Source organism: Aricia agestis, chromosome 7 (assembly GCF_905147365.1).
Source record: "Aricia agestis chromosome 7, ilAriAges1.1, whole genome shotgun sequence".
Lineage (NCBI taxonomy): Eukaryota > Metazoa > Arthropoda > Insecta > Lepidoptera > Lycaenidae > Aricia > Aricia agestis.
In genome coordinates, this window is record NC_056412.1 from 7571318 (window position 1) to 7715496 (window position 144179).

Sequence of the window (144179 nt, forward strand, 5' to 3'; positions counted from 1 at the left end):
ACATTTTTGTTTTAATCAATATACCTAGATTCACGTAGGCACTTGAAATATTCACAATATACTAAATAGTATTTGTACTTTAGTAATGAATAAAAGATAAAAATAAATCTATTTTTGCTCTTAAATGGCACGGAACCTTCGTGCGCGAATCCGACTCGCACTTGGCCGATTTTAATAAATTATTATAACTTATGAGTTTTGTCGCAGATATATCGATGCGAAATCGCAGTTTTGTGTGCAAATTTCATCTGATTCGTAAAGGGCCAATTAGCAACTTGCAGTCGTTTGGTGGGCTTTATATTTAACCCCCGACAAAAAAGAGGGGTGTTATAAGTTTGACGTGTCTGTCTGTCGGTCTGTCTGTCTGTCTGTCTGTGGCATCGTAGCATCCAAACGGGTGGACCGATTTTGATCTAGTTTTTTTTTGTTTGAAAGCTGACTTAACTGAGAGTGTTCTTAGCTATAGTTCATCATCATCAGCCTGCTCCGTGCTGAAAAATCGCGGTTTATCTGGTTGGTGAAGGGCCGATTAGCAACTTGCAGTCGTTTGGTGAACGAACGAACACACACACGAACTAGAATGCTTTATTGCATTCTAGTTCGTGACATTTATGAACATTTACACATTAATGGAAAATTGACCTGGTGCTGCAGCATCACCTGGTAATCAATAGGATATCCAACTCCTCACCAACATAGCAACATGGCTCACCGTGCTGAATGTGCAATCACGGAATTCAGGTGCGCCGTAATTAGCTTAGCCTAACTGTATTACAAAGCATTTAGGTCAGTCGTGTCTATGGAATATCGATTCCAGTAAATTCCCTGCAAGAGACCCCGATTTGCACGCATCCGTCACGGTTCGGTGCCGTCCGCCGTGACGCGCCATATTGAAATGTCGACTGACCGGCACCTTCGCATACCAAGTCTCAAAGCTAATTTTATTTGAGTTGCACGCCTCGCTACGTTTCGGGATATTCAATATTCAGTGATATTGAGTTCGGATATTCTCGCATGCGTGATGCGTCACTTCCCAAGTGTAGTAAAGGGTAAAAATAAAACTTTTATTTACTCACCATTAAAGGAATATTGTAGAATTGTAAGTGGTGAGCTCTACACTACAACTAGCAAACTCGATGCCTTTTTTATTATCTACGTGTATTATGTTATAAAGGTTGTAAATAATAAAATTGCATTTTAATACCTAATGTATTATAAAATATTACTAACTTGGCGGGCATTTTTCTACAGTAAAATTCCTCCTTACGTAAAATTTACCTTAATCCTAAATCATTTTTGCATTTTTTTCACTTTGTGGCCTTCATCTTAGGTATCGCGTACACTAAAACTTAGCTATTTACTGGCGCTTGTAGTTGTAGACTAATTTATTAATTTGGCTGGCCTGGGCAGTGCGCGCGGGGGCGCTGTAGTAGGTGTCGTCGTAGCTGGCGTACCGGCGGGCGCTCGGCTGGAAGTCCAGCTGCAGGTGGTCCCCGCCCTGCCGCAGCTGACCCTCGTCCGGGCCCGAGTACCGCGGGTCCTCGTAAATGGTGATGGTCTGCTTGCGGTGCGCGACGACCGGCGCGTCCCGCGGCACCTCAGCGACGGGCGTGTCGCGCGACTCGCCGTAGCGGTACCCGTAGCCGTGGTCGGGCCCGTGCCCGTACCCGTCGTGGCGAACGCCGTGGTCGTCGTAGTGGCCCGGCCCGCCGTAGTCCCAGCCGCGGCGGTCCCACTGCGGGCGGTCCCAGCCCCGGCGCTCGTCCCAGCGCTGCCAGTCCCACCCCGGGTCCCGGTGCACGTGCGGCTCGCTGTACTCGTGTCGCTCGCGCACGTTACCGCGGTCGCGGTAGTCGCGGCCGGCCCGGTACCGGTCGTGCAGCTCGGAGTTGTCGAGGTAGTGCTTGCGGCCGTAGTCCTTGTGCGCGACGCGCTTCACGCCGTTGTCGCCGTAGCGGCTGTGGCCGCCGCCGTGGTAGTTGTCGCGCAGGTACTCCTGCCCGTTGTTGTGCGACCCCTGGGAGTGGTGGTGATACAATTAACATTGGCAATAGTTAATTTCTGATTACCCATCAGCAATAATTAAATAATCGTATTTGTTAAAAAAAGGTGATTTCATGGAATAGCAATCGTCTGCGTTCATGAAAAAAAATACATGACCGTGCTAGTTGGCACCGCGGACGACGGCGCGCAGCGTAAACACTGGCTGTCGGGCTAACGCTATACTTTGCTACTGCTAATTTATTACATGAGAAATAGAGTTGCTATCTCGAATTATAATAACTAATAAGTACTTATTTTGTTATGTTAATTGATATACTTATAATTAATAGTTAAAAGACGCGACGTAATGAAAATAAAGTAGCCGTTCACAAAATACAGTAATGTAAATCCAATTAGCAAATAGCATAGTAATAGCATGCTAATACATAAGAATTAGCATGCTAACGAAACTTTTGAAAAATAGCATTTGTTCCCATGGCTACCTGGTAGTTGCGGCCGTAGTGGTTGTCGTGGTTGTTGAGCTTGCTGTTGTACCCCGCCTGGTCGCCCTCGTCGTTGAAGTCGTCGAAGAACGTGCTCTTGTTGGACGACTCGTCCTTGTGGTAGGAGTTCTGGAAGCCCTGCTTGTGGTGGCCCTTCTTGTGGCCGCGCTTGAAGCCAGTGGACTGGCTGTCCTCGGCCTTGTCCTGCTTGGTGGTGTACCCGCCGTGCGCGCCCTTGTCGGCCGTGACTTTGCTCTCGACGTCCTTCTTCAAATACTTGACGTCGTCACTACTCTTGGTGTTTTGGTGCGTGTGGGTGTCGTCCAGGCGGCTCTCGATGTGGTGGTCCTTCTCGCCCTTCTCCTTCTGCAGCTTAAAAGTCTCGTTCTCCTCGTTGTGCTCGATATCCTTGAGGTGCTCCTCGAGCGCATCTTTCAACACCGACGAGTACACGCTCGGACTCAGAAGGAAAATACAAAAAACTATTCGGTAGAATCTTCTCGATCGCACGTTCATTTCATTACAATTTAAACGGTGTTCGGGGGAGACGCGGACTCGGAAAGATCGGAAAGCTAATGAGTCGGCGATCGTCGTTATAAATAGTTTTATATCGGCGACGGGTAGGGTCGACTTCGCGGTGCGTTAGGGCACAATCGCAGGAACCGCAGGCAGACAATGCGCTGCTCCGACAAGGGCGCTGCGTCCGTGACATAACACCATTACAGTACTGAGGCCAGAACATGAATGGTGAACTACTCGAGGTTCCCAAATCCCAAGGTTCCATAAACTACCTTTTTGGACTCACCTAGTTTATATTTCAAAACGTTTCAAGAATGATTGGTGCGAATATCGTTCATAGTTATTCGTACCAATCAATAGTAAATTGTCTTATTCTTAGTATTGTAATTGCACTTTGTAATGAAACTTACTAGTAAAAAGGCCGCCATTGTGGTACGCTGTAGTTATAAGTTGATAATTGTTGTGGTTTTTTTTTTACTTCTTATGGCTGGTTTACACGTATTAAGTAGTAACTAAATTCTAATTGTCATCTAGTTTAGTACTTACTAAATTTTAACTTGCTACAAAATTTTTTGTTTATTACAATTTACATGCAATTAACAACTTAAAATTAAATAAAAATTTAGTTAACTACTTATCAACTTAATACGTGTTAACCAGCCATTAGTGTGTGCACAATAAATAATATTTATTACTTATTAGACACGCGGTAGAGTGTCAAGCCAAGTTCCAGCATAACAGAACTGGCGAGCAGCACCGTGTGTAATATTTATTATTTAAAAAAAATGTTCTGACACAAAATCCGTACCGTGTGCTTAAAATTTATAAGTCGTAACTGTTGTACTTTTTTTTCATTTTCATAATTGTTTTTGTTTAATTTTGTGCTCGCGTCGCTTAGTCTAAGTTGTTAAATGAATAGTTTCAGCTTTACAGCTATAATTTATAATAATTGTATTAAACTATAAAAGTCCCGCCTAGCTCAAAATGGTGCACCTAACCTAAACGGTGCAATTGTTACCATTAAACCTATCAATATACAAAAAATCAGCTGGTTAGGGTTCCGTTTTAGGGTTTCGTAGTCAACCAAGTTTTGTTGATTACAGAACCCTAAAACGAAACCCTAACCAGCTGATTTTTTGTATATTGAAAGGTCAATGGTGAGTAACATCGTCCTACAAATAGAACAATTTTAGGACTATCAAATCAATGTATGAAATCCTATCTTTTCGCAGATAAAAATGTTGTTCGTCTTATCAAAATGAAGCTACTCACAAAAAATTAGCTTGATAGTAATAAAAAAAATGTTCTAGGGAACCCTGACTATTAATATTTAATATCCAAAGTGATATTATGTTTAGCTTATTTTATTTTTATTGCTATATTTTATTTATAACATTTTAACGCTCAGGTATGTAACGTACATGAAGTAAAACTTAAAATTATTTTACAGTATAATATTTATTAAAAAAACGCACACAATATACAAATTATTATTATAATTACTTAAGTAGTACATCACAAAAAGAAAACATAGGCCTATGTTACATTCAGTGACCAATCAGAAATTAGAATGAGAGAACTATGATATATATCTCTCTTTCTATCTCATGTAAAGCGGTAGTTCCGTCGAATATAACATAGGACTAAAAACAGGAACAGAATTTAAAAAAGTTTTAAAATAGTATACTACTAAAATAAATTACTATTTGAAATAGTTATTAACTTATTGCTTCAAGCATGTTACTATAAATAAAAAGAGGATGAAATCAAATTAGCCGTAAGAAACAACAGCTAAGCAGTATCATCACAATAGAATAGTAAGTTGTATTAACAGGCTTTGAACAGATTCTTATTATTTCGGGACTTTAAGACCGCAATACTTCGCAATTTTGTTTTTGCGACTTAATCAATTTTGTCAACTTGAACTCCTATTACCAATGAAATGAAACAATATTAAATTTATTTGTTAGCTAAATTAAAATATTATAATAAATCTTAATTCTTTGTAACTAACCTGCAACGACGAGTTAGTTAAATAAATAAATTGTTTCTAATAAGCTATTAGAAATGCAATTTTAACATACAATTCCGGTATAAATGCTTTTTAACCGACTTCCAAAAAGGAGGAGGTTCTATGTTCGGCTGTGGATATAATTTTTTTAGTACACTTATCATAACCACGGTAGAAATACGAAAGAATAGAAAGATTTACTGACAGTTTTCTTCTATCGATCTGTCGCTTTGTCTATTTTGCTGTAAGAAACCATTTCTAAAGTGGACATGCTAAGCATTTAGTTCTAAGAGAGCAATTTACAAAATATGAATCAAAAATATTCTGTAATGTTTCTCTGATATTTTCAGATAGAAAAAGCTGAATTTGGCAATCTAATGTACGGTATATTGAACAACAAATAATTTCAGACCTTTGATTATCTAGTATCACTATTATTTTATAACTATCCTTTATTTAAACTTATACATATATTTTGTTTGGAAAAACGCTGAAAAGCTTTCGATATTTTCATAACGAATAATTTGAAAACCATCTCATATCTCCAGAAATATTTTACAAACCACAATAGTTCAAACCAATGCGTAAACGAAATATCAACATGTATTTACAGAAATGTTTATGTATGTACTATCAGAGAAGTTGATTCCTATGCAAATCGGGGACCTAAGTGTTTGGTTGCATTACGTCAAACCCAGCTGACAGATCACAATATTCATTTACGGCGGTTCCCAATATTCGATCTATCTCTGGTTTTGCCCTACTAGAGATTGGAATAGCTCACATTAGACATTAGAGACATATATTTTATGTCAATTGTGAGCTATTACTATCTCTAGTAGGGCAAAACCAGAGATAGATCAAATATTGGGAACGGCCGTTAGGGTCGATTTTTCAATCGTCAGATAACTTTTACCTAAAGAATAAATAAGACACTTTGACATTTTTTTCATAATATAAAGTCTGTCAAAACGCCAAATTTATTCCAGTGATAAAATTTATCTGACGATTGAAAAATCAGCCCTGAATTGACATACCTATTCGACCAAATAACGTTGGTCTGTTAATTGCATAGGAATCAACTTCCTCGATGGTACTTAAACCGAAAATTTTGAGACACCGCATTGACACCAAATACATATTTTTGTACACTATTTAGCGGGGCCGTTTATTTGTTTGATATTCATAGACGCGAGTCTCGTTTGTAATTCATCTACGAGGCTTTCCCTCGGTACCTCGTCCTCTTGTCTAGTGACGATGTTGCGGATTTTAACAAGACCTCTCTTCAGTTCAGACTCCCCGAGCACCACGGCCAGAGGAATACGGTTCTCCTCGCAGTGCTGCAACTGATTCAACATCTTTGGATTCTTCTTGTAGGAATGCTCGGTCTGCAATGAAAATCGGTTGCTCAAAACTATAAACATTTTACATTGTGTAAGATACAGTTCTAGGCTAAGCACAACATTAAGATCGCTCGAAAATAAAGAAGCGCAGTTCAATTTTCAGGTCTCATTTACGGAGAGATGTGTGAGCTGGCGCGCGCACGTGGATACGTTATCATAGCGTCACGCAATCCGATGTGTAGTTATTGTATGTAACCCCCCCCCCCCCCCCCCCTACCTACAAGTCTAGGATTTTGTTAATTCAAAATTACCTTAATACCGGCGTTCCAGAGCTCAGCGCAGACGCGCAGCCTCTCCTCGAGGAAGTTCTTCTGTGCGGTGGCGACGTACACGTCGACGTCGCTCGTCCGCACGCTGATGTCGCCCGCCGCCAGCTTCGCCTCCAAGACCGAGAAGATGCGTTCCACGCCAATACTCACACCCACACACGGCACCTGCAAGCGTAGTACCTTAGTGTGACGTACTTTATACATGGTCCCATAAACTACTATCAGGGAGGTTGATTCATAGGCAGATGGCGGACCAAGGACCAACGTAATTTGGTCTGTTTATGTCGAACCCAGCCGACAGATCACGCCTAATATTGAATTGATATAACCCAACCAAATGACGTAGGCGGTAGGTTCGTCATCTGGCAATGAATCATTTTTTCGATGGTACGTCCCCCGATTTTCATGATGTTTAGACCCGGCTGAACCGATTTGGCTATTTTAGCTTTGAAATATTTGTGGAAGTCCAGAGCAGGTTTTAAAGGTAATAAAAATTAAGAGTTATTTTTTCAAAGTTTACCGGGTCATCAAGTTATAATATATAAAACTGACCTGTTTGTGTTTGGAGTCGAACATGCCGACGAGGTTGTCGTAGCGGCCGCCGCCGGCGATCGACCCCACCGTCTGCTCCTCCTTGCCGATTTTTATTGGCTCTGAAATATAAAAGTACACATACGTATGAAAACCTGTACATTATATCATTTTTATGAGATAGATGACGCCCGCAAATCCGTTACACCAAAACTCGTTTATTACACGGGAACCGTACATTTTAACGGGATAAATAGTATCCTTTGTCCTCTCCCGGGATTCAAAGTATCTTTATACCAAATTTCAGCTAAATCGGTTCAGCAGTTTAAGCGTGAAGAGGAAACAGACAGACACTTTCGCATTTATAATATTAGTAAAAATATGGATATTTGTTCATATCCAGTTAACATCATAGGGGTCATGGCTTTTAAAAAATTCCTTATTCCCGAAACTGATATCAAACTCATATCAGATTTTTGACACTTAAGACATCTAAAATATGAAGAAATAGAATGTTTAAAGTGTCAAAAATCTGATATCAGATTGATATGTGCTGCTGTATGTCCCGAAACTGATATCAAACTCATATCAGATTTTTGACACTTAAGACATCTAAAATATGAAGAAATAGAATGTTTAAAGTGTCAAAAATCTGATATCAGATTGATATGTGCTGCTGTATGTCTTATATCTTTTCTCGCAAGCAAAGATGTTATGATTAAACTCAACACTCACGCGTCAAAACGGCTTCGTATATAACACCGGTGTAGTAATCCAGTCCGCGCGCCAAGCTCAAGTCGAACAGGATCTTGTCTTTAATCCCTAGTATTTCGCAGTACTTGAGCAGCAACATGATGCCCTCTAGACCTTCTATAGCGCTCTTCGACTTGGCGAGTTTTTCGTCTTTCATCAGCTTCTCAGCCAAGTCTATACCGCCGTTGAGCCTGACGTACTCGCCGATTCTGTCCGCCGCTTCGGGTGTCACGCCTTTCTCGTTTATCATTTCCGTCCTCACTTCCTCCCATGTTGCCTGTAATGTGTTATATATGTCGTAGGATGATTTGATAAATTTTTCGCGAAAATTCTAGGGATTTCGCGAAAACACGGATTTATCAAATCATCCTACGACGTATACACATTTTAATACACACCTTCTGCTTTTTGTGCAGTAGAAATGTAAATGACACAATTTTAGACGATATTGGCGAAATACAAAAAATATTTTTTCCACATGTGGTACTGCACACTGCAAAGTGTGCACTTGTGCAGGCCAATCACCAAAAAGTACAAGTAAATAGTTTTAGTAACTATAATCCTAGTCGGATATTTTTGATACCCCTCACGAAATCGTCAAAAATTTCTTATTACTCGTTTACTTTATGTCCCCTACGTATAGAGGGCGCTGTAGCCATTTTAACGGGTTGTCTTGTAGATAGCGGACGATCTCGAGAGGCTTCCAACGACACTTTATATTATGTCTAATTAATTTATATGTCAAATGTTAACTGTTTGGGTGGGTTGCACCAACTTACTTTAACTATAACTACAATGCAATGTCGCGCCGAGTGAGAGCTCTTATGTAATGTGCTTACACACTATAAAATCACTCCTGCGCAGCTAGACTGGTTTCAATAACCATCACGGAAACCGGTATACGAAGAGGAGATTATCTATCTGTATAAATGAATTTTCATCGTTGTTAGTCTCGCTAAAACTCGAACACAACTTCGATTTGACTAATTTTATTTTATTTTTCTTGAAATATTCATAGAAGCCCCGTGGGCTGAGGTGAAGTGAGAAAATATGAAAAAATCGCGAGTAAAATCTTAAAACGATGATTTCATTTTCCGAAGTGATACAAAGTTAACTGAGTTATCTACCTAATATATAAAATTCTCGTGTCACAGTGTTGGTTCGTGAACTCCTCCGAAACGGCTCAACCGATTTTTATCTACTTTTATATTGATACTAGAAATAATTTATATGACAAAACAACGATTGCCGGGTCAGCTAGTTTATGTATAAAATATGAAAATTGCGCCGACAGATGGCATTTCCCGTTAGAACGTGTTCGGAGTACTTCCTATTCGCAAACTAGGCCATGAATCATTACACAACCTTGGTAAACAAATCGTGCATTCATTAGGCGAAACGCTAATACCTGTTTTATGTTATATAAACATAATATTATATTTGTATAATGTGATTTAATGTAGACAAGGTCTAGTTCGCCGTTTAGAAATAGGGGTCTCGTAAAAAATAATTGTACGGTCAATTATACGTTATAAATTATAATCATTACTGCATAAAAAAGACGTTCTTGTTATCACTATTTTAAGTAAAGTTTAAAAACTTCATTTTATTACTGGTTTTAATTAGAATTTTTATTTCGGTTTCTTTGTTTTATTTACTAAAGCCTATAATAAAATAAAAATAAAACCGAAATCACAAATTATATTAAATAATTATTTACTATAATTTTATATTTGTCAATTAATTTATACGATTTTATAATATTATTATACTCTTTCTATCATTCATATTACATTTTGCGATCCATTTCACCTTCGTAATTCGATCGGTTCACTTATCTCCAAGTAGCAACCTTGCAGCCTTGGGATATAGACAGTCTGTGCAAAAAGGTTGCACAATTTACCTTGTAGAGTTCAACTGTTGATCAATGCTCGACTATTAGAAACTTTAGATAGTGCCGAATTACATAACTACTTTGTCTAACGTCCAATGGTCGACATAAAATAAACTATTCACCGAGCAGTTAAGCCTTGCGACAACTAATTTACATAAATTGATATGGAAGCCGGAAATAATAATAATTTTGACAATGGATAGTCTGTAGAACTTTATTACCAAAAAACCCATGGGTCAACCACAGGTATAATAGGCATGACGAATTTTTTTTTTCTTGTTGGTAAGTGGAGGGCCATTCAAAAATAGAAATATCGGTGAAAAAATGACTTTGATAGCTTAAAAACTCTACAAGATATCCATATAAAATGTTACCTGTGACGTCACGCTTGGGTAGTTTGTTCGATAGAATGTTAAATATTGCGTTTATGAAAGTGGTTTCATAAGATTTTTTTTATAAAATGCATAACTTATCGAATGGTATACAAAAATTAAGGAATTTTATTTAAAAAAATCGACTTGAATAAATTTGAAGGCTCATAACAAAAAAAATACATAAGTTAAGAAGCTGAAATTTTGGAAATTGACCTTGTTGTCATCTCTATTGCTAAAATTAAATCTTTCTGTAATACTACATACGAGCACGGCCTGCCAAGATAAGGTCGAACTTGACTGGCCACACTCCCGCGTATCGAGATTAGCAATCGACTAGACATTACTGCCGCACTCAGAGGCGAATATTAATTACTTAACCGTGATTTAATAAATATTTTGAAATTAGCGCCACATATTATTATAATATGTGGCGCTAATTTCTTAATAATTTCTTATAATAATATTCGTCTGTGAGTGCGGCCGTTAGTTCTTTATTAGACTGGCCATAGACGGACCGCAAGTTGCAGTCGGGACCGACTACTCCAGAGCGGTTGCGTTGAAATTTGCACCGACCGCTCACGAACTGCTCGAGCGATCCGTGTATTGCGGATATGAACGGATATGAAAACTGCAGATCGCCGTGCGGCGACCGCATTTTGCAGTCGAAACCGCAAGATGCGGTCTGTCTATGGCCGGCCTTAAGGGGAGTCCACACCGCCGTTTTTCCATACAAACGCTGTTCCCTGTTTCCTCCCTGGATAATGCCGGTAGAGTTATGATTTTTTCCTGAATATCTATGGCCACTATTAGCATGTCCCTATGTTATCTTTTTTTTCATAATTTTATTATTAAAAAAGATAAGAACGTCCAAAAACCCAAAAAAACGGCAAGATTTTCCTCTGTGTTCAAACACCCAGAAAACAAAACTGGCTAAAATATACAAAAAAAGTAAAACATAGGAACACAGCTCTAGCCTTGCTTTAATTCTTAATGAAAAAAGTACTTAAATCGGTTAAGTTTTGGAGAAGGAATCAGCGGACAACGAATCGAAGATTTTCTGTTCTTTTATTAGAACTTTTGTCGTGTTGTCTCTATCGCGCTCTGCGTGGGGAGACTTGAGATTGGTGAGAGAGCAATACATTTTCAAATACCTATTTTCAATTTCTCTCGCCCCTGGTGTATCCTCTTAAAGTCGGATTCGGCATACCTTGTCTAATTTTTTTTTTAAGCTATGGATTTCCGCAAAGTAACACCTGATTCTATCTATACCTTGTCTAGTTTGTCGACAGTGGAACACGTGGAGCGGAACTTGTCATCGGGCACACCGCACGCCTCGAACATGCCGTCCAGCAGCCGCCGGTGGTTCACCTGCAGACAATGCAATAATATTGTGCTATTCTCATGCCTCGAATCTCGCTTAGAGCGTCAGACTCGAGCGATAGACACCCTGCGCTCGAAACGACGAGTCATGAGAATATAATGCATTACATTTTTCTACTGGTTATTATCTCGAAATTACATATAATCGTGTAGGTATTCGCTTTCTTATTCTAAAGAAAAGGCGCTTTCAATTTCTTAAAAAGTGTATGTATGTTATCGATTACATGTCTACGATATCGCATCAATACAAACATCAATCACAATAATCGCATAAAATAGCGGGATCGGCTTCATTACGTTCGCTGAACAGTATTGTCGTCTCTTTCATCGCGCGAATTTTCTATAAGAAAGAAAAGGACCGAAACCTTTAGCACGTAGTTGCCGATGTCGATGACGTCTAGAATCTCAGTGACCACCTTGAGACACTCCGAGTCCGGCACCATGGGGTCGTACTGGCCAGCTATGTCGAAATCCTGAAAATAGAAGTTGCTGGGTTAGAAAATACGGTCGAAAACATCGAAAAGGAAAGGATTCTGTTTTCGACCTTATTCGCATTGGTATAAGTTCGAAATTGATGGTACCACCTCCGACATGGGTTTACTCTCACAAATGAGAACATAAAAATATTTTTCCAGCTGTGCGAATAAGACAGAGATATTAATTTAAGAATACCTATTAATTGAAAACCTTCTCATTCAAGTGAATCATCTTTTCTCCACATTTATACTAAATTATGATTTACAAATGAGAAATTGTGTCTCTGGCTGGCTACAAGATCTTAACGGTATAAAGAAGTTTGAAAGAAAGTAATTATCAGGATAGATAGGATAGTTTTTAATCACAGAAAAATGTACGATTCCCGCGCGATAACTGAATTTTGCGAGAAAACGGCGATGCAGACCAGATCTAGAAATAATATATACATTATACATACTATGTACTATTCTATCTTGATGTGAATGCATCTCTAAGTAGGTCAAAGTCAGACCACACCTACTGTTACGGTTTTTGCACGCGGTTCGGTTACCTATAATAGTAACACGTCTAACAATACGTTTTGAACGAGTTTAATTTGGATTTGAAAAACTGGGATACACAATGTATACTTACCAGTTTTTCAAATCTAAATTCTTTTTCCTTATTGTTTTTTTTTACTGAAATAGTTGTCTGCCACACTGGTTATATACTGAATAATACAAAAAATACAATTCTTTGTACCTATAATTAAAAAAAAGATGATTTGTTGGTTTGCACAAGGCCTGGAAAATACTAGACCGATTTCGATGAACTTTGGCAATGCTTTTGACGACGACGAGGAAGGACGTGAAATTATGTCGCCCTAAAATGTACGGTTCCGGTTAATTTCTTTCACGCGTTGCGACTTGAAAGATAAAAATAATAGGGCAATAGCTATAAGAAGTAAAAATATTTGCTACAAAAAAACAAGGCCATTATAATTGCAATAGGTCACAACTCACAGACAATGAACCCTAGATAAGCACTAAGCGTCTTGTAAAATAGTTGTTGTCAATTTACTAAAGCAATATGGCTTAATTGTATGTAATGTTTGTAGCAAAAAAGTTATAAATATGTGTTGAAATTACCATTTTTATAATAATACTAGCGACCCGCCCCGGCGTCGCACGGGTATAAAATATATATAGGCACTGAAAAAATTATTAAAATCGATAGCCTATGATCCTTCACGTGGTCTACTTCTAATCTGTGCCAAATAACATAAAAATCCAGTAGTTCGTGAGATAAGCTCTTTCAAATAATTTCCCCGTTTTTTCCACATTCGCCTATTAGTCTTAGCGTGATAAAAAATATATAGCCTTTCTCAATAAATGGGCTATCTAACACTGAAAGAATTTTTCAAATCGGACCAGTAGTTCCTGGGATAAGCGCGTTCAAGTTAGCCCTTTCAAATAATTTTCCCCGTTTTTTTTCCACATTTTCCACTGTTTCTTCGCTCCTATTAGTTTTAGCTTCATAAAATATAGCATATAGCCTTCCTCGATAAATGGGCTATCTAACACTGAAAGAATCATCAAAATCCGTTACATAGTTTTAAAGCTTAAAGGGAACAAAGGAACATGAGGGAAAAAAGCGACTTTGTTTTATAATATGTTTATTGTATATAGATAGAAAAATATGTATATAAAAATAAAAAATATATTTTCCAGAAGTTCCAGTTATTTACATAAGTAATATTATTATATTATTATGATAAAATTTACTATTAATTAATTTAATTAAACTATGTATGTATCAATTGTGTGATATATGAGGTGAAATCTGTAAACCTACTCATTAAATTCTGCAATACCTGACCGAGTGGAGTGATTGATTGAGGTTAGATTGCTTCAGGCATTAATCTTATAGGCTGACACTACACGGTCCTATTCTGTACACTGTTCAACAATGCACACTGCACAGTAAAATATGATTAATAAAGCAACATTATTTTTTGCTCAAAATTATGATCCTTAGCTGTCGAGTAGTATACGATCTCGTAATAATAGTAATATAAAATATGTTTTGCCTATTGAAAGGCAGCATTTCAAGAAAAAGATTTTCCAAACAAAATAAAATATTAAAGAGAAGATACTTACATGAGTATATTCTTATAATAATATAATATCTTCTTCTTTTATAGAGGATATAAGAGTATAAGTACATACTTATATGAGGCTTGTCATTAGCTATATGTTTATCTAAATTATAGTATTAGCTATTTAAGTTAGTAGTATGTAAGTAATCCTTCTGAATATAAAATAAAATATACACACACATGAGTATCCAAATAATCTAATTGCAATCTTGTAAGTATATGAAATAATAACTAACTATACTTATAGCAATATATAAACAGTAATTAAAAATTTAAATATCAATGCCAGTTTTCCAATTAAAAACACAAAACTTTAGTAAAATTCTTTAAAAAATCTAATTTACCGAATTTATTTTTAACTGACATCAATACCACAAGTTTTCTTGTTGAATGCAGTGCATCATCTTATTATTATGTAAAAAAAAGTGATCAATGTTATTACTTTTTTAAAATCACATACATATTTCTAATTAGTGTATGTGTTAACCGATTCAATGCGGCGCACGTTTTTGAAGACTTTCAGTCGTGGCGGCATACAATTTTCTTGTGACACGTGAGCCGTGTCATACGCCATAGACGTAGATGACACGGCTACCGTGTCACCCGCCACGTTCAAAAAGGTTTATTATTTTTCTTGGTTTTTACGTGTTTATTAACTTAATTTATTTAATTGAACCCAAACCATTGATGTTAACGGAAGGCTACATTGTTTTGAGTTGATTGCGAGTAGTTTTACTAAGTTTTAACCTGAAAATGGCAGGAAAGCTTTTTTTTTATTCGGGTGTTGCAAAACTTTGGTACTATGTTCACAACAGTGGTGGTCTGATGATGGGAACCATGAGGAAAAAAAATTATATGAACTAGCCAATTCCATACATAAAAACGAAGTTTTCTCGATATAATATTATATCAATTTTCGATAAATTTTATAAGCACGATAATTGGGTTTCAGTAATAAAGCTTATAGGTACAAGACTACTTTTAACCGCAGGGAAACGTTTTATTCCTATGGATAAGGAAGTTTGCGGAAACAGCTAGTTAGAAGACGCGGCTGCCTATAATCCGCAATGAATGCACCTTTTAAAAAAGGTTGACGGCCCCTACTTTTTTCAATTCACAGAATATTCAGAGGCAGAGCCTATAGGCTTGTTCTATGTGGAAAATTAAGATGATTTTGTTCAGAGTAGAACCTTCTAAACTCTAAAGTGTAATTTGAGGGAGACACAAGCATTTTTTTAATGACACGGCTCACGTGTCATACGCCACACGTTAAAAACATGTATGACACGGCTCCCGTGTCATCCGCACTGAATCGGTTAACGTATTAACAAATAAAGGTATACTCACACATTGATAAAATTCTCTATATCTTCCTCTTGTCATGGCAGGATTATCTCTTCTATAAACCTTTGCAATGTGATACCTTTTGAGGGTATTAATTTTATTCATAGCCAGATACCTCGCCAAGGGAACTGTTAAATCATATCTTAGTGACAAAATTTCTCCACCCTGGTCTTTCAAATCATATATTAACTTAGAATCTTCACCATATTTTCCAGTTAGAACATCCTAAAAATAAACATTTAGATTATTATATTATAAATGTGCAACATTTAGTCACATTGTCTATATCCGCAACAAAATTTTGAATGTACCAAGATAATTTGTAATTGACTTGCAATTTGTTATCACTTATTAAGAGACAAATCTATTCTCATTTTGTTAATCCTTCGATCACGGATTCTTGGAAATCTTTTGTTCTCGCGGCCACTGTGGCCGCTAGGGAATTAAAGTGTTAATATTATTTGACAATCAGAGCAATTAGAAAACAATAATTATTTAGTACCTCAACAGTAAGATTAGCAAAGGAGCAAAAAATAATCTTACCTTCAACTCAAAGACTGGAGTGTCTATGCACTCAGCTCCGTGTCTTTTAAAAACTGTAATAATTTTATCTAGAACATTGTTTCTTATTGTCATCTGTTGAGGGTTATAGTCCCTGGTTCCTTTTGCTGTTTTGAGGGTGAATTTTTGTGGCACTGCATTTTCTGCTCCTAATTGCGCCTTCAGAGCCAACAACTTCGATACTTCCTGTTGTATCTGTAAACATTAAACCACATTGAACATGATACCTACCACAGCCAAACTATTGCTAATGATTGGGAAGTACCTGTGATGTTGTACCAATACTTTTTGTGCAACTCCTTAAAGAACTAATCTTTTGCAACCAACGGAATGTGTAAGCTTTGTGCAGCATGCTTCAATATTTTATTTCTACCTCCAATATGATTACTTGTCACCACTGTTGAGAATTTATGCCCGGAAATAGAATAAAAGAAAAAAATTAGAATTTATTACAATGACATAGCACAAAAATTATTTAAGTGGTAACAAAGTAACCATATGAGGAGTTCAAATTTTAAAAAACTCATCAAACCACAGCAACCGAATGATGTCTAGGTACAAAGCTACATATATAGATGTTGTAACCATAAGGACCAACCTGTAAATTGATGTCTTTACTTTTAGCAACATAGTTGTCTGTCAAGTTTGTTGAACTATTTGATGAATCAGGTAAAGAGGATATCTCAGAATCACTGAAACTCCCCATATGGTACCACCATCTTTTTAAATAAACATATTTTGGTTTTAAATCACAATCTTTGATTTCTCTCAAAATTTGTACATCAGACTTACTAGGCTCATAGCCTCCTATATAACTATACTTGGACAAATATTCGTTAAGTCCTTGGAGATCCTGAGCTCTATGTTGACATTTATTCTACAAAATTAGATTCCATGATAATAAGCTGGCCACAGATATTGCATCATTTTATTAACCTATCAGGATTCACAAATCGAGTACCGCCAAGCAAAATTAATCTTACCTTTTCTTGGGACTCTTTTGCAGCTTTTAGGCTTCTTACAATGTCACCCTGTTCCTTGATTTTTGCCAATAGAGCTTCTTGACCCTCTGCCATTACTAACTTTTCATGAATTACACGTATCTCAAGAAAAACTAAACATACAATAGAACTACACTGAATACTGTTTCAAACCGAAGTAACAGCTTTAAAAGTACTACAGTGAATGTAAAATAATTGCAGGTTAACCTTTCCTTTCAACTCAGCAATCAGTTCACGAGCCTTTCCAAATCATTTCGTAATTTTAGTTTTTCATGACATCTGACATTTGACAGCTGTTTTTGTTTTTTTTTTTTTTCATATAATGGCACTTCGGCTATAACCATGGCCAGTGTCGAGTATAATATTATGGCGGGAAAACAATATTCTTTAATATATTTTTTTATATATTATCGTCAGGTCAGTCAGGTCCAAAGTCTAGTCAAAGTCTAAGTATAAAGTCAATACAATCAAGAAGTCAAGGCGGTCGATTCCGTTAAGTGGTAGGACTAATTTTAATTTTAACAATCATAACTAGATGGCGTAAGGATAGACACTTCTAGATTTTCTATTGGTTCCTCACCGATCTGAAATTATCTGCAGGTTGGCATCACTGACTACATATGGGTTGTGTTTCCAAAAAAAAATATCAGTGTACTGTCAAGTGTGACATAAATCAAAACATCTTAAACCCAATTGGCCTAAGCGATTAGGCCAGTACACTAGTAATAGTTTAGGAACACGTTGACATAATAAAAACTTGTCAAACTGAAACTTGACAACTGAAAGAGTTTTGGCGGGCATGTCACTTTCAAATCAAATAAATGCTTTCAAACTTCTTCTTCTTTTTATTGTTGGTGTGGTTTTTATTATTTTTTCCCAAATGGTGGTGTTTGGGTTTTTGAAATATAATTATTGGTAAAATATTAGCCATCAAATATCCGTTATCTTGCACAAGTACAGGTAAGATGTTGTCAAAACCAAAATGTATAATGCCTGTGACATTTGGTGTGAATATCGGTAAATAGGGCTATTTCTTCCGTGAATTTTAGCTAAAACACCGTTATAATAACTTTATTATCCTATTCATTGGAATATTATTGTGTCTTTTTCAAGTTGAAACGTATCAAGTTTTACATTCTTTTGCCCAGTTTTGTAGCAATTATTGATGGTATTCCCTGGTATTACCGATAATTGTCTACCCATACGCCATCTAGTTACTAAAGTGGAAACTGTTTGACAATCAAATTTAAAATATAGAAAAATCCCTCACACATAAACTACGTACCGTAAACTAGAGTCTGGCTAGCGAAAGATGAGACTAGAAAAAGGCGGCAAATTCAAAAAATCAACGTATAACAACCCTGTCTATAGCCGGAATTATAGTTTTGATCTACGAACTACGAATAATAAGGTTTCATAGTTTTTATTTTTCGTAGTTCGTAGAACAAAACTATAATGCCGCCTATAGACAGGGTTGTTATACGTCGATTTTTTTAATTTGCCGCCTTTTTCCAGTTTCATCTTTCGCTAGCCAGACTCTACCAGTCATTGGACAGCTAAGGATTTTTTTTATAGAAATATCTGTAAAACATTAAATACTTCGCATGAAATGGAAATAGATAATAGAATAGATTGTGTTCATAAATCATCTAACTTAAGATATGCGCAAACATAATTTAAATGCAATGTTTTTTTAGTTTAGGGAGCATACCCATACTACGTGACCTACTTTTTAAGATTTTTTGATAAAGGGCTATATAGATCTACTAGCTGTTGCCCACGACTCCGTCCGCGTGGACTTCAGCTTGTAGCGTGCGGTAGTTCCCGTTTCTATATAGGCTACAGAAATGCTTCCACGGTACGATTATTTCAAACTTCAAAAATCTTCTTATAACTTCAAATAAACTCGCGAAAAACTTAAGTTATCCTTACCATCTCTTATAGAAACACGTTTGAGTAAGCGTTTGTGCGATGTAAGACGACGCACAGCGTCATCTATTATGAATTTTTGGAACTAACTTAATTTGAACAAATTTACGTATAAACACTCCTTTACAACCCTTTTTTCCAGTTAAAAAGTAGCCTATGTCCTTTCTCAGGCTTTAGACTATCTTTGTACAAAGTTTTATTACAATTGGTTCAGTAGTTTTGGCGTGAAAGCGAGACAGACAGACAGACAGATAGAGGTACTTTCGCATTTATAATATTAGTATAAATATTCAATTTACAATGTATTTAAAGTGGTTTTATTGAATAAGGATTAATGCCGTATTGGTTAAAATCGCTTCGAAAATTAGCCATTATAATATTTTGTCGTTAAAAGTAAATGACAAAAAACTGTTATTGTCGGATATCCATAAGAGGTAGACATATACCATTGCGGAGTTTTCTGTAGACCTTTTCAATGTGTACAGTACTTGGTACATTATTTTGATAAATCTCGTAGGGTTCACCCTGCGTTTGCAATGTAAGCGGAAAAAAATGTAATTATTTACGACATCACATTAGAAACCCCAACAATAACAGTATTTCTCCACTATTTAAAAATCCGCATCAAAATCCGTTGCGTAGTTTTAAAGATTAAAGGGAACAAAGGGACACGGGGGAAAACTTTGTTTTATAATATTTAGTGATAGTCTAAAATTACAATAGAACAATCAGAGAAATTAATTTCTAGGCAGATGGCGGACCTAAGTAATTTGGTCGCGTTTAAAGTTAAACCCAACCGACAGATCACAATTAACATTGAATTGACATGATCCGACTACATGACGTTGGTCTGTCAACTACTTAGGAATCAATTTCCTCGATGGTACCTACTATTTTAGTCACGACTGTAGTTCAAATTGTAATCGAACACTAAAATATATAGTAAATATGATCAGCAAGCTTGACAGCTTCACCAAGCTTCAAAATGCCTGATAAGTGACAACAGTTCCTTGTTCTTTTAATGGCTGCTAGCTATAAATAACCATAATAAATGCCAGTGTTAAGTATTATATGACGAGAAAAAAAAAATTCGTATGACGTTTCTCTCGGCGAAATTGACTACGTGACAAAACTCTAGACCCCTCCCCCCTCTCGTGACCGAGCGTAGTATTTTGAGGACCCCCCCCCCCCTAAATGGGTCACGTAGTATGGATAATATGCTCCATTGATTTTTTGATAAAAACTGATTGGTAGGTAAAACACAGTCATGGGACGGAATTACAGTAGTTGGGACATCCAAAACCAGTAGTCGGACAATCAAAATTTGATTGAAATTTGGTCACAATTGGTATTGTAAGTAGGAAACATTATAAATAATTGTTGTTTTCACATATATTTTTTACTAGCTGTCCCAGTGAACTTCGTGTCACTTAAAAACCTTCCCTGGACTTCTACGAATATTTTAAGCCTAAAATTACCCCAATCCGTTCAGCCGTTTTCGAGTTTTAGCGCGACTAACACAATTGAAAATCCATTTTTATATATAAGATTATTTATTGCAAAATAAGGTATTTTAATTAAATATTTAATGAAAAATGACTTCAAAAAATTAAAATTCTTACTAATATTACATAGTACTATTGTAACATATCCATATTACATAATATTATAACTTTATAAGTATGAAAGTCTGTTCGTCTGTCTGTCTGTCAATTATATCTTCACGCTCAAACCACTAAACGGATTTTGCATAAATTTGGTATGGAGACACTTTGAGTCCCGGGAAAGGAAAAATCACTGACCTCTATAATACACTGGACAGGCGATCGCTATCAATAAAATATTCCTATTTGAAAATCGCCATATTGGCGCTGACTGCTATGTGAAAGCAGTACCGTAGTGAGTGTACTGGGAACTACTATTTTGCAAATGGCGGTTATCATTTTCTATATAAATTATTTCACAGTACGCCCACCGCGGCGTTTCAAATCGGCATAAGAAATAGCTGTCATTTTGTACGGCATAGCCTGTCCAGTGTATTAAAGAGGTCAGTGGGAAAAATAGATCCCACAGGTTGCACATGTTCTTGAGTTTGAATTATACTGATATGATGGGTAACATGGCATTTGTTAACTTAATTTAAATCATTATACAAACGGCGCGAAATCGCCGAGATATTAATCTACTATTCTGGAAAACAACCTAATTTCAACCTTTTGCATTTAGTTAGTTATTTTAATTGGAATAATTTTATAAGTTTAATAATTGAATGTAATGTATTTAATATTTAATGTAAATTATTTATTGTTATGTTGCATACACAACCTAAATGTTAAGAACAAGCCCTGACACCGTTAGGGGGGATGAGAAATTAATAATAAAAAAAAAACCTTTTGCATTGCGTTTAGCGTTCATAGTACCATAGACTTAATATATAGGTTTATGCATAGACTTAATATATAGCATTATAGGTTTATGGGTTTATGCATAGTACAATAACTGTCTGCCATCTCGCTTCACTCTGCCAGGGCTGTCAAGCGAGCGGCGGCGCGGATGTCGCTCAGCCACAGTCCCACAGAATACAAAAGACCGGACGCTTGCGTTTATCGTAGGTACCTAAACTCGGGAGTGAAACACGTAGGTAGTGATTATATTCTCTTTGAGTGAAACTTCTGTACCGTAAGGTACTAATTATGTATTCTGTGATTATATACACAAAGTCGAGGGCTTTCATGAAAATATTTATTATTAATTAAAGGCTTGCCATTTGCGTACTTTAGCAAACAAAAATAATAATTGGATCGTACTACACAATTCAGGGATTTCCTAATAAAACATAAACAAAAAGAATACAGTCATTTTGGGTAACTTTGAATTGCAGTTTAACTTTGAACAGTACAATTTATGACAATAATGTATTGTTCAAAGTTAAACCGCAATTCAAAGTTACCCAAAATGAGCGTAGCTCATTTTGAAAATTTTAATTCCTCTATAAAAACGAAAAAAAAAAATAACGCGTTGTTTAAATATCAGCCGATGTGCAACGCACCGTAGCATTTTACAAATTGCGTTACATTCCCTTATTCATTCCATACAACTAACGGCAACAAGTAGGTTCTCTAATTAAGTATTCAGAAGTCACACTTCATTGAAATATTCAGAAGACACAAGTCAGCTGCAAACACAATCAAGGCTGCAAATTAACTGCTTTCGTATTGAATAATACTCTCATCTTTCGAAGATATATCTAGTATGTAGATCAGTATTATTTCCAATGACTGAAACAGTAGAGATCTTTGATTATTCAATATTATTTCATCTAATAACGTCTAATAATTGTTTTTCAGCACTTTTAGAATACCAGTGGTAGGACAAGCCAAAAAACCTTTAAATGAGATAATTAATATGGAACTTATTAAAAATGTACAAAAAATACGGTATTGGCCGCAGCCGATAATTTGCGGTCGAAATTCGAAAGTCGAAACATTTGGATTCCTGCTGTAGGCTGCAGCACAATCAACTATATTATATACTACTAGCACATGACTAGCACTTAGCAGCTGATTGTGCAATGTGCAGTTAATTTATAGATTGCTGACTAGCTGCAGTCTGCTGCTTGTTTAATGTTTAGGTATCAATGATGTTCTACTTATATATTTCATCATTGTTAGGTATTCAAAAATCTGAACAGATACAGCAGCTTAGATAACTTCTGTGATGTATGGTCAAACAAACAAGAAAAATAAAAAAACGTCATTTTACTTTGATGTGTGATTTCATTGTCATTTGTCAATGTCAAAATTAAAAACATTATACAAAAGTACAAAAAATTAAATTATTCTTATTATTTAAAATTAAAATAACATTCTTAAATTAATTTATGCCTATATGTTTAAGAAGTGTTATTAAAATTTTCGGGATATTATAAAACCATTTTAATTAGTTTCAAATGGACAGATTTGAATACATGGAAGCAAGACTGTTTGAGGGAGAAAATTATTTAAAAAGGGATAAAAGTGTTAAAATTTACGATGGAGATGAAAAGGTACATGTTTTTAATCTAAAAATACCTAATTAACATCTGCACATGTTTTGGTATGTAAGCTTAGTTTTAACAAACCTATAATGTCTGGTGAAATCATATAATTATTTTTTCTAGACACAATTTACTGATGGCGAAGTGGTACTGACCACTCACAGGATTCTTTGGGGTAAACCAGGTGACATACCAAGAGGTCTTGTTTGCTTGTCCCTTCATTTGTACTATATATTCTGTATTGAAGAGGAAAGTGGTGGAGTTTTTGGTCTCGGTGGTCCAAAGAGAATCATACTACACCTAGGGCCTGCACTTCCTGGTAGGTAATTTATTACTAAAGAAATATACAAGTTACAAATTTATTAAAATATCATCTATAATAATTGTAACTCCTTGGCAAATATGTATATGAAAAATTATTGTATTTTAGGTAAAAGACCAGGCCCAGTCGTAGGAAGTACCTATCATTTTATAAAATTTTCTTTCAAAGATGGTGTGGATCAAACTTTTTATAGAGCCTTAACTGATGCCATAACAATTAAGGCTTGGGAAAATACAGCCATACCATCACCCGAAAATAGTGTTTTAGGCTCTTCCAATACTCCTAAGTCATCAACACCAATAAACACTAAAATAAGGTCAGGTATAGTTGGTATTGAAAGGAGCATAGAAGAGCAACATAAGGCTACAGATGCAAGTATAAGTATTGCATTTCAAGATTTAAAAAAGCTAATGGAAAAAGCAAAGGAGATGGTCACTATTTCAAAAACTATATCATCCAAAATAAGGGTATAAATATATTTTTACTTGTTATTTTTAATTATCATTTATCTTTATTGTATTATGTTTACTGTGTGATACCTATTTTAAAGTGGTTTTACAAGTAAAATGCTGACTACTTAAAAGATCAATTATTCTAAACTCACAAAATTCTAGTGTTTTACTTATTCTATTTATTGATTTTGATTTAATCATAAATATCTTGATTTACTTACAGGAAAAGCAGGGAGATATTTCTGAAGATGATACTGTTAGATTTAAATCTTATTTAATGTCTTTGGGAATAGATGATCCTGTGACAAGAGATGCATACAGATCAGATTCTGAATATTACATGGGCCTGTCACAGCAAATATCGGACATGATGGTGGCAGTCATGATGGTAATATACACTTACTCCTCATAGTAATAAAAATATTTACTAAACCAAAATGTTAAATTAAAATCCAAAATCAGTAGATAACTAATATCAGGAATGATAATTTGTATCATTCCTTATCCACATTTTAAATCATTTTGAGTAAATATGACAAAAGATTTTATTTTCCCCTTGCATTGAATGGTCTCTGGTGAAACTATTAGATTGTTTTTAACCCTTTAGCCGCCAAGGTCGGAATAATCCGACAAATATTTTCGTGCCCATTTCGCTAAGGTCGGATACTTACGACCAGTACCACTACTCGGTTAATCTGCCTTTTTTGTTTGATAGCACTGTATTAAGTATATTAAAATAATGTTTATACTTGGTAAGTAGTTAACAAAGTAATCATTTACAATTGATTACATTTTAGTTTCTTAATTAGAAGGCCTAAAAATTATGTCTAAAGTTAAATAAATTACCAAAAATATTCTTAGAAAAGTGTATTGATGTCCAACGCCCGAGTCGGAAAAATCCGACAGTAGGGACGGGACATAAGCAATGATTTACTGATACAAAAATCCACATGAATTAAAACATTTCTTTTTTTACTACCTAATCCATACTTCCATATTAATATTATAAATGCGAAAGTGTGTCTGTCTGTCCGTCTGTTACCTCTTCACGCCCAAACAGCTGAACCGATTTTGCTAAAATTTGGCATAGAGATACTTAGAATCCCGGGAAAGGACATAAGATACTTTTTGTTCCGAAAAAATGTACGGTTCCTGCGCGATAAACGAGTTTTGGCGCAACGAAGTTGCGTGCATCATCTAGTTTATTATAAAACAAATAAAGCCATGGTTACTGAACAAATAAACGTGTTTGTTTTACTTAATTTATAATAAATATAGTATAAAAATTTCAGTGATTGAATTGACGATTCCCATCCCTAGCCTGCATGCTTAGAAACGAATGTTGTCAGCACACCCTGCGCCACGGTCGGAAAAAGACGACCGCTTCTGACGTCATAAGCGTGTGCCGCCTTCTAGAATTTTCCACTAGTGTTGTGCTTATGATGATGCTATCGATAGATGTGATTGTAGTGGATACTTAAATTAGAAATAAAATTACAATAAATTACAAAGTAACGCTTTTCTATCTGTCTGTCTGCTACGACATTTAGATGAAATTGTATGCGTGTAAAGGGGATGGGATATCGATCTACTATTGAAAATCTATATTTGAAGTAGGTTATATTATATTTAAACAACTCAATTATTTAATCCGTGGAAACTATGAAATTAATATTATTTGAAGTGTAATAACAAATATCGGGAATTATGTCACTTCACTATTCAACTGTTTTTATCTAATGTTTTTGCCAGCGTTGTTTATTTACTAACAACATTATGGATTCAAATACTAGATATCAGTTTATACTTTATATAAATTATAAATTAAGAAATAAATTATCGACATCGCAAAAGATAAGTATTGCACATCACTATTTGTTGTAGGTATAAATTTAGGTAGGTGAAAGGATTAATGTACTGCATAGAGACCATACAGGTAAACTTCCTTATTCTAAAGGAATTTAGTACCCTCTTAAGATGCTTGTTACATTTCAGGATTGTGGTGGGATAATGTCTTTGGCTGATGTTTGGTGCAGAGTAAACAGAGGTAGAGGCTTGGAGCTCATATCACCTGAAGATTTACTCAATGCTTGCAAGTATGTTTCTTGTTAGCCACTCAGAAAATAAATTCTTTGCAATGTTTGTGATGTATACATTACTGAATATTATATGAATACCATAAGGTCATGTTTGGTCTCTCGCCCATGTTGTATCGCGTGCATGAATGTGACTTCACCTGAACTGAAATATGATTGTATCACAAAGTAAAGCAACACAATCAAAGTACTACATACTTTAAGTTTGTTGTTTCATTTAGGTACTATTAAAAAACTCAATTTTTCAGACTTCTACCAAATGTAGGGGCACCGATGAGTCTTCGTAAGTTTCCAAGTGGTGCTTGTGTCTTACAATTAAACAGTCAGAGGGATGAAGAAGTTGCAAAAACAACTAGTGCACAGGTATGTTTATTAAAACCATAATAGGTTGACTTTGTCTAGAATTTGTATATAATTTAGGTCTGATCCAACTTGCCTATGCCCCGCTATTTTTTTTTATTTTTTTTTTAAATTTATATATAAATAAACTTAACAACTACACATTATCACGAATTAACGCCGACGTGACGCGCGCTTCATTCCGGAGTCTCCCCCGGAACCTTCGGTAAACCACATCAGTCGGCCAGAATTCCTCCGCTTCAAAGGTCGGGAGAGATGCGTCGGTACTCTCACCACAAAGGAACTGAAGTTGACCTTGTGGCGAGACTGCAGACGCTCGACCCTCAAGTGGAGGGATGTGTTCTTACTGATGTAGTCCACGACGTCTTCGACCTCCATAGACCAGTGCAGGCGGGATATGTACAGGGGCGTCGCGGGGACCTCGCTCCGCAGACGCAGCTCAAGTACATATGGCGCGGTGCCACGATGGTTGCGGGCGGCGGGCTTCTTCTTCCTTCTCTCCACCAATATGAAGCCCTCCTCATCGCACTTCCTGCCAGGTCGAGAAGACTTAGCCTTGCGGCTCTTCGTAGCCTTGCGGCTCATCGTAGCCTTGCGGCTCTCCGTAGTCTTGCGACTCTCCGAAGCCTTTACGGCTCTCATTTTCCCCATTTTTATGCGCCCGCTACTAGCTGTTGCCCGCGACTTCGTCCGCGTGGACTTCAGTTTATAAAGCGCGATGTCAACAAAATTGGTGTCAAAAGCTTTTATAAAAAAAACCCTGGTACCCCTTAAATCAATACAGCTGTGCAGTGTGCACACAATAAGTATTTCATTTTTTTTATATTAAACTTTATATTTTATGCCAAATTTTAAAGCTTATTTAGCCCCCCAATTACACAACTTTACCCATAAACTATTTATCATTGATAGGTTTAAGGTTACGTCACTGCACAGATAAAGTACTGAGTTATTTAATACCATAGAATAGATATAACAATCGAAAAAAATCGAAACTTAAATGTAAGATGATACCACCTCTTATAGAAAGACTTTTGAGCAAGCGACAGCGCGATGTAGAAGACGCACGGCGCCATCTATTATGATTTTTTGGAACTAACTTAATTTGAAGAAATTTACGCATTTTCACCCCCTGACCAGTCCAGACCTGACTTTTTTCCAGTAAAAAAGTAGCCTATGTCCTTTCTCAGGCTTTAGACTATCTGTATACAAAATTTCATTACAATCGGTTCGGTAGTTTTGGCGTTTGGCGTGAAAGCGAGACTGACAGAGACAGTAGTATAGATTATGTGCACACTGCACAGCTGTTTTTGGGTATTTTGATTAATTAAGGGCCGCGCTGCACCAGAATGGCAGCGGCGAGGCGAGCACTTTCAGCGTTGCCAATCCGGTGTAGCGCGGCCCTAAGAGGGGTACCACTTACCAGGGTTTTAAAAAGTTTTTAAATTTGACACAAATTTTGACACCGCGCGCTATAAAGTAACTTTACTTTATAGCGCGCGGTGTCAAAATTTGTGTCAAATGTGTCAAACGCGGACGAAGTCGCGGGCAACAGCTAGTAACTAATTATAAGTATGATTAGTTCTATGTTACAATGAAGTAAAAAATAAAACGCCATCTGTTGAATCGTATTAGAACTAAAATGATCATTGCATCGATATATTTCTGGATTTTTTATAATATTATACATAAAATATATTTAAGATTTTTGAAATATTATTTTAATACACATCCAAGACCCAGGAACATTGAAAACTTTTTGTTCCGCCTGCGGGACTCGAACCCAGGACCCCCGGGATGAGCGCTGGCCACGCGCAATGCGAATTAATTTTCATCGATATTTTCATGGAAATAAGATATTTTCCCACATCAAAATGTAGCCTATGTCCTTTCTCAGACTCTAGAATAACTGTGTACAAAATTTCATTGCAATCGGTTCAGTAGTTTTGGCGTGAAAGCGAGACAGACAGACAGACAGAGATACTTTCGCATTTATAATATTAGTATGGAATAGTATGGATTTTACTAACCCTTTTTCAAAACACACTGAGAAAATAACACTCCTTCATACATTTTTACGCAGTAGATTAGAAATACGCGCCAAGTGGATCACTCTTGAAATCATCACAAAAAAAGTGGTTTAAGTTTACACGTTTTGAACTATCGGCTCACAGTTCAGTGTTCACACTAATGTGTCGGCGGCATTAATTAATTGCATCTCTGTTTTATTATTTACGTTGTAAGAAGTGTAACAAGGAAAGAAACAATATAAGCTGGCTAAGGCCGCCATAACAAAAAGAAGTTAAGAGAAGATAAGCTGGCTAATGGCATAATATGTTTATTGACTATTGTATATTTAATTAGGATTTAGTTCGTATTACGGCGCACATTTTGGGCGTCTTGACAGACGAAAAGATACTATAACTCGGCCCGTTGTCCGCGATGAATAAATACATTAAACAATACAATAATAGCAATAAACAAATCTTTATTTTCACTTATATAAATAGCGCACATCCCGCACGCAGGTATTTTTTTGGGTATAGTCAGCCCTAACGGCAGAGTGTCACATGCTAGCGTGCCGCTCGATGTATAGGTTCAGTGTAATATGGATCGTTTTCCATAGACATAAGAATGAAATTAGCTTGTAATAGATTTTGGTAGGCATTTAAACGAACAGCCGCTGAACTCTGAGCCGTGCTAAATTGTACCTTAAATTAAAGATTTAAAGTAGATATTTCGATGAATACGTTTTCTAAGATACACTTCTGTACGGAGTACTATTATATATTCTGTGGCATGGCTTGGAAATGTAAGTTACATTGATAGGACATAAGAGTAATTTTTTTGTCAACTCCCCGGACAACCAGTTGTAGCCTATAGTCTGACAATTCAATACCATTATGTGAGCTGGGTTGCTACTAATATGCGATGACCATTAATCGTGACGAACTCAGAAATAGACATTTTTGCAATTTAAATATTTGTAAGGGCCTACAGCTATAGTGAGAATAATTGAACATTTTCAAAATCGGTTCAGAAACGGCGCAGTTATCGTTGAACATACAAAAATTTGACGACCTCTGTCGCTCAGTTGGTGGGCTGTTGGTAGCTCAAGCCGGGGGTCGCGGGTTCGAATCCCGTCGACGGAACAGAAAATTTTCTAAGTTCCTGGGTCATGGATGTGTATCAAATATGTGTATCATATAATAAACATCTTAAATATATGTATAATATAAAAGTATTAAATATATTTCCGTTGTCTGACTCTGGTACCCATAACACAAGTCCCTCAGGTACTTACTTACCATGGGGCCAGACTGACGTGGCGTGAAGCGTCCATAGAAAAAAAATATCCAGAGCCGAACATAATATTATAACATCCTCCTTTTTGGAAGTCGGATAAAATATAAAGAATTTCCACTACTGAATGTTTGTAAACTATATCATATTAAATTTTGCAGATTGAGGAAAATGGCTCCTTGACACCAGAAAAACTGTCCCAAATAGAAAATGTGTCAATACTTCTGGCTCGGGAGCGATTATTTACTGCAGAACGCCATGGCCTAGCTTGCAGAGATGAATCTATTGAGGGATTAGCGTTTTACCCTAATTTGTTTTTAAGTCAATCATAGTAATAAATGTTATTAAAATAAATAAAATATTATATATTGCGTTACCATAAAGAAGGTTTATTATAATAAATCAAGTCCATTTTTATTATGAATACTTTTATTTAAGCCAAGCACATTATTTCATCAAACTTTATCCTTGTCCTTACCTAATTTAAATAATGTTTACAACAATATTTGTAGGTGAAGTCTTTAATCTACGACTACCAAAATTGATCAAAAATATACGTACACATTTAAGCTTTAGCAATCACATACCTACATCAAGCTCGAAGCTACCGCCTTAGAGCGCCTACACAGTACACATTACGTCGCAAGCAGTGCGGCAGCAGCGCTGCAACCGAAGAGAGTTGGACTGTCATTCATATAGAAGTCGCGCGGCTGCAGCGCTGCTGCCGCAGTGCTTGCGACGTAATGTGAAGGCAGCCTTAGGCGTGACCACACTGCAGCGGAGCGATGCGATTTACAACTGCCAGCACCAGCATTGGAATGCCGTGTCGCGCAGTTTCACTGATCAGAAGTGCTGTAGCCCATGCAATGTCGCCTGGCTGTGTGTCCTTTGCAGTATAGTTACACCTAGTGCAGTAACCTTTTTGCGGTCTTACTTATACAAATATTGCACTCAATTGCATACACTAAAATCTAAATTATTGTATAAAAATAAATTTATTTTTATACTAAAAGAATGTGCGATTCATTTAACAATCAATCTACAAACTGTGAGAATTATTTAACTTTATAAAATGTTGCAAAAGTTGAATAGAACGTATATTATATAACTTTATTGTTTTGATTGGGTTACAACCATAGGCTGTCTAACCACAGCTGTTTATTAGGATATTCTCACCACTAATATAAGAAAAACGTGGATAACATACTCTTAACTGATGCACATAGCACAGTGCTGTACCTATTACAATAATTGAAACAATATTATTTTAATGTAAACAGTTTAAATGTAGCCAGTACTATGATAAAATTCGTTAGGTATATAAGTATTTGTAGTGATAATATTAAAGATACTTGCAACATTATACAATTTTCACATAAAGCTTTTAACATAATATTACTTAGCGTCAATAATATCTGCTTCATTCTACTAATCTGATACAATACAGAATATGTTGTTGTGACAAAGTTGTTGTTACAATTGAGTAATTGTGGGGTTAATAATATTATAATATTTTACTAGCTGTGCCCCGTGGTCTTACCCGCGGTTTAAAGTGATATAATATAATACTACGAAAAGTACCAATAATAGGGTCAAAACGGGACAATACATGGTTCTATAATGGTTTATCGTTATCACTAGATGATGATGATGAATGTAATTTGCATAGTACTAGCATAATATGCTTTGCGTTTTTAAAACAACGTCGAAACACTCAAACTTGTATCTGTAAAGAGTTAGGAGTTCTCTCCGCACCATGGTATATACCTTAGTGCAAAATCTTACTTGTTGGTAGCATATGCTTAGAATACTGCTCACGAAACCGAAGTCACATGTTTCCATATAAATATTGAGGAGTTCCCTCGATTACTTAAGAATCCCTTCAGGTCACCACTTTTATGAATATGGTACCAAATGGGCATTGTCCAAAAAAAATCACATGTACTTTTTATATTTTTTTTCGTTAAAATAGAGTATTTTAAGAATATAAATTAAATAATTTTGAAATTCATTGGCTAGTTTTTTCTCAATAAATTTTTAAAGTTTCGCTCTGACGTCATCATCGGCCGCCAATTGACCTCTGCATATGTTTTAAATTTCCTTTCAATCTTATTTATAATGGCTGGTTCGTCAAATGTAAGTTCTCATTATATGAAAGCTGATACGAGAAGCTTACCAAAAGTTCGAATCGTAACGTTGGTCGAAGTTATTGCTAATTTAACGCCATTGAAGATCAAACAAAGGTTAAACGTATTTGTTCAAAAATATAAGTAACTATTGGGTATTTTTTTCGTTTATATACAGAAAAACGATCACTGACCTTATTCCTCGGAAATGTTTTTGTAATGAGCAAAATTAAAAAAAAATGGACAATCCCCATAGACCAAGAGAAAAATATTTAAAATAGGTTTACGAACAACAGAGCAATCATTGAACATAAAAAAACTACCATAACACCTCCTCCATTATGAAAGTCGGTTAAAATTGTAGCCTACGTGTTATTCTGATGTATGAGCTATATTATTGCAAAGTTTCATTAAAATCTGTTCAGTAGTTTTTGCGTGAAAGAGTAACAAACGCCCATACACATCCACACATCTAAACTTTCGCCTTTATAATATCAGTAGGAATAGCCAGGAATGTTAATAATCAATAGCATTTTTAAAGTCTTGTGGCAATTGATGGTGATTAACACAAAGCTCCCAAGCTTTGAAATCATCACAAGAACGGAGATTTTCAGTAAAGTACTCCACTCCTCTCATAAATGGTAACATCATTTCATCATTGATAGCTTCTGACAGATGGTGCAAGAAGGATATATTTTTAGATAAATTTTCTTTTATTTCAGTAGCCAAGGGTCTTTCTGTGCATTTAACAATATCCAGCTGCAATATGAATGAAATGTTAATGACATAATAAATCGTCATTGAAGTTCTAACACCATGTAAGTCACTTTTTGCCTATTTGGATGCTTTTAATGCAATTCGCTAGAAAATCCACATTATAGTATGATATGAGATATCTATACAAAACTCAATCACTTTTTTCTCTCTCCTGAAAGTTGCTATTTTTTACTTATGTGGTGTTAGAACTTCAATGACAAAATGGTATTCATTAAAAATCAGTACTGCAACTTCCAAAATATGCATACATAGTAATAATTTCGTACAGTAGAAATAACTTACAAAAGTACATAAGTTCCATATCCTATAATACCCCATAAAAAGGAGTATATAAAATATCACAATATAAATTAATTACCTTCTCATCAACACTGTTGACCTTGAGTCCAAGATATGCATTGAGGCATTCAGCCAATGTTTTTACTTTTGATGGTATTTTACCAGTTTTGTTCTTATGAATGATGATGTCGCCAACCTGAAGAGTTAAAGGTATTTGGACCATTTTAGTTTACACTCAAAGTAAAGTGAATAGCAATGGTGTATATATGATAAAAATAAAATAAACCAGGGTTTATCAAAACTAAAATATCCATTACTCACTTAAAAAAATTGATAACCAACCTGTGTGTCAAAAACGGATTTCAATTTGACGTTGTGTTTATGAAACAAGCAATCAGACACTTTTCTACAATCATGAACAATTTTCTTTGGAGAATCGCTTTCAAGTATTCTTTTTAAACCAGCATCAAAAGCTTTGTACTCCATAGCTTGGACATCAAATATATAAATTTGGTCTGGTGTCGAAAGCACAAGAAAAGGCATTTTACATTTCCGGCCCATGTTTGCACCATCTGAGCTGAGAGCTATGTAGCTAAATGACTCCAAATCGTTTATTGCCTTATGGAATGCACTGTCAACTTGATTGATATAAACATATTTTTTGGCTACTTTGATGACATCTTCACATTCTTTTTCAGAAATCTTTAAGTATGAGATGTCATTGGGAGCTTGAATTTTTGTTATCTCCCTGACTTCTGAATCATGGTAATGCAATACACCTTCACTTTTATCGCCATCAGGCAGTTCTTTTACATCATACAAAGATATTTTCGATTTGTCATTGGTAATACTGAAAAATCTACCTTCAATTATTTCACTGTTTTTGGTATGTAATTGCAGCAGTTCTCCTTTCATATATAGATTATCCATTTTAGGTTATTTACGTTTAAAGCTGGCTCGGATAATAAGAGTACCTACTCCTAATCTTTTTTTACAGGTTTCGGTGCTTTATCCGCTTCACCATACGCCTTGTATATGTATAAACCGAGGGTAATATGTAATACTATCACAGCAACAACTGCAGAGTACACGCTACTTGTGATAGCCTCAAGCCGCAGCAGGCAATCAAATAGGACGATCTTAGCAGCGAAGAAAGATATGACAGGTACGATTATTATAAATAAACAGTATTTTATAACTGTTCGAAATACTTGAAAATCTGGGAGTTCCTGAAAATTTTAAGTTAGAAATTACAATTTTGCTTTATTCACAAAATATCGACAATATCTTATCAAGTTGTAAACTTACATTTGCCTTTCCTTCAATCATTATAAGAAAAAAAACAAAACTAAATGAAAATGAAAAGAAATATAATTATTTAGCTACCATTTAATGATAGCTACACAATAAAAAAAAAATATTTTCCAAGCTTTTTGTTTTTGATTTTCTCAGCTTTTCCTGAACTAGTGAAAACTGAAAAGTCATTTGATTTTGAGATTTGAGAAATCACAAGCACTGATCACAGACTACAGAGCACGTAATTTCTTATAATATGGCGCTCGGCTTTTTAACCATGGCCAGTGTCAAGTAAAATATGGCGGGAAAAAAAATTTTTTTCGTGAAAAGTTTACAAAATTTAAAGTAGTTTTTCCAGATGATCGTCAAGTCGAAAGTCTAGTAAAAGTCTAAAAAAGTAGTCCGTAAAGTCAACGTTCAAGTCAGTTGTTTTACTAAAGTGGTAGACCCTACTACCGTAAAACTTTCGATGGAGTTTTGGATTGAACACAAAATGGCACGTTTCTTGAAGTTGTATCACTTGCCCACACTTGTGCACGACATCAAATATTTAATGGTTAATATTCTACCAACATTAAATATTATGTTATATACTTGGCTACGACCTAGGACAGTGATAGTGCTTAGTGTTTTGGACCTAGACGTGCTTAGTGTTTTGGACCTAGTGCTTTGTGTTAGACCTAGACGTGCTAGTGAATAAAGTATTCAAAAGAGTCATCAGTCAGCAGGTCTTTCTCTCCAAATCGTTCGAATTCTAGCACGTAACATTATTATAAATAATATTATTATGTTTCCTCTACCCGTGGTCGGTGGTTGCCTGGATTGTGTTATATTAAGTACTTGAAATATTTTGATTTTTAAATTGTAAATATGTGTGCACAATAAAGAATATATTTAATCTTATCTTATCCAATTTTTTTAGCCTATCTTTGACTAGCTTTTGCCCGCGGCTTCGCTCGCGTTGAAAAATATTATTATACAGGATGCAATTAAACCTTCCTGCCAAATTTTTTCCACGTTAAAGGGCCCATTCACGGCAGGACTGCCGTGTAGTCCGTCGGCTAATGCAGGATAGTGAATGGTGTTGCAGGCCTGCCGTGCAGGCCTTTTTTTTTTTTTTGATGCGCAGGGGAAACCCATCATGAGTGCCCCGGGTTGGGGATGTGCCTCAGTTAACTGAAGCACCCCGGGGGTATGTGGGACTCTTACCCACTAAAACCACCTGCGGTTTGCCTTCAGCCGTATACGGAGGAATATCCTGGATCTGTCTAACACAGGACTCCCTCCACGACCGGCCGGTCTACCTCAAAAGGGACCGGACTTCCACCAAAGTAAGGGAATGCTCCGGCAAATTGAAGCGTTCTCCTCGGCGCCGGGACTAGCTAAGCCGGGCAGGTTCCCATCCTTGCCCGGAGCCCCGGATTAGACGGAAGTGTGGAGGTTCGCGTAACGACGCCTCCGCACTCCCGTCCTACGCCGGCGGAGCGGAACGGAGGATGGGTCATCCTCTCTGTTCCGCTTCGCGGTCTCTGTCTGCGAAAGGACGGTTTCGCAGAAAGAGACCGCCGCCTGCCAGGCCTCATCGCTCTCGAGCATGCAGCGAACCATGCTCGAGAGCGAGAGGTCCCGCCCAAGCACCGCCATGAGATCATGGCGCTGCACGGCCCAACGATCGCACACCTCGAGGGTGTGCTGGGCCGTGTCCTCCACAGCACCGCACTCATGGCAGGCTGGCGTAGGCTCCCTCCTGGCGACCTTACACAAGTACGCACCGAAACATCAAGAAGCACACGCCGCAACAACTGGACGCAGAGCCTGAGCAGGACGTTGACCGTACAGGGCCTGCGCCAGGTCCTCACCCCACCTCCTCAATAGCCACTGCTCTCCTAGCCTTCGTACCCACCGGAGCTCCTCCCATTGTAGGCCTTCACCCCGCGACCTCCTCTCTGAAGCGAGGAGGTGCAATTCGGCGAAGACCCTTGCAACCAAGCAGTGGCTGGCGCGGCTGATAGACATGATCCATCCCTGGGATGGAGCAGCCCTCCGCGTCGTTGACGAGGCGGTGCTGCCTAAGCCCCGTTACGCTACGGCGTGGGTTCCTGACCTAGAGGTGGACGAGGTAGGAATCATCAAGCGACTGACCTCGCAGAATGGGGGTATGGGAATCCGGCTTTGGAAAGTGGTCAGCAGGAAAGCCGATGGAAAGGGTCAAACTTTTACCTTTTCTTTCGACGAATCTGCGGTCAAGCTACTTTCTGAGCGGGATTTTCAGCTCTACTTCGGGTTTAACCGGGTTCAGCTTCGCTTGAAGGGACCAAAACCGGCACTCCTATCAAACCCTGTAGGGTCTGACGGAGTGACGGCAACACCTCCGCTGGGCTCAACTTCCCAGCCCCACAACTCACATAAAGGACGGCGGCCAGCACCTCTTATCAAGCCTGTAGGCTATAGAGGCACGGCGCCGCCCCAAGCTGGCAGTAGCGGCACATCATCTGCCACTGTTACTGCTCAGCCCAACACTCTACACGTGCAAGAACAAAACTTGCACGTGCACACCGGCAGGGGAGGCGGACGCCCGGCTGCTCAGACCAATCCCAGACCTCAAGTTCCCTTGGAAGTGGCAACTGTGAGTAGGGGTAGGCCTGGACAGTCCCGTGGTGGACGCGGACGCGGACGCGGTGGCTCTGGGGGCGCCTGCGCTGTGAGGAGGCCAGCACAGCTGCCCTCATTAGCGCAGTAGCACTCAAGTCGCAAGGTGGCGCGAAACCCCCTGCTCCGACTACCTAACCTGCATCACACAGACTAAATACACACACACAGCCATCCACATAGATTCACTTTAACACTCTACAGCTACACTCCACAGTAACACTACACAAAAAAAAAAGAAAAAAAAATGATTAAAGTAATACAAGTCAACTTACGACACGCGAAGGCTGCCACCGATGTACTCTGTCAGAAGTTCATCCCGGAGGCGCTCGATATTGCTTTAATCCAAGAACCGTGGGTCAACGGGAACACGGTGATGGGCTTTGGACTGGCAGGTAACGTACTTTATTTTCAGCATGGCCAGAGGCCCAGATCCTGCATCCTCTTCAGCAAGAGGATGAAATTTACACAGTAGCTGCGTATATTGAGGAGCCCGGCGGGACTGCAGGCAGACTGATGGTTTGCTCCGCCTATCTACCTGGAGACACTCAGGACCCCACAACGCAGCTATCACCGGTAATAGAATACGTCGAGAATCAACGCATCCAACTTATCCTGGGAAGTAATTGCAACTCACATCATACAAGTTGGGGCAACACCGACGTAAACTCCAGAGGTGAGAAACTATTTGACTTCTTACTTACTAATAACCTCCACACTTTGAATCAAGGTACTAAACCAACGTTTATCAACCCACTGAGACAGGAGGTCCTTTACATAACAGTATGCACAGGCCCTATACGACATCGCGCCTGTAACTGGCATGTATCGGACGATAACTCACTGTCCGATCACTGTTACACTAGGTTTGATATACATGACAGTATGTCTGGGAAAGAGGTAACTTATAGGAATCCAAAGGCCACAAACTGGAGTGTATTCAGAGAGGAATTGCAGTTAAACCTCGCAGCAGTCAACAAAGCTGTCAAGACCGTAGAACAACTGGAACTAACGGTGGGAGAGCTGGAGCATAGCTTGAATGATGCTTACCTCAGAAGCTGTCCTGTTAAGAAAACGTCAAATAAACGTAATGTACCTTGGTGGAACGGTACTCTGGTGCAACTCAGGAAAGAGACCCGAGCTCTGTTTAACAGAGCCAAAAGAGACGGGAACTGGGACGCATACAGAACCGCCCTGACGCCGTTTAATAGGGAGCTAAGGAAGGCCAAAAGACGCTCTTGGGCAAGGTTCTGTGAGGAAGTGAATCACAAACAAACACCTCGCAAACCTCCAGACTATATAAAATCATATCTAAGGCCCCTAGCTCTCATCCCAGCACTCTGAAAAGGCCAGATGGTACTTATACTAAAACGGCGGAAGAAACGCTAAGATTACTAGCCGACGTCCACTTCCCCAACAGTATCCATCTTGAAAATCACAAAGCCTTCTCTCATACGATTATTAAAACGAGACCATCAGTTGACGACTGGAGAAGAGCTTCCGTGATCTTTAAGCCTGACCGAGTCACTTGGGCAATTGACAGTTTCAAGCCTTACAAGACCGGCGGCGAGCATAATATATTTCCGGCCCTCCTACAGCAGGGCAAGGACATTATGCTTCCTATGCTACTGAAAATATTCAGAGCAAGTTTTGCGTGGGGCTATATCCCATTGGCATGGACAAAAGTAAGGGTGTCCAACATACCCAAAAGTGGGGACAGAGACAAAGCTCTACCAAAGTCATACAGACCAATTAGCCTCACTTCTTTCATGCTTAAAACAATGGAGAAGGTGGTCAACCTACATATAAGGGACACCTATCTCACTAAAATGCCGCTGCATAAAAGACAACATGCCTACCAAAAAGGCAAATCTACCGAGACGGCCCTAATGGACTTGGTAGATCGGATTGATAGAGCAATTGAAGATAAAGAGATTGCGTTATGTGTCTTCCTCGATATTGAAGGCGCATTCGACAACACTTCAACCAGCTCTATCACAAATGGCCTGGCTTCAAAGAATATAGATCCAACAACTAGGAAATGGATCAAAGCCACGCTCGACAATAGGGTAGCCTTATCGACTATTATGGACCTGACACTCAAAATCAGGCTGACACAAGGTTGCCCACAAGGAGGTGTGCTGTCACCCCTGGAATGGTCCCTGTAGCGGTAGCACGGCGACCAGCGGAAATGCGAAAGTATGGACAAACTGTGGAAATAAACCTAAGGTGCCGTTCCGATCTTTTTTCGTTCCGAAAAATTTAATTAAAATGCCACTTTATGACACACTATAGTATATGTCATAATGTAGGATATTATTTGAATTTTTAGAACTATAGTCTGTCTTAAAGTGGCTTTTTAATTGAATTATTCGGAACTAAAAAAGATCGGAACGGCACCTTAAGTTTATCTCCACAGTTTGTGACTATAGTCTATCATAAAGTGGCATTTTAATTGAATTTTTCGGAACGAAAAAAGTTCGGAACGGCACCTTAGGTTTATTTCCACAGTTTGTCCATACTTTCGCATTTCCGCTGGTCGCCGTGCTACCGCTACTGGTAATGGATGAGCTACTAAGGGAACTGAACCTCATAGGTTACTACGCTCAAGGGTACGCTGACGACCTGGCGATTATGGTGGTGGGAAAATGCGCATCGGTGGTCGCTGGTTTGATGCAGTCAGCACTAAAAGTCGTCGAGGATTGGTGCCAAAGGGTCAAGCTGACAGTAAACGCTGATAAGACGGTCTTGATACCTTTCACCAAAAAGAGGAAGTTGGAGGGACTAAGACCCCCAACACTCTTCGGGAAAACTATTAAGTTTGCGGGTGATGTCAAATATCTAGGAGTAATCCTAGACAAAGGACTCACTTGGAATAAGCACATCGAGTATATTACGAAAAAGACTAGATATGCTCTGGGTTCCTGTTGGAATCTTGTCAGCTCTAATGGGGTATTCGGCCGAAGGCAATGCCATGGCTATATACAGCCGTAGTGAGACCGATTACCACATATGGCTGCGCAGTGTGGCATAAAAAGGCTGAACAAGTAAACTGTAATAAAAGACTAAACAGCGTACAGAGACTGGCATGTCTAATAATCACGGGTGCACTCTCGTCAACACCCACCGCTTCCCTCGAGGCCCTGATCAACTTAACTCCGCTTCCTCTGCTTGTTCAGATGGAGGCTAAAAAGGTGGCTCTCAGGGCCAGGACTGCGGGTAGGACAAATTGGGTCTCCACCCCATTTCGACAGCTGGAACAGTCTCTCAGTGAATCACCTATCATGGCCATGCCATCAGATGCCATGATCAAGGTGTACAGCTTTTCAAAGCAGTACCAGGTTTTTATACCTTCCAGGGAGGACTGGGAAAGAAAAATCCCAATTGATGTCCGCCCTAGCGACATAGTTTGGTTCACGGATGGATCAAGGAAAGACAACCGTGCGGGAGCCGGATTCTACGGGGGCAGGCCACCAAAAGGCAAATACGCCTGTTTGGGGGAGTTTGCGACCGTGTTTCAGGCTGAAGTCTTCGCTATCCTCGGTTGTTCACTTGAAAGCCTGGAGATGGCCCTAGTTAATAAAAACGTTTTTATCTTCTCCGATAGTCAAGCTGCACTTAAAGCACTGATTGCCGCAGAAGTCTCGTCCAAATTAGTTCTGCAATGCGTTGAGACGTTAAACATCTAGGAAGGAACAACAACATCCGCCTAGTATGGGTCCCGGGCCACAGCAATGTCCCCGGCAATGAAACCGCTGACGAACTGGCTAGGCTTGGGGCCGATTGGTCTCATATATGGTCCAGAACCAGTCTGTGGTATATCTCCCAGTACCACAAAGCAAGTGCTCAAGGAATGGGGTCACAGACTATGCAGGAAGCAATGGGCTGAGACCCCTGGCCTTGAACACTCCAAGGCACTAATTCCAGACTTCAACAAGAAACAATCAGAATTAGTGCTCACCTTGGGTAGGAACCGATTAAGAATCTATACCAGAAGCCTAACTGGGCACTGCAAGCTCAGCAAACACCTAAAACACCTAAACAGAATGGGTATTTGTAGCATAACGACTTGCAGATTCTGTGAGGAGGAGGATGAAACACCTATTCACCTTCTCCTCGACTGCCCTGCTCTACTACAGAGCAGGAACAGGCACCTTGGTTGCCACGAATACTCGTCCACAGAGGAATTTCGTGGCACCAACCCCAACCATATCGTTCTATTTATGAGCAGTATTGGGTTGGGGAGGATACTCTAGTGCGAAGGAGTCACAATAGATCCTCATGGGTCGCAGTGACGACAGGGCTACAGCGACCTGCCTTCTTTAAAAAAAAAAAAAAAAAAACAGTATTCACAGATCATATTTTTTCGATTTAGGGATCCATTTGTGAAGTTGTGTGTTGTGTGTGGAAAAAATCGTTAGAGTCCAGTGTCCCCCTTCTACCAGCTAAACGGTTGCTTCTGGAAATGTGAAAAAATTCACGGGAGTAGGAAATATGCTGAATTTAAAAGGAAAACTGTCACGGCTAAGAAGGATTTATAAGTTATCGAGTAGGTAATAGTCCAAACTAAAAAAATATATTCGGAGAAGTGTTAATAATCGGCCAAGTGCAAGTCGGACTCGCGCACGAAGGGTTCCGTACCATTATAGAGAAAAATTGTGTTTTTTGTATGAGAGCCCCCCTTTATTTTTAATTTAATTCTATTGTTATTATTAAATATTAAAGTACGCATATAACTAAGGACTTTGAGAAAAATTCAAGTACTTACCATTATTGATATAGAGCAAAAAAGGCCAAAAAAATCACGTTTGTTGTATGGGAGCCCCCTTTAAATATTAATTTTATTTTGTTTTTAGTATTTGTTGTTATAGCGGCAACAGATATACATAATCTGTGAAAATTTTTGAGTTACGGCCTGGAGACAGACAGACAGACGGACAGACATTGAAGTCTCAGTAATAGGGTCCCGTTTTTACCCTTTGAGTACGGAACCCTAAAAAGGAACTTTTTATTCAAATTCCTTTGAAAGTAACTGAAGTGATATTGTTAGTAGTGTAAAACACGTTATAAATGTACATTCATTGACCACTATTATCCCATTAAAGTTCGCAGTTCGTTCTGGGTCGCTGAATCTATTGATATATAAGTGCCATTGAAGTTCTATTGTTAAATATTATTAAAAACTTTCACGCCTTTTCACAATACATGGTTACAACATAAATACCTGAAAAATATTACTTATTACGTATTATTATCATTTTAGGGTTCCATAGCCAAAATGTAAAACGGGACTCCGAGAAGACTTCGCTAACTGAGCGTCTGTCTGTCACCAGGATTTTTTGCCTTTTTTAGGGTTCCGTACCCAAAGGATAAAAAAGGAGCCCTATTACTAAAGTGGCATATTCACTATCCTGCATTGCAGTCCGCCGCGCCGTGCCATGCCGTCCGCCAGCTTATGCGGGATTGTGAATGGTGACTGACAGCAGGCCGGCCGCCATGCAGGCCTACGACAACATTCACTATCCTGCATAAGCCGGTGGAAGGCGGCCTGCCGTGAATGCCTTTAAGACTTCGATGTCTGTCTGACTGTGTGTCTCCAGGCTGTAACTCAAGAATCGCCATATTTATTTATTTGCTATGAACAGCCTACAAAAGTAACAATAATTATTATACATAATTAGTATTACCCTACTGTTTTAGCTATAATTCATCATCATCAACCTGTTCAGTGCTGAAAAATCAGGACTCCGATTTTATAATCAGGATATTTTATCTGGTTTATGAAAGGCCGTTAATAGCAACTTGCAGTCGTTTGATGATGGGTTTAATATGTCATTCAAGTTCATGACATTTGTGAATATACAATATTCGTCAATGATGTTTTATTTAAGATGGCGTATGCTCATACAAAGCCGTCCTCAGAATTTGTTCCTGTAAGACATATCCCACCAAAAACATTTTCATGTAAAAATGTTGCCAAGATGAGATCATAATAATTTTATAGTTCGTCGTGTCAAAAAGTAGTGAGATCTCATATAGAGCCAAGTTTCTAACCTTACATACTCAGCCCTAAATCTAAAAACCTTAATTTTACACTAAAGCGCGGCAAAATATTTGATAATAATATTATAATGTGTCAGCCGCACGAGAAGAATCTAAAAACTCTACACATTAGTTCAAATCGGTGGCCTGGCCATTTATCATTAGTTACGGTATAATATCATTAAGTTCAAAGCCCTGACGAATAACAAAATGGCCAAGCCACCGATTTTGACTAATGTGTAGAGTTTTTAGATTCTTCTTGTGCGGCTGACACATTATAATATTATTATGAAATATTTTGATAATAATATTATAATGCTGTCCGTCTGTCCGTCTGTCTGTAAGTCTATTTGTCTCTAGGATGGATTTTCATCGATTATGTATTTCTGTTGCCGCTATAGCAATAAATACTAAAAACAAAATTAATTTAATATTTCGGGGGGGCTCTCATACAACAAACGTGATTTTTCGCTATTTTTTCCTCTTGATAATAATAGATGTCGCTGCTGGTCGTCTACATCGCGATATAGCTTGCAGGAACAGTTTCATATAGTTGTTAATGCACTCTAATCGACAAGAGATGTCACTGTTGGGCACCTACATCGCACTATCGATGACGCGAAGATGTTTGGTATAGCCGTTTAACTTTCGAAAACTCTTTTTATTGTTTTTATCTAACCGTAAACCGATATTGTTTGCATTAAAAATATAATGTTTGCATTAAAAATATATTTTAAGACCCACTATACTAATTATATTAAAATTCCTAATCAATCAGTTTCAAGTTAAGTGAACTTGAAATAGATTGATAGTTAAGTAACTAATTATTATTATTATAATAATGAAATATTCTTATTTATTAAATACTAGCTGTTGCCCGCGACTTCGTCCGCGTGGACTTCAGTTTATAGCGCGCGATGTCAACAAAATTGGTGTCAAAAGCTTTTATAAAAAAACCCTGGTACCCCTTAAATCAATACAGCTGTGCAGTGTGCACACAATAAGTATTTCATTTTTTTATATTAAACTTTATATTTTATGCCAAATTTTAAAGCTTATTTAGCCCCCCAATTACACTATTTTACCCATAAACTATATAAAAAAATATCATTGAAAGGTTTAAGGTTACGTCACTGCACAGATAAAGTACTGAGTTATTTAATCCCGTAGAATAGATATAACAATCGAAAAAAATCGAAACTTAAAAATGTAAGATGATACCACGTCTTATAGAAAGACTTTTGAGCAAGCGTCAGCGCGATGTAGAAGACGCACGGCGCCATCTATTATGAATTTTTGAACTAACTTAATTTGAACAAATTTACGCATTTTCACCCCTTTACAACCCTTTTTTTTAGTAAAAAAGTAGCCTATGTCCTTTCTCAGGCTTTAGACTATCTGTATACAAAATTTCATTACAATCGGTTCGGTAGTTTTGGCATTTGGCGTGAAAGCGAGACTGACAGACAGACAGACAGACAGACAGAGATACTTTCGCATTTATAATATTAGTATAGATTATGTACACACTGCACAGTTGTTTTTGGGTATTTTGATTAATTAAGGGCCGCGCTACACCGGAATGGCAGCGGCGCGGGCGAGGCGAGCACTTTCAGCGATGCCATTCCGGTGTAGCGCGGCCCTAAGAGGGTTACCAGGGTTTTAAAAAGTTTTTAAATTTGACACAAAATATTTTGTTGACACCGCGCGCTATAAACTAAAGTCCACGCGGACGAAGTCGCGGGCAACAGCTAGGAATTAATAAAAACAATATATAATAAAGTAGGTATGATTAGTTCTGTTACAATAATGCAGAAAAAATTAAACGCCATCTGTTTTCATATATTACAATTAAAATGTTGATTGCATTGATATATTTTCTGGATGGAATATAGGCCAACACGGTACACTCGAACTCCTTTATTTTAGAGCGCCTTCTGTTGTCAACTTGTCACATATATTAGAAATGCAGTAGGAGTTCTATAAGATAAGATAGATTGATTATTATTATACCAAGTGATAAAATTATTAAACATAATAACTAATAAGTATGATTAGTTCTATGTTACAATGAAGTAAAAAATAAAACGCCATCTGTTGAATCGTATTAGAACTAAAATGTTCATTGCATCGATATATTTCTGGATTTTTTATAATAATATTATAATATTATACTTACATAAAATATATTTAAGATTTTTGAAATATTATTTTAATACACATCCAAGACCCAGGAACATTGAAAACTTTTTGTTCCGCCTGCGGGACTCGAACCCAGGACCCCCGGGATGAGCGCTGGCCACGCGCAATGCGAATTAATTTTCATCGATATTTTCATGGAAATAAGATATTTTCCCACATCAAAATGTAGCCTATGTCCTTTCTCAGACTCTAGAATAACTGTGTACAAAATTTAATTGCAATTGGTTCAGTAGTTTTGGCGTGAAAGCGAGACAGACAGACAGACAGACAGACAGACAGAGATACTTTCGCATTTATAATATTAGTATGGATTTGCAAAGAAATGCTAAGACTACGAATATTCTTTGAACTTACGTACTTAAGTACCCAAAGGGTAAAAACGGGATCCTATTACTAAGACTTCGTTGTCTTTCCGTCTATCCGTCTGTCTGTCTGTCTGTCTGTCTGTCTGTCTGTCTGTCTGTCTGTCTCTAGGCTGTAACTCACGAACGGTAATAGGTAGAGAGTTGAAATATTCACAAATTATGTATATCTATTCCCGCTGTAACAAAAAATACTAAAAATAAAATAAAAGTAATATTAAAGGGAGGCTCCCATACAACAAACGCGATTTTTTTGGCCTTTTTTGCTCTATATCAATAATAGCAACAGGTAGGTACTTGAATTTTTCTCAAGGTCCTTAAAAATATGACTATTTTAATATTTAATAATAATATTAAAATAAAATAAAAAATTAAGGGGGGCTCCCATACAAAAAACACAAATTTTTGCCTAATTTTGCTCTATAATGGTACGGATATAGGTTAAGTTGGGTTTGATATATTGACATCATAGCTCCTCATCTAGCAATGATTTTTAATAACTGTATAGAGAATGGTGTTTTTCCTGACTTAATGAAGCACAGGAGGCCTACCACAACCTCTTATAGCAGTATTATTTTAATCTTACTTTATGATTTCGTACCATCACCTCTTAAAAGTAAGATTACTTTATGATTGTTCCGTCAAGACGTTTTGTGACGTCATGTCCCAATATCATTCGCTCTCAGCGTACCACGAGCTCCATTTTAACACCGTTTGACAGATGAGCAAGATTACTTTAACGTCAAACTAGCGATCTTAAATCCGCTGTGAAATATCAACTTTTTTAAGATTGTTTTGCATTTTTTACTGTTTTTTAGTAAAATTATATTTGAAAATTGAGCACGGTACGACTTTAAATTACGCATATTATGTATTAACAAGAAAAGTCTTAACTTTATTTGTATTTAAAGTTAACCATGTACTTACATAAAAAACGGCTTTTGTTTTGAGATAACCAATGAATTAAATATTTACGTACCTTCTATTTACCTTATAATAGAAAATATCGAAACAGTCTTCAAAGTCGCGCAACTCACACACCACTTAAAACTTTTTTGTTTTAGCGTACCACACCAACACTTCACGTCTTAATTGGGTTTCAGCATTGGTTTTTCAACAATTTCACTATTTGATTTAATTCCTATTGTAAACAATTTAGCGCTGAATCGGTTTAATTTATTGAAATATTTATGTTTAGTACCATTCAAATTCTCTACAGTCACTAATAAGTTTTTTCTACATTTGTTTAGACTAATTAGACACTTCATTTGTTTACACAATCGTGTGAGAGTGACAAAACGCTTTATAGCTGCTATCTCGCTTCCACCCATGACAATTCATTTGTTTACACAATCGTATGAGAGGAACAAAGCGCTTCATAGTTGCTTATCTCGCTTCCACCCATTGATAAATGTAAACAAATAATTTGATATCGTTCGTTCTTTCCCATCACTTAGCAGGAATAAAACAAGATTGTTTTCATACACATTAAAAAGTTCATGGTACGAATCAAAGTAAGGTTATTGTAATCTTACAACAAAGTGTTCTGGAAACATGATAGTTTTAGGAAAGGTTGTGGTAGGCCGCCTGCAAGGTTATACCTTTATTTAAAGCGGGAATTAAGTCTGATCCGACAAATTACAGACCTATATCGATTTTACCGACTCTTAGCAAAATATTTGAAAAAATAATTTTAAAACAGCTATTGGTACACTTTAATTCAAATAATTTATTACACGAAAATCAATACGGTTTTACTAAGGGTCGTTCCACAACGGATGCTGGTATAGGTCTTCTATGTAGTATATTTGAAGCTTGGGAGGGATCGCAGGATGCCTTAGGTGTCTTCTGTGACCTCTCTAAGGCCTTCGACTGTGTCGAGCATGCTACATTGATTAGGAAATTACACCACTATGGCATAAGGGACTCAGCACTCAACCTTTTGACATCTTACCTCAAAAATAGGACTCAAAGGGTTGAAATCAATAATAAGAGATCAAATGGAACCAAAATAGAATTAGGTGTCCCACAGGGATCTATTTTAGGCCCGTTTCTTTTTCTCGTCTACATAAATGACCTACCTTATCTAGTTAAGGATAATGATAATGAAATAGTACTTTTTGCTGATGACACTTCACTTATTTTTAAAGTGAAGAGACAACAGTCTAATTACGACGAGGTAAACTGTACTCTTTCAAAAATAGTACATTGGTTTAATGTTAATAATTTACTTTTGAATTCTACGAAAACTAAATGTTTAAAGTTTACTTTGCCCAATGTACGGCAAGTTCAAACCAATGTACTATTGAATGATGAGAAAATGAATTTGGTGGACACTACTGTATTTTTAGGTATTACACTAGATAGTAAATTACAGTGGGGTCCTCATATTGCTAAACTCGCAGATAGACTCAGTTCTGCAGCATATGCAGTCAGAAAGATTAGGGAAATTTCTGACGAAGACACTGCACGATTAGTATACTTTAGCTATTTTCACAGTAGAATGTCATATGGTATCCTTTTATGGGGAAACGCTGCCGATATTAATACTATATTTGTGCTGCAGAAGCGAGCTATACGTTCGATTTACAAAATGTCTACATTTGAATCTTTGAGAGAAAAGTTTAAAGAAATTGGTATTCTGACAGTAGCTTCTCAATACATTTTAGATAATGTAATACATGTTAGAAAAAATATATGTAAATTTAAAGCCAAAGGTGACATTCATTGTAGAAACACCAGAAATAAGTACAAGCTAGATTTGCCAGTGATCAGACTTAGTAAAGTCAGTAAATCTTTTAAAGGTCAATGTATACGCCTTTTCAATAAAATCCCAGAAAACGTTAAAAATCTTTCCATTAATAAATTTAAGAAAGTAGTCAAAGAGCGTTTGTGTGCCAAAGCCTATTACAAGGTCAATGATTTCATAAATGATGGCACATCTTGGGAGTAGGATGGCTGCTTACAAGGCTACTTCTACATTATTGTACATGACTTACTATGTATGTATGTTGACATTGTATAATTTTAAGTTACAGCATTGTAAATTTTATTTTAAAAGATTAATTTTTTTACCTCACTTTTTTTTGGTAAAAAAAGTGGGCCCCGTGCGAGTTTCTTACGCCGGTTCTTCTCGCCGGGATAGTTCCCGAACCGGTGGTAGGCACCGTAGCTAATATTAACATTCTGAAAGTATTTTCTTAAAATCTACTCAGAAATAAAACATTTTTTATTATTTATTATTTATTTATATTTTTTTTGTTGTTTTAGTACTAATATCATGTTACATACTAAATTTCAGCTTTCTAAGACTTCAGGAAGTACCCTAACAGTTTTGATGATCGGTGAGTCAGTGACCAAATTGTGGGTTTTTGGACACCTATAAAATCTAAAGTATAGTAGTATAGTAGTTAGATGGGGGGGCGATTTCCGGTTACCTCCAAGTGTGCACGTTTACTTCTCCAGTCTTTCGGTGCCGCCGACTAACGGATTAAATCTGTATGTCGACGGTTCTCTGGGTTCTGGTGAAGTAATCGTGACGGTGTCCCTGGGCAACGTTCGCTTGAAACATCTGCGGATGTGGCAAGCGGGCGGCCGATCGACCGGCGGACCGGCTGACCCCGGATCTGACTGCGGCGTTGCCGCCGTTTGGGGGAGGGAGCGAACTCGGCTCGGCCTGCCGGGGCTTGGCTGTGCAAACAGCCAGGTCTCGACGTGCGGACGAGTGCGTCTTTACCCCCGAACGGTTGCGACAAGTTGCTGTCAGATTTGGGATCAGTCGGTCTGGGTTGGGTTGAGGTCTGGTCTGGTTTGGGGTTCTAGTGCTCACGGCATTGGAACCCCAACCCAGACCAGAACTCAACTCGACAACAAAAACCCAATCCAATCGGTGTTATCCGACCCGTGCCGAAGGATGCATGGCTGGGGGAAGTCAGCCGCGAACGGAGGGCCCTCGATACCAGGCGACCTCGAGGAGTAAATAGCCTTACCCTTGCATGCGGGGCTCTGTGGGGGTGGACCTTTTATTTCCCTAGCTACTCGTGGGATTTTAATGGAAATTGAAAAGGACCAGGAAAGTCTTGTGGCCGAACTGGAAGCTTTATGCTCCACGGAGGCGATGGAAATCGGCGTAGCCGAGGACCACCTATTGTCTGGGTCTGTCGGGGCAGAGGACACTTCTGTGTCTGGTACCCCTTCCGACCCTCTACCATCTAGCGCTTCTGCACCTTCTTCTTCTGAAGTTGGGGCTGGCGCTACCGCTAACGCCCCTAAGAGAAGAAGAAGACAACTCAGTGGGGCAGCCAAGAGACGCATTGAGTGGTGGATGGCGAGGGGTAAGAGCCTCGAAGAGGCGAAGACCCTTTGTCAGAAACCACTCAGTGAGTTTCCTGAGTATGCCGAGGAGTTGGAGAAGCGTTCGAGCTCCAAACGGCAGCTCTCTGACACCGCCAACTCACAGGAAAGACCGACGAAGGCAGCCAAGCACACCAGTGCTCAGGCGCCCAAGCCGAGTTTCAGTGAGGCGGCGAGTGCCATTCGTGTGGGCATCCTCGATGCTGGGGGACCTCTCTCACAGGAGAACGCCGAGGGGTTGAAGAAATGCATTCTTCGAGTCATCGACGATCAACCGGAGGGAGAGGGACCTAAGCTAATAGGATGCGTCCACAGATCGGGTGGACTTGTCTTCACCTGCGTCGACGCTGCCTCCAAGCAGTGGCTGGCGCGGCTGATAGACATGATCCATCCCTGGGATGGAGCAGCCCTCCGCGTCGTTGACGAGGCGGAGCTGCCTAAGCCCCGTTACGCTACGGCGTGGGTTCCTGACCTAGAGGTGGACGAGGTAGGAATCATCAAGCGACTGACCTCGCAGAATGGAGGTATGGGAATCCGGCTTTGGAAAGTGGTCAGCAGGAAAGCCGATGGAAAGGGTCAAACTTTTACCTTTTCCTTCGACGAATCTGCGGTCAAGCTACTTTCCGAGCGGGATTTTCAGCTCTACTTCGGGTTTAACCGGGTTCAGCTTCGCTTGAAGGGACCAAAACCGGCACTCCTGTCAAACCCTGTAGGGTCTGACGAAGTGACGGCAACACCTCTGCTGGGCTCAACTTCCCAGCCCCACACCTCACATAAAGGATGGCGGCCAGCACCTCTTATTAAGCCTATAGGCTATAGAGGCACGGCGCCGCCCCAAGCTAGCAGCAGCGGCACATCATCTGCCACTGTTACTGCTCAGCCCAACACCCTACACGTGCAAGCACAAAACTTGCACGTGCACACCAGCAGGGGAGGCGGACGCCCGGCTGCTCAGACCAATCCCAGACCTCAAGTTCCCTTGAAAGTGGCAACTGTGAGTAGGGGTAGGCCTGGACAGTCCCGTGGTGGACGCGGACGCGGACGTGGTGGCTCTGGGGGCGCCTGCGCTGTGAGGAAGCCAGCACAGCTGCCCTCATTAGCGCAGGAGCACTCAAGTCGCAAAGTGGCGCGAAACCCCCTGCTCCGACTACCTAACCTGCACCACACAGACTAAACACACACACATCCATCCACATATACTCACTTTAACACTCTACAGCTACACTTCACAGTAACACTACACAAAAAAAAAAAAAAAAAAAAAAAAAAAAAAAAAATGATTAAAGTAATACAAGTCAACTTACGACACGCGAAGGCTGCCACAGATGTACTCTGTCAGAAGTTCATCCGGGAGGCGCTCGACATTGCTTTAATCCAAGAACCGTGGGTCAACGGGAACACGGTGATGGGCCTTGGACTGGCAGGTAACGTACTTTATTTTCAGCATGGCCAGAGGCCCAGATCCTGCATCCTCTTCAGCAAGAGGATGAAATTTTTGTGTGTCTCTTGCCTGTGTACAGATGACACTGTAGCTGCGTATATTGAGGAGCCCGGAGGGACTGCAGGCAAACTGATGGTTTGCTCCGCCTATCTACCTGGAGACACTCAAGACCCCACTACGCAGCTATCACCGATAATAGACTACGTCGAGAATCAGCGCATCCAACTTATCCTGGGAAGTGATTGCAACTCACATCATACAAGTTGGGGCAGCACCGACGTAAACTTCAGAGGTGAGAAACTATTTGACTTCTTACTTACTAATAACCTCCACACTTTGAATCAGGGTACTAAACCAACGTTTATCAACCCACTGAGACAGGAGGTCCTTGACATAACAGTATGTACAGGCCCTATACGACATCGCGCCTGTAACTGGCATGTATCGGACGATAACTCACTGTCCGATCACTGTTACATTAGGTTTGATATACATGACAGTATGCCTGGGAAAGAGGTAACTTATAGGAATCCAAAGGCCACAAACTGGAGTGTATTCAGAGAGGAATTGCAGTTAAACCTCGCAGCAGTCAACAAAGCTGTCAAGACCGTAGAACAACTGGAACTAACGGTGGGAGAGCTGGAGCATAGCTTGAATGATGCTTACCTCAGAAGCTGTCCTGTTAAGAAAACGTCAAATAAACGTAATGTACCTTGGTGGAATGGTACTCTGGCGCAACTCAGGAAAGAGACTCGAGCTCTGTTTAACAGAGCCAAAAGAGACGGGAACTGGGACGCATACAGAACCGCCCTGACGACGTTTAATAGGGAGCTAAGGAAGGCCAAAAGACGCTCTTGGGCAAGGTTCTGTGAGGAAGTGAATAACACCTCGCAAACCTCCAGACTATATAAAGTCATATCTAAGGCCCCTAGCTCTCATCCCAGCACTCTGAAAAGGCCAGATGGTACTTACACTAAAACGGCGGAAGAAACGCTAAGATTACTAGCCGACGTTCACTTCCCCAACAGTATCCATCTCGAAAATCACGAAGCCTTCTCTCATACGATTATTAAAACGAGACCATCAGTTGACGATTGGAGAAGAGCTTCCGTGATCTTTAAGCCTGACCGAGTCACTTGGGCAATTGACAGTTTCAAGCCTTACAAGACCGGCGGCGAGGATAATATATTTCCGGCCCTCCTACAGCAGGGCAAGGACATTATCCTTCCTATGCTACTGAAAATATTCAGAGCAAGTTTTGCGTGGGGCTACATCCCATTGGCATGGACAAAGGTAAGGGTGTCCTACATACCCAAAAGTGGGGACAGAGACAAAGCTCTACCAAAGTCATACAGACCAATTAGCCTCACTTCTTTCATGCTTAAAACAATGGAGAAGGTGGTCAACCTACACATAAGGGACACCTATCTCACTAAAATGCCGCTGCATGAAAGACAACATGCCTACCAAAAAGGCAAATCTACCGAGACGGCCCTAATGGACTTGGTAGATCGGATTGATAGAGCAATTGAAGATAAAGAGATTGCGTTATGTGTCTTTCTCGATATTGAAGGCGCATTCGACAACACTTCAACCGGCTCTATCACAAATGGCCTGGCTTCAAAGAATATAGATCCAACAACTAGGAAATGGATCAAAGCCACGCTCGACAATAGGGTAGCCTCATCGACTATTATGGACCTGACACTCAAAATCAGGCTGACACAAGGTTGCCCACAAGGAGGTGTGCTGTCACCCCTGGAATGGTCCCTGGTAGTGGATGAGCTACTAAGGGAACTGAACCTCATAGGTTACTACGCTCAAGGGTACGCTGACGACCTGGCGATTATGGTGGTGGGAAAATGCGCATCGGTGGTCGCTGGGTTGATGCAGTCAGCACTAAGAGTCGTCGAGAATTGGTGCCAAAGGGTCAAGCTAACAGTAAATGCTGATAAGACGGTCTTGATACCTTTCACCAAAAAGAGGAAGTTGGAGGGACTAAGACCCCCAACACTCTTTGGGAAAACTATTAAGTTTGCGGGTGATGTCAAATATCTAGGAGTAATCCTAGACAAAGGACTCACTTGGAATAAGCACATCGAGTATATTACGAAAAAGGCTAGATGTGCTCTGGGTTCCTGTTGGAAGCTTGTCAGCTCTAAATGGGGTATTCGGCCGAAGGCAATGCTATGGCTATATACAGCCGTAGTGAGACCGATTACCACATATGGCTGCGCAGTGTGGCATAAAAAGGCTGAACAAGTAAACTGTCACAAAAGACTAAACAGCGTACAGAGACTGGCATGTCTAATAATCACGGGTGCACTCTCGTCAACACCCACCGCTTCCCTCGAGGCCCTGATCAACTTAACTCCGCTTCCTCTGCTTGTTCAGATGGAGGCCAAAAAGGTGGCTCTCAGGGCCAGGACGGCGGGTGGGACGAATTGGGTCTCCACCCCATTTCGACAGCTGGAACAGTCTCTCAGTGAATCACCTATCATGGCCATGCCATCAGATGCCATGATCAAGGTGTATAGCTTTTCGAAGCAGTACCAGGTTTTTATACCTTCCAGGGAGGACTGGGAAAGGAAAAATCCAATCGATGTCCGCCCTAGCGACATAGTTTGGTTCACGGATGGATCAAGGAAAGACAACCGTGCGGGAGCCGGAATCTACGGAGGCAGGCCACCAAAAGGCAAATACGCCTGTTTGGGGGAGCTTGCGACCGTGTTTCAGGCTGAAGTCTTCGCTATCCTCGGTTGTTCACTAGAAAGCCTGGAGATGGCCCTAGTTAATAAAAACGTTTTTATCTTCTCCGATAGTCAAGCTGCACTTAAAGCACTGACTGCCGCAGAAGTCTCGTCCAAATTAGTTCTGGAATGCATTGAGACGTTAAACATGCTGGGAAGGAACAACAACATCCGCCTAGTATGGGTCCCGGGCCACAGCAACGTCCCCGGCAATGAAACCGCTGACGAGCTGGCTAGGCTTGGGGCCGAGAGTCTCATATATGGTCCAGAACCATTCTGTGGTATAACTCCCAGTACCACAAAGCAAGTGCTCAAGGAATGGGGTCACAGACTATGCAGGAAGCAATGGGCTGAGACCCCTGGCCTTGAACACTCCAAGGCACTAATTCCTGACTTCAACAAGAAACAATCAGAATTAGTGCTCACCTTGGGTAGGAACCAATTAAAAATCCTTACCAGAAGCCTAACTGGGCACTGCAAGCTCAACAAACACCTAAACAGAATGGGTATTTGTAGCATAATGACTTGCAGATTCTGTGAGGAGGAGGATGAAACACCTATTCACCTTCTCCTCGACTGCCCTGCTCTACTACAGAGCAGGAACAGGCACCTTGGTCGCCACGAATACTCGTCCACAGAGGAAATTCGTGGCACCAACCCCAACCATATCGTTCAATTTATGAGCAGTATAGGGTTGGGGATGATACTCTAGTGCGAAGGAGTCACAATAGATCCTCATGGGTCGCAGTGACGTCAGGGCTACAGTGACCTGCCTTCTTTAAAAAAAAAAAAAAAAAAATAGTAGTTAGATATTTAAACTTTGCGCATTTAATAACTATACCCATGTCACTATATCTTAAAAATTTTAACTATCTGGCATTATTCAAACCAAAGTTACGAGGGTTCAAAAATACGACGAAACGTTTCGAGAAAAGGTAGGTAGTGTCCTTGCACGCTTCGCTTGGCTCATCTTGGCGGGGGCACTCCCGTGCCCCCAGATTACAACAATTAATGCGACAGATAATACGTTACGAATTATATAGAAAAGGATTGCTAATTGCTATATACTTTGAGTTGCACATCGGCACGATTTTTATTTTTATTTTATTTTTATTTTATGAAATTCGGAAAACTTATGGCTAAATACAAATACAAGTAAAAATGACACACACAGGAAGACCAATTACAAGTTTTCACAGATAAACAAAAGAGAAAAAAAAAGACTTAGACACAAATTTGGAGTCAGTGGCTAACACAAAAAATAATTGGTTATGGACTATGGTAAAAAGAGTATATTGCTATACCTACAAATGATGTAGGATACAATTAATTATTATATTAATGGAAAGTTGACCTGGTGCTGCAGCATCACCTGGTAGTCAATAGGATCTCCAACTCCTCGTCAACTTAGAGCAGAGGTTTTATGTTTGGGCTCATTTTAATTGCGAAAACCAGTAAGACGTAGATAAACAATACGAGTATATATTATTAAGTATTTACATTCTGCTGCTGCAGCATCACCTGGATTCTATAGGAGCCGAGCTCTGTATGAACCCAAAGTGGAGGTTTCATGTTTGGGCTCATATTAACGGCCTCATCATTTTTAGTGTTTGTTGTTACGGCGGCAACAGAAATACACAATCTATGAAAATTTCAGAATTCTAGCCATAGCGGTTATTGAGTTACAACTTACAGCCTGGAGACAGACAGACAGTCGTAGTCGGCTGTGGGACAGACGGACAGATTGACGGACAGACATCGAAGTCTCAGTACAAGGTCCCGTTTTTACCTTTTGGGTGTGGAACCCTAAGAAGGATTATTATAGTCTACAGAACCAATGTGTAAAAAATGCAACACATGTCTACCATATAAAATAGGCATAGTTATTAATAATTTAATAATTATGTTCTCTATAGCCAGGACAATTTAAGGTGGCACGGGGCACCAGCGGTCAATGACATTTCTAGTCTAGGAGCTATGTGAGGAGCTACTCGCACTGCATTCTGTTAATAATAATTTAAGAATAAAATAGAAGTCTTGTAAAGAAACAGACTATTATATTTTCATCGGAAAATTTCTTGGTTACCTCTTCTTATGATAATCTCCAACTATATTTTATGAGTTTGAAGTGATATAATTAAATGTGTGTTCACACCGTGAATGCAAAATACGATAATATCACCATTAGACTAGAAACATCTGTCACTTCATTGTCAATCGCGGTTTGTATAGAAAATGACAATTTTTTTGACAGGGAGTCAATGACCGCTACAGACAGAATTCCGCGATTTGAGAATAGCACCCAAACATTGTTAATGTATATTGTATGTAACAATATTATATTCGTTTTGTGTCTATTGATCAAGCTGCGCGCGTTTACACTTTTAGATAAAAATGAAAAATGTTCAATATAGTTTTATATTTGCGTTTCTTGTAAGTTAGAAAAAATTAAACATGGTATTCCGTGGCCTTTTTCTTTTCAATTGTTTTTTTTAATTACTATTTTTTTAATTAAATAATTTAACAGATCGGAATTTATGCAACATTCATAGATATCAATGAAATTCAAAATAATATTTTAAAATGGAAGGGCCAAAAGTTATTTAACTTTACTGAGGTCAGCTTCAAAACTATTAATATTAAATATAATTATTGGTACAAAATAGTATCAACAAAAATCATCAAAAATTCTGAATTTTAGGTAGGTGTTGCGACCAACGGTATCTTCGATCTCAGTGATGTTAAAAATAAAATTCTACAGTGGAAGAATCAAAAGATAGCGAGCTTATGTCCTTCAAATGGGCAAGTTATTTTATTTTTATTTTAAGTACTTATTTATTTACTTATTATAATTTGTTTTTACAATATTATGTATTGTATAATATTGTATTTTAATAACTACAGAAGAAGGTATAATATTATGTTGTAACATGAATTAATTGCCATTGATTTATAATTTTATTCATGTTTTTGTGTAAGTACCATACTTGGCTGATGATTGGTAAGAAAGAAAAACACCAGTTGAACTTATATTGGGTATATTATCTTATATTTAAGAGGGCCATAATCCATAAATTAATTTCAGTTTTTCACTTTCAGAGCAAATTTACAAAACCTTCTAAATATTGTGTGCAGTACGGCTCAACCAACTAATGTTACAGCCAGAGATGGATGTATTAATTGCTTTGCTAGGGTCACTTCTATGCCCGAGGTATTTATGTAAAAGCCTGTAAGGAAATGTCGAATATTTATAATTGTTTAACACAACTTATTAAATCGCAATCGAAAAAAATATTTTGTTGGTTGTATGATCCGGGATAAATTTTTCGTCCTTGATGCTGATGAGTGAATGGCTGACAGAATAATATAATATTTTACATTTTTAGGGTCCACAAGAATTGAATGCCTTAAGCGTTTGTGCTGTGCAATACTTTACAAACACATCCTACGCTACCTGCGCATCAGCGATTATGGTAAGATACGGTACCTATAGTCCTGATATTACGATGCCGCTTTTTAATTTCTTCACTTTCTTGACAGACTATAATAATTGTACTATTTTTAGAGTTCCGTACAACTAAAGGAACTGTAAAGATAAAAAATATTGATATTTTAAGTAGGAAAATCTTAACAAAAAGTTATATTCATAAACATACTGTATGATAAAAAAGCAAAAGGTGAGGTGTCGCGAAATATGTTTTATACCATCATAGAAAAGCTTGAAAAACAATTTACTAAGGCAACTCAAAGCTGAGGTCCGTCGGGGCAAGTGCGCCTACGGTGTAAATGCACCTATAAATAAATCCATTCTTATTCTTATCTCAAAATATCGAAAACTACAAATATTATACAACTAACGACATCTTACATACACGCAAGAAACTAAACTACAGTTCCACTTCTAAAACACAGATGGCTATGTTTACCATAACTTGAAATATCCGCCATTTCAGCTTAAGTGTCATTTATACCGACTGCCTTAGATGATCTCGTGTCAATAATCACTTTAAATCTCAAAAAAATTGTTTTTTTAAAGCTTAAAATATATATTTTTTTAATTCTATGTTTGTATTTTACTTCTAAACGTTGATAATATTAATGATTTTTATTTAATTCAATTAAATAAAAATCATTAATATATATCCTAAACTCAAAATTTATAAGTTGAGGCAAGTGCGCCATAGATGACATAAGTGTGGAGCACTTGCCCCCACCCAGAGGTCACCAACCTTCACGATTTTAGCGATGTTTTTAACCCACTTAGAAAGTTGTCGAGTAACTGTTGTCAAAAAGTTGTCGAGCAACTGTTTTGTGTGTTTGTGTGTGTTAAGTGTATTTTTGGGCTCATTTCAAAAGAAGTCCTTTGATTTTTTTTTTAAGTTTTTTAGGTGTCCACATTTCATACTTAAGTACCTTACATTAGTCCTAAAAATGATTTTGTGTAATAAAAATATTATAATTCAAAATTTAAAGTTTGACTTAATTATTCAAAATAAATATAATTTATATTTCATATCCAGTCAAACAGTTTTAAATTCATTTATAATTTAAACGGTACCATTAAAGGTTTAGAACCCCTGATTATTAATCTATGGCGCACTTGCCCCACATTTGTGAAGAAAGCTGTAGTAGCTCTATAAGATTAGATAATAATATGAAAAAAAGGAATGTGGTCAATATTCCATAGAGTAAAACTACTGTTTTTATTGTTACGCATTACTTTGGCGCTTTTTTTGAATAGGCGCACTTGCCCTGTTTTGAGGGGCAAGTGCGCCTAAGGTCATGTTTTTAAATTTCTTACAAAATATTGTTAAATTTATGGTAGATTTGACTGCATTGATAGTTATTGCAGTTACAAAATACCAAATATCGTTAATGTAATAAATATACACTGATAAGTTGATATTTAAATAGAATATTTTGCATCGAAATCATCGATGTAAAAAATATGGCGCAATTGCCCCGACTGACCTTAAAGCGTACGAACTCGACGTCAGGATTTTTTCAAGAAGGCTCACGTAGATTATTTTAAATCCGAAAATTGGAAGAGGTAGTTTTGAAAAATACGAAACTCTAAAAAGCTCGCGAGCGAAGCATGCAAATTTTTTTTTTTTAATAATTGTGTAAGTACCTAACTCTGGCTGGTTGCTGCAGTTGGTCGTACGTACGTGTGAATCGCAAGTGCACTCCGGCGCGTTCGGGCGTGAAAAAAATGAACGTTTGCGCTAGTATTGCACATAATTCCAAATACGGAAAACCAATTCAGAGATCGAATACGAAGAACACATGTGTACATGCAACAACGGTTCGGTTATTTGAAAACAAAAATAATTTTATTACTTGTAAGACTACTGACAAGCAACAATAAGATAATTCTTGTTTTGGTGAAAATTTCAGGCCTTATCAACATCGTCACTAAATATTCAATCATCAGGGTGTTACATGGGTTATTGTGATTTCGTACGATGCTTGCGGCGCATTAATTCCATAAACTTAGTAAGTAAATAAGAATTTTGTAATATTTTCCTACTAGTATCTTCCACTTGCTTTCACTGCATAATACCTATTCTCAAATTGCTGAATTCTGTCTGCAGCGGTCATAGACCTTCTGTCAAAAAATGAAATAATTTATCGTTTTCTATACAAACCCCATAGATAATGAAGTGACAGATGTTTCTAGTATTTGAGGGTTATATCGTATTTTGCAAACTAGATGTGAATTGAGTATGAAGTATACTTATCACTTCGAAATCGTAAATAGTTGGAGATTATCATACCAAGAGAGGTTTTCCGAAGAAACTATTATAATTTGTGTCTTTAAAACATTTCAGTTTTTTCTAAAGTTAACAGACTGCAGTATAATAAATAAAAAAAAGACGGGTTGCACTCCGGGAGTGCCGGCAGAAGTGAAAACTTGATTATTAACGTTGTGCATTATTTTTTAACCCATTTTTTTAATTAATCGAAACCCTTACAATCGATTAAATTTTTAACCCATTTTTAAGAAAATCGATTTTTTTAATTAATCGAAACCCTTACAATTTTCTTTAACCCATTATTTATGAAAATCAATTTTTAAAAAATCGTTTTTTAATTAATCGAAACCCTTACAATCGATTAAAAATATCGACAATCGAAAGAATACAATCGATTGTTCGATTAATCGATTTCGATGTTACAACACTACTCTCCAACCGTCTTACGGTTGTTCGATCAGCATGAGAATCTGACGTCACAGTTTTTACCCATCCCACAAAAGTGCTCAACGCCGCTAAAGAAGTTTTCACTTCAATAATAATAATAATAATAAATTCTTTATTTGCACAGACAAAAAAGAAAAGACTTAAAAAAAGAGACAAAAAATGGCGGTCTTACCGCTTTAAGTGGTTTCTTTCAGACAACCAATGTAGATACCTAAGCATTTTTCACATAGCTCCTAGACTGTAAAAGTCAATGACCGCCGCGCTGGTGCCACCCTAAATTATTTTTAATAATAATTATAATTATTAAGTAGTACTGTTTTAATCATTATTATAATATTTTGTGAATTATTTTGCTTTTACTATCTTAACATTTTTAGATAACTCAATGTACGAGGGAAGCTCGGACTGGAGTAAATATTACGCTGGACGCAGACAATGTGAGATTCTTTACAAATGTAACATCATGTATATTAGCCAAGGCCAGATGTGGAACATTTAATCCTATAACTGGAGAACCACAAACTCCAGGCTACACTTCTACCGGGCATAGAGTTACCAATGCTTTGCAGTTCTCAGAATCTGGAGAACTTCGAATTTTAGCGTTTTCCGCAACTACACCTGTATCGTCTTCTTTTTGTACGCAGTCAACAAACCTTACACAGACTAACTGGCTTAATAATATTTGCTAATATTGTCAGGTTATTTTAATTTTAATAATAACAATATTTTTAACAAGAGTTCGAAGTAAAAACAATAACATTACTTATCTTTAAATAGACAAAAAAGTAGGTATTAAATATTTTTTGCTCTTTAGTTAAAAGTGCGTCTTTCGCAATACAATCTTCATAATTTTGAAGTGGGTACCAGCTCAGAATCGTGAATTCTATAACAAAATATTTGGTTTTTGGGACTGGTACCGACTTCAAAATTATGAAGATTGTATATTACATACATACAGAGCACGTTAAATAAAAGCTTTTAAAAATTGCGGGACGTAGCTTTTGCGGCGGTACCGGCCATTAATGCGGGCCACGGGTATTAATGAATATAAATCAAAACTACTGAATCGATTTTAAATGTTAATCATGTTTTCAGTGAGTGACATAGGTTATATATTTTATACCCGTGCGAAGCCGGGGTGGGTCGCTAATAGAAGTAGTAGAATCTAAATTATAGGTAATTTATTAAAGGATAACTTCATATCGGCATTTAATATTCTTTATGTTCTAAAATATATATATTTTGTTGTCGCGTACACTTACCCAAAGTGCTGCGTACACATACCCCGATACTGGGGTAAAAGTGCGCTTAAGGAAGGGTTATGGTTTTCTGAAGTTTCTTAAAATATAAGCTACTGAAAAATACAATGGAGAATGTTACCTAATTTTGATTATTAGCAGTCCACATTCTCTGTCAAAAATAAAGAATATTAGTGAAAGAATTACTTGGATACGTTAATTATTTTCCGATTTATAAGCAAAACAAGTTGTAACTATACGACGCGGGCGCCCGGTTACGGTGTGACGTCCTATCACAATTGTGCCGCGCGGGTCCCATACAATAAACGTGATTTTTTGCTCTATCTCAATAACGGCAACAGGTAGGCACTTAAAATTTTCACTAAGGCCTTAATTATATGTGAACTTTAATAATTAATAATAATATTATAAAAAAATAAAAAAAATAAGGGGGGCTCCCATACAAAAATCACAATGATTGGCCTATTTTGCTCTATAACGGTATGTGTATTCATGAGCGAACCCGATTAGTAAAAAAATACAAATAAATAATCGGCCAAGTGCGAGTCGGACTCGCGCATGAAGAGCTCCATACCGCTACAGTGATTTTTGTATGGGAGCCCTCCTTAAATTTTTATTTTATTTTAATATTATTATTAAATAATAATATATTTAATACTTTTATACCATACACATATTAAAGATTTTTATAATATGATACACATATTTAATGTACATCTATGACCCAGAAACATTGAAAACTTTTCGTTCCGTCGGCGGGATTCGAACCCGCGACCCACGGCTTGAGTCGAAATATAAAATATAAAAATTGTGATTTTTGTATGGGAGCCCCCCTTATTTTTTTATTTTAACATAATATTATTATTAATTATTAAAGTACACATATAATTAAGACCTTGGTGAAAAATTCAAGTGCCTATCTGTTGCCGTTATTGAGATAGAGCAAAAAGTCACGTTTATTGTATGGGGCCCGCGCGGCGGAATTGTGATATGACGTCACAAGCGGTCGCGGGGCTGTTAGCGGGAATCAATAACTTTCGAAATTTTGAATGCCTATAAAATCAAAACTACTAGGTATTTTTGACAGTAATAAAAACTAGTGTATTTGTATACATACAGGCTTTACTGTGACAAAATTTCAAGCAATTTGGCATACCTAGTAACATTCTCCATTGTTGTGTTTAAATATTTAACGCCTAACGTAAAAAAGCGGCCAAGTGCGAGTTAGAATCTAACTCACCGGCCCATTTTTATACATGTACCGCACCGATTTTAAATCGGCGAGGTATATAATATATTATTGTCAAAATTGGACAAGTAAGATGGATAGTAATGGGGGGGTCCGGACCCCCAGGGGCCAGGACACCCTCCTTATATACGCCCATGCACGGGCGTATATATAGCTTTAATAAGGGTCCCTAACGTAAAAAAGCGGCCAAGTGCGAGTGGGAATCGCCCATGAAGGGTTCCGCTGCAGCAAAATATAGTCAACGTGTTTAGGAAATCAACAATTTTTTTTATACAATATGTACCGCACCGATTTTAAACAGCGAGGTACATGTATGCATTATTGTGGAAATTGGACAAGTAAGATGGATAGTAATGGGTAGTCATGGGGGTCCGGACCCCCAGGACACCCCCCTTATATACGCCCATGGAGGAAGGAAGTCAGCTGTTCTAGCGAAATTATTATAGGTACAGTTTCGTACAGGTTACTTAAAATTCTATTAGCAAAGGTGTATCGAGTACCTATAGCAAGTGCTCATTATTGTAAGTAATGTAAAGAAAAATTTTCCAAAATCACATCACAAAATAAGGCTGGTTTTATAGTTAAGCGTTTCGGCAGCGCCGTTGGAGCGCCGCGCGTTCGAAGATGTATGGGGGTAGTAGTTGCGTTTCTAAGTCGCGCGCTTGAGCAGCGCCGTTCGCCCGTATGTTCGTTACATCTTAGAACGCGCGCGCTCCAACGGCGCTGCGAAACGCTTAACTATAAAACCAGCCTAGTAGTAATTTTTGGTGTTTGGTTTTGCTCTGCCATTTTTTAATTTTTAGTCGATATCGAAAGAAATTCATGTATTTTATTATTAAGACTATAAGAAAACTAGATAAGAAAAAAAAAGGTGTGTTAATGTTTTAATATATTTTAGGGCTCCTAAAATAACAGTCGTCTAAGTATGATCAAAAACTTAGATCTTTGTTTTATATAAGGAAAAAATATTAGTCAATAATGTTTATTGGCATTATTTTAATGTTTTAAAGTTAGGTTAAGAAATTAATTTCAGTAAGTATACAAAACTAATTAATTTGAAAAAGAGCTGTTTCGATATATTTTTTATGTTTCATTGAAGTGGGGTCACTTTTTACCCCCGATACCAGATACGTTGCCTTTTTTAGCGAAACCAGTTTGCAGATCATATTGATCCGGAAATATTGCTGGGACAGTTCATTCCAGAGTTTTACTGTCAGAGTTTTAGGCTTCTTACAGACGAATTGCACGTGTCGGCGGCACGTGTCGGCGGCAGTCGACGGCAGCCGTTGACAGTTTATGACGCTTGGAGGGGTCCTACCACGGTCCACGACCTTTCCTAAAACGATCATGGTTCCAGAACACTTTGTTGTAAGATTACAATAACATTACCGTACTCACTTTTAAACCGACTTCCAAAAAGGAGGAGGTTATAATTATGTTTGTCTGTTTATATTTTTTTTTTGTATGTTTAACCATAACTTCGCCGTTTGTTGACCGATTTTAATGATTCTTTTGTTGTTGTTCAGGGTTGAATCCAAGTTTGGTACCCTGTTCACAAAAGTGGTGTTCTTATGATGGGAACCATGGCGAATCGAGGGGACTCCTTGAAATTTGTATGGATACGTAGTGATTTTAATTTCTGAAGAATTCGAGGTAAATGCTACCAAAAAGTAAGACTTTGCACCCTGCAACCGAAGGTACCGAACAGAACTTTTGAATCCTTATAGATACAGGTTCGGGGATTTCGGCGTTGTTTAAACAACTGAAAGCAAAGACCAACACATCAATTTGATTGATCATCATCATCATAACCATAGTTATACCATGGGTCATCACATTATCACCCAATTTTTGTTACTTTTCGTGATGTTTTGCATCGAAGCAGATGTTTTTGATGACTATTTCGCTGTTTGTGGACTGATTTTCAAAATTCTTGTATTATTATATTAGGATAATATAATCTTAATTTTGTAAAACAGTTACGAAAGTGGTGAGCTGATGATGGGATCTTTGAACAATCGAGGGAAATCCTTGAAATTTATCAAAACACTCATAGTGGTTAAAATGTTGTTTCTAGTAACTTAAACATATGTTACGAATAAGAGGAATTTCATATGAAGGTCTCTCTTGGTCCAACAGAACTCCTGAACCTTTAAATATAAAAGTTAGGAAATTGCAACATCGCTTTGATAACTGCAAGCATTTACCACAATTTCGCTTACAGTAATATAACATGGATAATTAATATTCGCAGTGGTTATCTACGCATAAAGCCTTGTCTTGTAGATAACTAAAAAGAGTAAAATTATTATTTTTTAACAAAAAATTGAAGTCGGGTTCAATTTTTGTTAAAAAATAATTAAATATAATTTTACTAAAAAACAGTTAAAAATTCAAAACATTGTTAAATCCGCATAGAAATGTCAACTTTTTTAAGATCGCTAGCTTGACGTTAAAGTAATATTGCATAAATTATATCAAACGGTGTCGCGCCTTAGTAGAGGTATAGTTTTGTCTACTCTGGTAGAGGTGGTGGTAGGCCCAGTAATTGTGATGTACCGCCTAAAGGCAAGCGTCCACAGGTTGGTATCGTACGCAATGGACGTCTCGCATCAAACGGACAATTTTTTCACAGCACGTCCGCTGAATCGGCAGCGTAAATATTACCGATTAGCCTAGTAAATTAATGTTCAAAAGGGGGGTGTGGATTTTATTTATTTTTATTTATTTCTTCACAAAAGTATACATATTACATGAACAAAACTCGGTGTCACAAAAACCTGAAGGGTTTGTCCGTACACCGGTGCATCTATCTTCAAATGCTCACTGTTATATATAATACTTATCAAACTATATCCGTACATACAATAAGGGAAAAAGTCGAAAGCAGAAATTTTGACATAGGAACTTTGTTTGGACTAATTTGAAGTTAAATACTGGCTAGTCGGTAAGTCGGTAATCCGTAATCCGTACGCTGCCGATATAGTGGACGTACTGTAAAAAAATATAGGTATCCGTTTGATGCGAGACGTCCATTGCGTACGAATACTGACCTGTGGACGTACCTTTACGCGGTACGTCACAACTGCAAGCGTGATAAAATAAAATAAAATAAAATGATATAATCAAAGGGTAAAAACGGGATTTTACCCTATGAATACTATATTATTATCAGGTCAAATAATATGGTAATGGACTCCCGATTTCGCTGCCTGTCCGTCTGTCTGTCTCCAGGCACTATAATATATTATCAAGATTCAAGAACCGTGATAGCTGAACAACTAAAATTTTCAGAAATAATTGTGTTTCCGTTGTCAATCCGTTGTCAATTGTTATTTTGTTATAAAACATTATGACAAAATAAGAATTAAAAACTATAAAATAAATAAAATTTTAATGTCGTTTTTGCATAGTTTTTGAGAATGGTTAACGGACCCCAAAAATTATTCAAAAAAAATTTACGAGAAATTCGAATTTCAAATTTTATTTCCCGCCTTCTACTTGACACTGGCAACTGTAGCGCCACGTAAAAAAAAGTAATGGTTTTGCCGGGAATGTGAAATGGTGATGTTGTGTTTTTATATTATTTTCCTAAAATTGTGTTATCTGGGTTTTTAATGTGTAATATTGGTAGGATAATAACAATTAGATATTCGTTATCGTGCACAAGTGTGGGAAAGTGATGTAAATAACCAGAAACGTGATCTTTTGTGCTCCCTCCAAAACTCCATCGAAAGTTTCAGTAAAGCGTCTACCACTTTACTGAATCGACCGACTTGACTTCTTGACTTTTTACTTAGACTTTGACTAGACTATAGACCTGACTGACCTGACGATAATATAGAAAAAATTGTATTAAAGAATATTGTTTTCCCGCCATAATATTATACTCGATACTGGCTATGGTTATAGCCGAAGTGCCATTATAAAAAAAAAGTAATGTCAATTGTCAATGTCATTGTTATTTTATAAATTAAAAAACTGCAAACAAAGGCAACTCCTAAATGGGGAGGCTTACGCCAAAAGAAGAAGAAGAAGAAGAATTACACACAAAACATCGTTTTTTATTTTTCATATTGAATTTTCAATAAATAATTAAGATTCATCACTTAATTATTTGTAGCAGATGTCATTGTTTAAATAAGTACTGTGCTTTTAGTGAAAACGCATCTCCAATAGAAAAAGAAAGAAGTTTGCTGTACTTAAGTAAGAAACTTATTTTATTTTAAAGTTAACTGTTAAATTAACGTTTTAAATGAATTATTATATATTTATTAACTATAAGTAATACGATATTACAATAAAAAATATATTATGGCGTAATCAAACCCAGAGATCCATTAATTAATTTACTACTGAATATCATACTATGTTTCTAAGCTTCTCTAGAGTATAAGGTTATGTTTCATGTTTTTCACTACCTAAAGCAGCAAAAAAAGAAAATCTAATTTTAAATAAAGCTATCATTCAAGGTTTTTATAAATATATTTTTATATGGCATTTTTGTTTTTTATATCATGTCAAATCAGGTATATTATCATAGATTTATTATTATTATTATGTAATAAACTATAATTCCGCTAGGTATATTAACTTTATGGTAATAACAGGCTACTGTTGAAGTATGTAGTTTAAACAACATAATATTACTATCAACAATTTGCCATAGTTTTAAGTCCTTATGGTAAATAAAACAATTTCTACTGTTAACTTTATAACTTTACTATTTTGACTTCACTGATTGTGTTTTTGTTAATGTACTTTTGCTAGATTTTTTTGTTTTCTTCTTAAACTTTTTAGTTGATTCCATATATGCATCTGAATCAGAATAATCACTGTCAGCCTGTCTGTTATTCTGTGTTGATTTTTTAGTTTGGACAGCTGTAGCTACTAAGGCTCCTTTTTTGAATGCCTTTATCTTTTTCTCTTGACCTTGATATTGATTTGATTTTGGTATGTCCGTAAAATTTGTGTTGGCCGAGTTCAAAATACTATCCGATTTGAAACTTTTAAACCTGAAAAAGAAATTGCATTTACTTTCATTGAGTTCTCAAATTAATATGTTTTCCAAGGCATAGAGCCACAAAAATTAATATTAGATAAGATAGTAATAATTTGTATAAATTTTGGGCTTGTATTTTGTTTTGAACTGTAGACTTACAGTTCTGTACATTTCAAAGGAGTTACTTACAAGCTTTGGCCAATTTTTTGTCTGATTTATCTAAATTAGACAGAAAATTGGCCAAAATGTAATATGAAATAGAACAAAATGTTATATCTAAATACAAGGTGTTGTACAGATCAATACTAGATAAATGACTTTGTAAATAGATATTAAAATATTTTAAAATGTTTTTCATCAATGATTAAATTTCGTAACTTACTTTCCTCTCTTCTTAGAAAGCTTAGGAATTTTATTACATGTTTCAGTTTTTGGTTCCTTATTCAATGTTTTATCAGATACCTTTTTGGATTTTAATTTTTTCTTCTTTCTTTCTCCATCTTTACACGTTTTTCCTTCCTCCAATTCCTCCAATTTTTTTGAACATGACCTAGGGTGTTATGTAATTTAACTAAAAGCTTATATACTTATATATTAACTAAATATTTATTTAGATTTAGGCTGCCTTCACATTAAGTCGCGAGCAGTGCGGCAGCCGCGCGACCTAATGTGAAGGCAGCCTTAGGCTATTTATGTCAATAAAATATTTTTTAAAACAACTTCTGTACAAATTATTGTATTGCAATTATTTGAGGAAACATTTTATAAAATGTGCTGGTTTGAAGTACCAGCATTTAAAAATGTGGACTGTATTGGTTGTTCAATTTCAAAATTATTTAGGCAATCCAAATATTATTGATTTTCACCTCAATAGAGCTTCACTGTCAGTAAAATATGTATTCATAGCGAAACTGGATATGCCCCAGGAAATTGGTCCCTTTTCGCCATCAGGAATTCCAGTCCATATATTTTTCTTCAAAGAGTTTAGTTTAACTTGTAATTCTGTAGGTTGTGTTTTAGGCTTTTTAATGTCTGTAAGACATCTGAAATAGATAATTTTTATATATTACTAGATGGCCTGGTAAACTTCATATCACTTCCCTCCTTATGAACTTCCCCAAATACTATGAGTTCAGCCGTTCTCGTGTTTTAGCGAGACTAACAAATTCGAAAATTATTTTTTATTTATACACATAGGATTTTATTTAAATTTAAATACATTTTATAATAAGTATGGAAAAAACATAATTTAAATAGAAGCAACATAATATCAAACATAGATAAAGTAAATATATTAAACCTTTCATTGACATTTAATGATGTTATATTAATTTCTCAATTTAGAATGTAGGATTTTATTAAAATTGTATACATTTTATCTTATGAAAAAAATGTATACCTACTTAAAATATAAATTCTTACATTCTAAATTGAAACATCATAATTCGTAAACAATGAATGGTAGAAAGAAGATGGATCAAAATTGATCCATGTCTTATAAGTTTAACTAACTTTAAATTTTTACAACATTATGAAAAATTGCTATGAAACTAGTTCTAGAACTTCTATGAAAATTCGTTAGTGTGAGTAAGTACTTATATTAATTTATGAACCGGTTTTAAAAATTCTCTTTTTTGTTTGAAAGGGTAATTATAGAGTATTAATTACCGTTTCAAACAAGAGAATACAAAAATAAAAATGTCAAATTCAGGTCACCGGTCAAAAAAGTAAAATCTCAAAAAGTTATTCTACTATATTTTTGAAATTTTACTTTTTAGACTGGAGACGTAAATTTATGACAGTAGGTGTTATATCAAGAGATATATCTAGTAGAAAATATGTTTACTTTGGCGGCGGTAAATGGCGAAATTGGTGCCATGAAGCAGGCTCGATTTTCGTTTTGGTTATAATTTCGTTGACCAGTGAAACACTTCTGGGTCTTCCAAACTTTGATGATATTTTGTCCTTGTCTGATTTTACATTATCTCCAGTCTGTAATGAAACATTTTCAACGGTCAACATTTGCTAGTAAGATAATAATATGTATTTTTTATAACCGACTCCAAAAAAGGGGTTTACATACAGAAGTTTAAAAAAGCTACTTTTTCAGTGCTGCAACTTTCACAGTGAACTCAATACAGGAACTAATACACACCTTAAAGTATTATCACTTGTTTTCTTACAATTTGTATTTATATTATTTTCCTATGACACCTTTCTAGCTAAAGAATTTCTATCGATAATAATCTTATATATTACTTATATATAAAATTCTCGTGACACAAATGTTAGTTACCGTACTCCTCCGAAACGGCTTTAATGATTTTTTTACAAAATTTTATATGCATATTCAGTAGGTCTGAGAATCAGCTACTAGTGGCAACTTTTTGAATGAATAATAGTAATTTATTACAACTCGAGTCTGACGGCGACCATTTTAGAGGCACTCATTCTAGAAAACATTACATTTTTATATACGGCTTTGAAAGTACAGTGATGGCACCATGGCAACCTCCATCCAAAATGAGTATGGACTCATTTAGTCACTACAATAAAATACATAATATGGTCGAAATACTTTATATTGGCAAAACAACGTTTGCCGGGACAGCTAGTATTATATAGAACTACTTACTGGAGCGCGTATAATGTTTAGTTCCGGCGGCATTTTCTTTTTTCTCCGTTGTTTTAATTTTCCGGAAGAATAAAAGAGCTTATTAACTCTTCTTAGAGGGCTGAGACTATCATCTTGTGACTCATATTCAGAAGACAAATCAGTAGGTGCATCAGTCGTTAGGTCTATGGTAGGTCGCGAAATCTGAAAGGTTTGTTTCCAAATATTCATTAGGTAACTTAAACTTTTTACGATTCTAAAATATACCTTTAATGTTTCTCTTTTCGCCTTTCTCCTTTCACATTTAGTTATTTTTTCTAATTTTAGTCGCTGAGGCTTCGGCTTCTGAAACGATTTTTGCATAGGTATACGTACAAATATAATAATACAATATACAAATATCTTTATTGCAAGAATGTTGTTGACAAAGGTCGTAGCCTTCATCATAAGATCCTAATTTTGCGTTATAAATTGACTTGCAACATACTTCATCAATAGATTTATCGTCGTCCATGTAATTTGGCGTAGGCGGAGGTGCTGGGTATGAGAATAGTGTATTTCCTCTAGGCGCCTCAGCTTCAGAGCTACTGCTTGATGTGTCACCTTCGTCACTGGATACACACAACATATTAAGTAAGTACTGTGATTGTGAGCTTCTTGCTCTTAAAAGTATAGTAGTCCATATTGCTTGTATTAGTAAATCTCTGTAGCGACAGTAGGTAACTAGAATACTTATAAGAATAAATTGTGACATATGATCTGCCTACCTGGAGTAATCGGATAAATCTATATTTGTGGGTTCGTCGGCATTGGATCCTTCCTTCAGAAGTCTAGTAACGATTTTATTTCGGAGTCTTTCTTTGTTAGGATCTTCGTCGTAGAAGTCGAGTAAGGTTTCACAAAAAGTTCTGCCAATACTTTCGTAATCCTGACACGTGAAGTGAGTGGACATTCTGCCACCCAATTCTGAGCCCCCGAACGAAGCTTCCATTGTATAGCTATTAGATACTCCGAGCATCCATATAACTACTCTAGCTGTTCCTTCTTTGCTCCGTTGTATTCGGAATTTACAGTTCTCAAAAGAAAACTGAAAAGGTGAATTACTGAATAGGAAATTGATACTTATATCAAAATATTCAACCCATTGATGTTCTCATCATTTTCTTTGAAGTACATTTTTTAACGTATCCGAAAAAGACGGGAACATGGGATTGTTTTAAATATATTTTTAACTAGATGATGGCCGCAACTCCGTTGCGCCAAAATTTGTTTAATGCGCGGATGCCGTGCATTTTTCCGGGATAAAAAGTATCCTATATCCTTTCCCGGGACTCAAAGTATCTCCATACAAAATTTTAGCAAAATCGTTTCAGAGGTTTGGGCGTGAAGAGGTAACAGACCGACAGACAGACATACCCACTTTCGCATTCATAATATTAAGTATGGATTTTTATGTATTAGTTTATGTATTTACCTACCTTGTCCGCAGCATTTTTGTGAAGCATCAGTGGAAAAACTTGTTCTTGTAAACGCTTATCAGTATTTTTTCTACTTTCACAGCCGTATATAAAAATGTTATGTTTTCTAGAATGAGCGTGTAAATCCACATACATTGCCACTCCGCACTCCTCCTGCAACCTAGTTTCGTGTTTAGGTCGTAAAATGTAGCAAAACTAACGTAACAAATATTGAAGGCTGCCTTACCTCCTAATCAGTACTTTTGTATGCCACACTGGTGGGTAAGTTTCTCTTATCACTGTGCGATATTGTCTGTTGAGATCCTTTCCGGTCAATGAACACCGATTATTTCCTACAATCACCTGCGAAAATGCAATATAGGATCATTGACTTGTACCAAAATCAGATACCGACCGTCAGACAAAGAACTGAAAATAATTTATAATTTAAAATATCGCTACTTACTCCATCAGGATTAAGCATTGGCACGAGTTTAAATATAAATTTGTCCCTTAATTCTCTAGCTTGGTTCGAATCACCCGTCAAGAAGTCTATAAATCCTTTCATCATCCACGACGATGGCGTTTCTCCGGGATGTACTCTGGCCGAAACTATAACAGCTTTCTTTTTCTGTAAAAAAAACACATAAAGGGAAAGGAGCTTGAAAATCGCGTAACCAAAAACATTAAAAAACTTACCCTTTGCTCCAGTTCGTTAGAATTTTGAGGCGCTGTTATAGTAAGATAGTATACATTGTTCCCTGCTAAAGTTCGGCATAGAAGTCGTAATTTTGAGAACGTCGACTTCACGGGATGCGCTTGCAGTCTTGATAAATATTCTTGAAGGTCGGAGTAAGTGTATGGATAACAGTGTGCTATGTAAACATAATCGTCGGAGTGAGGGAACTCTATATTGAACGTTAAAGTGTAGCTCGGAAATTGATCCTCATCCTCTGAACTAAAAGTAAGGCTTGTTATTAACTCAGCTAAGAGATACATACTATAATATGTTGTGTACATATATATTATAAGTACACGTTTCGCGTACGGCGTAGGTGTACAGGGTGTAAAAAACTAAGTGATAATACTTTAGGGTGTGTATGTGTTCCTTTTAATAGAGTTCACTGTGAAAGTAGCAGCGCTGAAAGAGCTAAATTTTTTTGTGATTTGTATGGGCAAGCGCCCTAGCGTCACGAGTTTTCCCATGCAAAGTGAATAAAATTTGGTCTTTGAGCACTGCTACTTTCACAGTGAACTCTCTACAAGGAACACATACACACCTTTAAGTATTATCACTTAGTTTTGTTACACCTTGTATATAATACCTACGCGTAAAGCTTTTAAAACTTACGAAGAATCATTTTTGTAGTAAGCAATATTTTCTCCACAACGTCTCCAACCAATCGAATGTAATTGAGCATCTTTCGTGGAGTACAGTAGGGGGCGCATACCTTCGTTATACAAACTCTCAGGTTTTGATAAGTTAACTATTGAGAATCTGCAAATAATGGAGTATTACCAATTTTTTTCTTAAGAGTACCTAGTACCTAGACCGGCATTTTATTTATTATTACCTGTACATCATTTGTTTCTTTGTGTTGGATACCCTGAAATAAAACCATTGCATGTGTCTGTTCGTATAGAGGTCTGTGCGTAGGTGAAGTTCGTAATACGCCGACGTTATTTTGATTGCTTTGGCTAGATTTCCACTTTCGAAGCGTGACTCGAACCTCAACTCGTCGCTACCACCGGCGGTCGTACAAGCCGATAGATACAAACGAGAACCTCCTACTGTTGATCGACTAAACTAAAAACGAAAAGAATTAAAAAAAAATGATTACCTAAGTAATTAATGTGTTCCGAATCAAAATATAAACTATATTATCATATAGTTATACTGTGTACTGAAAACAATTTTAAGAATATAAGAATAAGTAATTTACATAATTTACAGCGCTCATTGGATAGTATTGAAAGATCACAGTCCCCGCTTCTTCTCCCACAGGCTGGGGTTTGAGCTCCTTTCCACTTGGCACATAATAAGGTTCCGGGGATGACGGCACCCATGTGATGTGCTGTATCCTTTCCTCTACTACCTGTTAAATGAGAAAATTGTCAATTTTATTTTTTCGCTACTAGTATCTCGGCTCTAGCAGTTTGTGTGATATCGTTGCTGCGCGTGCGATACCGCGTATGAGCAGTTGGTAAATACCGCGTAACAGCAAAATGCGCAAAATTGAGATATTGTGCCATCCGATTCGAAACGCATATTGGCTTATATTAGGCTTCACAAAATTTAAATTATCCAATTAGAAACGTACATTTTGCCATCGAAACAATACCGCGGAACAGTAGGCGGCCGGAAGTTAGAAGCAATTCCGCGTATTTACTACAACGGCAAGAAAAATATATCGAAAATTGAAAAGTGCTTCCAGAAATAACTAGTTTTCTGAGATAAACCACCACGTAAGTATATTTTAATTATTGTTTAATATTGTTCATAAGTATTGTATTCATGCTAGAATGTTTCAATTAATTTACAACACACAATTAACCATTTCCATTGCTTTGAAGATCAAGGAAGGTTACATGACGTGATCATTATATTCAACTTAAAAATACAGGCGGCAACCAATCGCCACGACTAAATATGATCACCAGGTTGGGGAAGTAGCTCAGTTAAGCTAAAGCACCCCGGGGATATGGGCGACTAGTTGTGCTAACCCTACCCACTAAAACCTCCCGCGATTTGCCTTCAGCCGTATACGGATTGGATCTGGATTTGTCAAACACAGGGCTCCCTCCACGACCGGAAGGTCTTCTCCAAAAGGGAGCACACTACCATCACAGTAAGATAACGCTTCGGCAAATTGAAGATTTCCCTTCGGCGTCGAGACTAGCTAAGCCGGGTAGGTTCCAGCCTCACCGATTTTCCTGTAGCCGTATACGGAGGGATGTTCTGGGTTTTCAAACAAAGGGCTCCCTCCACGACCGGACGGTCTTCTCCAAAAGGGAGCAGACTACCACCAAAGTAAGGAAACGCTTCGGTAAATTGTAGAGTTCCCTTCGGCGTCGGGAACAGCTAAGTCGGGTAGATTTCCAGCCTCACCCGGAGCCCCAATTGCATTGCAATTTGGATGTTCGCATAATGATGCCTCCCCACTCCCGATGCGGAACAGAGAATAGCTCATTATCTTTGTTACTCTATGGCCCAACGATCGTATGCCTCGTGGCTGCTTTCCTTGCCTTTAAACCCTCCGGAACTCACACTGCAGGCCGTGACGTCCTCTCTGGAACGACGACGAGCAACTTGGCGAAAACCTGCTGTCACGATGGATCTCCCGGCGGCTAGGGAAGTAGCTGCCGCCTAGGAGACCGTACGGCACCTCCTGGTAACCCTCACCACTACATTGCGAAGAGTAGCTGCCGCCCGGCTAATGCCCGCCTTATTACTACGAAATTAGTAACGGAATCTGCCTATATTGAACCACCGTACAGAGCTAAGCTCCGACAGACTGGATTCTGCCGGTTATACTCTAGAGAGTATAGCCGACAGACTGGATTCTGCCGGCTATACTCTAGAGAGTATAGCTGCTGTGGTCCCTACATTTAAGCGTCAGACTCATTTTGACCTTCGACCCTCTGATAACAAGTGCTCCGGATGGGGGTGCTTTTCTTCAGGTCCATGGAAGAGCAGGGCTTCAGTATGTACTTATGTAATATATCAATATATGTTTTTTAATTTTAAATGATTATTATGATCTCTGTCAGGTAAAGTCAAAAATCTATGAAAAATTGGGATATCAATTAAAAATTAGGAAAAGATAATATTGCTAAATGATTTCGGTAATTAACACATCATACTTTCGCAAAGTTACAGTGGAACAAAATATGAAATATTTGATTTTTCTAATAAAAAATGCTACCTTTTACTAAATTGTTTGATTTCAAAACCGCGTATCTTTAATATTAAGCCTACTTATTTTGTAACTACTTAATACAAAAACGCGTAAGTGTTTTTGACTTGACTTTACACAAAACCTAAGTCAATTTCGAACAAATTTACGTTACTAACCACTAAAAGAAAGTACAAAGAACTAGCTGTTAAGTTCAGTCGGTAATAGGAGTCAAAATAGCTGAGATATTCAGTTTTCTCTTCCTCCTGTAAAATCATCAAAAAGCATCTGCTTTAGTTAGTAGCTTTCAGTTGGTAAATACCGCGTATCTACGCGGTATTTACCAACTGCTCATACGCGGTATCGCACGCGCAACGACGATATGTAGATACTCTATAATAAATTTGGAACAGTGTACAGTTCATAGCAAATAATTATATATTACAAGGTCTTTCACACATTGGAAGTCTAGACAGAAGTAAACAGCAGGCCCTTGAATAGTTATACGCTGTGAAAGTGTTTTTATTAGTAAAAAAAGTTAAAATGTGTTTTTCGCAGACGGTAAAGTTGATTTTAGGTGAAAATTCGCTTATTACGAATTTACCTTCAATTGTTGAAATTGCGTCGATTCAGAACAAAAGCTTTATCTTATCTAACCAAGTTACGATCAATAGATATGTGAGAGTATATCTATTGATCATTATTAGCTGCAAATATTATATTTAGATCTCGGAATCGGCTCCAACGATTTTCATGAAATTTAGTATATAGGGGGTTTCGGGGGCGACAAATCAATCTAGCTAGGAATTATTTTCAGAAAATGTCATTTTATTCGTGTTTTATCGAATACCGAGCTAAGCTCTGTCAAACAGCTAGTGAGTTACTTATATGAGTAAGATAAATTAGTCTCATTAATATTTAAAATATATTTATTAGTTTTAAGTGCCCTCGTCCTTTCTTTTTAAAATACTGTTCCATCAGATCAAACAGAGACAAAATTACCTAAGATGTATTCAACTTTGGGTACAATAGAAATGTAAATAAAATACTTCTACTAGTTTTACTTATTAGAGGCTTTTACTTACTTGACATTCGGAAGGCCACCTGGGCGCCTGTTGGGGACAGTCCAATTCCTTCGGCAGGGCGAACAGCTCTCGAGGCTCTTTCAATTTGGCCGTGGTTCTGAATGTTCTGATATCTGTGTTTATTTCTAATTGGTTTGTCTTTAAGTTATTTTGTAGGAAATTGGATATAAATGTGCCTGAAAAGATAACTCTCATTAACATCTCCATAGTTGGCATCGCAGACACAATAGATTTTCAATTGTTATGCGGCAGCCGGCTGCTGCTTGGGGATTGATGGGTTAAACTGTCATTTAGAAAGAATAACGTACGTGGTGAATTCTAAATACTATTAAAAATAATATTGCTTGGAATTTTGAAAAAAGCTTCGTTGGTGTTTAAAATAGTTCTACGGCGGACGGGTCTACCTTTGTTGCATATAGGAAAAAGTGAAGCTTGCAACGTTTTGACTTGGTCTACATTGGCTATCAATAGATTATCTTGCAGCACTGGATCCCTAGTTGGCAGCGAGAGTGTCAGGGTTGCGTTGTCTAAATAATTTCTCTTCTGCTCCTCCTGTTGTATCATCATGACGTTTTCTTGAACACTTAGAAGTTGTTTCCACCATAGCATATTTAATTTACAAAAATTACCGCAAATTATAATTATCAGGATTAAAAAGTGTCCCGTTTAGTCTGGTATGGCGTGTACACGGTCACCATGACTGCGAAATGAGATAGCCATGGGGCTTCCACTGGTTGGGTCGGCGCACAAAAGCTGACTGAGGTATCGTGAGGGGCAATGTTTTGGGGATAAACTTCGCTGATATTGTTGTCAAGTTATTTCCGATGCTCGAGTGATTGTTGACGTCAGGCGAAGGTTTTGTAAAATCTGATTCATACAGATTATGCGCTGGCCTTCAACGTTTCATGCATAATTTTATTGCTTTTGTTGCTCGCAAGGCGGATTATGAAAAAGTGATTTTAAATTAGCATCATATTTTCAAAAGTTTACGTTAAATTAACATAACTTTTCAGTTTTTTTTAAAGTAACCCACTTGGTTTGGTTTCGAAAACATTTTCCCAAAATCAACAGAAAATTTTAGTTACTCCGTCTTATGCAGTTTGAAGTTTAAATTGTACAAAAATAGGACTTACCTTTATTATCTTTTCTTATAGCTCTATAATTTATATTATTGTTATGATTTGAATTGACCGTCATAAGTATGATCTTAGCTTTTTTTGAAGCAATATTACAAGGCATAAAATTCCAAGAAATAAAAGGCGGTTATATCAGACTAACACGCTCCATGAACCGAAAGGTGACTGCACTTCGCTGAAATGTGTAAACTGGGAAAGTTTCTTTGAAACAAATTAACCGATAGTCGTTACGGCAAAGTTGTGGCTTTTGTAACGCCAGACTTTGCTTGAATGTTTGAAAGGTATATATAATATGTTATATCAGGTTATAATATAATATATTTCGCACTATCGAACTTAAAATGCTTTGTGTCTAGTAAGGAATAAAATATATTGGATAAATTAAAAATAATTTACATATTTGACACAACAATGAGTACAGTAATTAATTGCTCTCTGTATTTCTCGGGATAGACTATTTGAGTACGGTACAGTAAATAATTGCTCTTTGTATTTCTCGGGATAGACTATGGGACATATGTATTTTATTAGTCTCTTCATTTTTGTCCACAGACACACGAATCTCGAAATTGTTGAATAGCTATAATTAATGTTATTTAAGTATACCGTTTTACTAAGTACTCATTTTTCTTTCAATAAGTGCTGAGCTTTGAGTCGTAAAAAAACGTTTTCAGTCGTAAAAATGTATCCAATTCTCTGTTTGGATGAGGTATTTCTCGGAAAAATTCATAACTATTATAGTAGCTTCGATGCAGTCGTGTGTTTCATCCTGGTGTCTTGGCAACGAGTAGTAAAATCGATACTTTCATGTTTTGAAGACAACGAATCGCCACTCAACAAAGGTATGCTCTATATACTTACCTCTATCTTTAACACAATTATATTATTATAGTTTTTTTGCGTAAGTCTTTTGTGCCTATGTCATTTTACTTGTACTTCGGCGCTTTAGCATATTTCATCAAATTTACTATCTTCGCTTCTCAACATTTTATTTTTAATAAATAGGACCTATTTTCCTCTTCGCAAATCTTCAACATTGAAATCTGTATGAAAATCTATATAAAAATTTCATTAATCAAGAAGCGTCTCATTGGCCCTACGTTATCTGGTTGGCCTAATTGTGCGTGGACCCCGTGTAAGGGCCCAGGGTGAGTGGCCGGGTCGTGGTACGAAGTGGTACTCCCGGATCGATTGCATGTCGTCTGCCTCGTCACTCATGGGTTTTAAATATAGCACATCAGAATTATTTCTCCCCAGGGGTCTATTGCCGTAACAATAAGGGCAGGTAACGGTAAAGTTAGCGGTGAACGGACTGCTTTTAACTCTTCTGCTAGGTGGTTAAAAAGATATTTTCAAACCGAATAGAGAATGGTGGGTGACAGTGCCTATTTTTAGCACTAATAGCTACCAGCGTCCTTTGCATTTTTTATTTCAACTTTTATTTTAACGCTCAAAAAGAAAGAAAATAAATCTGTAATAAAATTTTCAACAATTTCGTTTTCAGTTGGCAAACTTGCTATGATTATGTATCGATTGAGATATTTTTGATCGAAGATTAGTTTTGATCAGCTTCAGCTTTGAAATATTGCCAACACTTTGTTAATTCTTCTCTTAAAGGAATTACATGTTATAATGTTGGTGCCTAAAAAAAAATTATTACTTTATTTTATTTTTAAATTTTTAATATATTTTAAAAATTGAAATTTTTAGAATATTTTTGTATTAATTTTAGGCATTTTTTGCTTTGTCAGCCATGCTTTTAAAAAATCCTCGTCTTTTCTCGTCTCAATTTATCGGGACAATATTTCAGATGCTCGAGTAGTGCACATTCACAGGTTTGAAATCTGTGAATGTTTTCTTGCGTATAATGTATATATTTAATTCTCTTAGGGTTTCGTCTTAATATTTGCTGAACCACTTTTAAAGCATTTTTTTCTTGTCATGATCTATGATGGCAAAAAAAAACCGTCGCGGACCTTCTTCCATCTTTTTTGACAATCTAGTGCTAAAATAAACCAAAAAGCTACGAATAATAAAAATTATTTATTATTTGTAGCCAAAAAGTTATTTTATAATATTAATATGATGTCTGTTGTCCACACAACTTACAAAAAAATCTCCTTCAGCGCTGTTAGGTACTTCGACATGCATTGGTAAAAAATAAACCAATGGAAGTCATTTTTAATGGCTGCCATACTCGCTTCGGTCTATCGGTCTACCTGTGAAGGTATGCCTGCGCTGCTGGTGTCAGTCGAAAGAATTTAATTTTGATTTTTTTGGCCGGTCTACCTCTCTCTGCGCAGGCATACCTGCACAGGTGGACCTCTCCGGTAGACCGTAGCGTGTATGGCTTACATAAGGTAGCCGATATGACCACTAAGTGCAAGCGATGGTTATAGCAGTGGATGTAAGAAATTTTTCGGCCCCATTTAATTTCTATTCTAGTCGCAACTCCTGAAATTTTCCCGCTCATTAGGTACACTTGCGCCATCATAGCATTGGCTGAGTATACAAGAGGGGTCAATCATCAATGTTATTTTCCGTAAGGGTATTTTAACGTTAATTCCGTGAAAGTGGCTGCATCAGTAGTTCCCGAACCGGTGGTAGGCAACGTAGTTTCTTGGTTCGACTTTCAAAAAAGTGTATCATGATACCCATTTTGAATAAAAAGATATTTTATTTTATTTATCAAGTTTTTCTGTAGTCTTAACCATCAGCAACGACTCATTGACGACACCATCCTTGACGTAATGTATTGCTAATGCAATATTTTCACCGTTATTTTTATCTCTCGTGGACGTAATAATATGTTTCTGTCCCTCTACAGGAAGAATTCTGTTCTTTAGAAGTATTTTAAGGTATTGGGCTCTTTTATTATAATAGCCTAATATCTAAGGACAACTTTTTTCAATTGGGTCTTCTTGTATTTGAACCCATTTTAATAACGTTTCACAAAATATATTGATAGCTACACTCTGTCGTAACATTAATCATCTTCTTCACAGTCTTAGTAGAGAACTGTACAGTTTTTTGTAAAGAACTGTACAGTTTTTTGTAGAGATCTGCACAGATTTAGTAGAGAAGTGTACAGTTTTTTGTAGAGAGCTGTACAGTTTTAGTAGAGAACTGCACAGTTTTAGTCTACTAAAACTGTGCAGTTCTCTACTAAAACTGTACAGCTCTCTACAGTTCTCTAGAACTGTCAGTTCTCTACTAAAACAGTGCAGTTCTCTACAAAAAACTGTACAGTTCTCTACTAAAACTGTGCAGTTCTTTACAAAAAACTGTACAGACTTCTACTAAAACTGTACAGTTCTCTATTAAAACTGTGCGGTTCTCTACAAAAAACTGTACAGTTCTCTACTAAAACTGTGCAGTTATTTACAAAAAACTGTACATTCTTTACTCAAACTGTACAGTTCTCTACTAAAACAGTGCAGTTCTCCGCCGGCATAAAAAAATTACGACCCCTGATTTCTTAAGCATGAGAGACAGAAATAAAGTGAATAGATTATTTGAACCACTAGACTTTACACTACAAAATCTTATATCCGAGTGGCAGGAACGGTGGGATAACTCGATCAAAGGTCACCTGTACAGTTTCTTTCCGTCGGTTCGTGAACGACTCGCCATGCATTGAAAGAGAATAGATTATTTGAACCACTAGAGTGTTTCAAAATATAATCTATTCACTTTATTTCTGTCTCTCATGCTTAAATAAATCAGAGGACGTAATTTTTTTATTTTTATAATATAAAGCAGCTCGGCTCTTATGCCGGCGGAGAACTGCACTGTTTTAGTAGAGAATTGTACAGTTTGAGTAAAGAACTGTACAGTTTTTGTAAAGAACTGCACAGTTTTAGTAGAGAACACAGTTTGAGTAAAGAACTGTACATTTTTTTGTAAAGAACTGCACCGTTTTAGTAGAGAACTGTACAGTTTTACAGGGGTCTAAAGTTTTGTCACGTAGTCAATTCTTCTTCTTCTTTTTTGTCTTCAAAATACTACGCTCGGTCACAAGAGGGGAGGGGGTCTAAAGTTTTGTCACGTAGTCAATTTCGACGATAGAAACGTCATACAATTTTTTTTCCCGCCATTTAATACTTGACACTGGCAATTATTATGGTTATTTATTTATTTTATAGACTCACCAACAGAACAGCATTTGTGACATTTAGATTTGTACATAAAATTTGTATACAGATAAAATGAGTTCTAATGACAGGCGAAGTACAGCGTGCGTTTACGACAAAAATTAGACGAGATGAGATGTAGAGAATATGGTGATAAATGATACTGATAAAAATATGTGTGTAACAAAAAATATTTCTTATTTGACAAACAAATAATACTCTGAAATAAAACTAATACTAATATCGCAAAAATTAAAATTACAACTGTGACAGTGCACCAAGTAGTTAATTATATTATCATTATAGTAGTAGCAACTTTACCTGACCGTGGGGTATTTATTAAAATAGTGTTTAAGATTTCTCTTAAAAGAACTATATGATATAGCCAACAGCCATTAAAAAAATAGGCACTTTCGTCACTTGTCGGGCATTTTGAAGTTTGGTGAAGCTGTCAAGCTTGGTTATCATTTACTATAAGTATTTGGTGTTCGATTACAATTTTCAGAACTACAGTCGTGACTAAAATAGCTAGTATGTACCATCGAGGAAGTTGATTCCTATGCAATTGACAGACCAACGTTATTTGGTCGAATATGTCAATTCAATGTTAATTGTGATCTGTCAGCTGGGTTTGACGTAACGCGACCAAACTACTTAGGTCCCCGATTTGCATAGGAATCAACTTCTCTGATAGTACCATCTAGGGAATTGAATCCTAAGTCGTAGGTAGTTGACAGAACAACGTCATGTAGTCGGATCATGTAAATTCAATATTAATTGTAATCTGTCGGTTGGGTTTAACTTTAAACGCGACCAAATAACTTAGGTCCGCCATCTGCCTAGAAATTAATTTCTCTGATTGTTCTATTGTAATTTTAGACTATTATTATTTATTATATTATATAATTTTTAAATCTAAGAGACTCGTTACACTAGGGCGCTTGCCCAATGCCCATACAAAGGTAAAAAAAATTTGCTCATTCAGCGCTACTACTTTCACAGTAAACTCACTATAAGGAACACGTACACATCCTAAAGTATTATCACTTAGTTTTGTTACATCTTGTATAGCATATAATATAAAATTATCTTAAACTAGCTGTCCCGGTGAACTTCGTGTCACTTTAAAACCTTCCCTGCACTCCTACGAATATTTTAAGACTAAAATCAGCCCAATCCGTTCAGCCGTTTGCGAGTTTTAGCGCGACTAACACATTTGAAAATCCATTTTTATATATATAGATATTGGTGTCAAGTATTTCTTTTTGGCAAACTATTGGGTATAAAATAATAAATAAAATAAAAATTGTTTTATTTCCGAATAGATTTGTAACAAATACTTTCAGAACGTTGATGCTAATGGTGCCTACCACCGGTTCGGGAACTATCCCGGCGAGAAGAACCGGCGTAAGAAACTCGCACGGGGTCCCACTTTTTACCAAAAAAGTGAGAAAAAAAAAATTCTTTTTTAAAATAAAATTTACAATTCTAACTTAAAATTATACAATGTCAACATCCATACATAATTGTAAGTCATAATATAATAATGTAGAAGTAGCCTTGCAAGGAGCCATCCTACTCCCAAGATGTTGCCATCGTTTATGAAATCATTGACCTTGTAATAGGCTTTGGCACACAAACGTTCTTTGACTACTTTTTAAATTTTATTAATCGAAAAATTTTGAACGTTTTCTGGGATTTTATTGTACAGGCGTATACATTGACCTTTAAATGATTTACTAACTTTACTAAGTCTGATCATCGGCAAATCCAGCTTGTGCTTATTTCTGGTGTTCCTGCAATGAATGTCACTTTTAGCTTTAAATTTACTTATATTTTTTCTAACATATATTACATTATCCAAAATGTATTGAGAAGCAACAGTTAGAATACCAATTTCTTTAAATTTATCTCTCAGAGATTCAAAAGAAGACATTTTATAAATAGAGCGTATGGCTCGCTTCTGCAGAACAAATATTGTATTAATGTCGGCAGCGTTTCCCCATAAAAGGATTCCATATGCCATTCTACTATGAAAATAACTAAAATATACTAATCGTGCCGTGTCTTCATCAGAAATTTCTCTGATTTTTCTGACTGCATATGCCGCAGAACTGAGCCTACCTGCAAGATTAACAATATGATGACCCCACTGTAATTTACTATCAAGTGTTATACCTAAGAATACAGTGGTGTCTACCAAATTCATCTTCTCATCATTCAATAGTACATTGGTTTGGACTTGCCTAACATTGGGCAAAGTGAACTTTACACATTTAGTTTTACTGGAATTTAAAAGTAAGTTATTAGCATTAAACCAATGTACTATTTTTGAGAGAGCACTGTTTACCTCGTCGTAATTTGACTGTTGTCGCTTCACTTTAAAAATAAGTGAAGTGTCATCAGCAAAAAGTACTATCTCATTATCATTTTCCTTAACAAGGTAAGGTAAGTCATTTATATAGACGAGAAAAAGAAATGGGCCTAAAATAGATCCCTGTGGGACACCTAATTCTATTTTGGTTCCATTGGACCTGTTACCGTTTACTTCAACCCTTTGAGTCCTGTTTATAAGGTAAGAAGTCAAGAGGCTAAGAGCTGAGTCCTTTATGCCATAGTGGCGCAATTTCCTGATCAATGTAGCATGATCCACACAATCGAAGGCTTTGGAGAAGTCGCAAAAGACACCTAGAGCGTCCTGCGACTCCTCCCAAGCTATGGTATCAAAGGTATCAAATTATGGTTGGGTGATCGTTTTTTTATTCCCATATTTAAATAATTAGTAATTATTATTATTATATACATGCAAATATTCTTTTGTAATAAATAACTTAATAAACACAAATATGAGTCGAGTATTTTAATTTGCTAGCTACTCTTTCTACTTACAAAATGATTAAAAATTATTCTTGTCAATACCACGTGAACAATTGAAGGGGGGGGGGGCTTGGCTTGGCATATTCTACGCGTGGTCACCAGGGGGAGGAGGGGAGTCAAAAATTTTAAAAAGTATGTCACGTAGTATGGGTATGCTCCCTTAAGTATGTCTGTTGAATAAGGACAGGTCTTTCCCGTATTTTTTTTACAGATAGAAAATGGGGCGAAAGGTTGTGGTAGCAGTATGTACACTGAACCAGTGGGCTTTAGACTTCGAAGGCAATTTAAACAGAATACTGGACTCTATTCAAGAAGCGAAAGAAATGGGCGCCCGCTACAGAACTGGTCCAGAGCTAGAAATATGGTATGCACCTAAGAAATTACTTTTTAGTTTTTAACCGACTTCAAAAAAGGAGAAAGTCAGTACAGTGCTCAAGGACACCCTACCCCATCCATGATTTCGTGTATAGTACATATATAATTATGTATAAGTCTTCCAGAATCTGATGGCAAAAAGTGAGAAAATAAATTGACTCTAGCAATACCGGGGCAATTGGAATAAAACATCTTGTTCCTTTTTTGCACGGCCCCTTTAAGTTTCTAGAAACATAATGGGGCCGTTAGCTTCCCAATATTATATTTAACTAGCTGTTGCCCGCGACTTCGTCCGCGTGGACTTTATCGATATATTTCTGGATTTTTTATAATATTATACATAAATTAATACATTTAAGATTTTTGAAATTTTATTTTAATACACATCCAAGACCCAGGAACATTAAAAACTTTTTGTTCCGCCTGCGGGACTCGAACCCAGGACCCCCGGGATGAGCGCTGGCCACGCGCAATGCGAATTAATTTTCATGGATATTTTCATGGAAATAAGATATTTTCCCACATCAAAATGTAGCCTATGTCCTTTCTCAGACTCTAGAATAACTGTGTACAAAATTTCATTGCAATCGGTTCAGTAGTTTTGGCGTGAAAGCGAGACAGACAGACAGAGATACTTTCGCATTTATAATATTAGTATGGATTACTTAAACACGAGTAATGTTATTATATTTTTATCTCCTCGCAGCGGTTACAGTTGTGAAGATCATTTCCACGAGCCAGACACGTTCCTACACAGCTGGCAGGTTCTCGCAAAACTTCTTAGCTCGCCAACTTGCAAAGACATTCTCATAGACGTGGGCATGCCCGTACAGCACAGAAATGTCTCCTACAACTGTAGAGTCGCGTTTTTCAACAAGAAGATACTGCTCATCAGACCAAAGATGATCTTGTGTGACGATGGGAATTACAGAGAATCCAGATGGTTCTCGTGCTGGACGAAAGTAAGTGCACAAAGATGTAGCCAATAGGCAATACCATAGAGAAAAACGAAGAGTAAACGAAGAGTAATTAAGTGTTTAGTTAATTTACTCTTTAATTATAGTTATACTTTAAGCACAACGCCCCAGCTCCAGCAATTCATTATTTTCTTTCAAAGGTTGTCTGGAAGAAATTGCTATTTAGTTATAAGGCCGCCTTTGTATGCTCTCGTCATTTTATGTTTGTTGTTATTGTAACTGTGATTGTGCACAATCAAGTAAGATACCTATATCATTCAAGAGTAACCTTAATTATGTTTGAAATAGTGAACTTAATTACGTAATAAATTGTCTTATATTTAAAAGGAACGCCAAATAGAGGAGTATTATCTCCCAAGAATGATATCGTCGATAACAGAACAAACGACTGTACCAATCGGAGATGCGGTCCTGTCCACTCGTGATACGTGCATAGGCTTTGAAATTTGCGAGGAACTTTGGAATCCACGCAGGTATGAGAATTTAAAACGTTTAGCATTAAATCACAAACAGATTTAATAATTCACTAGCTTGCCTTTTACAGGATTAGAAGTAACATTTACCTAAATTAAAAGCTTAAGCTTCTGCTCCTATACCCAATAAATAACCGAAAACAAAATGGTGGTTCAGCCATTTTGCCATCTGTCCGTTTCTCCTCACTCTGTCAGTCTTATACGTCGGAGGATATATTACGTCATTGATTCTTGTCTTTTCAGTCGACACATTCCCTTAGGTTTGGACGGCGTTGAAATCATATCGAACGGATCGGGCAGCTACATGGAGCTGCGGAAGGCGTACGTCACGGTCGATTTGGTTAAAAATGCCACCTTCAAGAGCGGAGGTGCTTACTTGTTCAGCAATTTGCGAGGGTGTGACGGCCAGAGAATATATTTCAACGGGTGCTCGTGTGTCGCGGTAAACGGACAGATCGTGAGCAGGGGACTCCAGTTTGCTTTGACCGATGTGGTAAGTACGGGTAATAGGCTGTTAAAAGTAGGAATATTTAGTAGTTTACATGTTATCGGTAAGGTCTTCTAAGTATTAAGGGTCTTAGGACCAGTTTCCAAGGTTTTTCTACTGAAGTTAATCTATTCGACAGCATTGTTGTCGGTTTATGTTTTAAATTTAGCCAAAAACGCTAGTGAATAAAAAAACTTGAGAGGTTTAAAGGTACACCCGGATAGAACGAAGTTATAAAAATAAAAACCAAGAAAAAAAGAAACAAAAAAAATTCCCGTGATGCGGTATCTATCTTGATCTATGTCTGTGGCAAAAAGTGTCGTGTCGTTACAACTTATTCCATCTAGCCTCCTTTCGCAACGCGCGATAAGGAACTTCGTTCCAAAAACTTCTGTAGTAACTCCTAAAATATGATTCGCGACAGAATTCAAGATCTGCGTGTCATATGTTGCAGGAGGTCGTAACGGCTACGATAGATCTGGAAGACATAAGGTCGTACCGCGCACAGATCCGCTCGCGATGCCACCTCGCCGCGTCCAACCCGCCGTTTCCGCGAATCAGCGTGGAGTTCGCGCTTTCGGAAGATGATGATTACCACTTGATCGCCAGTCCGCCAGTCGAATGGAAATACTTGACTCCGGAGGAGGAAATTGAATTAGGTATACTTGCAATTAGATAACATGATCACGATCCTGATACCTTATGAAGTTTAGCTAGTTATGTCGGTCACTCCTCCCATTAGGTAATGGGTCACTTTTCCCTATACAGAATGCGAAGAGTGTCTTCTAACTAAAATTGGTAGAAAGTAAAAAAGTAAAAGTACTTCTGTAAAATTGAAGGAAGAGATATTAATATTTGTATACTACGATTTGGCTGACACTCTGTGTATATATGGGTGGTGCATTTAAAAGCTGTTAATAAAATACATTCAAATATTGAAAATGTACAAAAGTGCGTGCAGATACTTTAAGTTCCGGGATAGAGTAATCTCGACAAAGGTCGATGAAGAAAATATAATAATAATAATTAAAAATAAAGTCAACGTTATTACTGGGAAGATCTACTGACATCATCGATAGGTCCCGCGTGCTGGCTGTGGGACTATCTCCGGCGGTCGGGGCAGGGGGGGTTCTTCCTGCCGTTGAGCGGCGGCGTGGACTCCACCAGCACCGCCTGCATTGTCTACTCCATGTGCACGCAGATCTGCGAGGCCGTGCAGAAAGGAGGTAAAACTATAAGGTATCCTTCATTCCAGTCCCTCTCCTGTAACTCCGCGTCCTATTGTTTCAACAGACCCGTATCGTAGCAAATCTATGTATTTAGCTAAGGCCGGCCATAGACGGACCGCATCTTGCAGTCGGACCTCGACTGCAAGATGCGGCAAAATGCGGTTGCCGTACGGCGATCTGCAGTTTTTATACTTTTATATCCGTAATACACGGACCACTCGAGCAGTTCTTGAGCGGTCGGTGCAAATTTCAACGCGACCGCTCTAGAGCAGTCAGTCCCGACTCCAACTTGCGGTCCGTCTATGGCCAGTCTAAGGTTAGGTTGCACCAGAGGCGTGCTTAAAGTAAAAGTCAAAGTTATGGTTATAGTTAAATATGGCGTCCTTTAGCTTTAACTTTAACCGGAGAAATTCACAGATGTCTGTTTCATTTTTTTTTTATTGAAGCTACAGGTAACGTGATTGAGGGCATAAGAGATTGAATTATCCGTAAAAATCGACAGGAAAAATATAACACTGTAAAACATAGTAAATTTTCAGATATACGTATGAGCGGAGGTTAAATATGGCGTCCTTGGACGCCATATTTAACTTTAACCAAAGATTTGACATTTTGCACTGTAGTTATAGTTATAACAGTTATAGTTAAAGTTAGTTGGTGCAACCCAACATAAGTAAAATTTTCAAACATGTCTGTAAATCTATAGCAGGGACTCTGGTCATCGACGATGAGGAAGTTTCGATAGAGGCCTAAAGCTACTTGCTCCTTTATTCGCAAGTCGCGCTCGAAAATGACTGACGCAATGTTTCTATACAAGTCCGGGTAAACACTGAAAATTATTGTTTTGATATTGTAAGAGACAAGTTCTCTGCCAAAATTTTTCCCTGATTGATGACAGGAATCTACTAAGGTAGACATGTCTGGTTTAAAGTTTGTATAGGTTTTTTTTATTTATTTAATTTGGGGCCGTCTATGGGCTCTGCGCCCATATCCTTTTTTTGCTATCTTTGTATTGTTTTTCGCACCAAGGATAATTGAAATTTGTTGTTTGTATACGTTGTAAAGAAGACCTTATTTTAGCAAACAGTCAGATTGAAAAACCCAGATTGGTTTTTGCTAAGTTATTTGATAATTTAATTTAAACGTGAAAATCTCGTCTACTCGATCATACAACGATCTGAGTTCATGTCCCGCTAGAACATTTCAAGAAATTGAACCCGCTTTAGTTGTTTATTTTTTCCTTCTTCGAAAATCGAGCTATAGTATCCGTCGTGCTCAGAAACCTTTGCGGCGGCACTCTGAACATTCAATTGTTTAATTTATTTATTGAATTTAATGAAATATTTTTTAAATTAACGTTATGCAATCATTAATTCGACATTAAATGATTTTTTTTATTTTTTTTTATGAAAGAAGGGGGCAAACGAGCAAACGGGTCACCTGATGGAAAGCACCTTCCATCGCCCATGGACACTCGCAGCATCAGAAGAGCTACAGGTGCGTTGCCGGCCTTTTAAGAGGAAATAGGGTAATATGGGAGGGTAGGGATGGGAAGGGAAGGGAATAGGGGTGGATAGGGAAGGGAATTGGGCCTCCGGTAAACTCACTCACTCGGCGAAACACAGCGCAAGCGCTGTTTCACGCTGGTTTTCGATATTAATAATATAGCATAATATATTGTTACGTGTTAGGGTTCGAAGGATTTGGAGAGAAAGACCTGCCTACTATCTTGAAGACTTTATTTACTAGCACTAGGTCCAAACACTAAGCATTAAGGGTGTCCTAGGTCGTAGCCAAGTCGTAGGTTTCACTGGTGTCACTCTTGATCACTAGTTTTCACTTCGAAGTCGCCTCGAAGGTAGCTCAAACTGATCTGAACTGGCTCGTCTCCGTGCGGCTATTTATATGGGCCCAGACAAGTCTCAGACTATTTCAGAAAGTTCCTTCCTTTCGCACATGTACCCGGTCCACAGTAGTTCATCTAATGGCATCTATTATTGAGTAGGCGGTTTCATGTCGTCTTTGTTCTTTGAGTGGCTCCACTGGTTGACGCTAGATGGCCGTAGTTTCTTTGCGCTTTGTGTGTTCGTAGCACTATTGTTATGTTTAGATAACCAAGTTCTGTTCGACGTGCGCAAGATCCTGTGTCAGTCGGACTACGCGCCGTCGGACCCCATGGAGCTGTGCAACCGACTGCTGGTCACCTGCTACATGGCCACTGAGAACTCCAGCCAGGAGACCAAGCAACGCGCCTCGCAGGTACTACACACTTAAGTCGGGTCGGATTATGTGAATGCAGTGTGAATGTTTTTATACTAGCTAAAAGCCGAGCTTTGTGAGGTAATTTCTGCGTGGTAATAATCTTGAAGGCAGTTTTTTTAAATAAATATTTTAAAAGTAATCAAACCTTGACTGACCGATGATAACACATCTACATATTAATAATCCGGACGGACAGACAGACATACTTGACGAATCTATAAGGGGTCCGTTTTTTTCCATCTGGCCGGTGTTGGTAATGTTAAAGCACAAATCAATAGGCGTGATAGTTTTTTCGTAAAGTGTACCACAAAATATGTGCTGAGGTTGTGGGATACACTAGGGCTCGCTTCGCTCGCCCTGATTAATAAAAGCTGTTATTTTGCAGCTGGCGAGCGAGATCGGCAGCTACCACTTCCCGGTGGTGATCGACTCGGCGGTGAGCGCGGTGCTCGGCATCTTCACCGCCGCCACCGGCCTCGTGCCCAAGTTCCGCGCCCAGGGCGGCTGTCCCCGACAGAACCTCGCGCTACAGAATATACAGGTGAGACAGTGGGAACCACTCCTGTCCCCTGATCGTGTAGCTTCGGTGAACACGAACTTCATTGCTTATCATCGTAATTTTGACGTTTGAAAATTTTAAATAACAATTTAAAAAGTTGTGATGTCAAAAATTTTTACGTGTCTACTTTTTAAATTGCGTTTTAAAAAGTTCAAACGTCTTTATTGTAACTTTAATAAAGTTCATTTTCATTAAGGTTGGATATAAGTAAATAAATAACGATGGATTGTATTGTATTGAATATGAAGATGAGGGATCTAGAAAATAATAAAATAAGTAACTGTTAATAGTAAAATAATAAGTAACTAAAATAAGTAATATGTTTTATAGTGATTCTCAATACCTTTTAGAATTTGATACCTTACACGTAGTATAATTACTTCAGAATAAGCAGTCGGTCAATACAATTGGAGTCATAATAAATAGATAAATATAAATACGTTTATTATCTCACCACAAGAGTTCGTCAACCCCATGTTATGTTGTACACACATAACAAACTTGTCACTGATTATGTATATACTGGTTATTTATACTAGGCGAAGCCTGTATTTCAGGACACCAGGATCACCAGACTAGTTAAAAGTATTCATAATAAACGGATTGTACATGTATGTGTGTATCGTGCAGGCGCGGCTCCGCATGGTGGTGTCGTACCTGCTGGCGCAGCTGATGCTGTGGGCGCGCGGGCGGCCCGGCGGCCTGCTGGTGCTGGGCTCCTCCAACGTGGACGAGGCGCTGCGCGGCTACGTCACCAAGTACGACTGCTCCAGCGCCGACGTCAACCCCATCGGCGGCATCTCCAAGACCGACCTCAAGGCCTTCCTAGTGTACGCCAAGAACCGGTCAGTATTGACCATTGTCACGCGCTATATGTCAATCACATAGGTAGTTATTTATGCGATTGACTGCTCAATGTTTACGTCTAAAATTTCAAAATTAGTGTCCAATCGAGGAAACGGGTCACTTGATGGAAAGCAGATGCTACCGTCGCCCATGGACCCTCGCAATATCAGCAGAGTTGAATTATCCGGACCGCCACCGGAAAATATATTTTAATAAACGTTTATTTTGTGTGTTATTTTTAACAAAGACCGAAAGATCAAAGGTGTACTGAACAAATGCACCGCACCCGTTGCGGCTATTCGTACATTCGATAATCCTACTATTAGGATAATCGAATGTACGAATAGCCGCAACGGGTGCGGTGCATTTGTTGCATTGTCGAATAGTTGGTGCATTATCGAATGTACGAAGAATCGAAGTATAGACTTCGAATTTGAATTTACAGGTTCTTCCTACCGTCGCTATCGGAGATCCTGGGCGCGCCACCGACGGCGGAGCTGGAGCCACTGGCCGGCGGGCAGGTGGCGCAGACGGACGAGGCGGACATGGGCATGACGTACGCGGAGCTCGCCGAGTTCGGCCGCCTGCGCAAGACGCTCAACTGCGGCCCCTACTCCATGTTCCAGAAACTCGCGCACGCCTGGGCCGGCAAGTGCACGCCTCATGAGGTGAGTGCGACTAAAGTATACAGGGTGCCTTCCGGCCAAATTTTTTTAGGGCTTTTTATTTTTTTTTAGGGTATCATTAGGTGTTTTATAGTAGCCTAGTAAACGAATGATTCTGCTTGGAAAAGTCGAAAGCAGAATTTTTTACTTTGGTACCTTGTTTAGACTAGTTAGGAGATAAACATACAAAAAGTCCTGACCCCTCCGAGGTGAGCCCGATGGAGGGGGGGGCAAAGAAGGTCCCGTTTTATGGTTTTTTGCTTACTCATCATAAACGGTGCTTCGTACGAAATTCTCTTGTACTACATAATAAAAGATAATTAAATTCTCTACAACTTTGTCCTTTACACTTTGTATCTCCAATCATTGCCTCGCTATGCGCTTCTAAAATTGGCTGAGTGTGTTTTTTAGGGTTTCGTACCCAAAGGGTAAAAACGGGACCCTATACTGAGCCTTTAATGTCTGTCCGTCTTCCTGACCGTCTGTCTGTTCATCTGTCTGTCCGTCTGTTTGTCGGTCTGTCTGTTCGTCTGTCTGTCCGTCTGTCTGTCCTTCTGTCTGTCCGTCTGTCTGTCTCCGGCTATAACTCAAGAACGATAATAGCTAGAGAGTTGAAAATTTCAGAGAATGTGTATTTCTGTTGTCGCTATAACAATAAATACTAAAAACAAAATAAATTAAATATTTTAGGGGGGCTCTCATACAACAAACTTGATTTTTCTCATACAAAAAACAATAAAATGTTGAATATCGAACCTTTGCCTGATTTTTTCGTTTAATATCACTTTGGAGAAATTGTTTATAATTAGCAAAACTAGCGCATGGTGCAATAATAAAAGGTGTTTTTTTATTTCTTAGGAAAAATAAAACACCCTGTATTATTGTACCATTCGCTGGTATTGCTTATTATAAACAAATTCTCCAAGGTAATGAGGTACGGTTAAATCCAGGAAAGATTAGATTTTTTAAGTTTTATTGTTTTCCCATACATTTCTTAAAAATATGAAACAATATACCAGACGGACATACAGAAGGACAGACAGACGGACAGACAGACGGACAAACAGACGGACGGACAGATGGACAGACAGACGGTCAGTTTTGAAAATCGGCCAATTTTAGAAGCTCATAGCGAGGCAGTGATTGGATATAGATACAAAGTGTAAAGGACGAAGTTGTAGAGAATTTAATTAGCTTTTATTAAGTAGTAGAAGAGAATTTCGTACGAAGCACCGTTTTTGATGAGTAAGCAAAAAACAAAAAAAACGGGACCTTCTTTGACTTTTAGTATGTTTATCTCCTAACTACTCTTAACAAAGTACCAAAGTTAAAATTTCTGTTTTCGACTTTTCCAAGCAGAAGACCCCCATTTTGGGCATTCGTTTACTAGGGTAACTTTTGGGTGCTATTTTTCAACATTTTAGTACTGAGTTAGTACTGAGATTATAAAAGAAAAATACGTGAATTTTTATTTTTAACAAGGATCAATATATCGAAAGGCCGGAAGATATAAATATATATCTTCCGGCCAAATGTCGATATGATTTCGAAATTTCGGTATAAATAATTTTAACAAACGAAAATACTACTTTCAATAGTGTCTCCTTATTATGGGACCACCTGCGGAGTAGTCCTCTTTCTAACAAAAAAGGAACATCAAAATCGGCTCACAAACGGCGAAGTTATCTGCGAACAAACATTTTCTCACAAACCCTTAACATAGTAAAAGGAGGGGAAGTAAGTTATCTTCATACAAAGGGACCGCGCGCGGCTTGTATGTGTGCGCCATAGTATCAATGCGTCGCCACGTACGGCACACAACAAAATCTCGGCCAGTTTTATAAGGCTCGTACCGCCGAGATTTTGTTGTGTGCCGTACGTGGCGACGCATTGATACTATGGCGCATACATACAAGCCGCGCGCGGTCCCTTTGTGTGTGTAACTTACTTCCCCTCCTTTTACTTTAATTAACTTTTAGTTATCATATAATCTCTCCATGTAATAGAAATAAGTTTGTGGTCGGTTTTCAGGTGGGCGAGAAGGTGAAGCACTTCTTCCGGTGCTACGCGATCAACCGGCACAAGTCGACGGTGCTGACGCCCGCCTGCCACGCCGAGGCGTACGCGCCCGACGACAACCGCTTCGACCACCGCCCCTTCCTATACCGCGTGCACTGGAACTGGCAGTTCCGGTGCATCGATGACGCGGTACGTGTACCACGCTTTTAGGGCTATAACTCACCGGGACGCCATCGCGACGTAGCCAGTGACGTTACCATGTCACCTTTACGTCGCCGCAAAGCCGGTGTTTTTAAACATAACTTTAATGCGGGCTCTACTCTCGCGGCGCGAATTGCGGCCGCGACTCATGGATGCTACGCGCCGTGAACACGATGCGTACAAATACGAAGCCGCGAAGCGCAAATACGAAGCTGCGAAACCCTCCACACTCGCGGTTCGCGGCCTTTGTGGGCTTTCACGTCGCGAGTGTAGAACCCGCATAAGAAAACACCGCTTTGCGAAGGCCGCGAACCGCGAGTGTGGAGGGTTTCGCAGCTTTGTGTTTGCGCTTCGCGGCTTCGTATTTGTATGCATCGTGTTCACGGCGCGTCGCATCCGCGAATCGCGGCCGCAATTCGCGCCGCGAGTGTAGAACCCGCATAAGGGCTCCCTCACGCGAGCGAATTCGCATTGCATCGCAAAAATCTGCGACAAAAGTCATAAAATGATATTTCGATGCGATGCAATGCGAATTCGTTGTTTTGTGTGGGAGCCCTAAGGCTGTTTATCATAGACGGACAGCAAGTTGCAGTCGGGCCGACTCAACGCGACCGAGCGGTCGCGTTGAACTCTGCACCGACAGCTCAAGAACTGCTCGAGAGGTCCGTGTATTGCGGATACGAATTTAGTATGAAAACTGCAGATCACCGTGCGGCAACCGCATCTTGCAGTCGGTCTCTAAAAGCCTTGCATGCTTTGCACAGTTACCGACAAATAACTTTATGAAGTGACCTTCTAATTCGACATCCAGGAAAGTTGCGTTTTACGCTTCCAATGCGGAGTAGGAAGTCAGGAATAGAAAGAGACAGGGCGAGAGTGATTGCGTGGCGCAAGTTTCAGTTTTTAATTTTTTGATGTATAATTTTCAGGTGGCACAAATGTCGCAGGAGCGGCGTAGCGTGAGTGAGGCGAAGCAGGAGGCGGGGCAGTCCAACATCGGGCACTTCACCGCGCGCTGCGAGAGGAAGGGCGTGCTGATATAAACTGCCCCATATAAAAATACGAATACGTACCTTTTTATACTTACGAAAACATTTCAAACTAAACTAACTGCCGCACTCAGAGTGGAACATTAATTACTTAAATATAATTAATTCAAAATTTTGACATAACCCCATACATTATCTGTCAAACTCTTCATTAAATTGAAGGTTAATCGTAATTAAATGTCTCTGAGTACGGCGGTTAGAGATGCTGACCACTATTACCGCAATCAGCAGTAATTTTATTTTTTTGTTGTCATACTTTGCCTGTAACTAAATAAAGCACAAATATGTTGTAATTATTGTCTTATTATAACCGCCGTTGAGTGTATATTTATTAAAATATACACTCAACGGCTGTTATAAATGCTGTACCTACCTTTCCAAGCAAACAGATCCCTATACTAAATTACTAATAGATTAATATTGTATTGCAATAAATATAATCAGTTCTCAAACTTTTTTGGAGGCGGAACCCTTTTAAGCTGTAAGTTGTGACAATTTATATATAGCTCGCGGAGCCCCTAAAAGGCCTTCGTACAGACACTGGCCTTTGTTTGTCACTTTTTGAAGGAGAGAAGGGTGTGGGGCCCAGAAATAAAATGGGGCTTGGAGGGTGATTTATTTCATCAGGATGCATTTTAAATTAAAATAATGGGGTACGCTAAAATATAATTTAGACAAAATAAGTTTGGGAGCCTCTGCCCCGAGATATTACACCTTTCTTAATCTATTACACCCTGTATAAAGGGCAATGAATGGGTTTTGCTACTAGAATAAGAAATTCAAGTTATTTAAAAGTGTTTATTTGGAGCATTATTTCGTTACAGAAGAAAAATAGAATTTATTTGTAGAAATTGAGATTCTTCGGCTTGAATTGCTCGTTGAATGCGCTGAAACCAATACAAAAATGTTAGTTATTTAGAAATTAAGTTTTGCAGTTTGTTTTGATGATTTTGGAATCATTGAAATTTGAACCCTATATATTGGGTACACCGTACAACCAAATAAAGCAAGGACACCCTCTTGACATGCTGCTATAATGTGTTTTATATTCTTTCATAGGTAATAATTGATCATTGATTTATAATATCAGTCTGATAATATGTACGTCACTCTTGTATTCCTTCGGAGTTTGAACTTGAGACAAGACGCTTGAGTCCGATCGACAGATTGCAAATAACAAATTAATAGCCGAAGCTTCGGCTTCGGCCGCCTTCGGCCAAAAAAAGACCTTCGGCGAAACCTTCGGCTTCGGCCTAAAACCCGGCCGAAGCCGAAGCTTTGCCGAAGGTCCGAGCAACCGTCGAAATTGAACGAAATACTGAGTGCACTTCGTGAGAGAGCGATGGACCGGACCTTCAATATTGAAGTTTTGAAATAATTAATTGTAGCTTGTAGACATATTGAACACTAGCTGTTGCCCGCGACTTCGTCTGCGTGGACCGCGTTAATAGCGCGCGGTGTCAACAAAATTTGTCAAATTTAAAAACTTTTTAAAACCCTGGCAAGTGGTACCCCTCTTAGGGCCGCGCTACACCGGAATGGCAGCGCTGAAAGTGCTCGCCTCGCCGCTGCTATTCCGGTGTAGCGCGGCCCTTAATTAATCAAAATACCCAAGAAGAGAGAGAGAAGAAGAGAGATTAAGAAAAAAGGGTTGTAAGGGGGTGAAAATGCGTAAATTTGTTCAAATTAAGTTAGTTCCAACAATTTATAATAGATGGCGCCGTGAGTCTTCTACATCGCGCTGACGCTTGCTCAAAAGTCTTTCTATAAGACGTGGTATCATCTTACATTTAAGTTTCGATTTTTTTCGATTGTTATATCTATTCTACGGTATTAAATAACTCAGTACTTTATATTCTGTGTGTGACGTAACCTTAAATCTATCAATGATAAATAGTTTATGGGTAAAGTTGTGTAATTGGAGGGCTAAATAAGCTTTAAAATTTGGCATAAAATATAAAGTTTAATATAAAAAAATGAAATACTTATTGTGTGCACACTGCACAGCTCTATTGATTTAAGGGGTACCAGGGTTTTTTTATAAAAGCTTTTGACACCAATTTTGTTGACATCGCGCGCTATAAACTGAAGTCCACGCGGACGAAGTCGCGGGCAACAGCTAGTAATATTATACATAAAATATGTTTAAGATTTTTGAAATTTTTTTTTAATACACATCCAAGACCCAGGAACATTGAAAACTTTTTGTTCCGCCTGCGGGACTCGAACCCAGGACCCCCGGGATGAGCGCTGGCCACGCGCAATGCGAATTCATTTTCATCGATATTTTCATGGAAATAAGATATTTTCCCACATCAAAATGTAGCCTATGTCCTTTCTCAGACTCTAGAATAACTGTGTACAAAATTTCATTGCAATCGGTTCAGTAGTTTTGGCGTGAAAGCAAGACAGACAGACAGACAGACAGACAGACAGACAGAGATACTTTCGCATTTATAATATTAGTATGGATAGTATGGATTAGAAATGCAGTAGGAGTTCTATAAGATAAGAAAGATTGATTATTATTATACCAAGTGATTATATTATTAAACATAATATTCTAACGTATTAAAAACTATAAACAAAAACATACTAACAACTAATAAGTATGATTAGTTCTATGGTACAATAAAGTAAAAAATAAAACGCCATCTGTTGAATCGTATTAGAACTAAAATGTTCATTGCGTCGATATATTTCTGGATTTTTATAATATTATACATAAAATATGTTTAAAATTTTTGAAATTTTATTTTAATACACATCCAAGACCCAGGAACATTGAAAACTTTTTGTTCCGCCTGCGGGACTCGAACCCAGGACCCCCGGGATGAGCGCTGGCCACGCGCAATGCGAATTTATTTTCATCGATATTTTCATGGAAATAAGATATTTTCCCACATCAAAATGTAGCCTATAAAGGACATAGGCTACATTTTGATGTGGGAAAATATCTTATTTCCATGAAAATATCGATGAAAATAAATTCGCATTGCGCGTGGCCAGCGCTCATCCCGGGGGTCCTGGGTTCGAGTCCCTAGAATAACTGTGTACAAAATTTCATTGCAATCGGTTCAGTAGTTTTGGCGTGAAAGCAAGACAGACAGACAGACAGACAGACAGAGATACTTTCGCATTTATAATATTAGTATGGATAACTGTATTTAAAAAAAAAAGATAAAACCGACTTCAAAATTATACATAATTGAGAATTAAAACTCCGTATCTCCAAAAGTACTAAACCGATTTTGATGAAACTTGCACTATTCCCTAAGTTGAACAATACCTAGTACAACTAAAAATTATTACTGAAATCGGAATGGTAGTTCCAGAGATATACGAACACAAACATAAAACATACATACATACATACACTTGTAATTTGGCACATTTGTTCAGAGGCTGATATAGATTGCAGACTTACCTACATAATTACGAAAATTGGGCATGGCAATACATACATACGCGTCGAATTGATAACCTCCTTTTTTAAGTCGGTTAAAATTAATTAAGTACTGAGAGTGGAGCGATTAAGATTAAGAGCGATTAAGCTATAATTACGTAAAGGCAAAAAGGAAAATGATTGTCATAGCGCTTGCTATGACCATCATTTTCCTTTTTGCCTTTACGTAATTATACCCCTGTAAAACCGCCATTCTGGTACAAATGACCAAGAATTTTGTGTCAGTACTCAGTATCTCCAGGCCTAATACCGAATTTCAGCAAAATCGGTTGAGCGGTTTGTGCGTGAAGAACCAAGAGGCAGACAGACACACTTTCGTATTTATAATATTACTTAAATAAATAAATAAATCTTTATTTCAACCCCACACCAGGTCATATTTTTAACATAGAAAGTACAAATAAAATAAGTACCTATCTACCGTATATTAACTAGTATGGATTAAGTTGATTTTAGGTCACGTTACCTAAATTATCGATTTATCTGTAGCTCCTGTTTTACAATAATAGTATCTGAATATACTGTACCTGCTAATTTTCTTTTTATCCTGTAAAGCCACCCACTGCATTTGTTGCTACCCCGGCCGCTGCTCCTGCTATCCCGGTCGCTGCGCTTAATGCTCCTCCTGTATTGCAGCAAACTTGATATTAAAGTTGAGTAGGTAGGTACTAGGTACCTACTAGGCTACCTAGTACCTACTACTACAGCGATGCGTGGTTGCTTAATGCCCGCGACTCCGATGCTTCCAAATTAGTTTTTCGCGTGGGTTTTTGTTTCCTTTTTAGAACTCGATTGAAAAACTGATAGTTTAATAAACAATAATTTATAAAATAAATACAGGTACTTTTCATAGAAATAAATGATGATAACATATTTACTTATAATTTCGCAATAGAGTAAGAGCCAGCGACAGCACCTTCGTCATTTTATAAAAACCGGCCATGCGTGTCGCGCCACGCGCAATACAGGGTTCCGTAGTACCGCTAGTTTTTGATAATTTTTCTATGGTCAATGAATGTACATTTATGACATGTTTTACACCACTAACAACATCATTACAGTTCCGTTCAAAGGAATTTTAACGAAAAGTTCCTTTATAATAGCCGAATTTTTTATTAGCCTTATCCTTTATATTAGCCTTTATAAAAGTCCGCCGGTGAGGACAAAATTTCTAACATTATGATTAAGCAGGCTTGTCTAACGGCTGGATCAACGATTTTAGAAGTTTTCAATAAATGTATTGCAGAAGGCACGTTCCCAAAAATTTGGCGAATCGGCACAATTAAATTAATTCCAAAAGCCGGTGATAAGCCACCTGACGACCCGAAATCTTACCGGCCTATAACACTTTTACCATGTTTAGGTAAATTATTAGAACGGCTAGTTGTGCCCTGCCTTTTACCAGGCGGGCTGAAGTTTAATAAACAGCAATTTAGATTTACTGCCGGAAAATCGACAGTCGATGCGGCAATTGAAGTCAGAAAAATAGTGAACTCATCTGAATGTTTTGAAGTCTTCTTAGCCGTGATAATTTTCCTTTTAAATTCAGCATATTTCCTACTCCCGTGAATTTTTTTTACATTTCCAGACCCAACTGTTTAGCGGGTAGAAGGGGGAGGGACACTGGACTCAAACGATTTTTTCGACTTTAAAACTTCATATTTCACAAATGGATCTCTAAATCAGAAAATGATCTTTGAATACTCATAATATTTAAAAAAAACCTACTTAACGACACCCCACACGATAGGGTGAACGCGAGAAAAAAATCGTCCTCGCTTCATGTATAGGGTAGGTACCATAAAAATATATTTTTTAATATTTTGTCGCCATCATCATTATACGTGCATTCATGCCAAATTACAGCTTTGTAGGTCTTATAGTCTCTGAGCAATACCGCGGACAGACAGACGGACAGACGGACGGACAGATAGACAGACGGACGGACAGACAGACAGATGGCCAGACCGAAACTATAAGGGTTCCTTGTTGACTACGGAACTGAAAGTTTTTCTGTATGAGTTACATGAGTTTCGGTCGCGGTTGCTTTAAGTTTAGGAGGTATCCAGTTCTGAAGCTACCTAACCTTCGATAAAGTATAAGAGCGTCCTTAATAATCTATTTAAATATAAAACTCAAAGGTGACTGACTGATTGACATGGTGATCTATCAACGCACAGCCCAAACCACTGGACGGATCGGGCTGAAATTTGGCATACAGGTAGATGTTATGACGTAGGCATCCGCTAAGAAAGGATTTTGATAAATTCCAACCCCAAGGGGTTCAAATAGGGGATAAAAGTTTGTATATAATAATACTTCTTAGCGCGGGCAAAAGCTCGTATATAATATAACGCCTTAAAAGAGCGGCTGCCGCGCGAATGCCATTTGTATAGAAGTCGCGCGGCTGCAGCGCTGCTGCCGCACTGCTTGCGACGCGACGTAATGTGAAGGCAGCATTAAGCTTAATTTTTATCTTATTCTCTCAGGGATAACTACAATTTTCATCTTCCACTACCGGAAATTTTGACAATTACTTCCCACTCCAGACATCGATAAAGTTTGAGGGGGTCTAGCAGTGGTAAATTATGTAGATATAACTACATAGACATTATAACTTTACTCACCAAGAAGTTCCAATTGTGGTGCAGCCATCTGTAATGTGACGTTACTCAATGTGAAAATTTTGTTGTAATGTAGACAACGTTTCTTCTGAACCGGTTATACCTACACACTAACACTTCGGTCTCTTAAAGAAAAGTTGTGAAAAAAGTAGTTTAATTTAAATTTCACATTAGAATCGTAGCGTGCCTTGCCCTATAGAGCATAGTGCCTAATGCTTGTCAATAAAATACAAGATAAAAGTACTAGATAGTATACTTAGTAGGGACGTCAACATGATCCAGGGGGGGCGGCCCCCCCCTGCCCCCCCCCCCTCGGTACGCCCATGAATATAGGTATGTACTCCATGGCGTTGATACAAATTTAGTAGAGTTCAAAATCATTGGGTAGCCGGTAGGTGTAACTTACGATTTGGGCGATCAATGCGCAGATAACCAAGACGATGAAAAGTTTCTCCATTTTGACGACGTGAGTTTGATTTTCTTGGCCTGTAGAGTCTTGGAGTAGAACTGTGCTGAATGTTGATAATCTCGCTTGAGATGGTATTTTATACTGTCGAACGATTTGTTTAAAGAACAAAATAATAATACATGTATTGTATAAACGACTTCAGCTGTGAAAACATAATATAATTGCGTCAACATAGGATATAGTAATATAGTAATAGCTAGCTATATATATATATATATATATATATATATATATATATATATATATATATATATATATATATATATATATACACATACATATATACCTACATATTATATATATATACCACGCGTACTACATACTATATTTTTTCATTATTATTTTTGCTTATATATACAGGATATAACAAAAATAAGTGATAATACTTCTTTAGGTTGTGTACATGTTTCTTGTAGAGAGTTCACTGTGAAAGTAGCAGCGCTGAAAGACAAAATTTTTTTTTACTTTTGTATGGGGAAACTCGTGACGCTCGGGCCCTTGCCCATACAAAAATGAAAACATTTTTCGTCTTTCAGGGCAGCTACTTTCACAGTGAACTCTCTACAAGGAACACGTACATACCCTAAAGTATTATGACTTATTTTTGTTACACACCGTATATACGGGTCGCGCGCGCGTGACTTGCCCCCGCGTGCGCTTCTCCCCCCGGGTCACCCCCGCTCATTCCCCCTCGCCGCGAGTGACCGTTCTGCAACGATTTTAAATGTGATAAAATATGTCATACAAAAAAAAAAAAATTTTTGTTTAAATGGACTCTCCTAATGATACTTAAACCTTGGAAAAAAATTGGCAGGAAGGCTTAATTGCACCCTGTATATTATAAAATTATATGTAAGTAATAATACTATAACAATTTTGTTTCTTAAGCCATAATAATAAAATAAAAAATAAAAATAAAAAGCTTTTATTTCTCACTAATTACATAATATTTCGTTAGTAACAGTTAAGAGCATTAATGTTTGTGTTAGTAAGAACCCCTCGCTTCGAAGGTGAAGGCCTCCTCTAGAGTTTTCCATGCTTCTCTATTTTTCGCTATCTCCATCCATCCTTCGCCAGCTATCTTTATTATGTCGTCAGTTCATCGAGCTATAGGTCTCCCTCTCGTTCTAGTGCCTGTACTTTCCATGCTGTTGTTGTTTGAGTCCATCTATTATATGTCAGTCTCGAAAGGTGGCCCGCCCAGCGCCATTTGAGTTTTTTGCAGTAACGGAGAGCGTCTGCTACTTTAGTTCTTTTTCTTATGTTTCTGTGTGCTATTTTGTGTATTCTTTTGATATTTAGCAGACTTCTCTCCATACCTCTTTGACACGATCTTATTTTTGGCTTGGTCTTAAGCCATAGAGAATATTATAATCACTACGTTTTAGGTAAAGCGTGAGCGCAGCACATGCATGTCAATGGTTTTTCAGTAACAAGCTTTTAATAGCTCAAATTTTCAGTAGTTTTGGTTTGTGACGACGCGGACGTCTGTGGCTCAGTTGGTGAGCACATTGACTTCGTTTTGCATTCGATTCTTTAGTTAGGTATCGTGTGCATTGAGGACTTGTTCCCGAACCGGCGGTAGGCAACGTGCCAACGTATAGTCTAGACTCTAGACATTCAAAAAGTGTATTTTCAACACCAATTGTAACACCATTATAGAGCAAAATTAGACCAAAATTTGTATTTTTTGTTTAACCCTTAATTTTTTATTTTTTTACACATTTTTTTACACATATAAAACTAAGGATTGTGTGAAAATTCAAGTACTTACCTGTGGCTGTTATTGATATAGAGCAAAAAAGGCCAAAAAAATCACGTTTGTTGTGTGCCCCTTAAATATTAATTTTATTTTGTTTTTAGTATTTGTTGTTATAGCGGCAACAGAATATGCACAATCTGTGTAATAAATATGCGTAATTACAACTCTCCACCTATTACCGTTCTTGAGTTACAGCTGGAGACATACAGACGGACAGACGGACAGACAACGAAGTCTTAGTAATAGGGTCCCGGTTTTACCCTTTGGGTACGGAACCCTAAAAAGGATTGTAGCTCTCCAGCGCACTTGTCAGGTGGCTCCTGAAGCCAGGAGGCGGCCGTGTAGCTCATCGTAGCAACCAAATATTTTAATCGGTATCAATATTTCTGTGTTTAACCCTAAATAAATCGTGACGCATGTTGGAAGAAAACAAAATACATGTTGTAACAAAACTAAGTGTAAAATGTAGGGTGACTTGACTGACTTGACTAGGGTTACTTTTGACTTCTATGTTTCTAATTTAAGAATCTAACCCAACGTCATGAAATTGCCTCTACAATATAGTCATAAGGTAACTTTCAGCGCCGCTACTTTCACAATTCTATTAAAACATAAAAGTATTATCACAATAATTTATTTTGTTACACCCTGTATTATATAATACATAATTATCGTTTATTCTATACATACATAATATTATAAAATAAAGTCGCTTCTTTTTCCCTCATGTCCGTTTGTTCCCTTTAATCTTTAAAACTACGAAACTGATTTTGATGCGGTTTTCTTTAATAGATAGAGTGATTCAATAGGAAGGTTATAAAGTGTAATAACATTCATTAAATAGTGGAGAAATACTGTTATTGTTGGGGTTTTTATTGTGATGTCGTTAATAATTACATTTTTTTCCGCTTACATTGCAAACGCAGGCTGAACCCTACGAGATTTATCAAAATAATGTACCAAGTATTGTACACAATGAAAATATCTATAGAAAATTCCGCGATGGTATGTCTATCTCTTATGGATATCCCACAATAACAGTTTTACTTTTTACGACAAATAATGGCTAATTTTCGAAGCAATTTTAATAAATACAGCATTAATCCTTATCCAATTAAATATCTCAAATACATTATTGGTTTAATGTAGATCTATCCCTTTACAGCATATGATTTTAATGGATAGTTTCAAAGATATTACAGATTTAAAAATTGCGGGACGTAGCTTTTACGGGGGTAATGCGGGCCACGGCTAGTAATAATGAATTTGAATCAAAACTGCTGAATCGATTTTAATCATTTTTTCAGTGGCTATAAGTATAATATTTTATACCTGTGCGAAGCCGGGGTAGGTCGCTAGTTAAAAATAATTGAAACGCGTATTGTTGTATATTTATATAGCAACAATTAAGTAGAATTTGACAATATTTGGAGACCTTGTTTAAACATCTGGTGGAAAATTTCGGTGCGATACTTTCTGACGGAACTACAGTAGCCATGCCGTTTATGCCTAGGCTGGCCGCATGTTTTCCGTACTCGATTTCCGAATTCGTTTTCCGCATTCGAATGCATGGAATTAGTAGAAAACACCTGACTGAAAAAACTGACGCACATCATAGTACCTACATTGGTATTTCAATAGATATATGGTTTTAGTCATTGAGTTATGTACGTAGTACTTACATCTTTTTTTATGAAATAAGGGGGCAAACGAGCAAACAGGTCACCTGATGGAAAGCAACTTCCGTCGCCCATGGACACTCGCAGCATCAGAAGAGCTGGAGGTGCGTTGCCGGCCTTTTAGAGGGAATAGGGGAGGGTAGGAAAGGGAATAGGGTAGAGGATTGGGCCTCCAGTAAACTCACTCACTCGGCGAAACACAACGCAAGCGCTGTTTCACGCCGGTTTTCTGTGAGAACGTGGTATTTCTCCGGTCGAGCCGGCCCATTTGTGCGGAAGCATGGCTCTCCCACGTAAAACTCAGTGGTTTTAGTTGTTTTTTTTTTCAAATAGGATCTATGTATGGGAAATAAAAAAATAAAAAAGTTTATCAATTCTTTACTCGAACATACAAATACACATTTAGTGAAACATTGCTACAAATTCTGTAGACTCCTGGGGGGTGAGCCAAGATTTTCTCTTTATCGCTTATTTATAGAATCGCCGATCAAAATGTATGGAATTGACATTAGACGAGTCAAACGCCAACGTCATAACTCATAATTAACGAACGCCTAAGTCAATTCCATACATTTTTGTTGGCGATTCTATAACGAAGCGACAACGAAAAAGTTTTGGCTAAATGGCCTGGATAATAATATTGTATGTAAATTCCATTTATATTTCCATTTATTTTATTGTATATAAATTTAATAAATTTAAAAAAGTTATTAAAGAACGTTTGTGTGCCAAAGCCTCTATACGGTCAACGATTTCCTAAACGATAGCACATCTTGGGAGTAGGATGGCTGCTTGCAAGGCTGCTTCTACTTTTATTATATTATGTGACTTACAATTGTGTATTCATATTGTATACATTAAGTTATTTACATTGCAAATTTTATTTTTTTTAAAAGACAAACTTTCCACGTTTTTACTAAAAAGTGGCCCCGTGCGAGTTCCTTACGCCGGTTCTTCTCACCGGGTTAGTTCCCGAACCGGTGGTAGGTAACATGTAGTTCAACGTTCTGAAAACATTTAATTCAAATTTATTCAGAAATAAAACAATTTTTATTTATTTATTTATTTCACAGGTCACAGCTTGTACAAATAGGACTAACAACATTTAAAATATAAAGTTAAGTTTGTGTGACGTGTCTGTCATGTTGCTGGCTTCTGTAGCGCTTTGGGCGGGCGCGAGGGACAGTTGCAGCTGCATTATGACGTACACGATGATTGACTCAAATATTTTCACCATGTTATCAGTGTTGAACTCGAACATACCGAACACCGATATTTTGTACTCCTGGTCCTTTAGTATATGAAGAATACTTTCCACTAGCTCTATATCTTTTGCTAAAAAGAGAAGCGAAATTAAAAAAAAGTCAAGCGATTCTATAGTTTATAATATAGTTTTCACTTATAAGGAACAATATTAAAATTAAGGGTCACTTGACTGAGCTGAATTTTTTGGTCTCCATTTGTGCAGACAACGGCAATTTTCAACTGTTATTTACCTGCTTCATCCTCTAGCGTCTTCAGTTATGTAATAGGGATAAGTTATAACCCTTTTAATGTATATCAATTTGTTTATTATGTTAAAATAATCTTACAGAACTTCCACTCATACTAAGGTCTAAGGCTGGTACCTAGTAAATGTTGTCTTAAGTATATGAATATACAGATCAGTTTTGTCTGTTGTATCTGTTCGCAGACGACATCCACGTAGACGGCAATGAGGTAGAGGAAGAACCAGCCAACCAGCACCCAGCCCGTCACAGCACCGGTCCGAATGTTGCTCACCTCCTGCAACGAAACTGGATGTCAAGCAAGTGAGCTCGTGATGACAAAGAAATGTTTCTTTAATTAAAAAAAAAACTAGACCATTCGTTTAGAAGTTACGATGCTACGGATAAATACACACGTGTATCTTAATTCACTTGTCAAAAATGTTTTACATGAAATTGTTGTCAAACGGCAAATATGTTCAGTATCTGCCGTTTGGCAACGATATTATCATACGAATGTTGTTTACTTGTCGCAAGATCAATCACCACCCTGCTAGAGACTCTAGGAGCATGGGGTTGTCGGGGCGTTTTTTAGCAACGGTAAAATTAAAAGCTTATACTTATTCGCTTGTAGAATATCGAGCGCCTTACAGCCACGAGATCGAGACACTTACCGAATTTATGTACGACGTCACCCATTGTACCATTATGAAAAGACCCGTGACACAAATGATCAGGGCTATAAAAAGCTGAAACAATAAAAAAAAAAACAATTACTTACGGGTATTTCTGCACCGAGAGGATGCTCCTAAATAAATGTTCAAGTACTACTGAGTAAGTGTACTCACACAAAATCGGAAACTGCTTTCGATTTGACGAAAGAGTTTAAAAATTAAAGTGAAGGCGAATTTGTACTGCTTTAAGTTCGCTTTTTCATGAAAGCTGACGAGCTCGTCGTGTTTGTCCTTCCAGAACAACCCGTCAAACATTAGGAGCTTGGAAAAATGATTTCTTTTTGAGTTGAACATTTTTATAAGGGATATATTTAGGTAACGAATTCGCATGGCCAAAAATATTAGGATGGGAAGCAGCAGTATGTAGTCGTCGAAGACCATGTACAACAAGACGATGAACGTAGTTTCCGTTATTACGATCGAAAAGAAAATTTCGTGTGAAAAAATGACTCCGAAAGCGAAGCTCAAAATGATGGAGGCGGTTATAGAGGAGCAGATGACGTATACGACATCCGTGATTCTCCGCATGAACCGCGAGTCCTCCACGCCGAGGAGGACGTCAATGTACATGCAGTTCTTAACGATAGCCAACCCGGACTTGCGGTTGGGAAACATGACGTTCAGAGATATACAATTCTGAGCCACGAAGAACTGTAGGAGGACCAGAAACTCCGAGAGAAGCAGGTAGTCTTTTCTGGTGACGGTCGTGTCGTATACTACGAAGCCGTAGCAGATGTTCCACACTACGAGTACCACCAGCCCGCGGAGTACGGACGTCAGCGATTTGTCAACTAATTTGGATTCCTTGGTTTCGAATCTCCTCAATCCTGACCATCGAAAAGGCAACATAAACCAACTCTCCAACTTGCGAACGTACTCCTTGGTAATCATTTTCATTTCGTGTTGCATTTTTAACCGACGCAAACGAGGAAGGTTCTCAAGTCAACGCGAATACACTTTTTGTATGTATGATCACACGAATGTTTTAAATTTAGAATTAAAATAAACCGAATTATCACATTAGCGTTAGCTACCCTTATTCGCCTCAGTAACAGTCACAATATATTAGGATATGCCTATTACTTACTTTAATAAAAAATGTAATTGGTTGGAAATATTAACAATCTCTAGGGAAATAAATACAACTCGTTTTATAAATTGGGTAAAGTTTTCGTTATTACTTATTACGTATTAATAGATAATTTGTATCATCTCTGATTTTATCAATTAATGGTCTATGTTGCTTGATGAATGACGATAACTAATATGATAGACCAATTAGGTACATTACACTAATAATAATATGAAGGCGAAACTTTGTGTGCGTTTGTTACTTCTTCAAACAACTTCGTCTAAATGACTGGAGCAATTTTATATCAATACCCTGGATTAACACGATACTACAGAATAATATTATGACGACTTACTTATCTGATAAACTGCGGGCACAGCTAGTTAATCTATACCATTAGCCCTAGCACGGCCACCAGTAGAAATGCGAAAGTATAGACAAACTGTGGACATAAACTAAAGGTGCCGTTCCGATCTTTACCGCGGCCAATCGAAACCGACAAAAATTCAATTAAAATGCCACTTTATGACAGACTATAGTATATGCCATAATAGTAGGATATTATTTGAATTTGTAGGGCTATAGCAGACTATGACATGATATATGACAGATCATAAAGTGGCATTTTAATTGAATTTTTGGGAACGAAAAAAGATCGGAACGCTACCTTAAGTTTATCTCCACAGTTTGTTCATACTTTTGCATTTCTATCGGCAGCCGTGCTAGGGTATTCTATACTATGCATCCATACTTAATATTATAAAGCGGAAGAATTTGTTTGTTTGTTTGTTTGAACGCGCTAATCTCAAGAACTACTGGTCCGATTTGAAAAATTCTTTCAATGTTAGATAGCCCATTTATCAAAGAAGATTATAGGCTATATTTTATCACGCTAAGACTATTAGGAGCGAAGAAATAAATAAATGTGGAAAAACGGGGGAAATTATTTAAAAGAGCTTATCTCACGAACTTGGAGCAATTTTTATGTTATTTGGTACAGATAAGAAGTAGACCACGTGAAGGATCATAGGCTATTTATTGTGGACTAATTTGTCTGTGAAATATCTAATTTACGCGGGCGAAGCCGCGCGAAATTAATAATACCTAACTTGTATAGTCTATGCGAGTAAGTACAATGTACCATCGAAGAAACTGATTCATTGGTAGTTGACGGACCTACATCATTAGGTTAGATTATGTCAATTCAATGTAAGTCGTGATCTGTCGTTTGGGATTGACATAGCTCGACCAAACTACGTAGGTCCACCATCTGCCTATGAATAAACTTCTCTGATAATACATGCTAGTAAAGGTATTTTGGTTGTCTAAGAATATAGGATTAGGAACATAATATATGGTCCAAAACTAATTATTGAAAGCAGTGTTATAATTTTCATACAAAATATCCACAGACGAACACAGAACATCCATCTTTTAAGTGCTCAAAAACGCCTTTCACTCTAAAATTTTGTGTGTAAATTAAACATTTGCTTTGAGAATTTGGGAAGGCACAAGTTATAATACACGAACTAATATAATTTATTTATCTTATAATTTTCGGTTGCTACTTTCATTACACTTTTATCTCTTATTTGTATAATTGTATGCTACGAACTAAATGAAGTGAATGTAGTCCTGGTGATCTCTAACACAGGCTACAGGCTACGCTACCCCATACTACTCACCAGCGGGGCTAAAATGGTCGCTTTGAAGAATCATATTATGAATCATATTGTTATGATTCGTTTTTTTTAAATCGCAAAATGCAGGTCTGCTTGCAATTCATATCTAGTAATTCGTACTAATTAGACATTTGTCAGTTTGACAGTTTTGACAATTCATTTCCTGAATTGATTGAGAGGAATTGCTTAATGTGACCATTTTAGCTCTGTAGCTCCTCGCCTTCTAATGAAGACAGCATAATAACAAAACACACTAAATGAAATTGTAACTAGACCATAAATAAGAACAAGTGGAAAAACTAACTTTTAATTATTCTTTTAATTACGATACTAATTAGATACTTAGCTAAAACTTTTAAGGTACCGACGAGTTTTTTTGGACTAGACGACTTTCTACCGCACTCAGATTGGAACATTAATTACTTAAATATAATTAACTCAAAATGTTGACATAAGCCTCATACATTATCTGACAAAATATTCATTAAATTGATGGTTAATCATAATTAAATGTCTCTGAGTACGGCGGTAAGCCTGCGAACTAATTTTAATCGAATTAGTGTAATAGAGTAAAATATTATTCCACCATTCGATTTTCATTACTTACATGCCAATATTGAACACTTTTTTACTGATTGCTCGTGTTTGACCCACTGAATTTATTCAGATAAATAAAACAACTGCGAACCGTTTTAATTTGTATATATTGCTTATTAGTACAGTAACAAAAGTGTCTCTAGATACGAAACTAATTGACAATCGTTTTAAATTCTAGTAAATGCAAGACAGAGGAGTCGGGGCACTGCGCTATCACACAACTCGGGATGCCGTATAATAAGCTAATATACAATTCAGATCTACGTTTTCCAATCGTACACAATATCATAACAAAATAATTAAAAATCTCATAATCTAATTAGGTACCAACTAAAATATTTAGACGTTCCAATTTTACTACGTATTTAATTTAGATATGTACAGTTCTACATAATATCCACATGTTTCGCCGGGAGAGCGCAAACGTACCAATATTGAGCATATAACATCAAACGCTATATCGATTTCGTTTCGGCTATAACAAAGTTTTAAATAACTTATACATAACGATTCACACACTCACAGCACAGACTATTCCTGTTCGAGTTCATAATTTAAATAACATAAATTATTCTAAAAATGCATTTAACTCGGTACGACTTAACACGCGTCCGGCTCGCGAGGAGCGGACAGTTCCATTCTGTTACATTGAGTACCAACAACGAACAAACATAACATTAAGTACATAACGCGAATAACTTGTGACATGAGTTATATCGGAGGAGATTAGAAGCTAATATCACTAAACGAGGGGAGATTCCTTAAAGTATACATTTTTACAGACTTCCCAATGTCGCAGACGTGGGTCTACTTCGGTCATGAATCGGACAAGATACGTCATCCGACACATGAGGGTTTCATCCCGAGTCAGCGACGCTCTAATACTTTCCGTAGCACCAAACGCGTCGATCCAATCTACGTCGTGCTGACTCGAAATGAAAGACACTTTAGACGAAATGTTACAACGTAAATTATGCGCTAGAACTTAACCTACTTACGACTAACCCCGTACCATCACCAAAGATTGCACATAATACCCGATACTTTGATTTTTTAATTGCAGTCGCGCCTAGCTGAGGCAGATGTTTCTGGACCATTAAAAAATTAAGGTATTTTAAACTAGAATTCGTAGTTCGATATACAGGATACAAACTACTTCTTCAAAATCACTTTTTAACAGGAATGTAAATTTATGAATGCGAAGTATGATCGACGTGGAAGTTTCCGAAAAGCGTTTCGGGTGCGAAAAGAAAATTTTGTATGCTTTTGTTTATAAGAATAGGGATACAATAATATTTTATAATATAAAAAATAAGGGATGAATATCTTGTCGACATGAGCTAGGGAACTCTTCTCGCTCCACCGTCCCTTGCATGGTTTTTGTGACAATTTTCTTGTAGCATCTTTTGATTCACATAATTTTATTTGATTACCCGATTACCGATAATTTGTGTCATCGTACGTCTGATCATCTTTATACAATGTCAATGATTTTACCCGAATCATAGTTATTAAATTAAGTTTGGAAGACAGCGGAGGTGTTTACACCACACAATGCATACCTGCGATACAATATTATCATCACAAATGAATCTAATTTGTGTAATATGCACTGGGTTTCTAATATTAAAGGACGGAATAAATTCGTAAAAGATACTCTTCACGTGCGGATCTTAATTATGCACTGGCATAGGCAACTGGCCCAGCAGCTGGTTGGCGAAAGTAGCATTCGTGAACTTGAAGTGGCGCTTGTCGTAGAACTTGAGCAGCGCCGGCGAGTAGGGGTGCTGCTTCTTGAGGTGCATGTAGTGTTCCTCGGGCTCCGACGTCGTGTGGCCGCATTCCTCGCAGACGTACATCTGGAAAAATTAAACATCCATTTTATTTTGACTCCTTCAGAACCTTTATCGAAGGCGTAAGAAAGTGAGCGCGTGTGCAACAAAATCTATCTTGCAATTCATTGTTAAAGCTTATTAAGTCCTTTTATTAAACCTGAGTATACAAACAGTAGATGCTCAAACAAAAATATATATTTACCTTTGTCCTGCGCTCCTTGTAAGCATAAGTATGTTGTACTCCGTGAACTTTTAAACAATGAGATTCTAATGAGCATCTTTGGGTAAATGACTTCTCGCACAGGTTGCACTTGTAAGGCCGCACCCCGGTGTGCGTCCTCGTGTGCCGTTTCAGATCGAAAGTGTCGTTGAAACCCTTGCCGCAGAACGTACACAGGTAGCGTTTGACGTCCGAGTGACATTTCATGTGTCTGTTCAGTAGCCTTTGCAAACTGAAATTTTTGGAGCATATCCTGCACACGAATTTTGTAGGATCGTCTTCGCTGACTAAGACTTGTTTGTTTTTCTCCTCCTCCCTTTGCCGGGCGTTGGCTTCGGTGGCTAGGGGGTTTTTGACGCCGTGACCGCCGTTTATGAATTCTAGGGGTAGCTCTGCCGGGAGACCCAACTGAAAAGATAAAATAATATTAATACATTTTTGTTCACAAGGACAGCCAGACTAGGATTATGAGTAGTTTATATTGAGCTGAGCATAATCAATTAGCTGTCCTTATAATAATATCATAATTAGGATACAATAGTCAAATTACATAAAATTGCGTAAGGTAAAAGCATAAGTTGATTCAGGCTCAGCGATGTTTTGGACATTTTAGTTGCCACATTCGCTGTCGTGCTTTATATTTTATCGTCGATGACAACTAAGACGAATTAAATAGTAAGCCTCGCCTTAAAATCAAATAATGCTTACCCTTTGTTGCAAGATTTGCACTTTGCTATCGGAGATTGAGCCTTTCTTCAAACTTACAGCGGCAGCAGGACTGAGAGATGAATTTTCGATGTGCGAGTTTCCGTCGAGTGAGCTGTTGCCGCCTGGAGATGGGAGTGAAACGCCCGTTGGCGAATCCAGTTCCAAAGAATGACTAGTGAATGGAAAACCGGGAGATAGTATTTGTTGCCTTTGCTGTAATTGAACGTGAATCTGCAGTTGCTGCATTTGGCCTTCGTTATGTTGTAGCAAAGCAGGATTTAATTGCATCAATAAGTCTGGTCGCTCTTTTGCAAAGTTGTAAGTGGAGCTTTGTTCTTGACTAGCGAATGCTAAGTAATTTGCTTTTTCATAATATTGTCTGCTTAAATTGACCTGTTCTGCTAACGACTCAATATCTACAGCATTATGAACAGAATCAGGTGTTATAGAAGAAGATTCTCGTAAATCTGGATCGTTAATAGATTCAACATGATTACTTAACAAACTAGCAAAATCATCGGTCGAATCAGAAAGGTTTCCTAAAATGCTTTCATTCGGTGCAAATGTCAATGTATTATAAAATTGATTGTTGTCAATTACATCTTCCCCCATGTCAACGACCATTGACTCATCAAAATTGTTGTTATAGCTTCCAACGGTTCCTAAATTTTCTAGCTTGCTCTCATAATCTATTTCTTCATCTTTAAGAGCTAGACCATAATGCGCATTTTGCATCAAAGAATATTGTTTACTTTGCTCTGGGAAATTTGTGTTAGTATTATCATTGTTTTCACAGTCCATGTTAAATCCGTTTATAATATTAAATTCACTTGAGAAGTTACCATTGGCATTAAAAGTATTTTGACCGTTCTTAGATGACGGCCCTAAGGTTTCATAAAAAGGAGGTAAACTTCCTGTGGGTGGACTATTTGGACCATAATTTGACCTTCCGTCCCTGCCGTTTCCTCCGCTACCTGAGCCACCTCCGAGCGCTCCACCACCACCTGACGAAGGGGCTGTACCTCCACTACCGGAATTAAAGCTGCCTGAACCACTACTTGCTTGAGAATTTCCATTACTATTGCTTCCACCAGTTGACCTTCCGTGTCCTGCCGCGGCACTCATAATTCCCGGCAATTTAGTTCCAGGACGATTCCGAAGAATAAATGCCGGTCGAGCCAAAATACCGTTTGCAATTTTTGAACTACTAGTTCGTCTTTGTTCTCTAATTTTCTTTTCTGTTTCTTCATCTTCAGTTTCACCACGCTTTTTTGCAATGGCATAATCGATGGGTTGATCTTGCTCTGGTTCGGTCGCTGGTAGTGTTGCCGGAATGCTCACTTCGGATAGCTCTTTTTTGCTGTCACGAAATTGAGACTGTGATGGTGTCCTCTGTATAACAGAAACTTTTTGGCATGTAACATTATCAATAGACGGGGATGGTATTGACTCAGGTGCTGGTGAATTTTGCGCCGGAAGAACTATCGGTTCGGTGTCCACCAAATCCTTCTCTTCTTTTATGAGAGGCTTATCGTCGGATTTCTTTTCTTCCGCAACTGGTAAATATTGTTTGCGTTCAGCTTGTGTGAGCACGTGGCCTCTATGGCTGCCGTAGGGTATTTCACCTCCAAGTATAGAGGAAATAAATCTTCTCGGTTCTTTTGTGGGGCGTTCTTCTTTATTTTTTCCTCTGTTCTCATTAAACACGTCTCGATCTGAAAAGAACAAAAAAACCTAATTAGTCGTTAGTTACAATTTCTTTGGTTTTTTTTAATTAAAAGGTTGCAGTCAATTGACTAAACATATTCGTGAATAGTCTCAGATATATAAAGCGTCGATGACGTCACTCACATGCGCTTTCTTAACGGTTCCCGTTCTCAAATAAACACTACATAGTGCATTTGTTAAAATACCATTGAGAAAAAAAAAACAATATTTAAACATTTTGGATCTCGGTTAAAAATGAATTATCACGAACCTTACCTAACTCAACTTTTTATACCAAGAACTAGTTATTATAAATAGATTTTTGTCCAAAACTTTTAATCTGCACTGCAACTAGCTTTCATCGAAAGAAAAAATAGGAATCTAGACGTGTGATCTATGCTGATTAATGCTCTTAATATTATTATAAGTAAATAACTATGCTAAAACTTAAAACTATTATGAATTGTTAGATTCTGTAGTATGTTTTAGTAAAGTATGTGTATGTTACGCTAGTTAGTGAAAGTCTCAAGGTTAGTTGAACAAGTTCTTTTGCCCTTTCTCGACTTTTGTTAGGGACCCAAGGACGAGGCCTGCATTGTTAGGATTTTTTTTACCGTGTAATTGTATGCGTCTGCGCAGCTAGGCGTGAATATTTCGGACCCATTTTACCTTTTCGGCCAACCAAAAAATTAATGATGGTAAAGGCCGTTTTACGAAAGTGATCTTCATAAATTAATACTTATGCATTCTTCAAAATATTAATCTGCATTTTTTTATGTAAAGCATTACAAAAGTGCTTAACAGTAATTTAAAACATGCTGTCCAATTTTGAATGTATGCAAATGAAAACAATAAACTCGATAATACATTAACTAACGAATTGTAAAATAATGCGGTTTAAAACGGTAAGTCAAGGTCTCGTAATTACCACGTAGTCGTCGGCAAGTCGGTATCTATTCAGTTCCGCGCCGTTTCCTCGTGAGAACCGAACTGCAACCTTGACTGCGAACACTCATTTGGTCATTACGAAGCGCCAGTTTTGGCGTCAATTAGCACCGCACAAGGCGCTCTATGAAAATGACTTCGCTTCATTAATTTAAAATTACACTAAATGAGTAAACCGGTATGAAATTACGCAACGAAAACAGTTATTCAAAATAATTAATTAAAAAATGTTAATGTAGATGATGCGGTTCGGTATAATTTCGAAATCATGAGAGTAAAGGCTCTACCGATTATTCAACAGATGATTAACAGATCTCAACGGACAGGGGCGACGCCAGTTGTAAATGTTGCATCTTTTTCACCGGAAATTCAGATTACGAGCATAAAAAAGTTTAAGAAACTAAAATATTACAATGTCGGAAAGTTTTTAATAATCTTTATAGTGACTGTTAAACTTCCTATGCACGTGTTACTAGATATTAAAAACCAAAACTGCTATTTATCAAGTTCTAAGTGAACGCACTGAATAATTAAAATTTTCCGCTACTGCTCATAATGTTCTATGCAAACGGTTCTAACAAAAACTAGACGTACTCGGAGTCATTTTTCCATTGGTGTACAAAACGAAAAAAAAGGACAACGAGCAGACTAGCTCGTCCTCGCTGCTGGGTTCATCGCTCGCCGCTAACATTTACGGTAGGTATAAGAGGCTCCGAGGAACCGCTCGGAGCAGACATTAAATTCCTTCGGATCCTTTTTTTGTACGAGGCGAGTACCGATAACACACGGTACATTTGGTACCCGCTAAACAGTCGGAGGTCGCGGGAAGGACATTTTTTGTCTCTCATTTGTTGAAGGTTCATATGTTTGCTAAACACTTTGGCTAAATATAGCACGTTGACGAGAATTAGTTGAGAGAGTTATCGGTTAATTTGAGTATTTGATATTGCTTATTTTGTTACGAGTAAACCAAAAGTCTATAATAATACTCCCGCACCGGTTTCGGTGACGGTGGCCAGTTTCATTGAAACCAGGCCAGTTACGCAGGAGTAATTTTATAGTGCCCAAGTGTGTTCGCAGTACGCAAGAGCACTCTCTATTCCTTTACTCTCATAACCCAGTGGGACGGAAGACCGACACGACTGGCGAGAGATCATGCGCAGGACCGACTTTTTACATGTCCCTACATGATCATCTTACGTGTCAGACAATCAGGTGATTAGCCTGCATTATCCTAACCAAACTTGGAAATAACACGTTTCCAACGCGGGAATCGAACCCACGACCACCGAGTCAAGAGCCACGCTCTAAACCACTGGATTACGGAGGCGTCAAAAGTCTGTAATCAAGCACAAGTCTATCAATTCTATCAATAGTCTATCCATTATCGTTTAAAAAAAGGAAGACTTGTTTGTTTATTTTGGATAAGCATTATTCTTGGGGATAGTCTAATCTAGATGATATTATGTATTTAAAACAAAAAATGCGAATGCTACAGGACATTTTACCTCATTTAATATTACTTTTACCTAAGTCAGCAAAACCTTCGATAGTCAAGAATATTTCAATGAATAATAAGGCTACTGGGAATGACTTAAATTCAACATAATATAATACTCACTCTTGTCTCAGGTATGGCGCGAGGCTATAAGTATATAATATTATGTTAAAATATGTCTAGCGTATGCCAAAATGGATTGGCTATTGGAATAAAGTCGACTGACAAGTGCGAATCGACAGCTTCTTGAATAAGTTTAAGTATTAATATCGATCCGTTTACTATTGTTTTAGCTCTGACCAAAGCGGTTTGTTGAAATCTTTTTGTTGAAAGCTTTTATAATTTTTTATAAGAATTACTCACAAAGAATCTCCGTAGCTAATAGATCTAACAGCTAAGTCCATAGTATAGGAACCACCCACTCAATTCTTACTTTTAAAATATTACTATGCTAAATTTTTTCTCTATTTAATCATACATTTTAATCGTACAAAATTTGATACTAATCTGTTTTCATATTTTTAATAAAATATGAAAAAAGATCCTTTTCCTTATTTTTATTTCCGTGATTGTAAAAAAGATGAATTAAGTACTTAGCAGAAAAGTCAAATAACTCGTAGTCTATATTTTTTTATGAATAAGCCATCAATTCATCATACCTAGCATCAAACATGATGGTAATTTCTAGGTATAATATAACTATAGAACTAGTTTAATAGCATACAAGTACTAAAACGAGCATATAATCAATGAATAAAATGTAATTACAGTTTTCTTTGTGTTGTTTGGTACGTTGAAAATGGTTGATGTAATTTATACAAAAAATGTTCTCAGCGAACCAGGTACAAAAACTGTTGCTTTATTACTTCGAGCACGGAGTGAATCACGACCAGATTTGGCAAGGGTTAATGACCTAAATATGTTTGTCGAAGTTTTCAAGGCTAGTTGTCTAAATTAGTTTTGAATGTAAAAAAGCCGGCGATCCTACGAGGCGACTAGAGGTAATAATTTGTTTGAATATAAAATAGAGGCTCTAGAACTGTTTGCCGTTGCGACCGTTATTAAGGAATTCAAAATGTTGTTTAAATGTTATTCTGAATAGTTATTATTTAGTATTAATACGAGGTTTCAGCTTTAAACAAACGCTAAACGTATATGTAGCGTTTAGTAAAACATTTGTTCCTCACTTCAGCTAACTATAAAAATATAGAGTACAAACAATGAATTTGCTGAAATTATAATTACTATCGGTGGTTACTTTTATCTTTATTTAATAGTTTTATGGCCGCCTTCAGAAACATGTTACAGATAATATAATATTATGGCTTTTTTCAAAATCTTAATATATTTTTAGTTAATGAATTATTAATACATATTCGTCTCCGAGTACGGCAGTATGTTGTCGTTGCTTTGTCATTTTGCTATGAAATTATAGGAAAGCGAGGTTGTTTTACTGAAATGAGGTCACTCTTTTGTAATTTTAACTGACTTCTGAAAAGGAGGAGGTCTATTTAAGCACAGGTTTTGGGCACTTTGACCTTCCTATAAGAAAAAAAATATTATCAGACAAAAAAGTCCATAATTATGTTATTATACATTATGTTAGTTCTTATGACCACGTCATTTGCGATACCGTTCTAAAACTTCATCTCACTTCAACTTACTATTTTCATAAAAAGTTTATCGCGCTATAAACAAGTTTCAGCATAAAATTTTATCTTATGTGATTTATGCCCGGTTTCTGAGATTTTTTAACAAGAGTTTATCTATTCACTAGCGTTGTTGATTGGTAGATTGACGCCAATCAAAAGCAATAGTAAAAAGATAAACTCCGGTTAAAAAAACCTCCTTATAAAACAGACACACTTCCGCTTTTTAGGGTTCCGTAGTTATTAAGGAACCATTACAGTTTCAGTCTGTACTTCCGTCTGTCCGTCTGTCTGTCCGCTGTTTTACTCAGAGACTATAGAACCTACAAAGCTGTAATTCAGCAAGAATGCACATATTAATGATGCCGACATGATACATAAAATCTTAAAAAAATATATTTTTATGGTACCTTCCCTACACATCAAGCGGGATGATATATTTTTTTCGCGTCCACCCTACCGTGTGGGGTGTCGTTGGATAGGTTTTTTAAAAATATTATGAGTATTTATAGATCATTTTCTGATTTAGGGATCCATTTGTGAAATATGAAGTTTCAAAGCGGAAAAAATCAAATCAATTAATGTCTTTATTGCCAGAATGTTGTACATTTACAGGTCTTATATGATAACTACTTATAGTTCTAACATTCTGCCATAACAATGGCGTGCAATTAAATTATTATTCTTTATCATTATTATTCTTAATCTTTAGAGTCCAGTGTCCCCCCCTTCTACCAGCTAAACGGTTGCTTCTGGAAATGTGAAAAAAATTCACGGGAGTAGGAAATATGCTGAATTTAAAAGGAAAACTGTCACGGCTATAAAGATTATAACTTATTGATATTGAGCAATAGTCGACCAACAAAAAAAAATTTATAGGAACTTTTCGCTCAAATTCCTTTGAACGTAACTGAAATGATGTTGTTAAAATAAATAAGTAAATAAATGTTAGTAGTGTAAAATACGTTATACATAAATATTAAATATACATTATACATCCATTGGTCATACAAAAATTATCAAAATCTAGCTTTACAACGGAACCCTATATTGCGTGGCCCGACACGCACTTGGCTGGTTTTTAATATTAGTATAAATAATAGTTAAGAAAGATAACTCAAATTGATTTTTTATTGCATTTTCTGTTCACAATCAAACATTTTACTACCTAATAATATTAAGTAAGCAATAATACTAAGTTTTTGGATTTTAAAAGAAAAAAGAAAAAATATATGTTTTCAGATTTTGCATAATATTGCATTAAATATTTTCGGGTAAGTTATTTTTAGAATGTAAATGTAAAATATAAATCGATATAAATGTCATAACATTTATGTCTGTATCAGGAAATTAAGGCTTCACTATCTAATCGAATGAAAACTCGTCTAAAGACTTGACGATATTTCACATCGAAGATAAATAACGGTCATCAAACATTATGGCTTCGTGTTTTATACAGGGTGTAACAAAACTAAGTGATAATACTTTAGGGTGTGTACGTGTTCCTTGTAAAGAGTTCACTGTGAACGTAGCAGCGGTGAAAGATCCATTTTTTTTACTTTTGCTGTGCAAGCGCCCCAGCGTGCAGCGTCACGAGTTTCCCCATACAAAAGTGAAAAAAAATTTTTGGTTAGTTGGTTTTAGGTTAGGTGTAACAAACTTAGTTTTGTTTCACCCTGTATTTAACAACAATTTCTTGTAGTAAATGTCAGCACTACAAATTAAAACAAGTAGATTAAAAGTTTGACTAAACACTGTCACTTTTTGGCGAAAATTCATTACCTGTTTGGTACTCTCAAACGCGCCTTAATTCGGTACCTACTTTTATTCTAAAACACTATTCGCCTCTTTTTTACAAAAATTTCAGACTCGAATGAATACGTTATTTTAAAAATTTTAAGAACTAAAGTTTAGATTCTATACTATAATCCCTATTTTGAAAGAGCTTAGCAAAAACCGATAATCATAATAAGCGCTCTTCTTTGTTTTCCGAGAACTATGGGACCGCCAATGCAAAACTTCCAGGTAAGAAGTTAGAAGAGTAAATTCGCAAAACACACTAAGCCGACGAATTTTAGGATTATTCTACGTTCAGAACGCAGATAATATTTTTATGCTGTGGAATTTTACATAATGGTTTCTACTTTTTAGTATTACTAGTAGGTATCTATTTATTATTATTTATTTAATTACTTTCACAAAGACACATATTTTACAAGTATTTACCGTCCATAAACCAGGAGGAGGGCGTGCCCTCCAATCTAAATTGATAGTACATAATTTAGTATTACTCAGAGCTATAAATCCAATTTTACTATAATTGTAAACCAGTTAATTAGCACGTATATATTATAATTATATGACCCATAAAATTAATATCTAAGAGAAAGATCTTTAAAATTATGCTTGAAAATACGAGTTTGATAGAGTGCAACAAGAGTTAAGTCACTACAGAGCCATTAAAGTGACCAACTTTTGTAGTTCGGGTTCGATTCTCTGCATGCTTCGGATGTCGCTTTAATCGCAGGCTGTCTGATGCGTGAAGCGAAGCCTGAGATCAAAGCGATATTCGGTGCAAGAATGGGAATCGAGGACCTGAATTATCGAAGGCGAATGCTAGACTGCAAATAGTAACTACTTAACATATTCGCAGAGCAGATGTTGGTTATTTTTTATTATCGACAATTAACAAGTGGGCTGACGGCAGCCCGTATCGCGGACATGTGGCCTGCTCTAGGACCGGCCTGTCGAGTCACACGAATCACACGTGCAAAGCATCTTGTCCGCAAAAAGTTAGGGCACTCGCTCGAGACGCCACAGTTTTTAGACAGAATATATAATACAAAATATTTGTTTATGTGTGTGTATCATATCCATTTGATTTGTGTACTGCGTAGTGCGTCTTAAGACTGTCATGTCTCAAGTGAGCGGTACATAAAATATGCAAACACGTTAGGTGTTATTTTGCTAAGTATTTCAAAATTATCACACCGTTTCTGTAAAGTCTACGTATGCCTACAATGATTTTTTTTCTTTATAAATACCAAAATTTACTAAATTTGTATTCTCGAAATAGTTTTTTTATATATTTTACCTCGTGTTGTCAGATTGTTACTAAATTAAAATAATTTCTTAAATAACATATTTATCTGAGATATTATTTTAGATATTATTGTAATTTAATAATAACATACTTTTATTGTTGCTTTTTTTGATTTTGTGACTGTACTTAAAAGTTGAAAGTAACCGAGTATGCCGCACATGTCGCAAAAATTATATTATACAGAGTCAAGAAAGAGTGTAATTCATAAAAAAGGTATTTTTGTAAATAGTTTGGGCAATTCTGAGAAAGGTAGATTGTAACTAGCTCGGTTTACTACCGCAACATGTGGACGCGGGAACAATGGGCACAACAATACAATACCAGCGCACACTTACACTTCTTTTCTTTTTAAACAACCTTCTTTCTTGCAAACTGACTACATATTAGGTCTTAGGAATACGTTTTTCAATAATTTTTCATTTAGTTCCTAAGTAGATTTGGCTTCAAAATCAAAAAAATTAGAGGAGCTGCTAAAAAAAATAAATGCTCATTTGGATACAAAATTAAAAGTAAGTATGTAAATATACACGGTAAATGTAACATAATATTTTGGTTAGCTGTTCGCATTTAAATTTTTTATTTACTTGCTCGTGTCGTAAACATAAAAACGTGTTTTATTGTTAAATATTAACAGCACGGATACAGTTTTCATCCGTTTTCCCACGTTAGGAGGGCGTGGCACTGATATGCCTTTTCGTTATACTAGTCTGAGAGTAGGGAATGCAATCCCGCTAGATAATTTCAATCCCGGTATTTGCGGGACTGAACCATCACAATCCCGCGGGATCCCGGTATTTGCGGGATCCCGCAGAGTAGACTGAAACTTTCAAAATAAATGGTTATAATGACTTTAGTTGATAGATCCCGTTTTATTCTTAGAATTCAAATGAAACTAACTTTATCGGACACTTTTTTTACAAGGGTTTTTAAATACTTCAGACTTCAGATGTAAAAAAAACTAATGATTTTTTGGAAATGGCTACGTAATAATAATAATAGTTAAAATAAACTTTTTTCGAAATATAGAGAAAATTGTACTTAAAGATTTCATTACATACATACAGCCCAAGCGGCAAGCTTAAAAGTTATAATATGTATTAATTTTGTCGCCTCCCAAACGGCCCCTGATATTCGACACAAAGTAGCCAGCAGCTGAAAAAGTTCGCTCAGCTTCCAAGCTGGTTGGTACAATTATTATCATTTAAAGTGAAATATAGGTGAATTGACTGTAAATTGTTTAGTGGGCTGCCTGTTGCCAGTTCTCGCATCCTCTCGTGCAGAGTTACATGTATGAATCACGCTTCTTTGTAATCCCGCCAGTCCCGCGGGATCCCGCTAAATTTTCAACCGGGATTAGTCCCGCCAAATACATGCGGGATCCCGGTATTTCGGGATTCCGGTATCCCGGTATTGCATTCCCTATCTGAGAGCATGAGTTCAGTTAAAGTTAAAACCGACTTACAAAAAAGGGTGATATTCGGTTTCTTTTATAATAAGAATATCTATTTGCCCATACGGAGCTGCCGATGACGAGGGCGCTGTATTTAAATAATAACATCAGTATACAGTAATAAAAGGTTACATGAATATTCATACGTTCAACTGAATAATTTCATCAGAAATCACGGACCGTAGAGAGTAATGACATTATATTATATGGAGGGGACTCACGCGCGTTGATGTCTTTAACATCACCGCGAAAACTTATTATAAGTTGATATTTTATTATAATTATACGATCATATATGATCATATTTTGCTTGGTCCAGTGTAAAATTGTTATGAATAGTCTAGATTAATTCTATTTTTGAATTTGTTCTTTTAATAACTGGTGATGTAATCTTACCTAGCGGTTAGATATTTAAATAGGTAGGTATATTATTTCAACGTTAATTTGAAAATGTTATTTTTACAGTAATCTATACATACATACATATATATAAATAAAATTGGAGTGTCTGTTTGTAATATTGAAAAAACCGTTTTTTACTATATGCATATGAATCTATATACGATACATACACCAAAACCACATTTTTGACAATTTTTGTCTGTATGTCTGTCTGTCTGTCTGTTTGTTCCTAATCTCTGAAACGGGTGGAGCTATTTTGCCGGGACTTTTTTTAGTAGATAGCTGATGTAGTAAGGTGTACTTAGACTACTTTTAACCGACTTCTAAAAAGGTGGAGGTTAAATTTTACTTTTTTCATATTTGTTTGCGGAGTGCGGACTATCCATCTCTCCTATCATCTTGTTATTTTATTATACTAGGTATATGTTGATGCAGACGAAGTCGCAGGCAACAGCTAGTATAATATATATAGAGCAAATGATAATGCAATTTCGAGGCCTGTAACTCAAACAGTTACAGGCCTCGAAATTGCTGGATCAATTTTGATGAAATTTGGCTGAGATATAGTAGAAGCGACCGCGGGTAATTAGTACTGATTTATAATACACAAATTAGCTTGCATATGCCAGCACCAGCACTGAACCAATGAAAATACGTCCAGCATGCGTTAGCTACTACCAGCTGTAATTATGTAAATCGGTACTTGGCTACATTTTTTTGCCGAAGTGTAATTTCAACGAAATTAATTGAATAAAGAAAAAAATTGAATAAAGAACTATGTACCATTATAAGTAACATGTAACTTGTGCAGTGAGCATCGAAATAATTGCCCCGTCGACATTGTTAGTTGTTACATTTACCCCTGGGGCGGGGTGGGGTCGAAGGGGTGGGTTGCCCTTTGCGGGTTCTGTACAGGTGAGCCCGCGTGACCTTCAAGTCGGGTGTACAGGTGCTAATTCACCTGTAACTCCTAATTCGTGCGAAACGGGTCGTTCGCATTCTATTGGTCAAAATGTCGGTATAAAAATATGGAAATTAACCCTAGATGATTTCCATATTTTTTACACCGACATTAGGTAACCTATACCTAAAGAAATAACGGTCCGCCAATGATTAATGGTTACGTAATTTATAAATAGACATAAATAGAGAACTTACATATTTCTTAAATTATTTTTTGTTTATAAAACCATTCATTATTAATGTGTGGTCCAAGCACAAGATTTAAAGAACTCCATGTTAGTAAATGATTAAACTTGTATACAATTCTGCAACGCCTCTCGTAGTTTGAGCTATATTTATAACGCTTGAGGTACCTTGTGAAAACCTGTCACTAATTATAGTGCCTATAATTTACTGACAGCATTGTTATTTAAAGGAAACCGGTATACAGCCAGTCGGATGTTCCATCTTGGTATTCATTAAGTCGCTCCTGGCCACAGCTGTGACATTCACTCGATGAGTTCCAATATAAATGACATGTTTATGTCTTATATTAACATCAATTCATGGATATGTTCATGGGCGTACCCAGGTAAAGGCAACGGCCCCCCCTCTAGAAGATAAAATAAACGTAAATTTTCCTGGCAAGTGGGAATTAAAAATGTTTTACCTACTCTGCGCGAAATGAAGTGTTGGAAACAAAATATATGTCTTTTCAGTCAGATTAATAAAAGTCAATTTTCATGATACCAGACCGCGGATCCTCTCGAAACCGGTATGCTGCCCCCCCTAGCTGAAATCCTGGACCAGGGTACGCCCACGGATGTGTTTAAGCAAAGAAATGTTGAGACACGAGTCACGACACCTAAAATTGCAAATTGTGCGTAAGTTGGAACAAAATTCGTGGCAGCTACCTGATTTATAAAGCGTACTACGCCCGCAAATTCGTCGCGGAAAAATCGTTTATAGCGCGGGAACCGTAAATTTTTCCGAGGTAAAAATTATCCTGTCCTTTTTCGGGACTTAAAATACCTCCATGCAAAATCGGTTCAGCGGTTTGAGCGTGAAGAGGTCAGATAGACAGATACACTTTCGCATTTATAATATCAGTATGGAAGTATGGATTGGGACTGATCAATCGAATACATATAACCGAAGCAGACCCGACTTAAGACCATTCCCCTACGGAGATTCCGTAATTTACCGTATTTATAGCCTTATAAATTCATAATTTAAAAGTTACAAAGTTATAAAAAAAATACAGCAATAATCTTCAGTAGGTATATTAATCAAAATTTCTTTCCCCGTTTTAAATTTTCTATTTTTGTTTATTATACTCATGATATTAGCTTCCAAAGTAATACCAATTTATTAAAATTGAAGCATACTTTCAGCATCTTCCTAGTATTTACAACTTACGTCTATTCGAAACACACGACAATATAATATCTAAGACAGTTTCATAAACGACATAATCCCCGTTTTAATTTTTTTAGATCAATTTTGAACTAAGATAAGTAAAAAGCAGGATTTTGTGCGATGTGTGTACAACGCGTCAAATGTATGGTCAAGGTCGTTTGCTCGGGGGATGGCCTTAACGACTACCGCTATTGTTCACTCCGAATTTGAATTCCGAATTTAAATTAGGAATTAGCTATTTAGGAATAAAATTCAAATTGTCTCTCAAAAGTACCGTAACGTAATTCCGTAATTAACCTCGGATGGGGTATTGACTATTGTACATTTTGTAAAACCGTAGCACGCATTCGAGTTAATTGTATTGAAACGACAATTGAGATTGCGGTGACTAACCCAAATACAAAGCGATGGCGGCGGAAGCACCATTGTGCTGCAATCATTGACACCTCGCTGCCTAGTGCCTACAGCCCGTTCAGATTTACCTGTGACCTTTATATCAATGAAATAAGGATCATTCTCGTAGAGACGCGGTAAATTTACTCTCTGATCTTCATCCGGTGTTTCGCTGTATTGGGCAGCCGGTATCTGATCAAATTTGCCGGTCTATCCGCTGTTCTCCCAAATATGTCTATCTGATGTGAAATATGGCTATCACGTAGCAATGGTGGCTATCTCTGAATTCTGATGCCTCAACCGAGTGTAGCTGCTAAATAAATTCTAGGGAGTTTCCACTGTTATTTTAATTATAATATGTGATGTTATATAATATGTATTGAGCAGTATATTACATTTATTTTTGTAGCTTTTAAAGTCTGGTGCTAAAAGAAACTTGATAGAATAAGATCCCGTGTACTAAACGTGCTAAAAAGTTAATGTTGCCGAAGAAATAAACCGAAATCCAAAATGCAGGTCAAAACCAGACTAGGAATCTATTCTATTGATGAAGACGAGCGGCGCTTGAGGACTTTATCTAGATATTCTTCTAATTCGGGGTAAGAGAGAAGTCGAAAAAACAAAATGAGGAAATGACTCTACCTGAGGAAGTTAGAGTCATTTTCTTTCCAGACATCAAGCTCGTCATGTGTCTGAAAAATATCAAGTATCTTTTTTAACGTAATACGAAAGAGCGATCAAAGGATCACTTGTGTACAGGGTCAAAACGTTTGATTATCCTGTCCGAAATCATAAAACATGACAGTTATGATTCAGTGTAACTACGCGGCACCGTTAGCGGCCAGTGACGATCTATTTACAATAGCAATTGTCTGGCCCGGCGTGTTTGCGAGACGCGCTAATACACACTGCCAACAAAATTACAGCAAAAAGTGTCACGCAGGACCTGCATGGCGCAGGTAGATGATCCTCGCCCGAGATCTCATTCGCCAGAACGAGCGAACGTGCAAACAATTCATAATTCTTCTTTCTTATGAGTCTGTGACATGTAGACGGACAAGTTGATGATCGACGACAGCAATCTATGAATTATTGGCTAAATAATTTTAATAAAAGTATCTCACCATATTCCTTGTCTTTCTTCGACAGCAGGGGGATGGGTCCATCGTCCAGCGGGGACCCCGGGCAGAGCGGGTCAGATTTGCTCGCGAGAAGCTCCTGACCCTCCTGCAGCCCGAGCTGCTGCTCGTACAGGCGTTTCTTGATGAGGAAAATCTTCGGCATCTTGCTATATTACACACTGCACTCTATCCAAAGGGTTCGTCCGTCACCGGGTCTACAAAAGGAACACCTCGTCCGAAAACCGGCACCAGTTTTTCATCATAACACTGCACGGTTAGTTTCCTCGCGTTTGTTTATTTGCAGCTAGCGGCATGCGATACCGTTGGCTGCTGCGAAAGGACTGAGTCCGTAGGTGTGCGCCTGCGACACCGTTGCCCGAACAGGTCCGCCCGCGCCGCCGCGCCCGGCCCCCGTCCCGCGCGAAGTGCCGCCCGCCCCCCGCACCCTCGCGCGTCCTAACCCGCCTTTGTGCCATCACAAAATATACAGATTCTAGTAAAAGTGCTTATAAACCTTTCTGTATTATGACATCGTTTTCCAACCAAGACTGAAACATTTGAAATAACACATTATATAATTTTCATAAGTTTATAATATAACAGATATATTTTTTCATGGCTACAACGATGTCATTAAAAATAAATGTTGTGACTTTATATTTACCTAATTAATTTATAAATACAACTAACCAAATGCGTAAAAGATTTTATTCTAAAACCGATTATCATATCAAAATCACGCGGTAAACTTTACCATAATATTATTAGATCAAAGTTAACATTTCACTCTCAAATCATCATAAAATATACATTGTGAAATAAAGCTTTCTGTGAATAATTATTGTACATACTTGGTTCTTGGAATTTTTTCTCAAAAGTAGGTCAATTGATTCATCACAAATACAATATGTGAGTCATTTGCCGCTACCACGAAGAAAGGGAAGCTGGGTAGTACCACATAATATATATTAGTAGTACCAAGTAGTACTAGTAGTAATCAAATGTAAAGTTTAGATAAATTGAAATATGTATTAACATTAAGTAAGAAAATATAAGATTTTTCATTGTAGATATTTATAAAAAGTCTTTATTGTAAATATTTATAAGAAGCTAAGGGTGGCGGCGTCCATTGTTTTGTACATAACTGAGCCTCAGACGGATTGTAGAGAACAACAATAGAGAACCCCAAACAAAGTTTGAGAAAGTATTTTTTATATTTTATGATTGCGCAGGCTCGTACACTTTGTAATAATCTGAAAATGCCGCGCCTTAACGCCAGGATTTTTTCAAATGAACAATGTAGAGCCGCTATTGTATCCTCACAGAAATGTTAATCCTTATCTATATTTCGAGGAATTAACATTTTTGAGTAAAAACCGCAAAAACGGTTCCATACTTACGAATTGTGATTTACCTTAAAAATTGTTTTACCACTTGTAGTGCGATTATTCAATTTTTAAACATAATGTTACAAAATATCGAGAATACGTGTACCCAGAATATAAAAAAATTGTTAAGATCTCAACACTCCCAATCCAAAAATAAACCTTTAATGTATTAAAAGCTCAATCCATTTGCTCACTTCGTACATTCCAAAATACTTTTTTAAACCTATAATGTTACCGAAGTATAATACATTTTTTTGTTTTCTCACATATAATGTCCACTGACAAATAATAATTAATCGTACTAACCACTGAAAAATAACATAATAATTGGAAATTTTTAGTAATGAGCGTGCAGCGGGGCGGTGGCGGCGGGGGCGGGCGGCGTGCGTACATTGCGCAACTATTACCGCGCGCAATGCCGAGCTGTTCCGCGCCGCTTGCGCTCAAGTTCTCGGCGACTAACCTCCTTCAAGTTCACTCGACTTAGCAACCTACCGGATACAGTATTCATGTAATAATATCAACAATATTCTTGCGATTTACAGTTTCGCCACGTGCTGTCGTGTAACTTATTTTGTTAAATAGAGGCTTCTCGTTCTGACATGTCAAAAAAGGGACTTCTTCAACTTGTTAATTAAAAAGGCAGGAAAGTAGGGGTGTATTATATTTTGTATTTTTTTTATGAAATAAGGGGGCACACGAGCAAACGGGTCACCTGATGGAAAGCAACTACCGTCGCCCATGGACACTCGCAACATCAGAAGAGCTGCAGGTGCGTTGCCGGTCTTTTAAAAGGGAATACGCTCTCTTCTTGAAGGTTTGCAGGTCGTATAGGTCCAGAAATACTGCTGGTGACAGTTCGTTCCAGAGTTTACAGTGCGCGGCAGAAAGTTACGCGAGAAACGCACGATGCCACTCATCAATGTGATGAGGATGGTATATTTTTCGCATGGGATGATGGCGAAAAGTTGCAGGTGGTATAATTCCGAACAATTCCTCAGATCACTCCCCGTGATACAACTGATAGAGGATGTAGAGTGCAGCTACATCTCGGCGTAATTCCAAGGGGTCCAAGCTGTTTGAAACACTATGGCAGTCAACAATTCGAGCGGCCCTTCGTTGGATACGACCCAGAGGGAGCAGTTGGATTTTGGCGACCCTGCCCAGAGATGAGAACAATATAGGCCTCATATAGGCCGAACCTGCGCCTTGTAGAGTTGTAGGCGTTGGTACGGACTGAAGTACTGTCTCGCTTTAGGGTTAGAATTTAAATCTCTAGAGGGGTAATCTAGAAAAAGGAGAGCGTCGAAAATAAAATAAGAGTTTATGATTTATGATTCATAATAATTATGATAATTTTAATTAATATTACTGTGTTTACCGAGATATTTTTTGTAGCCATATTCAATAAGTTTAACTAAACAAGTTAGTTTTTGTGACAACATTTCGTTCGCCAGGGAAATTTTTTGGACCTAGCCCACCTGTTCTTGAGAATTTGTCAGTAACAAAATACGCGATCTCGTGTTACTGATTTTCAATTTTTTACTGAGCTTTATGACAGATGCTGCCGTGAGAGCAGTCAGCAGGATGTAGGCTCGCAAATCATTAGCAAATAGCGATGTTCTCACGAACCTGAACATGCTTAAGAGACACCTATAAAATTTGTGGTGGTATTTTCACGAACCTTTACAGAGTCAAGAGACAGCCATAAAATTAAATTATGGTTGAACATACAAAAAAATATATATACAGACGAACATATAACCTCCTCCTTTTTGGAAGTCAGTTAAAGAGTTTTTTGCTTATCATCCTCAGGTATTTTTATATTATCGATACTCACTTGGTGAAATACAACAGATATGTTATTCAAAGTGATTTTTTGCCTTTTACCTCAGCGTATTGAATTTTCAATTGAGTACATAACCCAAATGTCCATAATTTTTAAGATCTTTGAAACTAATTTGCAGTCAGGATTGTTCGTCATCGTCATACGCGAAAATATCAAGGTGATGAGGACGGTAATCCTCACCTTGATGAGTGGTAGTCTTCCATAGTGCGAAACACGCATTACTTTCTACCACGCACAGAAAAACTCTAAAATGAACTGTCGCCAGCAGTATTTCCAGACCAGTACGATCTGCAAACCTTCAAAAAGAGAGCGTATTCCCTCTTAAAAGGCCGGCAACGCACTTGCCATTCTTTTCATGTTGCGAGTGTCCATGGGCATCCCATTTGCTCGTTTGCCCCCTATTTTATATAAATAAAGCTATCCTTTTGATAAGATCATGTTCCAGTAAACTATGAAAATATTAACAACGAGTCCTGTTTGATATAGGGCGACTTGTATTTGTTGCAATTCTAAATGGTGACTAAATAAGTGCAGAAGGTTTACAAAACGAAATATTTATTCATGTTATAATAATAACGGTTGATGGCAAAATTTACATTTTATATTCTCATGCATAAACTAAACAGGTTTTTTGTGCGGACGTAATGAAACGCTGTATTCGTGTTAGCAAAAAGTTGGTATTATGGCGTTGTTCCACGAAATATTTTACAAAACTACCAGGGATTTTCATTTATGGATAAAACATATATTTTCATATGTATTGGATATAAAATGGATTCACGACTTCCAACTTCATAAGCGCAAAAAAATCTTGCAGAAACAGTTTATAAGTTTCTGCAATATGAAGTAATGTGGTCCTTCCTCGTAGTATACTCCATATCTGTGAAAATTTTCATCAAAATCTGTGAAGTAGTTTCGAAGCCGCGTGCGCTTCAGTTCTAAGAAACGAAATATGTTTAAACTAATAATATGGATTATCATATTTTACAATTTTTAATTATAATTTATAGCTGATTAATAAAAGTAATATTATGCGTGTTACTTACTATAATTATATACATTTTAAGACTTTTTCAGTTATAATTTAATTCCTAAGAATTATCCTTGATTCCTTAAACTAGCTCTGTTGTAATAAAACGGTAATCTTGTATTATAATTTATAACCCAGGAGCCAGCGACAGCCAGACTTTCGTCATTTTATACAAGCTAAAACGTTACCTGATTGTGACCCCTATAGAGGTAAGAAAGACCAGCAACTATGTTACGGTCGCGGTTACTTTAGGAGGTAGCCAGTTCTGAAGGTCTACCTGACCTTTGATAAAGAGTAAGGCTCGTTTTTTTATCTCATTTTCTTTGGGTTAACTGTGGGAATCGTGTCATCTACTGCCGGACATTTTTGGCAATTGCTTCCCACGTCCAGATACGTTTAAACTTCCTTAAATTATTATAAGACTTTGAGGTGGCCTCCTAAAGTAACCGCGACTGAAATATTCTTACCTCATAGACAGGAAAACTTCCAGCTTTTATAAAATAAAATAGAAATAGAACAGTCTGGCTGTCGCTGACTCTTGGGTTATAAGTCGACTCTTGTGGTTTTATACAAACAAAATACAAAGCTTCCCAGTTTGTATTAAGTGTAGAGGCGTACATAATCCTTCACTTCCTTGACAAACAAACAACAAAACATTTGCAATCCGGATGTAATACACTTTGCATTGTATACGGTGGTATACCTCTTTACGTATAACTATTTGTGGCCTGAAGAGCTTCTGATGATTAAAGAAATAGAAAATTACGCTCTACTGAGAACTCAACATTTTAAGAGGGAAGCTGGGGATTAATGAATATTTGTCACTGATAAATGAATAGGGTCCTCTAAATTTCTGATTTTATTGGAATAAAGTAGAAAACCGGTGTTACTCTTTCGACTTTGTTAATCGGGCATAAGGCCCGCCGCGGCCGCGCGGAAGTGGTAAAGAAAATTTGTCGTTATCTACGAGTTTAAATATACCTATGTCCTATTCAAAGACTTATGAAACACCGTGAATTACTTATTAATATTATTTGGGAGCATAGTAGAATTTCTCCTTTTATTCTAAATTCCTAATTTTATAAGGTCTACTACTAATCACTCAATTAGTCTAAGTTAACTACAACAAAAAAGAAACGGCCCTTCAATATGTTAAGGTGTACCAGACAAACTTTGCAGGTTTAAGATACATTCTCAAATAGATATAAGTTAAAATTTATATTATATATAATTATTACTTAAATAAATAAATAAAATAAATATTTTTTTTAATCTTCCACTCATATTATAGACGTAGCGAGACTATATTTTTGGTGACTTTGACGACTGCGGCGTAAACTAGTCATTAAAGGAATAATACCAAGTGCTTGATGAAGAAAATACAGTAAGTAAGTATAGAAAGAAATTATAGATAGAGACATTAGACACATCTCTACTTTAATTTCCAACGGTAAAACTTATGAGTTTCCGATCGTACGGAGCACGCGCTACGCTCACACAAATTGAAGCCGTATTGCCTCGTACAACTATTTCATGATACCAATTTACTGTGAGACTTAGTAATTGCAAATATTCAACGTGGGAGAGCCATGCTTCGGCATGAATGGGCCGGCTTGACCGGAGAAATACCACGTTCTCACAGAAAAACCGGCGTGAAACAGCGCTTGCGCTGTGTTTCGCCGAGTAAGTGAGTTTACCGAAGGCCCAATCCCCTACCCTACCCTCCCCTATTCCCTTCCCTTCCCTATCCTCCCCTATTACCCTATTCCCTATTAAAAGGCCGGCAACGCGCCTGCAGCTCTTCTGATGCTGCGAGTGTCCATGGGCGACGGTAGTTGCTTTCCATTAGGTGACCCGTTTGCTCGTTTGCCCCATTATTTCATTAAAAAAAAAGCTTATTTGGCCAGGCTACCGATTTTGACGATTGTGTAGAGTTTTTAGATTCTTCACGTGCAGCTGACACATTATAATATTTTGCCGTGACTTAAGGCGAGGATAAACCCCAATTTGTTATTCCGTGACTCCCGGTTTACCTAGTTCCAATATAATATTGAAGTGTTAAAAAATATGAGATATAAAGCACAATATTTAAAATACCTTAAACCATAAACATTTTAATAAAACGTAATAGTTTGGCTGTAATTAATTTACAAACTTGCCTCCGAAAAAACTCTATTTCATCGAAATATAAGTATTAACTAGGATAATTGTACATTTTATTTGAATAAATTGTTAGTAAATCTATATTAAAAATTCTTTAACCGAACAATTTTGTTTCTTAATATTTATTTCCAAAGATAATTAAAAAAAACATGAAAAATAGAGAAGATCCGCCCGAGAACCTGTAGTTTTATGCTAAGCTAAAATGAATCTTATTGCGATGCGTATACGCTTGGTCTTTGGTTGTGTGCAAGGTTATCGTTTTTGATTGAGATTAATCCCCGCCTTAAGTGTAAAATTAAGATTTTTAGATTTAGGGCTGAGTATATTAGGTTAGAAACTTGGCTCTACATGAGATCTCACTACTTTTTGACAAACCGAACTATATTATTTTCTCGTCTTGGCAACATTTTTATGGGGGATGGGGGATGTGGGATTAAGTTTTTAAAAGAGTAGTTTTACAGTTGTAAGTAAACTGATTAGGGGGGAGGGGGCACACTGTAGCAATGCAAAATATTTGTCTTAAAATCTTTACTCGCTTTGAACTGCAGTAGTCTGTCGTGTGATAAGATTGTCGTGTGTCTAAGTAACGAAATTAATGAACGATTCATTTCTAAATCATAGTAAATACCTATTATGTACTTGTTTTGTACTCTAATATAGTAGCCACTAGCTACTAACATATTTATTCATAGTATGTACTATGGAAGCAAAAAGACGCTGGCTATGTCGTCACTCTAATGTCAGAAAATTCTCCGATCTATGTACTGTATGTACCTACTACCTATTATACCGGTTGTCAAAAGGCTTTAGAGCGGGGAGCGCGGGGCACGGGCCGGGTACACCGACCGCAATAACGCAGCTCGTATCTTTTACCCTAACTTAGCTAACTCGCTGAACTGAACAGAGCCTTAGAAGATCGGGATAGAGTTCAAAATTGTTTGTCTTACAAAATAGGATGTGTCTTTTTTATGGACGTCTACGTGGAATAGCGTTGCCGGCCGTAGCGCCCAGCATTGCCCATTGCCAAGATCACGGTGCGGCGAATGTCAGCCACGTCACGACTCCCGCCTCTATGAATAGATCTAATTTCAAGCTCAAAATGTGATAATTGATCTCTAGAGCAAAAGGTAAAGATTTTTTCACTCCTGTACCTCTTTGTAAACTATACCTAAAAAGACGTTCTAAATCCTAATCAATGAGTAAGACTTTTGAACCTTTTTCGTTGAAAATATACGAGTATAATAATTATACCCCCGCTAAACTTTTTTTAAATTATTTTAAATAAAAAAATCACAAATGTAATTAATTATACATCATGCATGAATCAAGAAGTATACTCAATAATTATCTTAATTACGTAATTAAGTACGTAGTACGTACGTACGTACGTAGTTTGTCTACCTGCCTACGTAGGCAGGTAGACAAACTACTTATTACTAAAGTTAAACATAAGTTAAATACAACGAAAAGGCTTTGAATAATAACAACTTAACCAGTGAGAAATATAGATAGCTGTAAAATAGTCGGTACAATTTCGGTGCATGCGCACACATTTACCGAGTGATTTGTTTACTAATCACGCCTCCACTCGCTCCCCAAATGTGTCTCTATTATGCAATCACCTCACAGATCCGATCGTTTTTTACCGCACCTCCCCACGGTAAATGGTGGCCCGTCTCTTGACGAGTTTTGCCTCGCACCGCCCGTACATAATGCCTCCGCTCCGACTCTATATGGGCCGAGCCGTAGTCTCCCGCGATCCTCATTCAATTCACGTAAGGTAGCGGCTCCAAGGACCAGGTTTTTGTAATAACGCAACAGGTAGAAAGGAAAGGATTGCGAGTGGAGTGCGAGCGAGACGGAGGACGTCGCGGCGACTCGTCGTCCCTCTCTAATGGCAACGTAGACCCGCGTCGTGAGCGCAGGAATGCCGTACGATTTGTGCTGCCTCTTGCGGACTGTTCGTACACAAATATATGTATAATAGAGCTTTTAACCAACACACACTGCCCTAATGCGTATGGGTCATATAGCGGGATCCAGAGTTTAGTCAGTGAAATTATATCGAAAGGGAGTCTGATTATTTTCGTTCATTTATTGAATGATTTTATTAATGCCTGTAATTTATCCAGCATGGAAAATCTAGATTGACGTTTTTTAAATAAAATTTAGTTAGTACATATTTAATCTTATCGTGAAGAGAATCGTTATATCAGAAGCTGAATTTGTGTTTATGTATCTAGATATTATAATAAATATTCTTTAATTAGGTGTAGGTAAGTATGTTATTGAAGGGGTAATATTTTATGTAGAGATTACTGCAGCATCCAGCCGGAGGTAAATATTTTTAAGTATATTATTATTTTAGAGTAAATAATGTTACTCGTGTAAGGTCGAGCTGACATTACACGAGTAACATTATTTACTCTAAAACAAATAATTTTCAAATCATAAAACGCAGAGCAGGGGTTCTCAAACTTTTCGGTAGGTTCTATCGTAGCTCCACCATAGGCGGGGAGTGGAGCACCATGAGCATTCCACATACCTCGGCATCCCCATGTGACAAAACGGCGTTCTCAAACTATGGTAATGGAACAGCAAACATTAACGTTATTTAATGGAAATATTTTCGCTAATGAACTGAACGAGCGACGTGGCCAATCGGTATGTTATGTTTTGTAAACAGCCGAAATAACGAAGCCGGTCACACTGGTCCGTCGTATCCGGACCGACGACCTCCGCTCGAAATCAGTTATGTTCAAAAGCGAAATATGCCGAACTCGGTTCCATTTCATTGCAATATCACGGAAGGTTTATTGTATCACCAGAAAATAGGACTGAGGAAGCGTAAGAGCTAAAGAAAGGTAAACCATGATTTGTAATCTGAAGGGGTTTGGTTCTGTACGAAATCTAAAGGTACTTAATTTACTTATCATAATAATATAAAATGTTAATTTATATATGATAACTAGCTGTCCCGGTGAACTTCGTATCACTTTAAAACCTTCCCTGAACTTCTACGAATATTTTAAGACTAAAATCAGCCCAATCCGTTCAGCCGTTTTCGAGTTTTAGCGCCAGTAACATATTTGAAAATCCATTTTTATATATAAGATAATTTTATTCTGCCGTGCCTTTGAACTGGTTTATTTTTGTCTCAGGAAAGTACAATATAATATTATGTACTTTTTATCGTTAGTACGAAAATCGTTATTCGATAAATGAAAAATTACGTTGCGCGTTATTTGTAGTACATGATATACATTTTTAATTTTAATGCTACTTAATTTTTTTGTAGAAATTAATAAAACAGTTCTTCAAAATATCGTACTCATTGAAACTGTCATGGATAATAATATACCAATCGTCCAAGACCAGTACATAAAGTCCCATTTCTTGGGAAGTAGAAACCGGCCGGTATTCCATGGCTAGTACTTATGCCGGCGTAGCACTTACATCAGGTTACGCGGGACCGGTTGTAGCGAGTTGCGCGGGCGCACCGTAGGCCGGAGCTATTCTAATAGTTTTATGATGTAAGACTTACTGTTCTTTATACTTTATAGACTTTTTTACGTATTTTCGGATATGTGAATGGTAAAAACTTATAATTAATAATTGTAATGATATACATATCATTACAATATATATAGAAGAATAGGCATCATTAGTTTAATGATGTCTATTCTTTTACATCAGAATTTCTTAAAATTGGATGGATTTCGGAGTAACCATTTGCGATGCTATCCTGTATTTAGTATTTACGTGTGTAATCCCATTCGCTATACTGCCGTGCAGACACTAAAGCGCAGTATGGCGCTTTTTGGTGATTTTCCGTTTTTGATATATTCTAAATCTACATTTTTTTCTCTTTATTTCTGGCTTACTCACATTATCCTGCGTTAAATGGAAGTATTTTATTTTTAACCATAAAGTTTTTTGAAAATGCAGTAACGACCCAATTTTACCGCTAAAAATGCATTATTGCTATATAAATCGCAGTAAAATCACTTGCTGCAAGGAATTTTTTGTGATTTCAGATTAAAACGCAGTAAATACAAATAAAATACTGTTTTTTAAATAATTCCGTATACACACACAGCTACGTGAAAACCTAATTAAAACGCAGTATATGTTAACTCCATAGAAACAGTTTTTACTGCATTTAATCAGTACTAGTGATTAATAATTAAAATGCAGTAAATTCAGGTAAAATACTGCATTTTAAAAAGTTAATTGCTATATTGATATAATCTATACTACTTACTAAAATGCAGTATTTGTATAGTATTCTTTGAAAGAGTTGTATGTATGCAATTCGTACAACTATCTTTTACAAAAAGATATAAGTACTTGCAGGCTATTGTAAATCGTATTTTGATTTTCAATTATAATGATTATTATTGCATGATAAGGGTAATATTAGATTTTATTATATCAACAATGGTTAAAATGACGCCATATTAATAAACGATAAGTGTAATCGCTTAATTTTGGCCGGTTTTAATTTTTATTAATGACAATTGATAAGTTAAAAAAACTGTTACTTATTAATATGTCCACTTATTTCTCAGTTTCACCATTTTATAGATTTTTGTGTTCCTTTCAGTGCCAATTATGGACTGATTAATTGTATAATGAAGTGTTTAGTCCTAATGCACATAAAAATGGTATTTTCCTTTATTCCTAATGCACATAAAAATGGTATTTTCTAAAATATAATACTAGGTATTTACAGTTCTAAGCATTATTTCAAAATAAAGATGTTAACGTACTAAGAGAAGATAATAATTGTTAGTTTTTTATGCAAAAATGCAGACTTTTTAATAAATTTTAAGCTTAGAAACGAAGTTCAAATGAAAAACGCATCCTATTTGATTTTTAAAAATAAAATTTTCATAATAAAATTATTATGCTGTTTCATTTGTATGCACTACTTCTTTTATGTTCCAGAACACAAAACTAACGAAAGTGCAGTAATGCACCTTTTTTACTGCGTTTTAATATGTAATTCTCGGTTTTTTTCTGTGCAGTAAAGGGGCCCCAAAATTATTAATGCCTGTAATAAATTATTCATGGGGTTTTCAGGGCATTCTTTACGTCTAGGATTAAGTTTACGTTATTCCCTTTGAGATAAAGTTGAAAAATAACAAAACAAATACATTTTAATATATTTTTTTATGTATGCGTTTTTCTCCGAATGATGATTTTGCACTTACTGCGCTTTAGTGTCTGCACGGCAGTATAGCAGAATGAAGCCTTCTATTTATATAAACGACTAGATGTCCCGCGCGGCTTCGCCCGCGTAAATTAGGAATTTCACAGAAACCGTACATTTTCGAATAAAAATAGAGCTATAAATACTCCTTTCACGTGGTCTACTCTATATAAGTGCCAAATCTGTATATATAAAACTCAAAGGTGACTGACTGATTGACATAGTGATCTATCAACGCACAGCCCAAACCATTGGAAGGATCGGGCTGAAATTTGACATGCAGGTAGATGTTATAACGTAGGCATCCGCTAAGAAAGGATTTTGATAAATTCCAACCCCAAGGGGTTCAAATAGGGGATGAAAGTTTGTATATAATAATACTTCTTAACGCGAGCGAAGCCGCGGGCAAAAGCTCGTAATGCTATAAAAATTGCTCCAGTAGTTCGTGAGATAAACCCTTTCTAATATTTTCCCCGTTTTTGCCTCATTTTCCTGGGCTTCTTCGGTCGTATTAGTCTTAGCGTGATAATATAATATAATATAGCCTATAGTCTTACTCGATAAATGAGATATCTAACACTGAAATAAGTTTTTAAATCGGACCTGTAGTTCCTGAGATTAGCGCATTCAAGCAAACATACTCTTCAGGTTTTGTATATTAAGTATAGATTTTTTTTAAATTATCGCTTGACAAACTCGAGCCTCGATCTAAAAGACTATGAAAAGGCTCATCAATCAGAAAAAAAGAATCAGGAGTTCTCTCAGCACCTTCCGAACCACGGTATACCAGGTATACCTCGGTGCAAAATCTTACTTGTTTGTAGCATATGCTTAGAATACTTCTCACGAAACCGAAGTCACCACATGTTTCCCCATAAATTTTGAGGAGTTCCCTCGATTACTTATGGATCCTTCATCAGATCACCACTTTTGTGAATATAATACCAAATTGGGATAATACCCTACATACCAAAAGAAAAATTTTGAAAATCGGTTAACAAACGGCGGAGTAATTGTTGAACATAAGAAAACGAACATAACACCTCCCCCATTTTGAAAGTTGGTTAAAATTGTAGCCTATGTGTTATTTTGATGTATAAGCTATATTATTGTAAAGTTTCATTAAAATCCGTTCGGTAGTTTTTGCGTGAAAGAGTAACAAACATCCATACATCCACACATCCATACATCCAAACAAACTTTCGCCTTTATAATACTTTATAATATAAGTAGGATAGTAGGATATTGCATGTTAGAGAAATGCTTAGTTCAAGAAGATTTTAGTCATGAATAATAAAATAACCAAAAGGGGTTAAGAGATACTGACTGATCGCAGTCAGTATACCTTATCGGCTAGAAGAGGGAATAAGAACGTTTATTTAAATATGGTAGATACAAAAAGATGGTTCAATACGAAACAGTTATATTTTGTCGAATACATCTTCCAAGAACGTCAATACCTCGCGTGAGGTTGTAATAAAATGTGTTACAATGGCGATGTTGCAAGACTGGCGGCTGGTTTGGCGGTCGCGCTCGGCGGTGCAGCACGATCCGACGTTCCGCTCTGAGCCACATCACCCCCCCTCCCTACTCCCTTCCTCCCCCGTTTACTCCCCCTCCGCTCCCCTTGAACTTACTCCCGAGCCTCCGCCGGCCCTGACCGAGACATCGGCGGTATCTCGCAACATTTCTCCGACAAACGTAAATATAATCGAACTTTCGTTAAGATGGGGTCTTTCCAAAAAAAAAAAAATTTAGCACTTATGCCTTTGTCTTACGCTCGATTGGTAATTGGTATGAGTCCGCGCGAACGAGCGGCTTGGCCGCTTCACCGCGAGATCATGTAAACAATTGTAAAAAAAATTGCCAAACCGCTCGTTGGCGCGGGCGCGTATAAATCCAGCCTACCAAAAGTGCGAATATGTAATTTTATTATACTGTATGATCTTGATTGGTGGAAATCCATATTATTAAACGATAGTGAACAACCTACTTGCACCATTTCCACTATATTCACATTAAAAATATATAAGTTTGGTGGAAATAGTTCAAGTACACTGTGAAGTGTGACGTTCCATTACTGTTCACGAACGTTAAGCCAAGCCGGAATTTATCATTTAGTTACAGCACACATATTTTTGGTTTTCCATTTCAATGTGGCTCTCATAGATGCGCAATTAAAATGTTAATTATTCGACTTTCTGTGTGATTCCCTTTTATGTAAGCACTCCTTTTGGGGATCGTATTTTATGGGCATTTATGTATCCAAAAACTTTGCATGGTTTTAAAATAAAAATAAAATAAAAATTGTTTTATTTCTGAATAAATTTGAATCAAATATTTTCAGAATGTTGAACTACATGTTGCCTACCACCGGTTCGGGAACTAACCCGGCGAGAAGAACCGGCGTAAGAAACTCGCACGGGGCCACTTTTTAGTAAAAAAGTGGAAAATTTGTCTTTTAAAAAAATAAAATTTACAATGTAAATAACTTAATCTATACAATATGAATACACAATTGTAAGTCACATATAATAAATGTAGAAGCAGCCTTGCAAGCAGCCATCCTACTCCCAAGATGTGCTATCGTTTAGGAAATCTTTGACCGTATAGTAGGCTTTGGCACACAAACGTTCTTTAATTACTTTTTTAAATTTATTAATTGATAGATTTTGAACGTTTTCCGGGATTTTATTGTAAAGGCGTATACATTGACCTTTAAAAGATTTACTTATTTTGCTAAGTCTGATCACTGGTATTTCCAGCTTGTGCCTATTTCTAGTGTTTCTACCGTGACTATCACTTTTAGTTTTAAATTTAGTTAAATTCTTTCTAACATACAATACATTATCCAAAATGTATTGAGAAGCAACAGTTAGAATACCAATTTCTTTAAACTTTTCTCTCAGAGATTCAAAAGCTGACATTTTATAAATTGAGCGTATAGCTCGCTTCTGCAGCACAAAAATTGTATTAATGTCGGCAGCGTTTCCCCATAAAAGGATACCATAAGACATTCTACTGTGAAAATAACTAAAATAAACTAGTCTTGCCGTGTCTTCATCAGAAATTTCCCTAATTTTTCTGACTGCATATGCTGCAGAACTGAGCTTACCTGCAAGATTAGCAATATGAGGACCCCACTGTAATTTACTATCTAATGTAATGCCTAAGAATACAGTGGAGTCCACCAAATTAATTTTCTCATGTTTTCGAATACCTATAATAAAAGTTTTAAATTTATAGTCGTGTATCACTTTAATTATTATTATTTCGATTGCTTGCAGTGATTTTAAGGCTGAAACATGTACGGTTTTCAAAACTTTATCGTTATGAAATTTTTACTCCCCCGTGAGGTCACTGGAGTAAAATAGGGATTCTGCCTCTGAAATGAGGTGAATAATAATTTATTTTGAAAAGAAATAACACAGTACATATATGCCTGTATTAGTTATGTCGGCAAATAATAAAACCCTTTTTATTACTTACCTAAAATTTTGCTTTCTTACAGGTGCTAGTACATAAATAAAAACAAAATTCTAATTTTTGTGTTAGCACACATAAATTATTATCTAAATTAAAATCTTTTAGTCATTTAAATG

The 144179-nt window shown here is 37.3% G+C and overlaps 9 protein-coding genes and 1 long non-coding RNA gene across 16 annotated transcripts; 3 read left to right on the top strand and 7 right to left on the bottom strand.

Moving 5' to 3' along the window:
* Positions 1–1357: 1357 nt before the first annotated feature.
* LOC121729054 lies at positions 1358–3005 on the bottom strand. The gene is made up of 2 exons (XM_042117441.1): positions 2487–3005; positions 1358–2017 (listed from the first exon to the last, which is right to left on the bottom strand). The coding sequence occupies exons 1-2, from the start codon at positions 3000–3002 to the stop codon at positions 1358–1360; spliced, it is 1176 nt and encodes a 391-aa protein (XP_041973375.1). The 5' UTR covers positions 3003–3005.
* A 3060-nt stretch (positions 3006–6065) lies between these two features.
* On the bottom strand, positions 6066–17423 carry LOC121728536 (histidine--tRNA ligase, cytoplasmic). 4 transcript variants are annotated; one of them, XM_042116689.1, is made up of 11 exons: positions 17123–17423; positions 16738–17016; positions 16122–16334; positions 15582–15803; positions 11986–12093; positions 11510–11608; positions 7955–8249; positions 7241–7341; positions 6671–6853; positions 6163–6404; positions 6088–6109 (listed from the first exon to the last, which is right to left on the bottom strand). In XM_042116689.1, the coding sequence occupies exons 1-10, from the start codon at positions 17213–17215 to the stop codon at positions 6168–6170; spliced, it is 1830 nt and encodes a 609-aa protein (XP_041972623.1). In that variant the 5' UTR covers positions 17216–17423; the 3' UTR covers positions 6088–6109; positions 6163–6167. The 4 variants fall into 4 exon arrangements, with proteins under 4 accessions (XP_041972622.1, XP_041972626.1, XP_041972625.1 ...); XM_042116688.1 differs by having other exon boundaries at positions 6066–6404; XM_042116692.1 differs by lacking the exon at positions 16738–17016 and adding an exon at positions 16405–16536 and having other exon boundaries at positions 6066–6404; positions 17123–17211.
* A 5509-nt stretch (positions 17424–22932) lies between these two features.
* On the top strand, positions 22933–30016 carry LOC121728537 (vacuolar protein-sorting-associated protein 36). Its single transcript, XM_042116693.1, has 7 exons — positions 22933–23114; positions 23229–23424; positions 23536–23894; positions 24103–24267; positions 25875–25975; positions 26224–26338; positions 29800–30016. The coding sequence occupies exons 1-7, from the start codon at positions 23019–23021 to the stop codon at positions 29968–29970; spliced, it is 1203 nt and encodes a 400-aa protein (XP_041972627.1). The 5' UTR covers positions 22933–23018; the 3' UTR covers positions 29971–30016.
* Positions 30017–32268: 2252 nt separating this feature from the next.
* LOC121728907 (piRNA biogenesis protein EXD1) lies at positions 32269–33750 on the bottom strand. The gene is made up of 3 exons (XM_042117235.1): positions 33163–33750; positions 32900–33016; positions 32269–32523 (listed from the first exon to the last, which is right to left on the bottom strand). The coding sequence occupies exons 1-3, from the start codon at positions 33748–33750 to the stop codon at positions 32281–32283; spliced, it is 948 nt and encodes a 315-aa protein (XP_041973169.1). The 3' UTR covers positions 32269–32280.
* Positions 33751–33800: 50 nt separating this feature from the next.
* LOC121728908 (vacuolar ATPase assembly integral membrane protein VMA21 homolog) lies at positions 33801–34239 on the bottom strand. The gene is made up of 2 exons (XM_042117236.1): positions 34129–34239; positions 33801–34049 (listed from the first exon to the last, which is right to left on the bottom strand). Exons 1-2 carry the CDS (start codon positions 34147–34149, stop codon positions 33801–33803), a joined length of 270 nt encoding a protein of 89 aa, XP_041973170.1. The 5' UTR covers positions 34150–34239.
* Positions 34240–57023: 22784 nt separating this feature from the next.
* On the top strand, positions 57024–60807 carry LOC121728844. The gene is made up of 4 exons (XM_042117151.1): positions 57024–57126; positions 57302–57388; positions 59313–59411; positions 60496–60807. Exons 1-4 carry the CDS (start codon positions 57118–57120, stop codon positions 60805–60807), a joined length of 507 nt encoding a protein of 168 aa, XP_041973085.1. The 5' UTR covers positions 57024–57117.
* Positions 60808–66680: 5873 nt separating this feature from the next.
* Positions 66681–96060, top strand: LOC121728822 (glutamine-dependent NAD(+) synthetase). Of its 3 annotated transcripts, none has more exons than XM_042117123.1 (13): positions 66681–66832; positions 85038–85190; positions 85908–86163; positions 86506–86651; positions 86895–87144; positions 87593–87797; positions 88218–88364; positions 90478–90626; positions 91015–91170; positions 91819–92033; positions 92480–92702; positions 94731–94907; positions 95849–96060. In XM_042117123.1, exons 2-13 carry the CDS (start codon positions 85045–85047, stop codon positions 95960–95962), a joined length of 2184 nt encoding a protein of 727 aa, XP_041973057.1. In that variant the 5' UTR covers positions 66681–66832; positions 85038–85044; the 3' UTR covers positions 95963–96060. The 3 variants fall into 3 exon arrangements, with proteins under 3 accessions (XP_041973057.1, XP_041973059.1, XP_041973060.1); XM_042117125.1 differs by having other exon boundaries at positions 85042–85190; XM_042117126.1 differs by lacking the exon at positions 66681–66832 and adding an exon at positions 78641–78658.
* Positions 67350–77290, bottom strand: LOC121729055 (cytosolic carboxypeptidase Nna1-like). The gene is made up of 17 exons (XM_042117442.1): positions 77085–77290; positions 76677–76856; positions 73643–73791; positions 73274–73506; positions 73051–73197; positions 72399–72669; positions 72166–72330; positions 71947–72062; positions 71721–71880; positions 71010–71329; positions 70730–70853; positions 70510–70587; positions 70264–70446; positions 69475–69620; positions 68495–68671; positions 68011–68178; positions 67350–67641 (listed from the first exon to the last, which is right to left on the bottom strand). Exons 1-17 carry the CDS (start codon positions 77287–77289, stop codon positions 67350–67352), a joined length of 3114 nt encoding a protein of 1037 aa, XP_041973376.1. The 5' UTR covers position 77290.
* A 3927-nt stretch (positions 96061–99987) lies between the features above and the next one.
* Positions 99988–102572, bottom strand: LOC121728886. The gene is made up of 3 exons (XR_006035883.1): positions 102465–102572; positions 102062–102089; positions 99988–100059 (listed from the first exon to the last, which is right to left on the bottom strand). It is a non-coding gene; the product is annotated as an uncharacterized LOC121728886 (long non-coding RNA).
* A 9065-nt stretch (positions 102573–111637) lies between these two features.
* On the bottom strand, positions 111638–129259 carry LOC121728889 (transcriptional regulator ovo-like). Of its 2 annotated transcripts, none has more exons than XM_042117212.1 (4): positions 128936–129259; positions 114361–116018; positions 113578–114003; positions 111638–113399 (listed from the first exon to the last, which is right to left on the bottom strand). In XM_042117212.1, the coding sequence occupies exons 1-4, from the start codon at positions 129093–129095 to the stop codon at positions 113214–113216; spliced, it is 2430 nt and encodes an 809-aa protein (XP_041973146.1). In that variant the 5' UTR covers positions 129096–129259; the 3' UTR covers positions 111638–113213. The 2 variants fall into 2 exon arrangements, with proteins under 2 accessions (XP_041973146.1, XP_041973145.1); XM_042117211.1 differs by having other exon boundaries at positions 114304–116018.
* Between the last annotated feature and the right edge of the window lie 14920 nt (positions 129260–144179).

Excerpts from the sequence above, each read along its gene's own strand:
- LOC121728536 (XM_042116688.1), bottom strand. The coding sequence starts at position 17,215 with ATGGCAGAGGGTCAAGAAGCTCTATTGGCAAAAATCAAGGAACAGGGT. Across the intron at positions 16,335-16,737 it reads GTAAAGACATCAATTTACAG|ATACAACAGGAAGTATCGAA; the intron begins GTTGGTCCTTAT and ends TAATGTTTACAG. Across the intron at positions 12,094-15,581 it reads ATAGAGAATTTTATCAATGT|GATTTCGACATAGCTGGCCA; the intron begins GTGAGTATACCT and ends TTCTATTTTCAG.
- LOC121728537 (XM_042116693.1), top strand. The coding sequence starts at position 23,019 with ATGGACAGATTTGAATACATGGAAGCAAGACTGTTTGAGGGAGAAAAT. Across the intron at positions 24,268-25,874 it reads TGATGGTGGCAGTCATGATG|GATTGTGGTGGGATAATGTC; the intron begins GTAATATACACT and ends GTTACATTTCAG. Across the intron at positions 25,976-26,223 it reads GATTTACTCAATGCTTGCAA|ACTTCTACCAAATGTAGGGG; the intron begins GTATGTTTCTTG and ends TCAATTTTTCAG.
- LOC121728907 (XM_042117235.1), bottom strand. The coding sequence starts at position 33,750 with ATGGATAATCTATATATGAAAGGAGAACTGCTGCAATTACATACCAAA. Across the intron at positions 33,017-33,162 it reads AATCCGTTTTTGACACACAG|GTTGGCGACATCATCATTCA; the intron begins GTTGGTTATCAA and ends TTAACTCTTCAG. Across the intron at positions 32,524-32,899 it reads TCAACAGTGTTGATGAGAAG|CTGGATATTGTTAAATGCAC; the intron begins GTAATTAATTTA and ends TTCATATTGCAG.
- LOC121728844 (XM_042117151.1), top strand. Across the intron at positions 57,389-59,312 it reads CCTGCGCATCAGCGATTATG|GCCTTATCAACATCGTCACT; the intron begins GTAAGATACGGT and ends TGAAAATTTCAG. Across the intron at positions 59,412-60,495 it reads GCATTAATTCCATAAACTTA|ATAACTCAATGTACGAGGGA; the intron begins GTAAGTAAATAA and ends TAACATTTTTAG.
- LOC121729055 (XM_042117442.1), bottom strand. The coding sequence starts at position 77,289 with ATGCTATGGTGGAAACAACTTCTAAGTGTTCAAGAAAACGTCATGATG. Across the intron at positions 76,857-77,084 it reads TTTTCCTATATGCAACAAAG|GCACATTTATATCCAATTTC; the intron begins GTAGACCCGTCC and ends TTATCTTTTCAG. Across the intron at positions 72,331-72,398 it reads CTAACGAACTGGAGCAAAGG|AAAAAGAAAGCTGTTATAGT; the intron begins GTAAGTTTTTTA and ends TTTTTTTTACAG.
- LOC121728822 (XM_042117123.1), top strand. The coding sequence starts at position 85,045 with ATGGGGCGAAAGGTTGTGGTAGCAGTATGTACACTGAACCAGTGGGCT. Across the intron at positions 86,164-86,505 it reads GGTTCTCGTGCTGGACGAAA|GAACGCCAAATAGAGGAGTA; the intron begins GTAAGTGCACAA and ends TATATTTAAAAG. Across the intron at positions 87,798-88,217 it reads GGAGGAGGAAATTGAATTAG|GTCCCGCGTGCTGGCTGTGG; the intron begins GTATACTTGCAA and ends CATCATCGATAG.
- LOC121728889 (XM_042117211.1), bottom strand. The coding sequence starts at position 129,095 with ATGCCGAAGATTTTCCTCATCAAGAAACGCCTGTACGAGCAGCAGCTC. Across the intron at positions 116,019-128,935 it reads GAAGAAAGACAAGGAATATG|ATCGAGACGTGTTTAATGAG; the intron begins GTGAGATACTTT and ends TGTTCTTTTCAG. Across the intron at positions 113,400-113,577 it reads ACAAGGAGCGCAGGACAAAG|ATGTACGTCTGCGAGGAATG; the intron begins GTAAATATATAT and ends TAATTTTTCCAG.
- LOC121728908 (XM_042117236.1), bottom strand. The coding sequence starts at position 34,149 with ATGATTGAAGGAAAGGCAAAT. Across the intron at positions 34,050-34,128 it reads TGATTGAAGGAAAGGCAAAT|GAACTCCCAGATTTTCAAGT; the intron begins GTAAGTTTACAA and ends TAAAATTTTCAG.
- LOC121729054 (XM_042117441.1), bottom strand. The coding sequence starts at position 3,002 with ATGAACGTGCGATCGAGAAGATTCTACCGAATAGTTTTTTGTATTTTC. Across the intron at positions 2,018-2,486 it reads ACTACGGCCGCAACTACCAG|GGGTCGCACAACAACGGGCA; the intron begins GTAGCCATGGGA and ends CACCACTCCCAG.